This window comes from Pygocentrus nattereri, chromosome 14, assembly GCF_015220715.1.
Source record: "Pygocentrus nattereri isolate fPygNat1 chromosome 14, fPygNat1.pri, whole genome shotgun sequence".
Taxonomy (NCBI): domain Eukaryota; kingdom Metazoa; phylum Chordata; class Actinopteri; order Characiformes; family Serrasalmidae; genus Pygocentrus; species Pygocentrus nattereri.
In genome coordinates, this window is record NC_051224.1 from 22,870,760 (window position 1) to 22,997,500 (window position 126,741).

The 126,741-nt window shown below is 40.4% G+C and overlaps 3 protein-coding genes and 1 pseudogene across 3 annotated transcripts; 1 reads left to right on the forward strand and 3 right to left on the reverse strand.

Moving 5' to 3' along the window:
• Window positions 1–2,400: 2,400 nt before the first annotated feature.
• On the reverse strand, window positions 2,401–30,702 carry mpp2a (membrane protein, palmitoylated 2a (MAGUK p55 subfamily member 2)). Its single transcript, XM_017710356.2, has 13 exons — window positions 30,611–30,702; window positions 22,302–22,350; window positions 20,128–20,228; window positions 15,390–15,542; window positions 13,586–13,741; window positions 12,645–12,872; window positions 9,574–9,705; window positions 6,803–6,905; window positions 6,521–6,589; window positions 5,297–5,458; window positions 4,339–4,541; window positions 4,060–4,188; window positions 2,401–3,162 (listed from the first exon to the last, which is right to left on the reverse strand). The coding sequence occupies exons 2-13, from the start codon at window positions 22,330–22,332 to the stop codon at window positions 2,986–2,988; spliced, it is 1,644 nt and encodes a 547-aa protein (XP_017565845.1). The 5' UTR covers window positions 22,333–22,350; window positions 30,611–30,702; the 3' UTR covers window positions 2,401–2,985.
• An 11,149-nt stretch (window positions 30,703–41,851) lies between these two features.
• On the reverse strand, window positions 41,852–54,377 carry pyya (peptide YYa). Its single transcript, XM_017710358.2, has 4 exons — window positions 54,257–54,377; window positions 48,983–49,170; window positions 44,649–44,729; window positions 41,852–42,200 (listed from the first exon to the last, which is right to left on the reverse strand). Exons 2-4 carry the CDS (start codon window positions 49,168–49,170, stop codon window positions 42,176–42,178), a joined length of 294 nt encoding a protein of 97 aa, XP_017565847.1. The 5' UTR covers window positions 54,257–54,377; the 3' UTR covers window positions 41,852–42,175.
• A 6,226-nt stretch (window positions 54,378–60,603) lies between these two features.
• LOC108434906 lies at window positions 60,604–62,409 on the forward strand (annotated as a pseudogene).
• Window positions 62,410–114,607: 52,198 nt separating this feature from the next.
• hspb9 (heat shock protein, alpha-crystallin-related, 9) lies at window positions 114,608–115,657 on the reverse strand. The gene has a single exon (XM_017710359.1). The coding sequence runs from the start codon at window positions 115,341–115,343 to the stop codon at window positions 114,720–114,722; it is 624 nt and encodes a 207-aa protein (XP_017565848.1). The 5' UTR covers window positions 115,344–115,657; the 3' UTR covers window positions 114,608–114,719.
• Between the last annotated feature and the right edge of the window lie 11,084 nt (window positions 115,658–126,741).

The window sequence follows — 126,741 nt, forward strand, 5'->3', positions numbered from 1 at the left end:
TCCACTTGCTGTTCCAGGTGGTCTCACACATTTTCAAGAGGATTCAAATCTGTGGATTTTGTGGGCCACTCCTGATGTGTGAACGCTCCTGAATGTTCATCATGCCCTGTATCTTTGTGAATGTGAGAACTGTCATCTTGGAATACAGTGATAGGAATGTTATGTTGAAATGCTTGGTCCTTTTGGTCAATCATTAACATCTGCTATGTGACTTGTTTTCCCACACACAGAATGAGACATTCACTGTACTATACCACCTTTTCTCAATCTATGAATCCTGTCACACACTCCGCAGGTATTTATAGCCCGATCAACCTTGTGCAGCATCATCTTCAGCCTGACAATTTTTTGTCCCAGGAGCTTATTTTTAATACTTAAAAAGTTTGTTATTGGTCAGTTAGGCACTTTTTTTTAATGTTCAATGCTTCATTAACTGTAAAAATAATTAATACACAGGCAACAGTGACAGCCCTATCTTATATATTGATGAATCATCATGTCTAACATCAGATCAAGCACATTGCAATGAGTCTCAGCTAAAAAATGATGTTTCTAAGCAGAGAAACGGACGATTTAACTCCACAAAGATACATGCAGTGAGCAAATACTTCACAAACAGCATGTCAACAGATCTCAATAGAAACATCTCTAGTGCCATGCTTAACATTGTTCTCGTCTCTATTACTCGTTCATGATCAGTGTAATATAACAGACGTTAAACACTGGCTCAAGTTTAGCATACATTCAAGTTAATGTAATGCAAGCTCATGGTTCAGGTTTGCGTAACTGAGCCACAGTGATTTCATTCTGAACACAAGAGACAATGTGAATGAGTTTAATCTATCACTGTATGCTTCTGTACACCCACTAAATATCTACATGCCATTGCTGAGATTTAAATACGAGCCTGCGGTGGCTGCTCATTCAAATAAATAATGCTATGCTATGTGGACGTCTATGAAATTGTAATCCAAAAAAAAAAAAACACCATGAGGCGACTGCACAAAATAGAGCCTTGTAATAAAAATAGAATTTGGCAGAAAAACATCAAAACATTATTATTGCCATGTGTAAAGATAGTTAGAGCTGTGGTGAGAGGATTTAGACAATCAGGCATTAAAGTTAGCTGTAATGATGACTTCTCTGATTTACAATGACTGTCCTGTATTTTTGCATATAGCTCTTTTGGAACTGGATTAGTTTTACCTGAGGAAACACTATAATGTAGATATTACAATATAGATCTGTGATACAGTCTATAGATCTTATTTACAGTGATGAATCTGCAGTGTTATGAGAGTCTGACGGTAATAATTGTGGAGTGATTTTAATCCAGTATGAATCTGCAGTGTGTGTAGTTTTTACAGTCTGACGGTAATAATTGTGGAGTGATTTTAATCCAGTATGAATCTGCAGTGTGTGTAGTTTTTACAGTCTGACGGTAATAATTGTGGAGTGATTTTAATCCAGTATGAATCTGCAGTGTGTGTAGTTTTTACAGTCTGACGGTAATAATTGTGGAGTGATTTTAATCCAGTATGAACCTGCAGTGTGTGTAGTTTTACAGTCTGACGGTAATAATTGTGGAGTGATTTTAATCCAGTATGAATCTGCAGTGTGTGTGTAGTTTTGCAGTGTGACGGTAATAATTGTGGAGTGATTTTAATCCAGTATGAATCTGCAGTGTGTGTAGTTTTTACAGTGTGACGGTAATAATTGTGGAGTGATTTTAATCCAGTATGAACCTGCAGTGTGTGTAGTTTTGCAGTGTGATGGTAATAATTGTGGAGTGATTTTAATCCAGTATGAATCTGCAGTGTGTGTAGTTTTTACAGTGTGACGGTAATAATTGTGGAGTGATTTTAATCCAGTATGAATCTGCAGTGTGTGTAGTTTTTACAGTCTGACGGTAATAATTGTGGAGTGATTTTAATCCAGTATGAATCTGCAGTGTGTGTAGTTTTACAGTCTGACTGTAATAATTGTGGAGTGATTTTAATCCAGTATGAATCTGCAGTGTGTGTAGTTTTACAGTCTGACGGTAATAATTGTGGAGTGATTTTAATCCAGTATGAATCTGCAGTGTGTGTAGTTTTACAGTCTGACGGTAATAATTGTGGAGTGATTTTAATCCAGTATGAATCTGCAGTGTGTGTAGTTTTGCAGTGTGATGGTAATAATTGTGGAGTGATTTTAATCCAGTATGAATCTGCAGTGTGTGTAGTTTTACAGTCTGACGGTAATAATTGTGGAGTGATTTTAATCCAGTATGAATCTGCAGTGTGTGTAGTTTTACAGTCTGACGGTAATAATTGTGGAGTGATTTTAATCCAGTATGAATCTGCAGTGTGTGTAGTTTTTACAGTCTGACAGAAATAATTGTGGAGTGATTTTAATCCAGTATGAATCTGCAGTGTGTGTAGTTTTTACAGTCTGACAGTAATAATTGTGGAGTGATTTTAATCCAGTATGAATCTGCAGTGTGTGTAGTTTTTACAGGCTGACGGTAATAATTGTGGAACATTCCACAAAAACTGGAATGAATGGCCTCCTGTTATGTGGCTAACAGGCACAGCTATGTGGAGTGTTATTGTCATTGAATCTGTGATAGTTTATCCCAACCAAATCGACCAAATCAAATGGCACAAAATTACAATGAACATCTTTTGTTAAAACTAATCCAGCTCCAGTAGTGCTGAAAATATCTGCTGTAATGCCGGACTGAAACATTCAGGATGTTTTTACGCAGCCCACTCATTTTAAAACAAAACTGAAATGCAACTGTAGACCATATAATGATGTTTGTGACATTCTGCTGCTCAACAAACACATACATTGCAGTACATGAACAATAGTAGTGTATGAGTAGGGAGAGCAGAAACCCACACACCCAGCACCAGAGCTCCTGAACATGTGAAATCTCAAACCGCCCGTCTTATAAATTAAAAGGTTTCTCTCTATAAAGGATGAATGATGTTTTTGTGTCTAGAACACCCAGGTGACAGGTACCCACTGCCGCTCACCACTGAGTTTCTTCATAGATGCCTTCAGGCTGCGATACGTTCCGTCCAGGTTCTCGTTTACGATGGTGAGGTCGAAGTAGTGTTTGTACGCTCTCTTAATCCGGCCGCTCTCCTCGACTATGCGATTCAGCTCCACATCCTGCAGGTAAGGAACATTAGGATGGATTTGGTTAAGCCTTCCAAGCAGCGTAACTTTTGGCATGTGAACAGTTTAACCATGAAAACAAAAGCACATGAATTGTCAGTGTGAACGTGAGCACATTTAAAACTACTCTTAACCATGAGTATGCACAAACCTCTAGTGGTGGGACAGTGTAATTATGAGAACTTTATTTCAGCACAACAGACATAACGACCGGAAATTTAGGTTAACAGTATGTACTGATGTACTGTGATGATGCAGACAGAGCTGTCCTTGCTTTGCTTGAGGCTTTCACAGGTGAGTTACACTGCAAGTGTTTTTATGGAAAGATATTTTAGCTTTTAATTCTGTTTCTTTTTCAGAAGGAAAAGCTTTAACTATTTTAAAAGGTTCCATGTCACTTAAATGTCAAAATTCTAATGTATAAATACTGTATACAGCAGTATTTGACAGATAATAATAATAATAATAATTATTATTGTTATTATTATTATTATTATACATTTATTTATAATACACCTTTCATTTAGGTGAAAATCTCAAGGTGCTACAGAAGTAAACTCAATACAATGATAAAAGCATAACATTTAGAAAAAGAGTGTCAAAATCAAGGAAATAAATATATGAATAAATAAGTAAATAATAAAAGCAGCAGACACTCAGTGACACACTAGATAAGGCCATTTGTTGTTGGTGCATTTTTTCAAAATCAAAAATAAAAAGTTTAGCTCAATTTTCAACCCATTTGATTAACAATAGACAAATGTTAAACAGTGCAGCTGACAAGGAGAGAGGAGCTGGTTAGCATTAGCTTAACTAGCATGATGACAGCTCTGCTCACCACACGTTTGTCGTCATTTTTAAATACTGCTGTATACCTGCAGTCACTCTTACCGTTAGCTGCTTGGTGACCACACCGGCCTCAATGCCTGACCTGTTCATGGCCTTCAGGACCTCAAACTCAGGAGCCTCGATGAACACCACGTAAGGCAGGAACTCAGACGTCCTCAGGACCTTGAGGGCCTAAAACAGTACACCCACAACTAAGAAAGAAGCAGCATTGCCCCCTATGCTTTCTGTAATGTAATTACAATCTGTCAGAATGACTGCATCTACCATGTGAACACCAAAGTATTACAGAACACTTAACTGATGCTGTGTGGACAGTCTTACCTGTGGGTTGACGTCCAGGATGCAGATGCGTCCAGCCTCCACCACCTCGTGGATGGAGTCAATCTTAGTGCCGTAGAGGTTTCCGTCATACTCTCCGTGCTCCAAGTAACGACCTGCTTTAATATCTGTCTCCATCTTGCTTCTGGACGTGAATGCGTACATCATGTTCTCCCTCTCACCTACTTTGGGCTTCCTGGAGGTGTCTGAGGCATTAAAGGTGGACTTTTTAAATTTAAACATCAACTTACCCTGAAAATACTTCTTTTATTAAATTGGTTGTAAACCTTAAAAACACAATCAAAATGATAAAAATAAAAAAAAGCAAATAAGTCACTATTTCAAGGTATTATGTCAAAATCTTGAGAAAACAAGCAATTATTTTTTAAATGATTTAGAAAACTTTGAAAATGTTGAAATCAAAATTTTGAAAAAGTATTTAATTCAAGATACTACGTCCACACTTTCACATACTGTCGCCAGAAATAGAGAAGAAGGAAAAAACATTGTTTCTCTGGAGGTTGTGCAGAAGTTTTGTGGTTGTATGAATGTTCTGTAGTATAGTGTTTGTATTAATAGGGAATGGTGTATGGAGGTTGTGTGGAGGTTATGTGGAGGTTGTATGCTTGCATGAAGGTTGTGTGGAGGCTGTAGGGAGGTTGTGTGGAGATTGTAGAGGTTGTGTGGCCATATGGAGGTTGTGTCGAGGTTGTAAGTGTAGTGTTTGTAATACCATGGAGTGGTTAGTGGAGGTTATGAGGAGGTTGTGTGATTGTATGACGGTTGTGTGGAGGTTGTAAGTATAGTGTTTGTACTACCAGTGAGTGGTGTGTGGAGGTTATGAGGAGGTTGTGTGATTGTATGACGGTTGTGTGGAGGTTGTAAGTATAGTGTTTGTACTACCAGGGAGTGGTGTATGGAGGTTGTGTGGAGCTTGTAAGTATAGTATGTTTGTGCTCACAGGGAATGGTGGTGCCATAATGTTGCGGATCGGACACCAGCAATTTGTTCTTCAGACTGCGCCGGCCCACTCCCTGAGCTCCAATCAAGACCAGCGTTTTTCTCCGAAAAGGCGGCACCTGCGCCACCTCCTCATAGATCAGCAGCTCATGCCTGTCAAATTCTGAGAAAAGAAATGAAGGGATGAGTGGGGTGAACAATTAAATAATTATTTAGAAAATTGACCTCAGTATTTTTCAGAAAACAGGTAATTATGTGATCAAAATCTTGAGATAATAATACGAATGTGGGTCATTAATAAATTATGCACTGAAGGGCTAATGTTTGGCAGATCAGACTCAGGCTAATCTGAAAGTCCAAACTCAGCCACCAGTATCAGAATCAAGGTGTTTGTTCCAGACATAAGCTGCTTTCACACTTTCACACTCAACACAGTGTGTGCTGCGCTCACCATTTGAGTCTGCGGCAAGCTGCTTTCATACCACTCACAGCATGGGCAACGCTCAACTGTTGCACTCTGATAAAACTAACCTTTCAGTTAGCCACAGAAACAGCTGTTCTCCTATTGGTCGCAAAAAAGTTGAAAACAACTGAACTTTTAATAAACCTGCGCATTTGCCGTGGCAGATTTTTTTGCTGAGCTCTGCTTAGGCCTAATTTATACATGCCACCTCTACTTGGCGTAGGTGATGCGGCAGCTCGACGCACTGGCCTTTCATACATACAGTGCTTGAGCAGAGCAGCGAGAAAGTTTCACAGACATTCCTTATCCAGACTAATAGTTACATCAGTCACTCTGCTCAGCAAAAATACAGGGAGATTCACTCGAAAGAGGCCCTGAATATTCTGTTGTAAATGCTGTTAGGATAAAGCAATCTGAACCAAAACATCTACGTTTCATGCAATGCTGGAAGTGTCCACTGTTTTCTGCCAGTTTTCTGCACTCAAATGTTGTAAATGCAGGTTAAACGTCATGACGGCACAGTGTTTCGTTCATATTGCTTAGTCCTAGGAATTATTACAGAATATTCAGGGCCTCTTTTGAGTGAATTTCCCTTTATAATGCACAATATATTTGTTTATCCTCGACAGCATTCTTTGATGTTTCAAGCTTGTTAACATAGACAGTGAAATGAAAAGCAAGACTTTCCACCTCGCTCACGCCACACAGAAGCAGTGTCCTTAGATAGTTTGGATAATCTGTAAAAATGGTGGAAACTCAAACCTGCATTTTTGGTGGTCAAATACATCATTTTCTTCTTCTTCTTGCCCCCAATTCCGCTACACAGTGTGCCTGAAAAACACAGCACTCCGTTCAGTCGAACAAGCTCATATATTTACTGGAACGAGTAATTAGATCACAATTTATTTTTTGGGGGTCATTTTCTGACCCAAACATTGACATGCATTTTAAGAACAGCATTTACAGTAGAGCACCAGCCTGAAGTCAGAACAAAAAGAATAAAGCCATGTGATGAACTGATGTAGTGTGCAGTGTATGGAAAACCTGCTGGCGGGAGCTCCACGTCTCTCTTTACAAATGCTTTCCTCTTCTCTTCTAGAAGCTGACTGGGGATCAGTCCTGCACTCCCTCCCTCCACATGCTGGGCCTTCAGGAAAACAAAGAAATGACAAACCTCAAAAACTAAATATTAGATCTATCAGTATTTAACTTGTCCACTCTTTACTAGAGCTAGCCGATATGGACAAAAATGTTATCACGACAAACAACATTCAAATCGTTCAATATATCGCTATATATGTCAAATCAGTCTTACTTTCAGATTTGAAGGCTGATTTTTTGAGTGGTCAAGGTTGGAACATGACAAACACTCACCAAACACTAGATCATTTCACAAATCTGTCATTGGAGATTAGGACAGAGTGTCTGGTTAGCTGTTTTTATCAGCTGGAAAAGTACACCCACAGTTTTTGTAATAGTCAATTTAAGAAAGAAAAGATTATTTTTAGCTGTCTGGTGACGGGCGCTCGGCTATCCCATTACAAATGCTAAACAAGTGGCTAACAACAGTGCTAACCTGTTTAGTTTCTCAACAACGTCAACTTAGTACGAACAGCAAACTAGTTGGCTCAGTAGGTAAGTGATGGATCACACCACCTTACTGTCATCACTCCTACCACATCCATGTCAGAGCATATCACAGTATGCAGACACCAGCTAGCAGACGACTGCATTCCTCTATTCTATCGTAGTGGCTTGAGGGGTGAACCAAAATATCAACACCAGACAATCAGAGTCTTCATTTTAGGTACGTTTAAACTGAAAGTGGTGCTTTTGTGTCTTGTTTGATCAACAGTATCATCAACTCACCATGTTGTGCGAGTGACTGAGCAGCTGCTAAAAACTGCTAGCATGGGAAAGCATTCTCCCGCTTTCCAATACCTCACAGCTTCCTCAGGTTACTTTCGTTTAAATCAGGGCTGCAACCCACTTCTTTCGGTCACTTCTGTTGCTTGGGAATGCACTAATATTAAAATAAGCACTGTAACAGTACTTTAGTTGTGATGAGTAGACGTGATTTAATGCTGCTAAAGCTTGTTAGGATGTACAGAAAGAGGTGAGCTTGCTGTAGGACAGTATAGTTACGCCACTGATCTCATCCCTCACACTTGGTCACAGAAGAGCAGGTCGCCGGTCACTCCACTCAAACAGGAAATGTATAACTCCACGTTTCAGACATTGCTAATGTATATTTTGTGAAGTGCGCCCTCTCCTGGTGACAGCAGAGTAATGTTGCTTTCCTTGCAGCAGAAAACTCCACCAGGGCTTTCGCTAGAACATGGAACTGTGAGAATGCAGTATTATATCAAACTTTTATCAAACATTTCTTATTGTTCTATCAAGGAAAATTTATATCGCATTAATTATCGTTTTATTGCTCAGCCCTATTCTTGACTTTTGAGCACCTACTGTCACTTTAACTCTTCCACCGTTCCAATCTTAAAACCGACCAGTTACAGCTGTGTCTTTCCAACATCAGCTGTTCTCAAAGGTCTCACCGAGGTTCTATTTCCTCTCAAACAGACATTATCATTCACACAAGAACTACCCAAACACACCCCTGCTGCCTTACACATTTTCTTTTATGACCAAATGAGAGCATCACAGAATTTCTCGTCTTTTTGTCATGAGGTGCTCGGACTAGAGGCAGAGAGAGAATAACACACATCATGAGTTTGAGCTACAACTAGATCTCCACATGACACAAACAGAGCTGAACTCACTGGATCTGTGTGCTTCTACGTGCAGTGAAAGGTACAACTGGAGATTAATACGTGGTGAGAAATGCTGATATCACAGCGAAAACTAGAGGAATATTTCACTACAAAGCTGACCTGAAACTGTAAAGAGACTGTTTTGACGTCTGGATCCAACATTATAAACATAATATCAGCTCTTATCTGCCTGTGTTTTACATTCAACTCTGTCTCTGTTCAGGCAGTGTTCATGTACATCTCTTCCCCTGTTTCTATGCGCCAGCTCTGACTGGCTGTTTTAATCACTCATTGAGTAAATCTCTGGCCTTCTCACACTGCAGGGCTCTTGAATGTTTTGAGTTGTATCAAACATGTTTTATAATATCTCTCAATCCCTTCAGAGTTCAACCAGAGGTCTGAAGATTCACTTGTTTCTCCTCTCACACTACATCACCATCAGCTGCTTCAGAACAAGCTCCCGACCTGGAAAATCTGGATTTTGCCCCACGCAATAGGCAAATCAGGCTTGCAATCACGCTTAGAACCGTGTAGTGTGGGCCCAGCCTAAAGGAGATATTTCAGAGGACACTGGATTAGATAATCCACTTGCAAAAAAATCTGACAGCCAAGATGTACAGATGAAAAAAGATGAGTAAAAACAACACAGCAAACTTAAACTGAATCATCCTAGGCTAAAGCATGCTGCCGAAGCAAGCATGAAAAGTGTTTATGGGAAAAGAATGGCTTATATTTCTACCCTTTGAATGGATAGAAAATGACAAACCCCACTTTGTTGGGGCCACAGTCTCACTTCTACAGCTTCCCAATCACAGCTTTTGACCAGAACTGGATTTTCAGTGTCAAACACTTTCAAGATGATAATGAGGTAAAAGCTTGAGGCAATTGCAGATAGCAACAGTTGCTCAGCAGTGATGAGGGCTGAGATAATAAGGCGGAGAGCATAATGATTGACTGGCCATGGGAAATTTTGGTGCTTCCCCAAATTTTGGTTGTTTCAGAGCATCTGTTGCTGAGACCTCCTCATTTGGTCCACTGTACCTGCCACCAGTTGACGTCCTCCTGGTTGACAATCTGCAGGATATCTCTGGTACAGAACTGAAGCCCAGCCTCCTTGCAGGGGATCAGGTTGTCATTGGCCGGATCATAATCAAAATGGCACTTCACGAAGACCTGCAGAAAAAGATGCTTCAGTTATTACAAGACAAAATATGAGAATCACTATAAAACCAATACATACAAGCTCAAATATTTGTTCGTGTATATCTCAAGCTTCAAATACAACACATAAAATGTCATTGCTTTAAAAATCTGCATTTAATCTAGAACTGTCAACGAAATGTTCATGTGCACCAGTGTTAGCTTAGCGCTAACATACTATTGAAAATTACATAGGGGTGCTAGCAGAAATCAGGTTTGTTTTTTTTTTCATTTTTTGAAAAAGTTTTGAAATGTATAGGACAAAGTGAAGGCCTAGCTCCAACAGTCATGATACTCCACTGGTAAAGGTATGCATTTAAACTCAACTGGTATAAAAGTGCTTTAAACATCTGAAAGGTTTGAGCACCGACATCACAACAAGGGGATACAATGAGTGTCCTTTGGCTTTTATCTGTTGTTCCTTCAGTTTTGCAGTTTTACAAGAAAAAAAGGAACCAACAGCTTTAACATGTTAAGTCACAGAAAAGAAACAAAGAAAACACTTACATAAAAACATTCTGCTAAGCGAGGTGCCTTTGACAGTGGTGGACAGTTACAAAATAAATTAATTAGTTACTGTACGCAAGTTGTTTTCTCATGTATCTGTACTCCCCTCCCCCCTCCCCCCCCCCCCACCCCCCATTTTGGGCGACATTTTGCTTTCACTCCACTACATTTCAAAGTCAAATATCTTACTATTTACTCCACTACATTTTGAGAAATCTGTCCTTCCTTTTGGTTTCTGTGTGTATAAAAACGTAACATGTCAAAACGAAAGAAGCACAAAGCAAGAACACCAATCAGGGCACAGCGGTCACTTTGTTTTGAGCTGGTTTTGACCTGTTGGTCATACCGACCCAGTGCAGCACACGGTTTAAAGTCAGTGCAGCATCATAACATTTTGGGAGGGTCTATTCAACATAAACGATGAACTAACCTAACTTTGTGTAAATAGACCATAATACAGAAATATGGACGCACATGCAGTCGTGACTGACGCATCTTTTTCTGAATTTATACAAAAACTTTCATTCCATAGTAAATTAGTTTTGGCTACCCGTGACCCTGACGGAGAAGCGGCTTAGAAATTGGATTGATGGATGATTAGTTCTGGCTAGTTTATGTTTATGAACAGAGACCTACAGATCAACATAGAAAAGGAAACTCATTTGTGAATCTGTGATTAAAACAAGTTTTTATTAGACTTAAGCTTGTAACTAAGTTGCAAATAAATCTTAGTTTTGTGCTTATGATAATTTTAATAGACATCCGTGTCACTAATTAATCACATTCTATTAATTACCAAGAGAGACACTGGAGTATTTTTACCTAAAATGAGTTCATGAAGTTAGTCTTGTTATAAAGATGATAACAGGACATTAGAGTCATAATTATTTGAAGTATTTGAAGGCAAATAGTTTTATACTTTTACTCAAGTGAAGGTCTAAAGGGAGGAACTTCTACTTTTACTGGAGAAATATTTTCTATAATCTCTACTTTAACTGAAGTACATGATTTGTGTACTTCATCCACCACTGGCTTTTGATGGGCAGCTTACATCATGCACACACAAGCTGTGCTATCAGACTGATGATTCAGCTCATTATTATTACTGTTCAAAGGCAAAAGATGTTAAAAAATGATGAGACGAGTCTGTATGCGATGTCCCCCGGGTAACAGTAGGCCTGGCTGTCAGTGATAAAGCTCCAGCTCCTCTGAAAGCTGCACAGGGATGCTCTGTGACGTGGCCTGTGATGCAGTTCAGCTTCCCTCAGCCCATCCACCCACCAGCAACACAAATAGTGCTGGATCTCACAGCATAGGGATGCTGGGATCTCTCCGCTCCATCACCATGGCAACCAGGAGCAGGAAAGTGCGTGGATGAGAAAGCAGTAGGGAGCGGGAAGCGGTATACACACTACAGGCACCAGTCATACGCTTCCTGTCCCTGTCCTTTCGTCTCTCAATGAGTCTCTGAAGCCTCATTAACCAAACACTGTTGTACTGCCAGACAGAGACGCCAAAGTGCCAGACTGAACAGCAGCTCTACAAGCATTAACGCAAATTGCATGTCTAGCTACTGACCACTCTAGTATTGACCGGCTGGCTGTATTATTGCATTGTTTTCCACCTTGAAATGCGCAACCTGCACCTGCATGCAGTGTGAATGAGCCCAGAAAGAGTGAGAGTTTCCAAATGTCATGTTCACTCTCAGGTCCATACGGTCCATCTATGGAAATTAAGCCATAAAAACAGCCCTCTTGGTTATGACATCACAACCATGAATATATTTCCATATACAGAACTTTAGCCCCACCCCTTCAGCCTACAGCAGTTTAGCCCCACCCCTTCAGCCTACAGCAGTTTAGCCCCACCCCTTCAGCCTACAGCAGTTAAGCCCCGCCCATTCTCTATGAAGTAATATGGCGTGTTGTTCATGCAGACAGTTTGCAGCAGAATTAATGGTGTCAAAGGTGTTAAACGTTGTGCTGTTTCTGGCTGTTGGGAAGAAAACAGATCATTGCAGCTCCCAAAGAATCCACACATCCGAAAGGAGTGGCTAAAGCGTTTGTTTTCCCACACAAACCTGAACATTAAAGTCACAGCTTAACAATTTGTGCCACGTTTCAAAGTGGACTGCTTTTAAAAGAGGCACAATACACAGGACAGCCAATCAGAGCAGAGCTTTACATACATCAGTCTTGAAGGCACATTAACAAAAACAGCCCACTTAGTTCTAATGGATAAAGAGAGGGTGGAAAATTAAATAAAATGTTATAATGGGAGAAATTGCCCCTTGAGGGCTCTTTAAATGACTATCAGTGCCAATATAAACAAACCCTTTTTTTGTGTCTGGTTTGAATAGAGTTGTACTCCAATCTGTTATGCCATGTCTTCAGTGTGTCTGTTACCTGTCTGGGCGGATGGGGCTCCTGGTAGCTGGGGAGGATTTTGAGCACTACGCTGCCGCTGGCCTCCTGTAGCATCTCCTGCAGAACCCGAGGGTCATCACCAACGTCTTTACCGTTGACTTCCTTTATAATATCCCCCACGTGCAGGAGACCCTGCTGGTCAATCATTCCACCGTGAAGGATCCGTGCAATCACCAACTCTCCGTTCTCCACACGAAATGTCACACCCTGAAGAAAGCCATACTGACCACTCAGAATTACACAAGGTCATCTACTGGAGTTACTAAGAGTTAATTAAGTAGATACATAGATACTGTATAATGTAAAGTATTTACTGAATAATTCATAGTAAATATTGAATAATTCGTAGTATATACACTAAATAATCTGAAGTAGATGCTGAAAAATGTATAGTACACACTGAAGTAGTACAGTTCAGTAGTTACTGAATAATTTGAAGTAGATACTGAACAATTTATATGTAGATACTGAATAATTTGGAGTGGATACTGAATAATTCAAAATAGTTAATTAATAATTCATAGTAGATACCGAATTATTCATAACACTTAATGAGTAATTCATAGTAGATACTAAATGATTCAAAGTAGTTAATGAGTAATTCATAGATGCTAAATAATTAATTTTAGGTAGTTACTGAATAATTCAAAGTAGATACTGAATAATTCATACTAGATACTAAATAATCCACAGTACATCCTGAATAATTCATAGTAGATACTAAATAATCCACAGTACATCCTGAATAATTCATAGTAGATACTAAATAATCCACAGTACATCCTGAATAATTCATAGTAGATACTGAATCATTCATTGTATTAACTGAATAATTTATAGTACATACATAATATACTTGGGTGATCAAGAATCAAAAGTATAAGACATGCACATTGACAGTTATGTTCCAGAACTCCTACCAGATGTTCTCCGGCCACTTTGCGGATGCCCACCATGCGTACAGCGTCAGCTGGAACGGGTGGGAGACTGATTGTGGGCTCCATGAAGGCCTGTGGGCTGGGGGGCGGAGTCTCACACGTCTGAGACGCCACAGAGTCATGGGTCTCCAGGAGTGACTGTGAACCACATTAAGCACATCAGTCATAAGATACTTTAAAATAAAAAAATTACAAATGTCCTCCCCGTCTAACGCAGACACTTAGCCAAGACATGTTTGGTGTTTGAAACTTGTTTCTTTAGTCTTGCATGAGGCTACAAGGCTAACATAGCTAACAAGTAATGGGAGCTTATATGCCACCAATTAGCAATTATTCAAACTGCAGTCATAAATCATCACACGCTGGCCTCAAACTGTGTGGAGTTGTTAAGTAATTTCTAACAGACCATCTCATGCATGATCTACTGTTATTTATAAACATGAAAAATGTCTTACATTTATCGGCAAACAGTGAAAAACAGTTATTTAGCTCAGTCTCACAGAAATCTTACCTTAAAAGAAGTTAACTTAGTCTAAGAAAACAAATACCCTTCTTAAAACTATGTCATAATTATTGGCACCCCTAGAATTTCTACGTGAAGCATGTTACCATTCATACTTCGCTTTTTTTTTTTTTAGGTCCAACTGAGCTTTACAGAAAGAACCCCAGTAAAGAACCTCATCGATAAGTAGGATGAAGGATCTGTGATGTTTTGAGATCCTGGGAACCTTGATAGAACATATGGCATCATGGACAACATGAGGTACCTTCAGTTTTTAAATCCTGAAAATATTGCTGCCTCTGTGAAGAAGCTAAAACTGGGTTGTGATTTAGTCTTCCAGCAGAACGATGTGCCCAAATCCACACAAAAATGGTTAACTGACCACAGATCAAGCTTTTGAATAACCACCCAATCCCTGAATCAGTCCTGATGGAAAACAGTCTTTGCACTAGTAAAAGGCCCCCATGAGCCAAGGGCCCTAGGAAAATACAAATTAGATGAACTGTATGTGCTGATGTTAAACAATTTATTCGGAAATACATATGCAACTTAAATGGCTGTTAGTTTGTGATTATAACAATCATTTTCATTCATTTCAATGCAGCCTCAGTTCAGGTCAGACTTATTATGGGTTAAAAACAAGCAAAATGATTGACCAATGTAGTGAGAATTTCACATACTTAAGTAAACAATATCTAGAAATAAGTTAGATAATCTCACACAATTACAACAATGACAACATGAGAAAAATAGATACTTTGACTAGATTTAAAATGATTTCACTTGTCCCAATATCATTATTTGCAGAGTAGAATATCGAATATCAACAAATATCAAAATGTGCATCCAGGGGGCCCCATTCCTGTCTTTTGCCTAGAACCCCAGAATCATGAAATCCACCCCTAGAAAAGAGTGCAGAAGGAGGTAGGACCCTGGAGGATCTTGACAGATTCTGTATTGAGGAGTGCTCTCAGACTGGGCACTCTGTATTCACTCAATCTCATCAAGCATTATAGAAGCAGACATTGCTGTCATGTGAGAAATGGAGGCTTCATATAGTACTAATCCAAATGTTAATAATCATTTCTGATAACGTTTTTTTATTTGTTTTAAAATGAGATTGAATTAATTAATGACAAAGACTTTTATGACTTTTTTTACCCATCATTCCCAAGAGTGCAGATTGTAATCTGTATTATATATAACGAGGATTTAATAACACTATAAGGTAATATATGCGTGTGCGCTGAAGGGAAGTAGGTGTTCGATCTGAGGCTGTTATACCTGGAAGTGCGGCTGGTTGAGGATGTTTGAAAGCTCGGCGGCCGTATTGCTGCGATGTGTGAACGGACTCAGCTCCCTCAGGATGTCCTGAACCAGCTCCACATTATTGTCTCTGACCGCCTCAAGCCGAGGCTCCTCCGGACTCTCTGCACTCTGATGGGCAAAAAGAAGAGTCCCAGCAAGGGTGAGGACTGATTAAAGCACAGATCACAAATCACAGATCAACATTCTCCATCAAATACCAACATTCTCCAACAAACACCATCATTCTTTATCTTACACCATTGTATTCTCCATCGAACACCATATTTCAGAGCCAAACACCAACAATGTCCCACAGTACCCAACAAAAACCACCATTAACCATAAAATATCTTCATCCTACATCAAAAACCATCATTCTCTAACACACACACACACACACACACACACACACACAGTACATGGACCAGATGTCTGGATTTTTTGGTGTTTGTATGAGAAAGTTTGGAGAGCTTACACTCCATTAACAAAATCCACTACTGAAGAAACTTGGGACTTTCAAACTTTAACACTCATGTGACTTTGAAAGAGGAAATTTTTTCCATGCTTATGGAAAACCACCATTCTCCAACAAATACCATATTTCTTCATAAAACACCAAAATTCCCACCAAAAACCAACATTCTTAACCAGTATCAACATTCCCCAATATTCACCAACAAACACCACTATGGCATGCAGCTACAAGAGCTGGCAGGAAGGAGGGGCCCGAACTCCGAGCAATGAGAGAACAGTGAGTGAGTGGGGGCATGGCATGTGAGCCCCGAGCCCCGCCTCCTGGGCGCCGTCTCCGGTCCCGCAGTGAGGCCACTTTAATTTACCTTATGTTCAACCTGGGCTCAGGGAGGACGCTGGATGCAGGGTTCAGGGTTGCAGCAGACATTAACTTCATTATCTACATCAAACAAACACAACAAATGAAACAAAACCAAAGATACACTCGACACTTTTCAGTGGCTTCAAGGTAGACTTCTCAGTCATTCTCTCACTCAAGCTTTTCAGCTCTTTAGTCCTCATTCTTTTGCTGCTGCTTGTCCTTGTCCGTTGCCAGCCAGATCAGTACCAGCTAGCTCTCATTAAGGGCACCTGAGCCAAGAGGGAATGAGAGCTTGTTGCCCTGGCCCCTCGTCACCACCCCTGTTCAGCTGCCCAGAACAAACGTGAGGTAAATTAAAGTGGCCTCACTGCGGGACTGGAGGCAACAACCAGGAGGCAGGGCTTGGGACTCGAGTGCCATCCAGCACTCACTCCTTGTTCTCTCCCTGCCATCCTCGCTGGGGTTTGCCCATGCTCTGAGTTCGAGACCTGCCTTCTTGACAGCTCTCGCAGCCATCATTGGGCCACGGGGGATGGGTGCATGCTATAAGCACTCTCTCGCTCTCTCTATCTATATATACACTCAGTGGCGCTTTATTAGGTACACCTTGCTAGTAAAAGGTTGGACCTCCTTTTGCCTTCAGAACTGCCTTAATTCTTCGTGGCAGACTTTCAACAAGGTGTTGGAAACAGTCTTCAGAGATTTTGGTTGGTTATTTGAGTTACTGTTGCCTTTCTATCATCTCGAACCAGTCTGCCCATTCTCCTCTGACCTCTCACATCAACAAAGCAATTTCGTCCACACAACTGCCCGCTCACTGGACATTTTCTCTTTTTCAGACCATTATCTGTAAACCCTAGAGATGGTTGTGCATGAAAATCCCAGTAGATCATCAGTTTCTGAAATACTCAGACCAGCCCGTCTGGCACCAACAAACATGTCACGTTCAAAGTCACTTAAATCACCTTTCTTCCCAATTCTGATGCTCGGTTTGCACTTCAGCAAGTTGTCTTGACCACCTCTACATGCCTAAATGCATTGAGTTGCGGCCAAGTGATTGGCTGGTTAGCTATTTGTGTTAACAAGCAACTGAATAGTACCTAATGAAGTGGCTGGTGAGTGTGTGTGTGTGTGTGTGTGTGTGTGCGTGCATATACACTGCTACACTGCTCAAAAAAATAAAGGGAGCACTTAAACAACACAATATAACTCCAAGTAAATCAAACTCCTGTGAAATCAACCTGTCCACTTAGGAAACAACACTGATTGACAATCAATTTCACAGCTGTTGTGCAAATGGAATAGACAACAGGTGGAAATTATTGGCAATTAGCAAAACACACTCAATAAAGGAGTAGTTCTGCAGGTGGGGACCACAGACCACTTCTCAGTACCTTTCTGCTTTCTGGCTGATGTTTTGGTCACTTTTGAATGTTGGTGGTTTCACACTCGTGGTGGCATGAGACGGACTCTACAACCCACACAAGTGGCTCAGGTAGTGCAGCTTATCCAGGATGGCACATCAATGCGAGCTGTGGCAAGAAGGTTTGCTGTGTCTGTCAGCGTAGTGTCCAGAGGCTGGAGGCGCTACCAGGAGACAGGCCAGTACACCAGGAGACGTGGAGGAGGCCGTAGGAGGGCAACAACCCAGCAGCAGGACCGTTACCTCTGCCTTTGTGCAAGGAGGAACAGGAGCCCTGCAAAATGACCTCCAGCAGGCCACAAATGTGCATGTGTCTGCACAAACGGTTAGAAACCGACTCCATGAGGATGGTATGAGGGCCTGACATCCACAGATGGGGGTCGTGCTCACAGCCCAACACCGTGCAGGACACTTGGCATTTGCCAGAGAACACCAGGATTGGCAAATCCTGAATCCGATTGGGCACATCTGGGACATCATGTCTCGCTCCATCCACCAATGTCACGTTGCACCACAGACTGTCCAGGAGTTGGCGGATGCTTTAGTCCAGGTCTGGGAGGAGATCCCTCAGGATACCATCCGCCACCTCATCAGGAGCATGCCCAGGTGTTGTAGGGAGGTCATACAGGCACGTGGAGGCCACACACAATACTGAGCCTCATTTTGACTTGATTTAAGGACATTACATCAAAGTTGGATCAGCCTGTAGTGTGTTTTTCCACTTTAATTTTGTGTGTGACTCCAAATCCAGGCCTCCATTGGTTAATAAATTTAATTTCCATTGATGATTTTAGTGTGATTTTGAAGTATTCAATGAGAATATTTCATTCATTCAGATCTAGGATGTGTTACTTGAGTGTTCCCTTTATTTTTTTGAGCAGTGTATATATGAGGAGAGAGAGATAGATGATTTCTACAATTTGATTTCATTTAATTTTTTCCTATGAAGTTCTTGTGTGTGTTTGTATATCAAATGTTTTTATGATTAATTTTTCCATAGCAATTTTCATGTAAAGGTAATTATTCCTTAGAACTGAACAGGCTGTTTTTTGTTACTGTGCCTTTAAGACCCATATATAGAAATGGGACTAAACAGCACAGTATATGGACCAGACGTTTGGATTTCTTGGTGTTTGTTGGAGAATGTTTGTGTGTAATATGGTGAGTGTTGGAGAATGTTTGGGTGTAATATGGTGCTTGTTGAAGAATGTTTCTATTTGTTGGGGATGGTTGGAGAACATTTGGGTGTAATATGGTGTTAGTTGGAGAAGGTTTGGATATTATATGGTGTTTCTTGGAGAAGGTTTGGGTGTAATATGGTGATTGTTGGAGAACGTTTGGGTGTAATATGGTGATTGTTGGAGAACGTTTGGGTGTAATATGGTTTTAGTTGGAGAACGTTTGGATATAATATGGTGTTTCTTGGAGAAGGTTTGGGTGTAATATGGTGATTGTTGGAGAATGTTTGGGTGTAATATGGTGTTTATTGGAGAATGTTTGGGTATAATATGGTGTTTATTGGAGAATGTTTGGGTATAAAATGGTGTTTCTTGGAGGACATTTGGGTGTAATATGGTGATTGTTGGAGAACATTTGGGTGTAATATGGTGATTGTTGGAGAACGTTTGGGTGTAATATGGTGATTGTTGGAGAACGTTTGGGAGTAATATGGTATTTGCTGAAGAACGTTTCTATTTGTTGGTGATTGTTGGAGAATGTTTGGGTGTAATATGGTGTTTGTTGGAGAATGTTTGGGTATAATATGGTGATTGTTGGTGAATGTTCGGGTGTAATATGGTGTTTGCTGGAGAATGTTTGGATGGAGTACGGTGTTAGATGGAGAACGTTTGGGTGTAATATGGTGATTGTTGGAGAACGTTTGGGTGTAATATGTTTGTTGAAGAACGTTTCTATTTGTTGGTGAATGTTGGAGGATGTTTGGGTGTAATATGGTGATTGTTGGAGAACATTTGCGTGTAATATGGTGTTTGTTGGAGAAGATTTGGGTGTAATATGGTGATTGTTGGAGAACATTTGGGTGTAATATGGTGTTTGTTGGAGAAGATTTGGGTGTAATATGGTGTTTGCTGGAGAACGTTTGGGTGTAATATGGTGATTGTTGGAGAACATTTGGGTGTAATATATCCTTTAGATGTATTAATCACAGAGGAACTGGAACGTTCCACTGAAACACTGCAAATCAAGGCAAATGAAGCCTCAGGGCTGAGAGACGCTGAGTGCTTTCACTTCTGATCTCATGACAGATCATACAGCCTGTGTGTGTGTGTGTGTGTGTTTGTATGTGTATGTACATGTGTATGTGTGTGTGTGCGTTTATGTATGTGGATGTGTGTGTGTGTGTTTGTCTGTGTGTGTGTGTGTGTGTGTGTGTGTGTGTGTGTGTGTGGATTTTTTATATGTAAAGCTGGTGTGAGGGAGTTTTAGAGGAGACTCACCACTGGACTCTCCATGATGCCCTTCAGGAAGATGAGGTCCAGATCATTTGCGGTTGTGGAGCTGGTGCTGTCACTCAGAGTGTCCAGAACCTGCGACACAGCTAGAGAAACAGAAAGAGAGAGAGAGAGAGAGAGCAAACGAGATACAAAGAGACAGAGAGAGAGAGATACGGAGAGAGAGAGACAGGTAGAGAGAGATACAGAGAGAGAGAAAGAGAGAGAAAGAGAGAAAGAGAGAGATCATAGGAAAAAGGAACAGAGAAAGATAAGAGGGCAGAAGAAATAAAGAGTGGGAGAAAAAGGAAATGTGAGAGAGAGGAAAGCGGCAGAGAAAGGAAGAAAGGAAAAGAGATGAAGGAAGAAAGGAAGATAAAGAGATAGTAGAGAGGAAGAATGGAAGAGACATAGAGATGAATAGGTCCAGAGAAAGAGAGAGAGAAAGAGGAAGACAGGAGGATAGAGTGGAAGAAAGGAAGAGAAAGTGGAGAGGGAAAGAAAGACAGAAGATGGAATAGTGGAAAAAATAGAGAAGAAATGGAGGGAGAGGGAGAGAGTAAAGGAAGAAAGATGGAAAGGGACAGAGAGAGAGAGAAAGAGAGAGGGACAAAGAGATAGAGAGAGGAGAGCAGGAAGAAGAAAGGAGGAGTGGAAGATAGAAAGAAAAGAGGAAGAGTGAAAGGAAGAGAGACAGAGAGTGGATAGGTTAAAAGCAAAGACGACCAAAAGAGAGAAAAAGAAAAAAAGAGGAGGAAAATATGAAAAAGCGAGAGAAGAGAAGAAAGGAAGAAAGAAAGGGAGAGAGGAGGACAGAAAGAGAGAGAGAACGTAATGAACGCATGCACTTTTCACTAACTGGGTCAGTTTATAGTTCAGTGTGCAAAATGACTCAATTAAGTCCAAAACCAATTTAATTAAACCATCACAAACACACAGAGAAGCAGTCAGACCGAGTCACAGAGGCTAACAGCCCTCCAACTGCGCTCTGTTTAAAAGTGGGGAACTTCTCCATTCGCAGTAGCAAATCAGCCCAGACAGGAAACGCATTTCTCCCTCTAAAAGGCCTAATTAGGCGGGACGGGGGATTTCACTACAGTCACCATGAGCCTCGGGCTCTATAGACGCCATTCACGGCCTCAGAAAAAGCTATTAACTCAGACGCAAAAGGAGAAAATCAGTTTGTTTTTGAAAAGCTGATGCTCCACTAACTAAATCCATTACTGGAAGAAAATTGGGGCTTTCAAACTTTAACACTCATGTGACTTTGAAAGAGGGAATTTTTTGTTCTGTATTTATAGAAAACAGTTCACTCAGAAATGTAGTTCAACTATATATATTATTTAATATTCTACAATTTGATATCATTTTATTTTTTCCTATGAAGTCCACATATTTGTTTGGGTGTGTGTACTGAAAATGTTCAAAATGTATTTTTACATTATATTTTTTTCATGAAAACTGAATTATTCCTTAGAATTGAACAGGCTGTTTGTGTTACTGTACCTTTAAGAACTATATGTATAAATGTGGCCACTTGTAGGCTGAATGGGAGGGGCTAAAGTGCTATATTCTGAATGGGCGGGGCTAAACTGATGATGGTGGAATTGGTGGGGCTAAATGGTTGTAGGAGGAATGGGTAGGGCTAAACTGCTGTAGGCTAAATGAGTGGAGCTAAACAACTGTTGGCTGATAGGGTGGAGCTAAACTGCTGAAGGCCAAATGGGTAGGGCTAAACTGCTGTAAGCTAAATGGGTGGAGCTAAACAACTGTAGGCTGAAAGGGTGGGGCTAAACTGCTAAAGGCCAAATGGGTGGGGCTAAACTACTGTAGGCTAAATGGGCGAAGCTAAAGAACTTTAGGCTGAAAGGGTGGAGCTAAACTGCTGAAGGCCAAATGGGTAGGGCTAAACTGCTGTACGCTGATTGGGCAGTCATATGTAAATATGTTTATGGTTATGACATCACAACCATAACAAATTCAAAACAGGCTGTTTTTGCAGACTCTATGAACTGGGGAGTGAACTGTATATTTTCAGACATTAATAGTGTTTAAACTATTTTATTTCATGCGCTCTGTGACATAAGAGTGACATTGCCACATCAATCTTGATGAAAAAACAGGCCTGATTTAGGGCAACATAGAGTCATATTAGGACTGTGAGTCACTGCAGGACTTACCAGGCTCCGTGCCGGTGGCGGCCACAGGCATGATGACTGAGTCTCAGAACTAGAGAGAGAGAGAAAGAGAGAGAGATTAAATCCTGTAAAAACTGATTTTAGAAAACAAACATCAAATCAACATGTATAAAACAAATGAATTCAGTCACTACTAATAAAGGGCTATTCCAATATTTTATAGCTTTTAGAGGTGGACGTCCTATCACCACCACTGTGACTAGTTCTGTCTCAGTTAGTTTCTCTAGAACAGAGTGTTTCACACCAAACCACTCTGAACAACTCTGTTTACATCTTAACCAATTAATTTTGTGGAATTTTGGAAAAATTGTTTCCCCTTTAACTGGAGCGCGGACTGGAGTTTGGACAGGAGCAAGTGGTGATGAGATGAAAACACTGAAAGGATCGTGGAATGAGGCTACAAATGGGAAGACAGAAAAGAGGCACAGTCAAAATATAGAGCAGAGCAGAAGTTCTGCCAAATTTGATATCCATACACACACACACACACACACACACACACACACACACACACACATACATACATACATACATACATACATACATATATATATATATATATATATATATATACACACACACTGCTCAAAAAAATAAAGGGAACACTCAAATAACTCATCCTAGATCTGAATGAATGAAATATTCTCATTGAATACTTTGTTCTGTACAAAATTGAATGTGCTGACAACAAAATCACACAAAAATCATCAATGGAAATCAAAAGTATTAACCAATGGAGGCCTGGATTTGGAGTCACACACAAAATTAAAGTGGAAAAACCCACTACAGGCTGATCCAACTTTGATGTAATGTCCTTAAAACAAGTCAAAATGAGGCTCAGTATTGTGTGTGGCCTCCACGTGCCTGTATGACCTCCCTACAACGCCTGGGCATGCTCCTGATGAGGTGGCGGATGGTCTCCTGAGGGATCTCCTCCCAGACCTGGACTAAAGCATCCGCCAACTCCTGGACAGTCTGTGGTGCAACGTGGCGTTGGTGGATGGAGACATGATGTCCCAGATGTGCTCAATCGGATTCAGGTCTGGGGAACGGGTGGGCCAGTCCATAGCTTCAATGCCTTCATCTTGTAGGAACTGCTGACACACTCCAGCCACATGAGGTCTAGCATTGTCCTGCATAAGGAGGAACCCAGGGCCAACCGTACCAGCATATGGTCTCACAAGGGGTCTGAGGAGCTCATCTCGTACCTAATGGCAGTCAGGGTACCTCTGGCGAGCACATGGAGGGCTGTGCGGCCCTCCAAAGAAATGCCACCCCACACCATTACTGACCCACTGCCAAACCGGTCATGCTAAAGGTTGCTGTAGGCAGCAGATCGCTCTCCACGGTGTCTCCAGACTCTGTCACGTCTGTCACATGTGCTCAGTGTGAACCTGCTTTCATCTGTGAAGAGCACAGGGCGCCAGTGGCGAATTTGCCAATCCTGGTGTTCTCTGGCAAATGCCAAGCGTCCTGCACGGTGTTGGGCTGTGAGCACAGCCCCCATCTGTGGACGTTGGGTCGTCATTCCATCCTCATGAAGTCGGTTTCTAACCGTTTGTGCAGACACATGCACATTTGTGGCCTGCTGGAGGTCATTTTACAGGGCTCTGGCAGTGCTCCTCCTGTTCCTCCTTGCACAAAGGCGGAGGTAGCGGTCCTGCTGTTGGGTTGTTGCCCTCCTACAGCCTCCTCCACGTCTCCTGGTGTACTGGCCTGTCTCCTGGTAGCGCCTCCAGCCTCTGGACACTATGCTGACAGACACAGCAAACCTTCTTGCCACAGCTCGCATTGATGTGCCATCCTGGATGAGCTGCACTACCTGAGCCACTTGTGTGGGTTGTAGAGTCCGTCTCATGCTACCACGAGTGTGAAAGCACCACCAACATTCAAAAGTGACCAAAACATCAGCCAGAAAGCAGAAAGGTACTGAGAAGTGGTCTGTGGTCCCCACCTGCAGAACCACTCCTTTACTGAGTGTGTCTTGCTAATTGCCAATAATTTCCACCCGTCGTCTATTCCATTTGCACAACAGCTGTGAAATTGATTGTCAATCAGTGTTGCTTCCTAAGTGGACAGTTTGATTTCACAGAAGTTTGATTTACTTGGAGTTATATTGTGTTGTTTAAGTGTTCCCTTTATTTTTTTGAGCAGTGTATACACACACACACACACACACACACACATCAACTTTTGATTGGTAGTGTATCAGTATGAGTCGACAGCAGAACAGCAGTAAACATATAAAAGGCTTGGATGATGAGGTTGGGGGTGCGTATGCTGTTAGTAATCCTGGTTGCCGTGGCAATAAGCACAATAGAAATGAGCAGCGCAGTTTGCAGACTGCAGAAGGAATGCATGTGTCCATGCAGAGCAGAACAAGACACCCCACCACCACCACCACCAGCTCCACCCCATACCCTGCCTCCACACCATGAATCAGACAAGACAATAACAGGGGAGCAGGTGCACAGAGAGAGAGAGAGAGAGAGAGAGAGCGCATTAGTGAATAGAAGAGGTGAGACAAAAGTAAAAACTGCTTTTCTTTGTTGTAAAAACAAGAAGGCAAGAAAAAATTGCCTCTCTTGGCCACAAAATAAATGAATAAATCTGTTCCACATTACACTAATTTAATTTAGTAGTACCTCAGCATAATTATGCAACAAGAACAATGTTTTTTTATTCCTTTTAAATGTAACGACTGGTGAAAATACAAAATAATTCATTTATCTTAAGCAATTACAAGCAGAGAGTGGTTTTAAACGTGCTCTATAGCAGGAGGGTCTAAACCTTTTCAAAGAAGGCCAGACCGCACCATGTCTAAATACCTGAGGGACGTAATAATTTAAAATCGATTCAAAATATTAGGTTTTTGAAATTACAGTGCATTACAGTCAGTTTTCTGTGACCTACTGCATTTCCTATCACTGTATAAGAGATGCACAATGCTTCCTTATATATAACTATTATATAAATAGTTAAATTGTTTCAGTAACAATAAATCATGTCTAATGTGCTAAATATATTCCTATTCAAGTTTTTATTTGTTCAAAAGAATTTGAGAGACATCCAGAACAAAAATCTAAACATTTTCCATTTTGCTAGATCATGTTTTTTACATATCAAATAAATGCCACAACTGCATTGAGAAATCCCTTCATTAAACGAGACGAGGAAATGGTAGGTGTTTCTAATAAAGTGGCCAGTGAGTGGAGGCACAAGGTAGGTGTTTCCAATAAAGTGCCCAGTGAGTGGAAGCACAAAGTGGTGTTTCTAATAAAGTGGCTAGTGAGGGGAAGCACAAGGTAGGTGTTTCCAATAAAGTGGCCAGTGACTGGAAGCACAAGGTAGGTGTTTCCAATAAAGTGGCCAATGACTGAAAGCACAGGGTTGGTGTTTCTAATAAAGTGGCCAGTGAGTGGAAGCACAAGGTAGGTGTTTCCAATAAACTGGCCAGTGAGTGGAAGCTCAAGACAAGTGTTTCTAATAAAGTGGCCAGAGAGGGGAAGCATGAGGTAGGTGTTTCCAATAAAGTGACCAGGGAGGGCTGATGCAGCAAAGTTCAGCTTTTCCTGATAGTAATAGTCTGAGGAACAGAGCAGCACAATTCTTTTACTGTTAAGTGGGCCTGAATTTACACATGTGCTCGTTTTATGGCAAATGAACACACAGAACCTCACACGTCTCTCGTGCCTGTGATCTGACAGAGCTGCTGGGTGTTCTATAAAGCTAAAGAAGGATATTTATATCCAGTCCTGAACTGAGCCTCAGCAGACACTTCAGCTTCATTTCAGTGCTTATCCATATTCAGAAGAGTTAGTCAGTGACTGTTAGCCCACTAAACGCATTCAGAGGGTCTAATCAGTGGAGGCACATGCCACAGAGCTTTAGGCAGGAACATTTGAACACATTCTCAGCAGCAGCAGCACAGGTTTAAAAACATACAGGACTGGTTTCTCACAGTTTAAACCAAATTCCACACTAAAAGGAATCACCACTTACACTGCAGTTTAGTCCAGGATCTAAAGGGCCCAAATCAGACAACTGAATATTCCTCAATTATTTTTTTAAAAGTTTGACGTCATATTTAAACACTGTTGACATTTGAAAGCGTACTGATCACTCCCTAATCCATACAGCCCATAAGACGCAAACGCAGCAGTTTGGCCCCACCCATTCACCCTACATCAGTTTAGCCCCACCCATTCATCCTACAGCAGTTTAGCTCTGCCCATTCACCCTAAAGCAGTTTAGCCCCACCCATTCAGCCTATAACAGTTTAGCCCCACCTTCTCAGCCTACAACGGTTTAGCCCCACCCTTTCAGCCTATAGCAGTTTAGCCCCACCCATTCAGCCTACAACAGTTTAGCCCCACCCTTTCAGCCTACAGCAAGTTAGCCCCACCCATTCAGCCTACAGCAGTTTAGCTCCACCCATTCAAGATGAAGTTATAACGAGTGTTTCAGTCCAGGCTGCTTTTTGAATGAGGGAAGCGAATCACAACAGAGCTCATTTGCATATATCAGTCTTAAAAGCAGAGTAGCAAAAACAACCTGTTTAATTCTAGGGGATAATGAGAAAATGATCATGTGAAAATTAAATATGAGTGTTTTCGGAACATTTCACCAATAAATTTGCCCAACATTTTGAGCTAAACCTGCTCATGAACATCTTACTAAAATAATCAGAAACCTCATACAATAAAGCTACAGTGTATCCAGAAATCCAGAAAGTTTTTTTTAACTTTCAATCTATAACAAAATGCATTTCTGGTATAGCTGTACTGCTAATGTGCTGCTGGTGTTCTACAGAGGCCGCCACAGCACCTGCACTGCTTTAGCTGATATTATGGCTTTGAGGTGTTGGCGGGAGGCTCCAAAATAGATTTATAAATCACCCAGGCAGCCAGGAGGGACCCTGTATCGACTGGCTCTAATGGGGACAGCTGGTCTAAATCCATTAGAAAATAACCAATGGAAGTAGAACACAATGGATGTTTTGAGCCAAAATGCCCATGTAGCTTTTCAGGAGATGTTTCTGAGGAGATTATATAAGATAATTCACTTGCATAAGAAAAGAGAAAGTTAAAAGAAAATACGTGATAAAAAGCTACAGAGACAATGGGGCTCCTAACAACCACCTGGTGTCTTTGAGAGGAGAAAATCAAGCTGCTTCAGCTCTGAAAACATCCACAGGTGTTTCTGTCCATCCTTGCACTGTGAGAAGACGACTCAGCGCTATGACAGGATGTGTTGCTGATCAAGACGAACCTCACTGAGAAAAGAAGACGGACACATCAATCAAAGAAGCTGAACAATGGACTGACCAGCCCAGAGTCCAGACCTCAACACCACTGAATGGGTTTGATTACTTCAGAAAATGAACAACCAGCTTCTAAGACTGAACTTTGGAGGTGTGTCTGCAGATTCTCTGAGGAACTGAAAGCGAGGCTCATGATAAGAGTGGAGGCTGGAATAAAGGTAAAGAGTGACTCACTGAACACTCAAACAGCTGAGATTAGATTTAGTTGTTGAAGCTTCTGTGTGAAGAGGGCGCCGCTGGATTGATGCTAAATAAGACTTGTGGTGGTGATTTAGTGACCAAACAGTACTAATAAAGGGAAAGACTTTTCATTAAACAGTGCTGAATTATCATATGTTCACTGTTAAACAACATAATGTACATTTTTTTTTTAATGACCACAATATACAGTGATGGGTGACCAAGCGCTGTCCTCATTCAGCGGTCCATCTATGGTTGCTGGGCAACAATTCCGTACTCCAAAGGAGCAAAATTACTTGTTTATGTCAATTATTATTGAAAATAATAGAATTTTCTGAAAAAAAAATTCTGAAATATTCTGTAATGTATCATTGGCAGGCGATTTATAAAAGCATCACGTCGTGCCTAATAACACCCATCCCCGTGACAAAGTCTCAGTAACGCACAGCCTCAAGTGACTTATTGGTTTAATATTTGTTTTCTGTTTAATAACTTGTACTTGACTGTAAGTTAAATAAATGAAGGGTGGTCTCTGACTTTTGGACAACCCTGTAAGTTCAGGAAGGGCCGGTTAATTAGGTCATTAACTGGATCCGGTGAGTGTAGGGCAGTGGACTGAGGACCACGGATCTAAAGGTCTGGCTGCAGGTCAGCAAGAAGTGGCTCTCCAGGATTTAACGCTCGCTGCCAAATGGAGTCAGTCCAGCTCTATTTGGCTAAGTCCGCTGCACATTCAGCAGCTGAGTGAGATCCCGAGGGAGACACTCTGAGGGGGGTTTCCCTACACCAGCAGTTCTCAAACAGGGGGCTGTGAAGGGGGGGGGGGGGGGGGGGGGGTGTATGTAGGGGGACTAAAGGGGACCACAGCAAAATATGAGAATCGTCAAAATTATGTTTTGTTTTACTAAATGAAGACAATTTCATAAAAACTTCACAAACATCTGCACATTTCACGGCACAATTACTGTTGTTTTACAGAATTTAACACATTGGAAAATAAAGAAAAACAAACAAATAAATAAATAAAATAAAACATACAATATATTATTTTTTCCAACATAAAAATATTTTATTTTTAAATATTTTTATCCTCTTTGGGAACCTTCAGAACCGTCTTTGGGCGGTTCTAGCAGTTTAACTGGGTGTGGGGCCTGCTATGAACTCTGTTAGGAAGGTTTTCAGATCAGTTTCTGTGGAATTCTTCTGGAGTAAATACATTTCAGACTTCAGATGATGGTAATTTTAGCCTTGGCAGCACCTCGACTCGTCATATCCCTGCTGTCCACCTGCCCCGCTGGGCTGCGGCCTTCACGGCCCATCTGTCCCCCCGCGCTCTCCTACACAAAGCCCGTCCTGCTCTGTGAAAGCGTGTGGGCTCCTTTGACAGCCTTTGTTCCCCCCCCAACTGAATTAAACAGGGAGGGCAATCTGAATACTTATGAATATTCATTCTGATACGAACAGTATGGTGACTGCAGGATCAGGGCTGTGTGTTCAGTCTGTAACAGCAGCAACTCTGTTACATCACACAGACTCACTGTCACTTTCTCTTCTTCTCCCTCTTTCCCTTTCCCTCTCATCTTTCTCCACCTCTCCTTCTTTCTCTACTCTTTCCCTTTCCCTCTCCTCTCTTTCCCTTTCATCTTTCCCCACCTCTCTTCCTCTCCTTCCTTCTCTACTTTCCCTTTCCCTCTCTTCCTCCTTCTTTCTCTCTCCTCCCTCTCTCATCTCTTTCCCTTTCCCTCTCCTTTACTCTTTCCCTCTTGTCTTTTCCTTCTCTCTCCTCCCTCTCATCTTTCCCCACCTCTCTTCCTCTTCTATCTCTATTCTTTGCCTCTCATCTTTCCCCCCTGTCCTTCTCTCATCTCTCTTTCCCTTTCACTCATCTTTCCCCACCTCTCTTCCTCTCCTTCTTTCCCTACTCTTTCCCTCTCTCATATTTCCCATTCTCTCCTCCTCTCTCCTCCCTTTCTCATCTTTCCCCACCTTTCTCTACTCTTTCCCTCTCGTCACCCCCCCCCCCTTCTCTATCTTTCCTACCTCTCCGTCTTTCTCTCCTCCTTTGCTCTCTGTATATTCTTTCCCTCATCTTTTCCTTTTTCCCTCTCCTCTTGCCTTCTCTCTTTCCCTTTCCCTCTCTCATCTTTCCCACCTCTCCCTTCTTCTCCTCTCTCCCTCTTACCTTCTCTTTCCCTTCTTCTCCTTCTCTCTCTCTCTCTCTCCCTCCTTCTCTCTCTCTCTCTCACTCACTCTCTCTCTCTCTCTCCCTCCTCTCTCTCTCTCTCTCTCTCCCTCCTTCTCTCTCTCTCTCTCCCTCCTTCTCTCTCTCTCTCTCTCTCTCTCTCTCCCTCCCTCCTTCTCTCTCTCTCTCTCCCTCTCTCCCTACTTCTCTCTTTCTCTCTCTCTCTCTCTCTCTCTCTCTCTCTCTCTCTCTGTATGTACGGACAGGACACAAGCTACACATGAGCGCGTGCGACATGGGAGAAATGCTACATGTCACACACATGCTAACGACAACAACATGGCCGCGTGCGTGTGTGCAGTGCATTATGGATGCTGCATCCCGTCTTCCACACAACACAACGCTCACGCGCACAAACAAGCGCGCGCGTCTCAGCATCAGCTCGAGAGCCGCCGCAGACACACGGCGCTTATTTAACCAGGCACGAGCTCAACATCACAGCCGTGAACGAGCGGAAAGAAACGGGCTGTTTATGTTTTTATAAAAGCCCCAAAATCAAACACAGAGGAACAAAATGACCTGAAACACAGAAACAATAAAACTGACCTCTCTCTCTGTCTCGTGCTGCGATCGCACCGCCGCGCGCCGCCTTGTTAAACTGAGACACAATAAATGAACGGCGCTTTTCCCACCCGTTTAGCCACAAGCCCCGCCCCCTCCGCTCTGATTGGCTAGTACAGGCGGTCAGCCAGTCGATCAGTAGTCCGCCACCAGACATCAGTGGGCTCAGGACGCTGCCCACAGGGCACTGTTGGCTGGATAGTTTTGGTTAGTGGACTATTCTCAGTCCAGCAGTGACACTGAGGTGTTTAAAAACACTGCTGTGTCTGATCCACTCGCACCAGCGCAACACACACTAACACACCGCCATTAGTGTTACTGCAGTGCTGAGAATGACCCACTGCCCAAATACTACCTGCTGTCTGGCAGTGCTGTGGGGGTCCTGACCACTGAAGAACAGAGTGACGAAGTATCAGAGAAACAGATGGACTACAGTCAGTAACTGTAGAACTACAGAGTGAAACTATACGGTCAGTGGAGCTGATAAAATGGACAATGAGTGAAGATACAACGATTTAATGTTGTGGCTGAGTGGCATGTATTTATTTACAGTACATTAATATAGTTTAATTATTTATTATCTATTATTTAGATAGATAGATAGATAGATAGATAGATAGATAGATAGATAGATATGCATTGCTTATTGGCCAATCATAGTGCAGAAGCCAGACAACAGGTGGAAAACAAAAGAGCGCAGTGTTTGTTTGTGTGGGTTTAAAAGGGTAACGCTAGCTTGCTTGCTGAGTGGGACCCACCACCTCCATTTAAACAGACTGCAGGGTTTGAATGGCAGGGCCGAGCTTTAAGCTGTGATATAAATCTACACTAAATAAATGTACAGGCGTTTTTCTGCAAAACACTCGTTTTTTTACATATGATAAAATATTTGTGTATAAACACTGAGAAATGTGCAGTGGTGGACAGTAACTAAGTAAATGTAATTAGTTACCGTACTTAAGTATTTTCTTCGTGTATCTGTACTTTACTTAAGTTTTTCCATTTTGGGCGACTTTTTACTTTCACTCCATTACATTTCAAAGTCTAATATCTGACTTTTTACTCCACTACATTTTGAGAAATCTGTCGTTCCTTTTGGTTTCTGTGTGTATAAAAACGTAACATGTCAAAACGAAAGAAGCTCAAAGCAAGAACACCAATGATGAACTAACCTAACTTTGTGTAAATAGATCACAATATAGAAATATGGACACATATGCAGTGACTGGCATGTTTCTTTTTTCTGAATTCATACAAACACTTTAATTTGATAGTAAATTAGTTTTGTCTAGTTTATGTTTATGAACAGAGACCTACAGATCAACATAGTAAAGGAGCTCATCTGTGATCCTGAGTTTAAAGCCAGTTTTTATTCAACTTAAACTTGTAACTAAGTTGTAAATAAATCTTAAACTGAAACTTTGCTTGTTTGTAAAAGTGATTTCAGAGCCACTCGGTTCTCCCTGATGGAAACTGTTTACCTTCAGTGTTTTGTGCTTATGATCATTTTAATAAACGTCAGCGTCACTAATTAATGACGTTCTATTAAAAGACTGGTTTACCAAGAGAGACACTGGAGGATTTTCACCTGAAATGAGTTCATGAAGTGAGTCTTGTTATAAAAATGATAACAGGACATTAAAGTCATAATTAATCTTTTAGTACTTTTACTTTTGATACTTAAGTACATTTGAAGGCAAATACTTTTGTACTTTTACTCAAATGGAGGTCTAAAGTGAGGAACTTCTGCCTTTACTGGGTATCTCTACTTTAACTCAAGTACATGATTTGTGTACTTCGTCCACCTCTGGAAATGTGTGAGTCTTAGCTGTATATATATATATATATATATATATATATATATATATAGTGTATGTATAATTGTGCAAGTTGCTTTAAAGAATGTTTTTAATACAAATTAAACACCACACATACCACAAAATATGTAATAAACATGAAAGATAAAGAAATGTTAATTACATCAGTCTAGTTGAACTGACACACCGTGAGCCTCAAACACTGCTGTCTCCTCTTTCGAGTACAAATCCTGCATTTGCAAAGGAGGACAGTAAAACAGGCCGATTTCAAAATCCTAAACCCTTATATAACAGTCTTGATCATTAATATTCATGCCACCAAAATTTACACATGACAACAGTGCAACAGCAATGAAAATGGCAGACTATGTGCAGAAATGTTGGCACTTTTTATGTCCTTTACAAGCAATTTACAACTTTCTTTCTGAAGAGCCAACCGAACCTGATGTTCATCTTTAACCTCTTGCTCTCCAGGGTATATTTTCATTTGTCCATCTGAATTTTCATGACCAAATCATAAGGCAAATAATTCAGTACCTGCAACTGCAGTAACTGAAATAAGTGTACATTTTTATTTTATTTATTTTTTTGTAAAAGTTCTCCTGAAATTAAAAGAAAACATGTTTTATGATCTGCACATTTTGCTCCATGCTTACAATTTACTGCTGAAAGCCAAAAATCTCAGATGCTCTTTGTATTATTTTATAAAAATTATTTTTACAGAGCAGATCACTGAAGAGACGCCATCTGTTTAGAGTTTATAGCCCAGATTTGTGGAAAAATGTTTTGACTTTTAGTAGAAAACAAAAACTGAGTTCAGCTTCTTTTATTATAAGGGTTTAAAATTACATCACGATCTATTTGACTGGAAAGCAAACAGTTACAGCCTCATATCACACCTACCTTCTGAATGTAGCTCATGAAATATGAAAGTTATAAAGAATATGACGAAGTGCATTTTGGAACCACTAGTGGTCTCAAGAAGTTGAAGAGGTTAAATGAGGCTAAAGTTGGCTTCCTATTCGCCAGCTTCTTTATTAAATGTTTCATTCCACCTTAAATGCTACAGCTACAGCCAGAACGTAACTGAGGCACCATTTAAGGAGGAATGGAGAATTCACAAACAAGTTGATGAACAGGAAGCTCCCCGGTTTCTCTCTCTCAGCTCCCCCATCTCTAACAGGATCCCAGACAACTTTAATTCAAATGTTGTTAGTTTTCTCTGCACAGTTTCTCAAAGCTTGGACCATATCAAGAGCATTTCAGTCAAGTACTGTCAGCTCAGGGGATTAAACCGGCGACCTTCCAGTCACAAGGCTGGTTCCCTAAACTCCAGCCCACAACAGCCCCAACTCTTCAATGCTGGCAGAAGATCATCTTAAAATGAGAGCTTCATAATGAGAACCGCTTTAATTACTTTGTGTTGTTATAGAGATTAGAGACTACTAGTGTGGTTCAAGTAACTAACATAGCTAGCTAAATAGAATGAGGACCAGCTTATTTACACAGAGGTTCTTGTTATTTTCCTGCCTGTGTCTGTTTTGGCATATTGTTAAAATGGAGCTTGTTTCATTTTAGGCCCAAATCACAGAGTTGTGGGCATTTAAAACCAAATCTGGGCATTTTTCACCCCAACAAAAGACACATACCTTATATAGACATCAGAGAACAATTTAAATGATGTATACATTCCTTTTTTTGGCACCTTTAAATCTTCATACTAATATCACTGCTGCTAACAAAACTTTCTTTTTCTATTTTTATACTTTTTTACAGCATTTATGGCACCTGGTCTTCACAGAACACAAATATTTCATGATGAATAATTCAGTAGAAAAGATGACTAAATCTAGTTCTGTTTACCTGCACACTGCAAAAATAGTGAAATGATCTAAATTCAAATTAATACATCTAATATTTCCCATTTTTAGATGGTTGTGCACTGATTAAAATGTGCTTATTTCTAGACATTATTTTCCTTGTTTTAGGTGATTTTATTTAGTAAAATTATCTGAGTATACTGGCAGATAATTTTGCTAGTTTGAAGCACATTTCTTAAAAAAATGATCTGCTGATGTAGTGAGATAATTATGCTTAATAAAATCACTTAAAACAAGTAAATAATGCTAAATAATAAAAAGGGTTGAATTTTAAAAACGCCTCTATATTGCATTCTTTTCTAATATAATGCACAATTTCTAAATTACAACTTCTATTATCAGCACAACAGTTTGAAATATACATGAATGCCAGGATTTCTCTGTACAGCACCTCCCCCTTTTGTTTCAGTGACAGTGGGGGCTCGAGCTGGACTCCAGAGGTCAGTGTAAAAGCCTCTGAGTCGCCTGAACAGGAGCTTCACCGAAAGAATAAAAACTGAAAAACAAACGTGACCTTTTTGTACAACAGCCTTTACACTAGAAATAGTGGAGAGTCGTTTTATATTACTTCTCACAGTTTTTCTTTGTTTCACATTTATCGAATTTATAAAATATTCAGTTGTTGATTTTCAGGTTGAAGTTTAAAAAATCTCAAGAAGAGCATTTGTGCAGTCAGACACTGATGTTGATTGAGAAGGCCTGGCTCACAGTCTCCACTCTAACTCATCCCAAAGGTGTTCTATCGGGTTGAGGTCAGGACTGTGCAGGCCAGTCAAGTTCTTCCACACCAAACTCGCTCATCCATGTCTTTATGGACCTTGCTTTGTGCACTGGTGTGCAGTCAAGTTGGAACAGGAAGGGGCCGTCCCCAAACTGTTCCCCCAAATTTAGGAGCAAGAAATTGTCCAAAATCTCTTGGTGCTGAAGTTTTAAGAGTTCCTTTCACTGGAACTAAGGGGCCGAGCCCAACTCCTGAAAAACAGCCCCACACCATAATCCCCCCTCCACCAAACTTTACACTTGGCACAATGCAGTCAGACAAGTAGCATTCTCCAGGCAACTGCCAAACTCAGACCCATTCATCGGATTGCCAGACGGAGACATTCCAGAGAACACATCTCCACTGCTCTAGAGTCCATAATACCACTGACAGTTGACTGTGGAATATTTTGCAGTCAGGAAATTTCATGACTGGACTTGTTGCACAGGTGGCATCCTGTCACGGTACCACGCTGGAATTCACTGAGCTCCTGAGAGCGACCCATTCTTTAACTAATGTTATTAGAAGCAGTCTGCAGGCCTAGGTGCTTGGTTTTATGCACCTGTGGCCATGGAAGTTATTGGAACACTTGAATTCAAATATTTGGATGGGTGAGTGAATACTTCTGGAAATATAGTATATATACAAAGTTACTTTTAATAATAGAATAAATAATAACAAAAAAGTCTAAAGAATAAATTTAAAAATCCTACTTTAAAAATCAACAAAACATGGAATTGACCAGTGGGTTTCAAACCTTTACATATGACACTGTCTGGTAAGAAAAATGTAATAAATAGTAGAGCCTTAGGCTGAGCTTATTCACATTAAAGTGTTTAACTCCTTACATGGCCAGTTTTATTACATACGTCTATAACTTATGAATAGCTCAGCCAGTTTGCATTGAAGCCCTCATAATTGCTGAATAATAAGCCTTAGTATGTAATACACCTGAGATTTTAAGGAGTTAATTAAAACATTTTTGACAGTTAGTGCCTAATTGATGAAAAATATAAAGGAACAACAGGTAGAGTCAAAATAAGATCAAGGGAATAAAGAGCCTTGATGAGAAATGGGTGAATGAACGAATTGTATATGAGTGAATATTTTGCTAAGTGTCTGAGTAGGCGTTAATGAAGCAGGTGGGGTTTTGTTCAGTATGCAGGACCCTCAGGATGCAGCGCTGATTAGAAATTAGTCATGAGGAGAATTTACACCTGATTAAGAGAGACACCTTCTGGTCATGAACTGTCAGTGCTACAGTATCGCATCAGTATAACGTCAGAAGAGCATCAGTACTGTATTAGTACCGCATCAGAACAGCGTCAGTACTCTATCAGTACAGCATCAATACTACATCAGTTCAGAATCAGTACAGCATCAGTGCTCTATCAGTACAGCATCAACACTACATCAGTTCAGAATCAATACAGCATCAGTTCAGAATCAGTACTGCATCAGATCAAACTCAGTACTGCATCAGTACAGCATCAGTACTGCATCAGTACAGCATCAGTACAGTATCAGTAATACATCAGTTCAGAATCAGTACAGCATCAATACTATATCAGTATAGCATCAATACTACATTAGTTCAGAATCAGTACTGCATCAGCACTGCATCAGTACTGCATCTGTACACAATCAGTACTGCATACTGTTACATACACTGTAAAAAATGTTTTTTGGGGACAGTAAATGTAATACAAATTGATTGTTTAACATTTACATAAAATAATCCAGTCTTGAACTGCACTGGGTAATTTTGGGTAAAATCAACTCTGTTACTTAATTTGTGGCTGTAATAAACACACTTCAGAAAAGCATTTAAATATTACTAAAAATTGTGCACATTGTGCAGTGAAAAAAATTAAGTAAAATCTATCACCAGCAAAGGTTTTATAAATGCTACCCAATTATATGACCATCACTTAGACATGCGCAGTAATCACCAATCATGCAAGGGAAAGCCATGTGGAACATCCTTAGCTGATCCTGGATTGTTTTTGGACTTATTCAGTTTCCCACAACGCAAGCTATAAGGTAAGAGTTCTTTATCTCTGTGAAAAATAATGTAGTTTATGTTCATTCATTAAGTCCATTTACTGCTAGCTTTTATTTGATATACAGTTCACACAGAGTTGTTCAAGTTTCTTCATGTGCGTTCGGTACCAGTTTAGTCTAATGAATTAATTACACTGTACCATTGCAAACGCCTAATTTTACTGAAAACTAGTCATCAGTTGTAGAAATATACTCAATATATAAATATTTTAGTATTAGTACGGTTTACTAAACGCAGTTTTAGTAACGTTTTACCTTAAGCTAAATGAGCTGTTTGCTAATATGCTTGCTTTCCGTTTAAAAAATGCTGCCAACCGTTGTTTTAGCTCTTTATGGTTTTATCCGCATTTACTGCCTGTAATGCTCCTGTTAACGCTTCAGTGGGAGTGTAGGGTGTTTTAGAATGGAAGGGGCATTATTTAAAGACATGTAACTGTTAATAAAAGTCCAAAACGTTTGTTCACTCGTTGGTCATCTTTGCAGTGCCACAAGGCACTTCTGACGAAAGACCGGGGGAGAAACCAAAATACTTTAAAGGTCTAAGGCCTAAAAGGTCAAATTACTGTTTTAAAAACATACTTTAAAGCAGGCTAAAATCTGTCAAAAAGCCTCAGCAATACATTAGCGTTTGGTTAAATATTGCACAGAAAGGGTGATTTTTCGGCTTATTCTGGCTACTGCGCCTGTGCAGATCTCCACATCGAGGAGGGCTTTCCCTCTAGCACGTCAACACTCCTCTGCTCGCGATGTAACCAGCAAGCTGATCGGCTCTTTGTGCTGAAGGTTGGGACTTTATCAGTAACCCGCAAGGTGTCTGGCTTTTTTTGTTGAAGTGCGGGGCTTTCTCCGTAATCAGACCATATGTTGAGTGTTACGAGAACTCCCGTTCATATTTCAATCGGTAAGAAGCATTGCAGGACTTTGTGTGGAAACGCATGCGCTCCCAAATGGCTATTCATACGATATAGGAACTCTTAGGTGCTAAAGACATTGAATACGATGTTGTGATATCTTAGGGAACAGAAGCAGGGGTGCGTTTCCCAAAACGTTCTTAACGCTAAGTTCTTCGTAACTTCATACTTAGGAACATTCTTAAAATTACGAACGTTTCCCGAAAGCATTCGTAACTAACGTAGAACGTAAACACGTTCGTAAATGTAAGAGTAGTCTGACCCATTCGTAACTCAGTTAGTTCTTCTTAACTTGAAGTTCACGTGAAATTCTGTCTCAGAAAAGAAAGAGGTCGCAACTTGTGTACAAGAATCCTAGAAATCGTCCTACATGTGCTTAGAAAGGCTCAATTATGAATGAAGAGAGCTTCCCCTTTAAGATAATTCTTAAAATATGCAATAAAGGCTTATGGGTATATTCATGAATAATGTAATGTAGGGTATACTTTTCATATGAATAATTCACATTTTTAAATTTTTTTGTTTGTGTGTTATTATTAACAAGGAGCATGACAGAGAAGGCCAAGCCCAGCACATTATGAAGATCCTTGTTGTGCATGGTGCCCCTGAAGAAGATCCGTCAGATGTTGCTATTGTTATTGAGGGTAATGAAGTACTATCGAAATGTGGCAGCAGAGCAAAAGCTTGTGCGTTGTTGATGGGACTGATTTTATTGATTTTAGTCTAGTAAAAATGTATGTTTAAATTTATTAGAGATGTATTTTTTCTGTGGGATATTGAATCCTCTAAATATTTTTTTTACTGTGCCCTGTTTTCAAACATGCATTTTCTGTTTTAGTTGAAGTTCTGCTGCATTTGTCCATTTGTAAAATACATGGACATCCTGTCTTATGCACAAATTGACAATTTAAGTTTGTCTGAGAGAGATTTTGTTCTGCTGTGTAAAACTGAGAAATTTGTCAATAAAAATTGACATGATTCAAAATTAGACTGTGTGATTAATTAAATAAAATCAAAAGAAATAAGCCCATGAAATCAAAAATCAAAATAATTAGGTGTAAAACTCTTTTGGAGTTAAGGGGGTAAAATTAACTTAAACATATTAGGTAGGCTTTATCAGATGTATATTGCAGATTTAACTTTAAAGTTAAAATTGGTTAAACTGAAAAAAAAACATGGAGTAAAATTTACCCATAAAAAGTGAGTGCAAATTGTTGCCTCAATTTTTTTGAGTAAATTCTACACATAATTTTTTTCAGTGTACATGTAACAGAACAGTATTACAGAGCAGAGTAATCTGGCTGTACATGTGTGTACAACATTTATTAAAACCTTGTATCTGTTTAGTGCCTTGCTTTGTTATGCATTAGGCTACTGTGTAACGTAGCAGTGGAGTGATACACACTTTCACGTCCAATATGATTTGAGATTTGAGTTGAGTTTTGAAATTTTATCATGTAGAAATGTCTTGATACAGATCTTTAATTATACACTACTCTCCTAGAAAACATGATTCTTTAAGGGTTCTTTAGTAAATACAGTGATTCTGTATAGAACTATGAGTATTCAAAGAACCCTCTGCGTGCTTAAATGGTTCTCTGCATGGTGAAATCGTTCTTCAGATTAATGGCAAATGTGTTGTATATGGTTCTATATAGAATTTTAAAATCTTGAAATCTTTAAAAAGTTCTATATAGCACCAAAAGGGATTCTGCTATTGTTACGATGTCAAGCTTGTACCAATAGAGGAACCCTTTTTGGTGCTATATAGAAAAAAGAACTCTTGAAGAATCATCTTTTTTTAAGAGTGTACCAGAGATGGGGACTTCAGTCTGTGACTTGGACTCACAACTCAATTTAAACTCACCGCAACTCAATTTCAACTTAAGACGAAAGCCTTGTGGAAAGAAAAACACAAAGCTGATTAAATTGGATCTGCCAGCCTTAAACACACTGTGTGAGAAACCTGCTGAGAAACCAGCACAGTCCAGCATGAGTTCCATTCAGGCCTAAGCTGGTTTATACTGGTCTAAGCTGGTCTATGCTGGTTTAGTGGGTCACCGAGCATGGACATGCTGGTTGACCAGCATACCAGCATTCAAAACATAACATACCGCTGCCTTGTATCTCCAAAATGAAAAGAAGACTTAGCTTCGAATGGAAGTTAATAGAACTAGATTTTTTCAAGTAATTTTGGACTTTTTCTATTGATCCATTCATCACAAAACTTTAGCAAGTTGTAAAGGGCAGCAAGCAAATTCTGTAAAAAGTACAAACACATGGAGGTTTTGTTCCAATAGCAGCGAAATGCTGAGCAGCCGTGCTGGTGTACGCTGGTATTTCTAGCACAGCAGAAAATGCAACATTTAAAGAAAATGATGGATGGAATCAGTTGGTTAGTCTGTAGTTTGGATAGCAAGTATGTTAGCTAGCGCTACAGCTAATTTAGCTAAGTTAACTTACTGTAGTCCAAGCTGGATAATATTGTGCTAGCTACCTAGTTAGCATGCTAAACAAATTACTTGCTAGTGAACTGTTTTAAACTGTGTCCCCTCCCCTTATTTGAAGCTGTGTAGAATCTCACAGGTTTTAAGTTTGGGTTTACTTTTATACAATGCATTGCCTGCAGCTAATAACCAGACTAAACTCAAATTCACTACTTCAGAGACTCAACTCTGTCATGTGAACATCATTGTGTTCTACACAGGGTGGTTTGGCTTAAAGCAGGGGTCGCAACTATTATTAAGAGTCTTTTTGTCCCTTCAACAAAAATCAATCCACTTTGGGAGCCACAAGATTTTATGTCCATTTCACCATCTTGGTGAAACTGTAGATATGTCTCAGTATTTGCTAATGTACTAGTATAGACCAAATATATAATATAAACCACTTACTTACTTTGCTCTGCTTAGCTTCAGCTCAGCTATACCTGCTTTCCTCGCATCTCCAGCAAGAAACTTTCCTCAAAAGTAAAAGTTTCTTGTAAAACGTCTCTTATCGTTTGACTTTTTACAAGGCTAAAGTCTCATTCACCAGAATCTTGTTTGAATTTTCCTGTTCCACCTTAAATAGTGCCTGAGGTGCCAGAATATAACTGCTGCACCATTTATGGTGGAACGGGAAAATTCAAACAAGAACCTGGCAAATGAGAATCGACTTCAGCATCGTAAAAAGGTCAAATGTTGAGAGACATTTTACAAGAAACCTCAGCTTCATGACTTTTTAATGTTAGTCAGTTTCTTGCTGCAGATGAAATATATCTGGAAAACAGCTGGAGTGATTATAAACACAAACAAGTCCATTGATCTCTAAATTATCAATGTTCGTCTTAAATCTTTCTCTTTGCCTTTTCGTTAGCTACTAGCTAGTTGTCTGCATTGTGACCAGCAGTCTGAGCGCTGATCTTCAGGGTTAAAGGGCGGATTAGCAGTTCTACATTAACTCCAGTGTTTAAGATCATTTATGGTTAAACAGTGTTGAACGATCAGCAGAGCTTTAATTTACTGTAAAGGAGGATTATTTTATTTTTACCTACAAACCTGATTCTGCTGTCGAGTCACAACAGGACTGTAAAAGAGCAGGACAATGTTGCTGACCAGGACAGGACAATGTTGCTGATCCCTGGGTTAAATCATTGAAAGCTCTCCAATAGAATGTATGTGTATACTATATCTTAGGATTTCTAAGTTCTTTCGACATAAAGCCCAGTCATGAGCCCCTGCCCCCCATTTTACATTAACAGATTCATTGTTCTTTTACCTTTCAATACTTTACTGAAATCATTTCACACTAAACACGAGAGAATGTAGGATGTATTTTGCAGGAAGAGCAGTTCAGATGGCATGTCATCAAGTAACATCTTTAATCACAGTCATATTTACAAACAGTAAAGAATATGTCCTCTGTAAGACACAGTGAAGTGTACACGCACATATTCTCATGAATATTCTGTGTTCAGTAATAAATTATGTACAGTTTGAATGAGGGATTGTGGAGCTGCTCCGTGTCGATGAGGAACAGCTGGAGAGACAGATGGAACGAGTGTATTCGGTTGAAACGTATGCTTTCTGCGGGTTTTCTGTGGAGGCACAGGAGAGCAGAGTGGACGCTACTGACCATCACCATGCGTAAGAGTCTTCGTATCTGGAAGAGAAAGAGAACGACTGTTTAACACTTACATTCCTACAGTTTCCTCATATATCATTCAAAAAGGCAGTCTGAGCTGAAACACTCTTTATAACTTCAGTGAGAGTGGGCGGGGCTTAACTGCAAATGTGTTATTCCCCTTTTTATTCTAGAGCTCCAGATTTCCATGGGCCTAAATATACTTTGAACATGCCCATCTTGAGTAACAGACAGAATGAGCTCAAAATGGGCTATTTTGGGTAATTTACTTACATTATATTATGGCCCTAATCCTAACCCTAACTTTAACCTCAACCCAAAACCTAATCCTAATCCTAACCCTGGCCCTAATCCTAAATTTAACCTCAATGCTAAACCTAATCCTGACCTGCAGCCTGGCCCTGATCCTAACACTAACCTTAACCTCAACCCAAAACCTAATCCTAATCCTAACCCTGGCCCTAATCCTACATTTAACCTGAACCCTAAACCTAATCCTGACCCTTAGCCTGGCCCTGAGCCTAACACTAACCTTAACCTCAACCAAAAACATAATCCTAACACTCAGCCTGGTCCTAATCCTAAATTTAACCTCAACCCAAATCCTAATCCAGTGTATCTCGATGTACAGGATGGTGTAAGTCTGTAGCAATGTGTTGGGGATGTTGATGGTCTGTAATAACCTGTTTTATGTTCAGTTTGTCTCAGTTTAAATGTCTACAGATCTGAACTTGGACTCTAAAGAAAGTGAAAAACAACTGAATTCAGCAGATTATAAACTATTTTTTACGCAGTTAGTTAAAAGTCTTCTGATAATCTACTGCCGCTATGTTATTAATATATTGTTAATTGATTAATAACAAATGAATTGTTACTGACAGTCTGTTGAGTGTTTATGACATTTATTTTGTATTTGATTTGATTTTATGGACCAAACACACTCATATTCATTCTACATTCATTCTACATGACCTCTCCTTATTATTTTTTGGTTACAGTGCCTTCAAAATTGATATATGCAAATGAGCTCTGTTTCGATTGGCTGCCTTATTCAAAAAGCGGGGCTGAAACACCCTTTATAACTTCAATACGAGTGGGCGTAGCTAAACTACTCTAGGCTAAGTTGATGCACTGTTTATGATGTCACAGAAATCCACCACGAGCTGTTTTAGCCATTTAGTTTACACTTGTGAACTAGGGAGTAAAATAACCCTTTAAACTCTTCAGACGTCTGGTTCCTATCACCACCACTGTGAGACATTCTCACATGGTGTCTCCAAATTGGAGCATTTCAGCAAAAAACACTCCGAATGACTTTGTTTACATCTCAACCTTGGAATTATATACAGACTCTAAAAACTGGGGGAGTTCTCGTTTAATGTATCCCCTCTTATGAGCCGAGTGGATGTGAGTAAGTCAGATGGCTGGCAAAAGGCCTTTCAGAGAAGCTCTCCTTTAACATTCTCCTCCGCAGTGTTTCAGCCTTTTCTCCTCCGCGACGCTTCCTGCGGATCTGAGGGCTAATTAAATCGAGTGTTAAATGTCAGGGCCTCTCAGTTATTCAGCGTGCGTCACAGCCACAAACCCACTGCCGTCCTGACGGGCGCAGGGAGCAGAGGAGCGATCCCATCTGTCCCTGCTCTGCTTACAGGTGTGAAAAATTCATCAGCTACTCTCCTCTAAACCTTTCACATCCACGCAACCCCCTCTCGACTATTCACACGGCCGCCCCGCAAGGAGCCGCTCCACGCTTTGGGTTTGCTTTCCTAAAAAGAGCTTCATCTCCTGCCCAGCAGGGACAGAGACTCTCATACATGCATTAGTAAAAGATTCCTGAAATCCAGATGACTGTTTTGTAACTTGTATTTGAAAAAATTGGTGTGTGATTTGGGCCTGAAGACTGTAGAGTTTTGTACATTTCATTTCCAGAGTGCTTTTATAACTAATCAGCAGTGGAGAGCCCCGAGGGTCTTTCCAGGAACGGTTCATTTTTATTAAACTTCTTAAATAAAATGCTTGTTTTTAATCTCTGCAACTGCTATAGAATTATTCTTATTTCAATATGAAGTTTTGGTCAACAACAGGCTTAAAATATTAAAATGCTTTGGAAAGTTCATCTCTGTGGTATCTATGGTAGCTACGGCTGAGCGAGCTCTCTCATTGGTCAGGACTTCAGGAACTGAACTGAGGGCCTTACACATTAGATTAACTACCAACATCATTAGGAAGTAACAGAGGAATAAACAGATTTTGTGAAAGAAACGGTCAGTATAGGCATTCTAGAGAGAGAAAGATAGAGTAAGAGAAATAGATAGATAGATAGATAGATAGATAGATAGATAGATAGATAGATAGATAGATAGATAGATAGATAGATAGATCTCATTCTTTCACGTTTTTTAGAGTCTCATAACGAGTTTATAAGGGAACGTTCTGCTGAGGATCATCTGCTGTTACTGGACTCACCTCGACCGCTGGTTGTGCTCGTTACTTTCTCCAAACAGCAGGTCGGCCATCACTCCCTCTGGAGTAGATCTCTTACCATACCTGAGAGAGAGAGAGAGAGAGAGAGAGAGAGGGAAGAGAAAGAGAGGAAGGAGATTTAAAAGAGATGAGAGGGAGGAAAAAAGAAACAGAGGATGAAGAAAGAGCGTGGAGAGAAGAGAGAAAGACCCAGAGAGAGAAGAAAGAAAGAAATAGTGTGTTGAGAGAGAGAGAGAGAGAGAGTGGTCAGTCCCCATGTCTCCGTCTGACCGGTCTGGTTGGCAGGTCATTGTTTCACTCATGATCTCAAATCACCGTAATGGAGCTTCATCTCCACAGATGAAAGTGGAGCAGTGTTACAGTCCAGAGCCCCTGATACAGATCAGCCTGAGGAACCGCAGTGACGTGGAAGAACCTGGAACTAATCTGACAGCAACCGTGCTGAGAGCCGAGAAACGGCTTTAATTGGTCTGAAGCTGGGCTGGTGGAACACCAGTGGAATTGGTGTCAAATGGAACCCAAAAGACTTTCCCACTTGAATCAATGCTACGAACCTTTTTTGGTTTGCTAAAGAACCTTTAAGCGGATGTTTTTTTGTAGAACTATTTTCTGTAGATGTGCAAGTGTAAAGAACCTTTGTAAAGAGCCTTTATTAAAACCAGTCATTGTATCTAGAACTTTGAACCATTTGAATGCATAAATGCTTCTTTGCAAATTAAGAAGCTTTGAAAAAAATTATTCTGCATAGCACCAAAAAGGGTTTTGCTATCACAGAACCCTTTCTTTGGTACTGCACATTAAATAAAAAGTTCCAGAGAAGGTTCCTTGCATGATGCCATAGAAGTTCCCTAAAGAAATTTTCAAGTTTTTTAGACAGCTATTACTGTAAAATGTTTAAGAACCTGTACATAATGTAAAGATTCTTAAATTGGTAAAGAAACTTTATATTATTTGAAGGTTCTTTTAGCTTGTAAAAGGTTGTTCATATTTACAAATGTCTTCCTCAAATATTTTTAGGGTGGTTATTTTGTGAAATCACTCAACGAATCCATTTGTGGAACTTTATAGAACCATGAATATTCAAAAAAAGCCATTTTGACATCTACATAAGCTCGTCTTGACAACTGTTATAACTCTACATGAATGCTTATAAATGCTTATTTCAATAGGCGGCATCTGTCGTAAAAGCTACTTTAGCCTTTAACTGACAAATATAACCTTTGAAACAAATGACGCTTATTGGAATAAGCATTTATAAACATTTATGTAGGGTTATGTCAATTGTCATGACAGGCTTATGTAGGCATCATATAGCCTTATAAACAGCACCCTACAGTAAAGTGTTACCAAGAGTTCTTCTACCATTACAAGTCTGTCATTGTAACAATAGAAGAACTCTTTTTTAGTGCTATATAGAACCCATTTTCAATGTCATCGACGGCACCTTTTCTATCAGTATGAAGAATCCGTTAATGATGCAAAGAACCATTTAATGATGCAAAGGGTTCTTTGAGTGTTCATGGTTTTTTCTTCATTTTCTTAAAGAACCATCATTTTACATAAGAGTGTAGCACACACACACACACACACACACACACACACACACACACACACACACACACACACATATATATATATATAGGAGGAATACATTCAATTCAATCATATATTAAAATATTGTTTAAAGGACACATTGTGTTTATCTGCAAGAATCTATTCAACATGTTGATATTTGTTTAATCAATAATGGTGTAAATAATAATTTGAAGAATACATTTTCATTCAAAATGTCATTTTTAGCCAGAAAATTTTAAATGGTGCAACCACACATTAAATTATTAAAAATATTATTATTGAAATCTATTCTTTGTACTTGGACCCTCACATAAACCTTCAAAAAGCTTTATTACACATTATTATGATGCAGCATGCTGGAAACATTTTTTTAAAAGTATTTCAGAACAAAAAAGTCCTTTGTTGTCAATTACGCCATGTGACATTTGAGGAAATTTATGCATTTAAAATGTATTTACATATCAAACAAAACCTCTCCAACATCTTTCTAGGAGAAGACACAAAAGTTCTGAAATTTCAACTTAAATTACATTGTATTACAATTATTGTATTATTTGTAAGGCATTTTGATCAGTTTCTGTCCATTCATCACAATGTAAAGATTCTTATGTAATTATGTAAAAAAAAAAAAGGAAAAATGACAAAATTTATTGATACTGGGATTTATTCCAACAGCAGCAATTGTAAAATAATGTGATATTTATCACATATTTATTAAATTATTTAATGTTGGATAAAAAACACAGTTTTGACCCATACACTTCTAATGGAAAGGCTCTGGCTGTAGCTGCAGTACCTGTGAATGCAGGGAATCTGACCATGAAGTTTCTGCCCTGTCCTAAATCGGACCTCAGAATGCTCTCTCACTCCGAGCTGCGGGGTCAGCGCTGTCATTGATAAAACAATTTTATGCTCAAATTCCTCCTGCGCTTACGCCTGCAGGTCACATCAGGCCGCCTGAGGAAAAGCTGATATGGCAGGGGCTTCTGAAGCGGCGCCGCCGCTGAGTCCCATCTGTGTCCCGCTGAGCATTACAATATGAAGAGACACGCCGCTATCTGATGGAGTCACGACTGACCACCTGTCCATTATGATCATTGCCTTTCTGGAAAATCGTTTTCTGTCATGGTAAATTCTGCAGATGTTAAAAAACAGCCACTCCGCTGGACGGTCTGAGACTGAGAATTCTTCCGATTCAGCTGTAAGCAGCCCATGTATGCTAATGTGCTCTTTCATAGCAACTGTTGCTAGGTTTGACAAGCTTCACAGAAACCCCACTCAGCCTAATAAGAAGCTGGAGCACAGCTCTCAACTCCTGACTCCACTGACTTTTAACCTACAGAACCAGAGCCAGTGATTCACCGATTTTGCAAAATCACTTAATTATTCAGATGTAAACAAAATCATTGATCGAGTGGTTTGGTGTGAAATGTGCCTTCCTTAATCATGAGACACATCAAAAAGATTTTGTGGAAAGCTGGTCATTAAACAAACTCATACTACTCTTGCACTCATAATAAAGATGATTCTTCAAGGGTTCTTTAGTGAAGGCAATGGTTCTATATAGAACCGTGAACAGTCAAAGAACACTTTTTGAAACGTAATGAAAGGGTCTTCCTAGAACGTTTGCTTTAAAATAGTTTGCACGTGTTTTTGAAGATACTGGTTCTCCATTCACCGAAAGGGCATCCAGGAAACCAAAAATGGTTCTTATACACTCTTGAAAAAGATGGCTCTTCAAGGGTTCTTTAGTAAAGACGATGGTTTTATAAAGAACCGTTAACAGTCAAAAAACCTTTTCACAACGTAATGAAAAGGTCATCCTAGAACGCTTGCTTTCAAATAGTTCATACATCTTATTTAGGATACTGGTTCTATAGGTTCCAGGGAACCAAAAGTGGTTCTTCTACACTCTCAAAAAAGATGGTTCTTTAGTAAAAAGAATGGTTTATATAAACCATAAACACTTAAAGAACCATTTGCATGCTTTAATAGTTCTTTGCATGGTGAAATGATTCTTTAGATTGATGGAGAATATGGTGTATATGGTTCCATACAGAACTTTTTTGGGAAATGTTCATGTTTTTAACAGCAGAAACCTTTTTTGAAGGTTAGATCTGTAGATCTTCTTCAGAATGGACAGGCTGTGCACCTGGTGTCCTGTTTAGAGGAACCATCTCCTCATTCTTCTGCTCGCTCTGATATTAAAACCGGTTATTGGAAGTCAGAGTATCATTATTTGCACATTTGAAGCTAGAACTCATGTAAACGGAACTCATAAATCTAATTCTACTGCACACAGAGGCGCCTCGCTCTCTGTTTTAAATGTCAAGAACCTATTCAGAAATCATAAACGTGTAAATAAAGTCAGGCCTCCTGGGGGGGCCATGTAAATGGATCTCTGATAGAGAAAATCTGTTTGGGATTGGATTTTGGACCACTCAGGGGCGCATCTGCTGGGCTTTCATAGTCAGAAGGAGAGCCATCAGTGCTGTGAGAGTGACCTGTAATGATATTTTGGGCTCCAGCTACTGTCCTGAGGGATATCGCTGCCACAGAGTGAGAGGGGGAATATAAATGGCTGCAGGACGAGCGGGAAATGACCATCGGTGATGCATGAGAGAGCTGCGGGCGTCAGTGATCTGCAGACGACCTTTCCTCGACAGTATGAACATTTCTCGTCGTGGTATGAGCGTGACTCACAGCAGTGGGGTAAGGGTGGGGGGAGGGGCGTCGCTCACCTTTGTCTTGTGATGAGGTTGATGTAGTGTCTCAGGGCCGTGTAGTATTTGGCCAGTTCTTCAGGAGGTGCGTCATCTCCAGGGTTCTCTGGTTTCGGAGGATACGCGTCCACAAAGGTACCGAGATATAGGAGGACGCAGAGCAGCAGGGCGGCCACGAGCATCCACGACTTCAACATGACAGTCATCTGTTCAGGAGAATCACAAGCCATATACATTTGTGGTCAAAATTAATCACATTAATCACAAGAGCTCATCTCCTAACTTTCAAATCCGTGACCACTATAATTTATGATCTACTACGATTTATTCAGTATCTACTGTAAATTATTCAGTATCTACTGTGAATTATTCAGTATCTACTATGAATTATTCTGTATCTACTATGAATTACTCAGTAAATACTATTAATTTTTCAGTATCTACTGTGAATTATTCAGTATCTACTGTGAATTATTCAGTATCTAATATGAATTATTCACTATCTACTATGAATTATTCAGTAAATACTATTAATTTTTCAGTATCTACTGTGAATTATTCAGTATCTACTAAGAATTATTCAGTAAATACTATTAATTTTTCAGTATCTACTGTGAATTATTCAGTATCTACTATGAATTATTCAGTATCTACTATGAATTATTCAGTATCTACTAAGAATTATTCAGTAAATACTGTGAATTATTCAGTATCTACTGTGAATTATTCAGTATCTACTATGAATTATTTCTATCTACTATGAATTATTCAGTATCTACTGTGAATTATTCAGTAAATACTACCAATGATTCAGTATCTACTATGATTTATTCCCAATGTACTATGGATTATTCAGTATGTACTATTAATTATTCAGTATCTACTATGAATTATTCAGGAAATTCTATGAATTATTCAGTAAGTTCTATTAATTATTCAGCTCGAAGTATCCACTATGAGTTATTAACTACTATGAAGCTAATGTAATCCTGGTTCAGTTCTAGGAAAGCTTTTTCACACCTGTACAATCTTTACATTGTGCTGAGGTTCTTTGAAGAGGTTCTTCCACAGTAATTCTTGTTCAAAGAACCATTCAAAAGCAGTTCGTCTACGGCAGCTGTCTTGATCGTACATACAACCTTACATTTGTGCTCTTTCCCTGTGTATATACATATTTCATTATACAGCAGTTAGTTCCGGCCACACGAGCTGATTGGTTGAGGAGCATCCTAACCCTGCAGTTGTTTCACCATAACATCACAGGTTTTTCACAAACACTGTATTACTCTGCTAAGCAATGACAGCTGTAGGAGCCATTATGAACATTTTTACATCTTACTTTGCCTCAAACAGAAAACGGACACTTCTAAGATCACATGTGACTGACAGCCGATCTGGTCAGACGCTGAAGATGAGACTCCACTAAATTCCCAGACGGTCAGTTGGTCTGTGAGGAGCTGGAGAATGAACTGCTGGCTGTGCAGTGAGTGGGCGGAGCTCGTTACTCTGACATAGAATCAAGCTGTTAAGTAACTATAATTTGGCTGAAGGAACTGCGAATATTAAGACATATTAAGCGCCACGTTCACATCCCAGTTTATTCATTTATCATTTTATTTATTTAACTGTTGTATTAAAGCCATAGAACACGTGAGGAGTGTGTTATCACTATAACATCATGGCTGTGATGATCTACAGCGATCAGATCTCAGACTCCCTCTTGTCTACTATTGCTAATATTTGATATAATATTTGATGTAGTTTACATATCGCTGTGGTCAGGAACAAAACCTCATATCTCCAACATGGTAACTTTACAGGTAAAAACCTAATTGACTTTTAATGTAAGTCAAGGGACCAGAATCTTTTTTCCAAATTCATTTTGGGTCATTTCTTTTGGTCCATTCATCATGAAATTCACAAGCAATGTAAGGAGTATCAGGTATTTTCATATTATGTCAAAAAATGAAAATGTTGTATTGAATGTAATGTTTGTGTATTTGTATATTTGTGTAACTCTCCATCTTCCACAAGTGTACATAGTGTAAGACACAGCATCACTTGCTATGGTACTTTTTCCTGCATTTATCTGTAAATAACACTGTATTTTGCGCTCCTGGCTGGATGCTTTTGATTGGCTTTGTACCTGGACTCTGTGCAATAAAGTTGAATCTCATTTAAAAAGGTAAATGAAACAATGTTTATTGAGGTCTGAAGCAGCACAGTGTGCTCTGTTCAATAAAATGTGGCAACAAAAAAAAAAAAGAAATTCTGGAAAAATAAGTCTGTTAGAGATCTTCAATCTGGACAAAGGACAACTGAATAAGAGGATAAACGTCCAGATAAATACTGAAACTTAAAGCTGCCAGCAGAAAGCAGAAAGCGTGCAGCCAGCAGAGGAGCAAGAAATGTGCGTCCGTTCATCTGTGCGGTCATCATCTGTGACAGGAGCGTCCGAACTTGTCCACAAAGGGCCGGTGTGGCTGCAAGGTTTCATTCCAGCAAAGCAGGACCACATCTGGCCAGATGTTTAAGACTGGAATCTGGCGTGATTGGAATGAAGACCTGCAGCCACTCCGGACCTCTGTGAATAAGTCTGGACACCCCTGTCTGTAGAGTAACTAGTCATCCTGTAGTCGATGTCAGATATAAAATAAGTGTATTATCAGACCAAAATGCCCAAAACTCCCTTCGAAAACATCATCTGTGTGATAATTCTTTGATGAACGGACCACAAAAATGCTCCAAAATGACTCGGAATAAAATCATGTGACATTAAAGGTGAGAACATCTCTCTGTTCTCGGATAAACGTATTGGTTTAGAGATGGACGCTTCTGTTGCGGGACAAACATCGTAATAAAACTCCTTCACCTGCTTTTTGTGGGATGCCATACAGCCTTACAAAAGAACCCTTCAAGGGTTCTTTAGTAAAGATAGGGGCTCTACTTAGAACCAAGAATGATCAAAATAACTATTTGCAAGGCTAACAAGTTCTTTGCGTGCAGAAACTGTTCTTCAGATGGAGGGAAATAGTTCCATATAACACCAAAAAGTGTTCTTTTGTTCTACAAGCTAGACTTTGTAAAATATATAGCCTTTTTCATGCTATCTAGAACCCATTTTTATCAATCTGAAGAACAATTTCACCATGCACAAATTTGATTTTATTGTTCATGGTTCTATACAGAACCATGGTCTTTACTAGAAAACCTCTGAAGCACCATGCTTTTTAAAAGTGTAGAAGAACCCTTTTTGGTTCCCTGGAGGCTCTTTCGGAAGATACTTCTTTAGAGAAAGAGTACTGCAAATAAGTTGTGTGAACTGTTTGAAAGCAAAGGTTCTAGGAAGAGCACTTAAATTTACCTTTACATTATATAAAGGTTTTTTAAACCTTGAAAAGGTTCTTCAAACGTGGTTCTTTAGGAACCAAAAATTATTCTTCCAATCTTTCTTCAAGAGTGAACCACTGAAAACACCAGCTGTCCTTTAAGTCGTATGATCAATTCATGAAGAATGGACCGATAAAAGTGAACGAAACGTACAATATTGACATATTTCATTAACAGATAGTAAAATTAGTTTTTTTTTTATTTATAAAGTCACCATATCATATTTATAAAGTCAAATGTATGATTTTAATGACAGCACTGATGCTCCCAGACCCCTCCACAGTGCTCATGTTAGAACGCATCAATTTTACCCTCATTTAAGGGTTCTGGATGGTAAATAAAATGTCTATATTTGTGTTGTAGTCATGGTGACGTCTGGTTCCAATCACCACCACTGTATAGACATCTGAACCATTTCACACCAAACCACTCTGATTGACTCGGTTCACACCTCACACGCACAATTATGCAGAAATTTAGAAATTTTCTTAGAATTCCCCTTTGAGTAAATGCTTGATAATGAGCTAATGAGTTGAATCGCGTGAGCTAGAACGGAAAGAACACTGAAATGTGTAGACAGAGTGGGCTGGAACCACAGAACCCTTTCCATTACTACAGTCTGGACAAGTTTGCTCTGTAGGGCTGACTGATGGAGCTGCTGTCCGTGGTGCTGAACAGACTAACAGACCTGAGGACCACCCTGAAGCTGGAGGTCCACCCTGCAGAGTCTCAGCACTGACCAGCATCTACCACACCTGATCCAGCTCTGTGTGGCTTCTGAGGCTCTCAGTTATCTGGATCCAGTGTGTTAGGTTTCTTGCAGGGTTCACTTATTTATGCACAACATTCCGCCTGTTTGTTCCCATGAAAATGTGAAGACATTGAGTTTGAGCAGGATATGATACACAAAACAAACACACAAACACACAAAATACGATACCAGAACTGATAATTAACATCATATACAGGCTGATATCATAAATAGATCATTCAAATTCATAACTGTGATGGAAGTAATATATTATATTACTTTATATACACATTTAAAAGGATACATTCTTCAACTGATCCAAAAAAAGGTTTTCTAAGGTTACAAGCTTGACACTGTAGCCATAAAATAACCCTTTTTGGTGCTACATAAAACTATTTTCACATAGGTTATATAAAACCATCTAGAACACATTCTCCATCAATCTGAAGAACCATTTCACAATGCAAAGAACTTTAAGGATGCAAATTCTTTGAGTGTCTTCACTAAAGAACCATATATTTGTGTAAAAAACTTTCTTTTTTTCAATTTTTAAGATTAAACAATCAAGTGGTTCTTTAAAATATCACGGTTCTGCATGTAAACACATGTAATTCGACTGCACGAAAGAACCCTTGAAGAACTGCTGTTTAAAGGTGTAGATGGCAGTTTCTAGTCTAAGCTGTCAAATTTTGTGGCTTGTAGTTAAAGAATTCAGAACTGGATCATGCTTTTAAGCTGATCTTCACCAAATAAACAGTGGAGATATAAGGAAGAAGAAAGAGTCCTTCACATAAAAAGAGGGATGCTGGTCCTGAAAACAGACCGGGTTGCCAAATGTTGGCAAAAATGACTCTTATGTCAAATAACTTAGACAATAATAACGTTCTCAAGGTGCATTTACTGAATTCTGAACTAATGAAGATGAAAGTGCAGCCGGTTCATTCATGTAGAAACACTTTCAAAGATCAGAGAAAAACAAAGAAACAACAAAAACATAAACACAAACATCAAAGACAAAATACAAAAATCTGCATATCATGCAGGCAAAGCGAGAAGCATTTGGGTTGCCAAATCTTGGTAAAAGAATTTTAGTCACCAAACTTAGAAAAGAGAATAGAACAAATTAAAGAAGCGATGGAAAAGAAACTTACTGTGAGTCGTGCAGAGATGAAGCCTGTAGGCTGGGGAGTTTTTGCAGCTGATTTTTCTTCTAAATGCAGAGTCGACTGACTTCAGCCTGCAACCCCATCCACTTATATACGGTCAGAGAGAGAGAGAGAAACTGAGAGAGAGAAAGAGAGAGAGAGAGAGAGAGAGAGAGAGAGAGATACAGAGAAAGAGACAAAGATAGAGAGACTGAGAGAGAGAGAGACAGAGAAAGAGAGAGAGATACAGAGAAAGATAGAGAGAGAGGGAGAGACACAGAGAGAGAAATAGAGAAAGAGAGAGGGAGAGAGAGATACAGAGAAAGAGAGATACAGAGAGAGAGAGAGGGAGAGTCAAAGAGAGAGGGGGGAGAGAGAGAATGGGAGAGAAAGAGAGAGATACAAAGAAAGAGAGAGAGAGAGAGAGAGAGAGAGAGAGAGAGACAGAGATAGAGAGAGAGAGAGAAACGTTAAAAAGGGCTAAACTGAGTCTCAGTAGCCTCGCTGAGCTGCAGTAGCGAGTACAGAGCAGCAGAGGGCGCTGCAGACAAACAGCGCAGAGGCAGTTCCAGCTGCTGGATCTTCAGGTCTACAATCAGGATCAGTTTGATTATGAATTCTACAGTGCTAATGAAGTAGTGATGTAATGGACTGTGAATGAGGCCAAATTAATCAGAGCCTAATGGACTCAGAAAACACTTACAGACACAGAGACGCGCTTCTGTAAAACGTGACTGCAGCACAGTAAACACAACAGGCATGATTAACTGTGTATGTTAGCCTTTTAAACATGGATACAATTCATTTATTGATCTTTATGATCAACCTACTATAAATTATTCAGCATTCACAAATTATTCAGTATCTACTGTAAATGGTTCAATATCTACTATGAATTATTCAGTAAAGAGAGACTGGGGCAGTCGTAGACTGGAGGTTAGGGAACTGGCCCTGTGACCGGAAGGTTGCCGGCTCGATCCCCAGTGCCGACAGTCCATGATTGAGGTGTCCTTGAGCAAGACACCTAACCCCCAATTGCTCCCCGGGCGCCATGGATAGGGCTGCCCACCGCTCTGGGCAGGTGTGCTCACTGCCCCCTAGTGTATGTGTATTCACTAGTGTGTATGTGGTGTTTCACTTCACGGAAATGCAGAGGTGGAATTTCCCCGTTTGTGAGATTAAAAAAAGTATCACTTAACTACAATAAATCATTCAGTAACTACTATGAATTAGTCTGCATCTACTGTGAATTATTCAGTAACTACTAAAAATTATTTAATATATATAGCATGAATTATTTAGCAACCACTATGAATTATTCAGTGTCTAGTATGAATTATTCAGTATCTATTATAAATTGTTCAATATCTACTATGAATTACTCAGCACCTAATATGAATTATGCAGCATTCACTATGAATTATTCAGTAAATTTTATTTCATATGTACTATGAATTATTCAGTGATGACTATGAATTATTCAGGAACTGCTGTGATTTATTCAATATCCATTACAAATTATTAATTAATTACTATCAATTATTAAGTAATTACTGTAAATTACACAGTACATCCAGCAAATTATTTGGTAACCACTTTAAATGTATCTACTTTAAATGATTTGTTAACTACTATGAGCTACATGTTGTGTTTTTGTGTGATTTTGATTCACTTAATTATGATCTTTTATGATTTTCATGATGTACAGTCTTAACAATAAATGTCCTGAAATTTAAAAAAATCTTTAATCAGTACAGAACCTTGACATTATGGGAAGGTTCTTTAAACTTTCTTAAGGCTCTTCACACATCACACACAAAGAGGCTCCTTAAAGAACCTAAGACTGCTTTAAAAACCCATTTGGGCAAATGAATATTGATTCATCTGATCTTCGTGTATGTAAAAGTATTTGTGTTTATTTATTGACTGAAATGCCTTTAATGAGGACTGTTATGCAGCACCAGTGTGAAATGACCAGTGAGCTGGGCAGTATCAGCGATGCTGTAGTCAGCATTGGGTGAGAATTTCCATAGCTGAATGTTGTGGTCACTGCGTCATGCCCACTGGAGTGGGCAGATAATGAATGGAGCTATGGAGAGTGAGGCTGGCTGCTGAGGAGTGCGAGGGGTACGGCCAGTCATTTAAACACACCAAGTTTGCTCACTCGCACTTCATACTTGCAAATGAGATTCACTCCCACACTCATTCAGACCAGCAGGACATTTACATTTCAAACACAACACAGCTCAGTCTTACATACAGCACTGCGCTGAAGCCAGAGAGAGGCCTGCGTTCAGTTAACCTCCGGTCAAAAAGGCCATTAAGAAGCCTCAGCAACTAAATCTAATCTCAGCTGTGTGAGTGTTCAGTGAGTCACTCTTTACCTTTATTCCAGCCTCCACTCTTTTCAGGAGACTCACTTTCAGTTCCTCAGAGAATCTACAGACACACCTCCAAAGTTCAGTCTTAGAAGCTGGTTGATGATTTTCTGAAGTAATCAAACCCATTCAGTGGTGTTGAGGTCTGGACTCTGGGGTGGTCAGTCTGTTGTTCAGCTTCTTTATTTGATGTGTCCGTCTCCTTTTCTCAGTGCGGTTCTTCTTGATCAAGAACACATCCTTTCAGACCCATAGCACTGAGCCATCTTCTGGACAGGAACATCTGTGGATGTTTTCAGACTTGAACCAGCTTGATTTTCTCCTCTCTCTCCAAGATGGAAGCTTTAAGTGCTGTTTATCTGATGGGGGCAGTTTTGGGCTCTACCAGCTCTTCCAGGTGGTTGTTAGTGGGCCCATTTTCAAGTCATTACTTGAACTCCAAGTTTGGAATTTTTACAAGTGGATTATCTTAAACCTGAGGAGGAATAGTGGATATATTGTACAAAGAATGTTGGAGATGGAGCTGCCTCTAGCATAGCTAAAAGAAATAGTAGCCATCTGGAAGACTGAATTCACTCTATATTATAGTCTGTGTTTATAAATAACAATGAGGCATACAGTGCCAGAAATTCAGTAACCACTATGAATTATATAGTAACCACTTTGAATTAGTCAGTATCTGCTATGAATTAGTCAATATCTGCTATGAATTAGTCAGTATCTGCTATGAATTAGTCAGTCTATTAGAGAAACTTAACAAATCTACACAGCTTAAGGCAGTGTAATGGTGGGATAAAAGCTTCTATGACATGATAGCTACATTAGCCTTGTAACTTCAGTGCTAAAACTAAGTAAGCAAAATTCAGACTCCAGACATGTCTAAGCTAATCGATTGCATTTGGGGAAAAAGGAGGGAAAAGAGTAAATGAAATTCATCACTAAACTATCACTTTAATACAGTCAGTAAGACTCTGCTAATTATCTACATGCATCAAAGCTGGAAAACAGTTTCTGCTCGTAATCGCAGTGAAATGTTCATGACAAATGAGGATGTGCGCTGGTGATGGGTTAGGGATGCATTTTTTTTCTCCTGTTAACTCACGTCTGCCACGTCAGGAGAGCAGATAAAGCCCTGAGGGAGCTGACGCACACCGGTCCCAGTTAACCCTTACAGCCCTGGAGTTCTTACCATTCAAACGCAATTATAGAATTATTTATTTAATGAAGTATGTTCACTTTGGATGTACACTCTGTATTGAGAGACTGCAGTTTGCGACTTTTTCTGCTTATTTTGGAATAAAAAAATGTAGAAGATGGATTTTTTTCTGCAAAACAAGACTGTATACACAACATTAACTTCTCATCAAATCAGATCATAATAAAATATCATAAATGTGGGCTGAATCTGCACTTTCCTCGGTTAGACACTGTAGGCCACCTGGCCAAGTTAGATGTTTCTAATAAAGTGGCCAGTCAGTGGAAGCACAAGGTAGATGTTTCTAATAAAGTGGCCAGTGAGTGGAAGCACAAAGGAAGGTGTTTCTAATAATGTGGCCAGCCAGTGGAAGCACAAGGTAGGGGTTAAAAGCTTGCTAGGGTTAAAAGCTTCATCACCCAGAAGCTCTGAATTGTCTTATTGCAGTGAAGGAAACGTCAGAGGGTTTGGTCACTGCTGACGGTCCTCTGTAATAAGATGAGAGTTTTCTCAGTGTAATATCAATGATGTCTCAGCGTCCTGTTCGGCCCCCTCAAGCTGTGAGCTAGTCACGCTGCCCGATAAAACAGCTCCAAAACGCTCTGAGCTCACACTGACTGAACCATACAAACACAGTGGACACACAACCCTCCACTGCCCTCCCTCAGAAAGGATGGATGACTGTTCATACAGGAAGTTATTTACTCATTTTAACTTTTGAACTGCAGGCTTATCATTCAGCTAACAATACTAAGACTTATGATCCAGTAGCTACGATAAATTATTAAGCAACAGCTCTGAATTATTCAGTATCTACAATAAGTTATTCAGTAACAATGATCATTTATTCAGTAATGTAATGAAACTAACATGTACGAAGCTGACTGCTGATTAAGGGCTGGTCTCCTTTCATTGGAAAAATCACTGAGAAAATCCTTTAAGCCTTTTATTGGCCTTCTGTTCTTACATAGCTGTCTAGACAAATTTCATTCATTCTGTCAATTCAGTCAAATCGGTCAAATTGCAGAATTTCAGCCTAATCATAGTACTGAGTTGGCTCTAATTAGGGCTATTAACAACATTCACTTAAACACAGCCTCTGGAAAAATATCTGCCCTACTACTGTGCCCTCACTGCTGCCTTTAATACCACTGACCATAAAATTCTCATAGACAGTCTTGAGAACTGGGTTGGACTTTCACTAGCTGCCTTAAAATGCTGCAGTTCATACTTGCTAATAATAATGCTTCTGATTGAGTGCCATTGACCTGCGATGTCCCCCAGGGTTCAATTCTTGGGCCAAATCCTACATGATTACAGTCCAAGAACGGTCCCCTTGACTCACTTTGTAAGTGCCTTGAGGTCATCACAAACTGGATGGAACAAAACTTTCTGCAGTTGAACAAGGATAAAACATGTTATTTTATTTGGTAACACCAATGAGAGGCACAAACTAGCTGCCCATCTGTATTCTAGGGCCCTAAAATCTATAGAACTAGCACACAACTTTGGCCTCGACCGTTTAAGCGGCCGGCCAATTTTTGGCGTTTTAAAAATAATCGGCATCGGCCGATATATGTGCGCACAAGGCCGATATTTAAACATCGCCCCCGTCAGCTCAGTGACTGTATACAGTCATTGGTCTGGCTGTTGTTGAGTGCCCCATGTGTCCATTTTGCCACTGTCCAGGCAGACATCAGTGAATGCACAAGAACAAGGATTGTATTCCTCCAGCCTGTAGCTGCATGCCGTCTCATCAGAGAAAACAGTGAGAACTTCTCCATTTCAACTCTAAGCCTTGGACCAGTGAAACCGGCTAGCTAACACTAGTTAGCGCTAGCTAGTACTTGTTACTGTCTGCTCTTTGTAACATATAAAGTGTCTGCATAATTAGAGCTATTCTGTTATGTAGAGAGGAAATGCCAATAAACTTATTTGGAAATGTAAATGCTAACAACCCTCTGACCAGCTAAACTGGCGAGCTAATGCTAATCAGTGCTAACGCTAGCTTACAGGGCTCAAAAGTGTTTTTCACCTCAACAGTCTGCTATCATGAAGGACTGAGTTGATAGTTATAACCCAAGAAACCCAACGTTATTTAGTATTTCGAATCAGCTCTGCTTGCTGTGGCTAACTTGTTAGCTTACATCAACGGGGGTCCGAAAGCTAGCGTGACATCATCAGGAAACAAACGTTATGGGCGTTTAGTTTCTGCACAAGCACCTCCTCCTCTACCCTTTCCCTATGTGTGCATCTCTCCCCACACGTGTGAGTGTGTGTGTTTAACTGAATGGGTAAATAAACTTAAACAATAAATATCTGTAATCTGAATATCTGTCTAAATATCTGTTTTAGGAATGTCTTGGGAAGATTGTGAAACAAGTTAGTTATACAGCCCTGTACTGTAACTCCCATGCACCTTGTTAAAATAATTTAATATATTTTCAGTTACCATGGTCGTCTTTTAATGGTAATAGTTTTTTCTGCCATCCTAAATCACTAGCCAATCTTTGGCTAGTATTAAATGTATCAAGTTGCGTGTAGAATAATGCAGTTGAGTGAGTAATTTCTGACCGTGCTGAACTCTGCTCTCTAGTCAAGTTCTGAAAGTGTTGCTGAATGTATTTTTCTGTCATCTTAATATATATTTTAAATATCTTACTATGATGGCTATCCTCAGATAACCATGTATATTTAATTGTAATTTGTATGGAAAAAAGTATTTATAAATTTTTTTACCCAAATGCTCACCCTCTATATTTCTGTTTTAATAATTTCAGATGGCTGGACAGAAATCTAATGTTCTGTGGCAGCATTTCACTGAGCCAGCACCAGGAAAGGCAAAGTGCAATACCTGCAGTGAATTGGTGAGCATGGGGGCTGAAACAGGGAAGAAAAAAAAACACAACAAACATGTGGAATCACCTGAAGCATCACCACCTCCCTATTTATAAAGAGACACAGAAGAAAAAAGAAGATGCGGCTAGAGAAGACTTACTTCAGCCCACTGCAACACAGCTGTTTGATGCTCAAAGAAAATGGATATAGTCAGATTCCAGGTCAAAAAGAATGATAGCCACAGACAACCAGCCATTCACAGTTGTTTCAGATGTGGGCTTTAGACGATTGATGGCTGTATTGGAACCAAAGTATAACCTCAAAAGTGAGAAGTACTACCGCACAGAGATGTTGGACAGTGTGCATACAAAGGTTGTGAAGAAAATCAAAGCACTGACTGCACCCGACAATGCTGGCCCCCATTTGTCTTTCACTACAGACTGTTGGTCAGGAGAAACTGAATCACTGATGAGTCTAACATGTCATTTCATTGACAGAGATTGGGAAAGGAAACAAATTGTCTTGAATGTCAAAGCCATGTTTGGCTCCCATACTGGGGACTATATCTGTGGGCTGTTTCTTGGCATGATGGGTGATTGGGGTATTGACCTAGATAGAGTGGTGCTTGTGCTCAGAGACAGTGGCGCAAACATGATCAGAGGTATCAGACTGGCAGAGATACCGGACCTCAGCTGCATTGCACACCTACTGCAGCTTGTGGTAAATGAGGGCATCAACAGTCAGAGAGCAGTTGGAGACATTATAAGCAAGTGGAAGACATGTGCAACACACTTCAGCCACTCTGTTCTAGCAAAACAGCATCTTATGGCCATTCAAGAAGACCTTGGCCTCCCCCAGCATGGAATCATTCAAGCTGTTCCCACCCGCCGGAACTCCACTCTGCACATGTTGCAGAGGATGCTGGAGCAGAAGCGTGCCCTGAGTGTGTATTCAGGAGAACATGGGAAGTTTGCAAGTCTTTCCGCAGAACAATGGGATTTCATCCCAAATTTGCTCGACACACTGGGCCCTATCGAAGAAGTGACTCTTGAGATGAGCAAAGCAGAAGCCTGCATCTCCTGCATCATCCCAAGCATTGCAGTGCTGAAGATGCTGCTTCAGGCAAAGGGTCCCACTTCTAGGGGAATCAAAACATTCCGTGAGACAATGTTGCAGAGCTTGGAGAAGAGATTCTCTAAGATTGAGTAGACCAAATGTTTGGTGTTGGCAACACTGCTGGGTCCTCGATATAAGGGCCATGTGTTTGCAGCAGAGGGCACGATGGACAAGGCAAAACAATGGCTAAAAGAGGAACAAAGGAAGGAACCTGTGATTCTGACAAACAAGTGACCACTGAGGATCAAACATCGGAGTCCAAACGAATGAGGGTGGAGGGAAGAAACCCTCTGGTCTTGTTGACCAAATGTTCGCAAACATTCTTGGGACTCAGTCATGCTAAGGAGGACTGCGAGGACATCTCTGATGAACTTAACTCTTACCTCTGAGAGCCGGTAATTGACAGAAAGTCTGGTCAGCCACTGGAATGGTGGAAACAGTACCCGTCTAAGCCTTCTTGCACCACTGGCAAGAAAATATCTCTGTCCTCCACCCTCCTCTGTTCCCAATGAGAGACTTTTAGTGAGATTGGGACCATTTATGAGAAGAAAAGGAACAGGCTCACTGGAGAAAAGGCAGAGAAACTTTGTTTCCTGCATTACAACTTGCTGCTTTTAGACTGGGACTACTAAAAAAGAGAGGCTGAGAAAACATTCAGTGAGGATATTGCCATTTTATTTCAAGACTGGAAACTGTTTCCTACAATTTGCTGCTCTTGACTTGGACAGGGTTTACAACCTTTTTTCCCCAAATATTTCACTTTAACTTTAACTTCATGACTTCAAATATTTTTGTTAATATTGTATTTATATTTTGATTACTTATCTAAATGCTCAAACACAATGCACACACAGTTTGGTGCTTAAATAATGGCTCCTTAAAAGAAGTTCTTCTATGTGCAACTGTCCTCACTAAGCATGTTCATTCTTAAAAACAAAAAGATATTGCTATCTGCTTGTGTATGTTAAATGCACTGAAACCTTTGATATAATTTGTATTTTTGTAAAGTTTTATTTTTTTATTTAATTTTTTGAACGGCCAAAAGAGCAAACAAGAATATACAGTGATAAATAAATGTTTATTTAAGATCATTAATTCTGTTTTGTTGCATTATTATTATTATTATTTGGAGGCAGATGATCCGCTGTGGTGACCCCTAAAGGGAGCAGCCGAAAGAAGAAGAAGATTATTATTATTATTATTATTGTATTTTTAGTTGTAAAAAAATGGTATTATCGGCTTTATATATCGGCCATCGGCCACTTCTTTAATCTAAATATCGGTATCGGCATCGGCCATTAAAAAACCCATATCGGTCGATCACTACTTTGGTGTACTGGACTTCCTGATGAGTAGACTTCAGGTGGTGAAAGTTGGGAACAGCTTCTCTTCCACATCGACTCTGAGCGCAGGGGCTCCCCAGGGATGTGTGCTCAGCCCCCTCCTGTACTCCCAGTATACACAGGAGCTGATAAAATATTTATAATATTTTATAATCATAATATATTATAATCATGTAATTTTCTATCTCTCTCTGTAAATTCGAATGTGAATGATCTTTGTATTCTTTCTTTTGTAAAGCACTGAGTGACCGCAGTGTGTGAAATGTGCTAGATAAATAAACTAGCCTTGCTTTGTCTGGAGCACGTCTAACACAAACTGTGCATCAATAGGTGAGCTACAGTCTCTATCAGCACACCAGCAAGGTGGAGCTAGAAGAGGGGTTTCTGATAAATTGGCCAGGGAGCGTGTGCTTCTCCATGTGCACAGTGTGTTGAAATGTTCTGATCTAAATACAATAGTGACATAGATGCTTCACCTGTTTGGCCTGAATTCACACTCACTCCATACTACAGTCCCTAACAATGTACTTGGTCATTAGAAACCACTTATTGTTGCTGTTGGAAGAAAACCTTGTTTCTCCATTTTTGTCGTTTTTTAGTTTTTGACGTATTTTGAAAATACATGTTGCCCTTAACATTGTGTTCAAATTTGATGATGAATGGATTAAAAGAAATGGCCCTAAGTCACTTGTGAAATATTTTGGTTCCATTGACTTACATTAAAAGTAAAGTAGGTTCTTCCTTCTCCTGTAAAGTTACCATTTTGGAGATACGAGGTTTTCTTTCTGACAACAGTTTAACTTATATTGTAACACAAACCTTTGTTCATAAACCAATGCATTATGGGATTTATTCCCAACAATAGAGTACAGAAGGCGCATTAGATTGAGTAAAACATTCAGTGATAAACTCATACAGTGCCATTAGCTTCAACAACACCAATTAACAGAAGAAACACTGAGTTCGGTGGTGATGAACTGGAACACAACTAAAACACTTTCTGCTGAATTAATGGCATCGTCCTGTGGAGAGAAAGATTTTTTTTCCCTCTCACGCCTCATGCTGAGCCTCATGAGCCATGATTTTATGCTTATCCATAAACACACTTCTCACACAAAAATGATAAAAACACATAACAAATATGAGTACTGCCTTAATAAATACTGCACTGAGGGCTTGTTGGCACACGCCTGTCAGATCTATTCAAAGCACCGGCTCGTAAATCCTCCTGACATGCAAACAGTGAGCTGAAGATAACCGTTGCACGGAGGAATATAAGGATAAACCCACAGCCCATCAATTTCACCATACAGCAGAAGAGGAAGACGGAAAGAAAGCAGCTCTGCACCTGTTTGGATATGTTGACCCTTGGTGGAGTGAGGCTTTGGCTCTGTTGTATTCCTCAGTGGGCCTTTTTTTGGCTTTCGATCCATAAATTTAGAATGAGAAATTTCATCTGCTCAAGGAAAACTATCATGTATACATTTATAAATCATAAATCTAATTCAAATATGCCAACATTGTAGTTTAACATATATTTTAACCTCTTACTAAGGCTATTATTCAGTAACTGCAGGGACTTCAATGTAAACTGGTTGAGCTATTCCTAGGTTAAAGAAGTGTATAATGAAACTGGCCTTTTCATTACTAAATATTCATGGCTTAACCAAATTCATTTCAATAGGAAATGAAAATTCATTTATTACAGCTGAAAATTGGATTTACATATAGTTCTGCACTAAAGAGGCCATTATAAGATAATCTACTTGCATAAGTCAAAACTGCCCCTATCAAATAAACAGCAAAGAGAGAGGAGAAAATCAAGCTGCTTCAGGTCTGAAAACATCTACAGGTGTTTCTGTCCATCCTTCCACTGTAAGAAGATGACTCAGTGCTATGGGTCTGAAAGGATGTGTAGCTGATCAAGACGAACCTCACTGAGAAAAGGAGACGGACACATCAAACAAAGACAAAAACAATGGACTGACCACCCCAGAGTCCAGACCTCAACACCACTGAATGTGTTTGATTACTTCACAAAATTATCAACCAGCTTCTAAGACTGAACTGAAGATGCTCTAATGCTCATGCCTTTGAAATGTGATAAAAAAGTGAATTTATTCATTTTGATTAAAGTACATTAAAGGTGAAACACATTCAGTTAACTGCAAATAATGTCAAATTCCAAAGCTTTTCAGACCCAAAAGGTGACTCTAAGCTTTTTTATTTATACTGTCTTGGAGGAACTCAAGGCTAAAGCTTTTGCTTATAGGCTTATAAACACTAGCAGTGTAGGAGTAAAAAGGTGTTTCAGCCACATCCATTGCTAACAGGCGTATACAATTAAGCACATAGCCTTGCAGTCTCCATAGACAAACACTGTCAGTAGAGGGTCATACTGAGCTCAGTGACTTTAAACATGGCACTGTCATAGGATGCCACCTCTGTCCTGCTAGATCTGCCCCTGTCAACTGTAAGTGCTATTGTGAAATGGAAGGAACTGGGAGCAACAACAGCTCAGCCACAAAACGATACACCATGCAAACTCACAGAGCAGGACCACTGTGTGTTGAAGTGCACTGCATATAAAAATTGCCTATCCTCAGCATCTGTCCTCTGTTTAATTACTCTGCAGAGTTCCAAATTGCATCTGGAAGCAACATCTGCAATCGATCTATGCATTAGGAGCTTCAAAAATGGGTTTCCCTGGCTGAGCAGCCACACACAAGCCTTCGATCACTATGTGCAATGCCAAACATTGGCTGGAGTGGTGTATAGTGCCGCCACTCGATTCTGGAGCAGTGGAAATTTGTTCTCTGGAGTGATTAATCACACTTCTGTCAGTCTGATGGACGAGTCTGGGTTTGGCGAATGCCAGAAGAACGTTACCCACTGGACATATAGTGCCAACTGTAAAGTTTGGTTGAGGAAGGATAATAGGCTGGGGCTGCTTTTCAGGGTTTGAGCCTCTTAGCTCCAGTGAAGGATGATGTTAATGCTACAGCACCCAAAGACATTTTAGGTAGTTATGTGCTTCCAGTTTTGTGGGAACAGTTTGGGGAAGAACCTTTCCTGTTCCAGCATGACTGAGCCCCAGAGTACAACACAAGGTCCACAAAGTAATGGCTGGGTGAATTTAGTGTTGAGGAACTCCAGTGGCCTGCACAGAGTCCTAACCTCAATCCCATCAAACACCTTGGGGATGAACTGGAACCTCAGTTGTGAGCCAGGCCTTCTCGTCCAACATCAGGATCTTGGGAAAAAGCTTCCTAGAAGAGTGGAGGCTGTTATGGCTGCAAAGAGGGAGCAACTCCATATCAATGCCAATGATCTTTGAATGGAATGTCCAGCAAGTACATACAGGTGATGGTCACGTGTCCACATACTTTTGGCCACATAGTGTCTAGTTCTGTTTCTGAGTTTGGTTTGGGAGCTGAACATCACTCACTGACTGTGTTGTCACATCATCGACTGGGCTTTTATTATCTCAGTAAAAACAATGTGCTATCTGTCTGTTCACTATCCTCTCAAATCCCAACATCTTCCTGATTTATGAATCACCTGAAGGATTCAGTTACTCAGTTTAGACACAGATCTGCACGTCCTTTTGTTGAGACGGCATGTGCGAAATGTTACAAATTCAGTGTATCATCCTATTATTTTCATCTACTATATTAATAACCCCTTAATCTACAGGTTTAATATTCAGTTAACAATCTTAAAAGGGAACTCCGCCAATTTTGTTAAATTACTTAATAGTTTAATGGTGCAGACTTCAATGGACATGTTGGTGAAGGAAACAGAGGGGATGAAGAGGTGCTGGGTATGTATGGTGTGAAAGATGGAAATGCGGAAGGTCAGATGGTTGTAGATTTTGCAAAGACAATGGAAATGGCTGTGGTGAACACGTATTTTCAGAAGAGGGAAGAACACAGGGTGACATACAAGAGTGGAGGGGGGTGCACACAGGTGGATTATATCCTTAGCAGGAGATGCCACGTAAAGGAGAATGGAGATTGTAAAGTGGTGCCAGGGGAAAGTGTAGCAAGGCAGCATAGGGTGGTTGTCTGTAGAATGAGATTAGAAACAAAGAAGAGGAAGAGAGTGAAGACAGAGCCAAAGATTAGATGGTGGAAGCTGAAGGAGGAGGATGGTTGCAGGCAGTTCATGGAAAAATTGCAACAGGCCCTTGGGGGCAGTGAGGAGCTACCTGAGGACTGGGAAAATACAGCTAAGGTGGTGAGAGAAACTGGCAAGAATGTGTTGGGTATTTCGTCTGGTCAGAGGAAAGAAGACAAGGAAAGCTGGTGGTGGAATGAGGAAGTCCAGGAGAGTATTCAGAGAGATGAAGGAAGTAGGCAGGAGTACTGTGAGGCTAGTTGCATAGCAAAAAGAATGGTGGCAAAGGCAAAGGCTCAGGCCTATGATGAGCTGTATGAGAGGCTGGACAGTAAAGAAGGAGTAAAGGACTTGTATCATTTGGCTAAACAGAGAGATAGAGCTGGAACGGATGTACAGCAGGTTAGGCTGATAAAGGATAGAGAGGGAAATGTACTAGTGAGTGAACAGAGTGTGTTGAGTAGATGGAAGGAGTACTTTGAAGAACTAATGAATGAGGAAAACGAGAGAGAGAGGAGGACAATGGTGGGAGAGATAGTGGATCAGGAAGTGCAGACAAATAGTAAGGTGGAAGTGAGGGCAGCTTTAAAAAGGATGAAGAATGGAAAGGCAGTTGGTCCAGATGACATACCTGTGGAGGTATGGAGATGTTTAGGAAAGAAGGCAGTGGACTTTTTAACCAGGTTGTTTCACAAAATCCTGGAGAGTGAGATGATGATGAGTGGAGAAGCAGTGTACTGGTCCCCATTTTTAAGAACAAGGGTGATGTGCAGAGCTGCAGTAACTACAGAGGTATAAAGTTGATGAGCCACACCATGAAGGTATGGGAAAGAGTTGTTGAAGCAAGGCTAAGGCGAGAGGTCCAGATCAGTGAGCAGCAGTTTGGTTTCATGGCCAGAAAGAGTACCACAGATGCAATTTTTGCATTGAGAGTGTTGGTAGAAAAGTACAGAGAAGGTCAGAAGGAGCTACATTGTGTCTTTGTGGATCTAGAGAAGGCATATGATAGGGTGACAAGAGAGGAACTGTGGTACTGTATGAGGAAGTCAGGTGTAGCTGAAAAGTATGTTAGGGTGGTGCAGGACATGTATGAGGATAGTGAGACAGTGGTGAGGTGTGCAGTTGGAGTGACAAATGGTTTCAAGGTGAAGGTAGGGTTACATCAGGGATCAGCTTTGAGCCCCTTCTTGTTTGCAATGGTGATGGACAGGTTGTCAGATGAGGTCAGGCAGGAGGCTCCATGGACCATGATGTTTGCAGATGGCATTGTAACCTGTGGTGAGAGTAGAGAGCAGGTGGAAGAGAATCTGGAGAGGTGGAGGTTTGCACTGGAGAGGAGAGGAATGAAGGTCAGTAGAGACAAGATGAAATACATGTGTGTGAATGAGAGGGAGGCAGGTGGAAAGGTGAAGATGGAAGGAGTAGAGGTCGTAAAGGTGGATGACTTATATCTTGGGTCAACCATCCAGAGCAATGGACGGTGTAGAAAAGAGGTGAAGAAGATGGTGCAGGCAGGATGGAGTGGGTGGAGACGGATGTCAGGGCTGATGTGTGACAGAAGGATAGCAGCAAGAGTGAAAGGGAAGGTTTACAAGACAGTAGTGCGTCCTGCTATGATGTATGGTTTGGAGACTGTGGCTCTGTCTAAAAGACAGGAGGCTGAGCCGGAGGTGGCAGAGATGAAGATGCTGAGATTTTCATTGGGAGCGACAAGGATGGACAAGAAATGAGCAGATCAGATGGACAGTGAAGGTGGAGCAGTTTGGAGATAAAGCCAGAGAGGCCAGGTTGAGATGATTTGGACATGTGTTGAGGAGGAATAGTGGATATATTGGTCAAAGAATGTTGGAGATTGAGCTGCCAGGTAGAAGGAAAAGAGGTAGACCTCAGAAAAGGTTTATGGATGTAGTGAAGGTGGACATGGAGATGGTTGGTGTTAAAAGTTTCATTAGTTCCATGTTTCTAAAAGCTAACATGCTTTTGGTGTTACTAGCTTATAGCTAAACCCTTCAGCACAGCTAACTCCAGTGTTGCATCCAATTCACTTCCCCCTCAAATTCACATTCCCTCTGATAAATCATGATTGTGGCACATCAGCGAAAAGTTGCAGTGTTGCTTGGTACTGATTTTGGCTTAGTAAATGCGTACTCCTGAGGACATTCATGAATGGGAGTGTGAAATTGAGGGGGTTTGTTTACAGCATATTTTTACAATTTCTTGCACAGCAGATAAAATGCTGATATTTGTAGTATAGACATACGGACGTCTGGTTCCAGTGGTGAACAATCCTAACTGTAAATTTCTCTAGAAAGGCACATTTCACACCAAACCACTCTGAATGATTTTGTTTACATCTAAACCACTGAATGATTAAGTAATTTTGAAAGTGGTGGAGTTCCCCTTTACGATACTATGACAGCTACTATAGCATTAGTAACATAAGAAAAGCTCAATTAAATGTTTCCCAGTTTTGTCATTTTGTCACACCAATTTTTTAGTACATAGTCTGACCATTTCATGATGAACCAGTAAAAATGTTCAAAAGCAAACCTTTCAAACCTCTAGTTTAGTAATATTTTTATTTCTATTTATATATATTATAAATGTACTGTTTGTGAGGTGTTCTTAAAAAAGAAGTAATATAATTTCCAGCACTGCTACAAACACTACTACACTTAAACATAATGGTTCTTTACTAAAGGGTTCTTTAGTAAAGAGAAGAGCCATGACTTCAATCTAGAATGGTTTCCATGGTTAAAGTGTTCTTCGCATCTTCAGATTGATGGACAATGTGTTGTATATGGTCTATATCTATATAGAACCTTTTGTAAATGGTTCTATAGCACTAAAAGGGGGTTCTTTAATATTACAAGCTTGACATTGTAACAGTAGAAGCAACTTTTTGTTGCTGTATAGAACCATATACAGCACATTCTCAATCAATCTGACGACGCACAGAACCATTTAATCATGCGAATGGTTCTATATTGAACCCATGGTTCTAAAAAAAAAAAATTGCCGTTACTAAAAATCATTAGAGAATGAACATTGTGTACAAGAGACCAACCAAATATACGTTAAGTAGAGACTTATTCTGTAACTAGCTTATTTAATATAATTATTTAGAATTAATTATTCACTATCTACTATGAAACAAATGTGTAGGTTCTGTAGTTCTGAGTGTAAGGAAATGGAGTGTAGACCCTCATACAGATGTTTAAAGGGGTTAAACTGTGCATGTTTGTAAAAGAGTGCAGAACAATGCTGTGATTTGTATTCAGGGCTGCGCAATCCTGTGGCCAGAGGAGTGTGAGAACAGGTGTGAGGGATTTGGGCATCCTGCGTCATAGCTCTCTCCATCTACGCAATCTGTCAATCAATTCTTCTGTGCTCCTGACCACCGTGACCCTCCCGATCAGGAGAGAAACTACATCAACTCCAGACACTTTCAGGCTCCAGTGAATACCAGAGGGAAATCCTCAGAACGCATTACAGAAACACATACTGGCATGAACACTGTGTTGGATTAGAAATAGATTCAAGTACTGGCCACCTACCTTCTGCTTCCACTTACTGGCCACATTATTAGAAAGACCCACCTTGTGCTTCCACTTACTGGACACGCTATTAGAAACACCAACCTTGAGCTTCCACTCACTGGCCACTTTATTAGAAACACCCACCTTGTGCTTCCACTCACTGGCCACTTTATTAGAAACACCCACCTTGTGCTTCCACTCACTGGCCACTTTATTAGAAACACCCACCTTGTGCTTCCACTCACTGGCCACTTTATTAGAAACACCTACCTTGTGCTTTCACTCACTGGCCACTTTATTAGAAACACCCACCTTGTGCTTCCACTCACTGGCCACTTTATTAGAAACACCTACCTTGTGCTTTCACTCACTGGCCACTTTATTAGAAACACCCACCTTGTGCTTCCACTCACTGGACACTCTAACTGAAACACCTATCTTATAATTTCACCATGTAGGTGCACATTTACAGTTTATTAGCTCACCTCTGCCTAACTCATCACTGGTCAGTTTTTGACCACAGGACCGCTGTTTTCCAGTTATTATTTAGATGAAGGCAGAAGAATTTGGTCTTTTAAATAAAATGACCTGATAAATTGTGCTTAATATGACCTTGTGAGGCATGACTCGAGGCCTTCTCAGCTCCTGTCACTGAGGTTCATGGAACTGACTCCTTAACACACCTTAATTTGAAACTAAACAGTGCCAGAGCCATGGAAACTTGTGTTATGAATGCTGGTATGTTGGTCAACCAGCATGACTTTGTTGGGTGATGGGGTAAACCAGCATCAAAGTAGCACTAGATCAGATTAAACCATGGAATTCACACTGGTCTTAGCTGTTCTTTTTTCAGCAGGATATACAAATAAAGCTCATCATTAGTATTTAGAGTCTTTGGCAAGGAGTCCAGTTACCAGAATCATCAAGACACCTCATTACCAGGAATAAAGACCATGTAAAAGAGGCCAAATATGATTGATTCTGACAGGAATGCTAACGGAATTATTGTAGTATCACTGTAGCTTTTTTCACAAGGGCAGCAATTTCCTTCATAACGGCCAGAGTATTAAAAAGAAAAAAAGGTTATCTAATCACATGTCTGAGTCTGATTGAGTCAGCATGGCTAAGCAAACAGTGTCCATCAGCAGAGTTGAGCATGTTTGACTCCAACACTTCACCTCTCTGTTCAAACAAACAGCGCTGGTGCTAGCTAGCACTAATGTGTTTCTGAGAGAATAATCACCCAGCCTGGACCCCCTGAGGAACGAGTGTGATATCAAGCCCATCGTAAGCCCTCCACTGGGCTTTAGCATGGTGAGGGAGAGCGCGAGAAACACTGCTAATATTAGCTCTGTGCTGACACTCATTCTTTAGCGTCATCGCTAAAGGCAGCTGGGCCAGTTTGGTTATTGCTGTTTGCCGTCCTGATTTGTTTGAATAACCAAAGGCTGAGATATGGAGGGCAGTGTGTGGAGATGAAGTGCTCCATGAGAAGGGGACATGGCTGGATTTATGAAGGTAGATTTCTATAAGGCTGGCGTTAGCGTTACAGGGGAAAAACAAGGGCAGATGACAGATGTCAGGCATTTGTGCTGTAGGTTTAGTATGGACTAGTTCAACGATCATTCTAAAGCCTATCGGTCAACTGAAAACCTAATGAAGTGGCCTTTATGGTAAGAGACAAAAACCCCCTGCAAAAATGGTAAATAAAAAGACAATAAATATTAAATCTGATGCTAGTTTGCTAATGCTAGCTTGAGGCCTTATGCCATTCGAAGCTTGTCTTTGTGGAGGTATTAACTACAACAGTTAGTTCCGATGGAACAATCTGATTGGTTGAGAAGCTTTTCAGCTATGGTGTTATTGATTCAATAACTCAATCTTTCCCCTGAGCACTAGTTGCTAATGACTGCACCCGCTGGTACATTTCTACTTTAGCATGTTTTAAAACAGAAAATTAATACATTAAAGAAGGGTCATTCCACAGAAACGTCCACTGTATCTATCCATAGCAGTCACCGGTGTTCCTGATCGTCACTGGTGTTACACATAATAAAGGAAACACCAGAGACATTTTTAATTAAAAATGCATTTTACAAAATGGCTGCTACAGAGAATCAAACCACATGTTGTCAATCATGGAATATCCACTCAAATATGTAATTTAATCCATTTGTATTCTATTTTTTTTACAGTCACTGAATAAAGATAGTCACACCAGTGACGTCGACAAAAAGCTTCATATGAAATCATGAGCTAAATGAGAAAATCTCTGATAACTGAAAGACACAGTGGACTCACCATGCGCTTTTCTTCATAGCTCCTCAGAAAACAGGTAAAAGGAAGTCAAGGGGATGTCATCAGTGTGACGTTTATTTCAAAATAAGAGTTTTTTTATGCAGTTACACCACGACTCCTGGGGAACTTTCTTTATATATTTAATAATATTTATTTGGCATTTGTTTTCTTTGTCGTTTAAATCATATATTTCATACTCATGTATAGATTATTGCAGTTAAAATTACAGAAAACATTTTTACCTCAAAATATGGCATCACCCTTTACACATGACTGTGAGGACGAGGTCTTCTGTGGAGCTTGGAATTCTATATGATTGACATAACAACCAATATTGCTGAAGTGTTGGCTCAAGAAGGTGTTGAATTTGTTAAAGTAACTTTTAAAATAAAAATAAATTGTAACCCTAACATGTTTTTCAAGTGTAATGTATCTGTAAACAACACAAAAATGGACATTTCTGTAGAATGACCCACAACTTCTGTTAGATGATATTTGGCTATGTTCACATTACAAGCCTCATTGCACAATTCCAATTTTTTACTCAAATCCGATCTCTCTGACTCGACAGGTAAGTGTTTCAAATCTGTCATTAATATGATGAACCAGCATCCTGAAATGACCCTCATGAGCTCATCCTACTCAGTAACGCCATGTGAATGAATCACGTGCATCATCAGCACAAACTAATGAGCAGAACGAGCTTCGCTGTGAAGATAATTAACTGATCAGCTCTCAGTTTCATTATTAGAGCCAGACGAAGGAGAAAAAGGTGAGATGAGCTGCTTTTCCACCGTTTACAGGCTTTAACTTCTGTACGGCGCTGCTGCCATGGTAATGCTGAATGATGACACACTTGCAGTGGAAAAAAGCACAAGAATTCCGATCTGGGCGTCACATTAAGGTCATATGGCCACGAATCAGATACGTATCTGATCTAGGACCACATATGAAAATCAGGTCGGATTTGAAAAGATCAGATTTCCACACAGCCCTGAAAACATCAGATTCACATTAGGGTAGAAAATCACATTTGTGCCACTTCAGGCTGGTAATGTGAGTGTAGCTGTAACGAGGAGCAAGGAGGCGGACGCATGTGCGGATATAAGCAAGTTTTATTTCGGGCAAATCCAGGATCATGACAGTCCAGGTTCATGAAGCCAGCACGGATCGAAGTAGGTACAGACATGTCGAAATAAACACTGAATCAAACACCAACAAACAATCAGAACATCTAAAATCAAACAACATACAACACATCAAACCTCAAACATGAAACATATCAAACAAACAAAGACCAGCAAAGACAAGGGGCAAACACAGGGCTTTAATACAACAGGGATGATGAGTCACGAAACAAGTCACGAAACAAGACTAAAAACCAAAACAAAGAAGTACATGGACAGGACTGGGAAGTAAACACAACAGGAGCACATGGACAGGACGGGGAGGGGCCAATCGTGACAGTAATCTAAGACATGCAGTTTGTTTCGGTCAGATTTTGAAGACAAGTATGACAGCAGGACTACATCAGATTAGAATTAGAACAGAATACAATTCAGCAAACAAAGATGGACTGTGAAATACTTTTTAAACCAACTGGACCAAAACCATATTCAGGTTCCTCTGGCAGGTATTGAAGTATTGAAAAAGCTGAGCTCAGCTTGAGATTGTAACAGTTTTATGGCTCGATCTGAAAAATGGTGGTAAAGTGGGTTTTTATATTGGACATTCATCAGATATTTGATGTTCTCTCCTCAATTTCTCATGAAATTAATGTGCTCCTTTTTTTTGGTCTTCCATGTGCGTTTGTTTTGGTTTTGTAACTCCGCCCCTGATTGTTTGCACCTGTCCCTCATTTTCCCTGTGTACTTAAGCCCTGTGTTTGCCCCTTGTGTTTGCTGGTCTTTGCTTGAATCGCTTTGTTTGATGTCTCGGTCTCTGTTTGTTGTTTGATTCTCTGTTTACTGTGTTTATTCCGGTTTATGTCATGTCTGCCCCCCGATCTATCCATGTTGGCTCTATGACCCTGGACTGTCTTGACTATGGCCCTGGAGTTGCCCCTAATAAATCTCGCTTATCTTAGCGTATGCGTCCGCCTCCTCGCTCTGCGTTACAATTACATCAACACATACATTTGTCTTCCAATTGATACCAATTGTGTTGATGCAATATATTTCATTTCATGTGAACATGATAAACATATTTAAATCAATGCATCACTTTTTCAGAGTAAATAAATTCTGAATATTTCTACATTGTCTTAATGAAGTTTGGGATATTTTAAGCTTTTCCATCAAGTATGTAGCCCCAGACCAAATCATTGTTTCCTTATCCTTTTACCTTACGAGCTCAGCTGTCCTCCCTCGGCCCTTATATTCCATTCTCCGGCCTGCTGACGTAACCTTGCCTCCATCTGATCTAAACTGACAGAACCAGCCACCTGTGGCCCATTCAGTTTCATCTTAGCAGGTCCAGAGCATTCATACAACCCAAAGCATCCGTCCACCGAGTGGATCCAATGAACCGTAAAACTGGAGGTCAAGTCCTTATCTAATCATCCATATGCAGGAGAACCAGTATTTGTCTGTGCTGAGACATTCTGAACATTTGAATTCAGATCAATTCAGTTTTGTCTGTGTAGAGCTTTCTAGAACAGTTACTCTCCCAAAACAGCTTTCCAAAAATACAGATGAAGCCCTTGGCCTCATAAATTCCCTAAGAACTCCCTAAGTACATAAAAAAATAAACACTGAGAGCAAGCAAGACTCAAAAGAAAAGCATTAAAAAGAACCATTAAAAAACCAATACTCAAAATTAAATTCTCCAAAAGCATGATGAAGAACCAAGGCTCAAAAAGGGACTTCTATATGAGCATGAGGAAAAAACACTGAGAAGAACCAAGACTTACAATAAGAACCTTCCTAAGAGCATGAGGAAGCAAGAGAGGAAACAAGAATCAAAAGGAGAACCTCCTTAGGAGCATGAGGAAGAGCCACTTAGAAGTAGAAATTCATTAAAAGCATGAGGAGGAACCACTGAGAGGAGCCAAGGCTCAAATAAAACTATCTAAGAGCATGAGGAGAACCACTGTAAGCAATGAAGACTCAAAAGGAGAACCTCCATAGGAGCATGAGGAAGAACCACTGAGAGTAACAAAGACTCAAAAGAAGAACCGCCATAAGAACATGATAAGGAACTGCTGAGAGCAATGAAAACTTAAGCAAATAAAAAAAGAGCATGAGGAAGAACCAGGTAGTGGTAGGTACTAAGACCCAGAAGGAGAACCTCCTTAAGAGCATGTTGAGGAACCACTGAGAAGAACCAGGACACAAAAGAAGAACTGCCACAAGAGCATGAGGAAGAACCACTGAGGGGAACCAAGACTCAGAAGGAGAACCTCCATAAAAACATGAGGAAGAACCACTGAGAGGAACCAAGGCCCAAACAAACTCCCTAAAAGCATGCGGAAGAACCACTGAGTGAAAGAAAACCTCGGAAGAAGAACCTCCCTAAGAGCATGAGGGAGAACCACTGAGAGGAACCAAGACTCAAAAGGAGAACCTACCTAAGAGAATGAGGAAAAACTACTAAGAGGAACCCAGACTAAAATGGAGATCCTCTCTAAGAGCATGATGAAGAAGCACTGAGAAGAACCAATGCTCAAAAGAAGAACCGACCTAAGAGCAAGATGAAGAACCATTGAGAAGAACCAAGATTCAAAAGAAGAACCTCTCTAAAAGCATGAAGATGAACCACGGACAGGAACCCAGACTCAAATAAAACTCTTTTAGAGCATGTCAAAGCACCATTGAGAAGAACGAAGACTCAAAAAAGAACCTTCCTAAGAGCATGAGGAAGAACCACTGAGAAGAACCAAGACTCAAAAGAACCCCGATGAAAGCATGAGGAAGAACCACTGAGAATAGCCAAGGCTCAAATAAAACTATCTAAGAGCATGAGGAGAACCATTGAGAGCAATGAAGATTCAAAAAGAGAATCTCCATAAGAGCATGAGGAAGAACCACTGAGAGGAACCAAGACTCAGAAAGAAAACCTCCATAAAAAGGGAATGGTTCTTCCTCATGCTCTTAGGGGGGTCCTCCTTTTGAGTCTTGTTTCCTCTTAGTGTTTTTTCTCATGCTTTTATGGAAGTTCTTCTTTTCAGTTTTTGTTTCTCTCAGTGGTTCTTCAGAAGAGGAACCCATCATCCTCTGATTTTTAACATTTTCTGCATAATTAGATGGTTATGATGTAAGCAGGGTAATTCAAAGTGGTTTGGAGTGAAATGCTCAGTTCTAGAGGAACTTACAGTGTCTGAGAAATTGTATTACCATAGTTTTGGTTTATAACATATTAAAATCCATTCATGGTGGAGGGATACGTGCAAGGCACTGTGAGGCAAAATAACCCCCAAAGAAACCTTATTATTTCAGTTTTTTCACTATTTTCCATCATCAACATTCCATATAAACCCAGAGGACTCGTGTAGGTTCTGGTTTTGGATAGTAAATGAAATTTCTGTATTTGTGTTGTAGACATGGTGACCCCTGGTTCCTGTCACCACCACTGTAAAGAAAATCAGAGTCTCTATTGTTTAATTGGTGGAATTTGCCTTTAAATAATCTCTAATAGACTTGATTATGTGGTTTCTGACACTGTACTGCACTCTGTTATCTACAAACATGAGCAAAAGTAAGGCCAAACTCAGGCTTCAAGTTGGCTTCTACTACTTTTTTCAGTTATTCCGTCCTGCAAACTTTGGAAACCAAACAAGTCTTGGCTGGTTGATTGTGTTTGAGGTAAGGAGGAAAACAGGCAGACTGGATATCGCTTTAAGATCACACAGAGAGCCTGTGATATTTGCCTGTGTTCACAGCGTAGGCCTGCTTAACAGCGGCTGCAATCTCCCGCTGATGGCCGATCACGCTGGAGACAAGGCCGCGTCTGACACATTGTTTGATATGTTGGGATATGCTGGAGAAAAGGTTAGCAGTGAAAGACTGACAGTGATATTTATCAAGAACGACGATAAAACAAATGGCTGTCACTTAACAATGATCTTATCTGATGGCTGCAGTCTGAGGACAGAATAAACATAAATCACATCGAGAGCCAGTAGCTGCTGTTCTAAACTCCAGCAGAACACAAACCCTCACAGATCACTACAAAGCAGTGGAAACAAACACTGTGACTCTGAAGCGTGGGACACACGACTACACAGAGCTATACAAAGCACATCAACATAAAGGACAAAGTCAAAACAGCAAAGAACTCACTACTGGGTGGATTTTGTACTAATCCAGAGAGTTGTTTAACTCTGAGACACAGTCGTTCTGTGTCCTGATAAAGGCCTGAGAAGGTCGCAACTAATTGGCACATATATATATACACTGCCATGTGTCAATAAAGGCTTTTAATGCTTTTCCTAATACAGCATACATGGGAATTTCTTTGTTCTGGGATTTACTTTGCACATGCTTTGTGGATGCGGATGGATTTTTTGTTTCTTGCCTTTCCAGCATGAAATTTTTGTTTTAACTAAATATTCGCAATTTGGAAAGTTTACAGTTTTGAAAAACTAGATCAGGGATTGAGATCTACTTTTCCAGTGGACAGGTCATCATGATCTACCTTAAAAAAAACAAAAAAACTCTGCCCTCATACTTATTTAACCCTTGTGTAATGTTAGGGTCTGTGGGACTCACAAGTGAGGAGGTGCTGTGTCCTTCACTCTGTTCTCCTCCTACATGGCCTGCTGTTAGTGTGTGTGTGTGTGTGTGTGTGTGTGTGTGTGTGTGTGTGTGTGTGTGTGTGTGTGTGTGTGTGAGGGTGGACAACATGGACAGGCTGCTGACTGGCTACAGCTGCTAAAGGAGAACTCTGTGTTGGACACTTGATATTTTAAACATCTGGCATTTTTACATAAATTGACTGTGTTGATTTAAAAACAATAATGTGGTTGGTCCACCAGACCACTGAGTAACAAACACATCAACACCACACATGGTTTAAAAGCTTTGAAACTTTTTTAAGGTATTTTACTGGCCTGTATTGTTAGTCAGCATTACTGGGCAAGCGACTGAAGAATCACTTTAATATTATTCTGGTGACTTGCACTGAATGGTGTCAACCAGGTTTGTGTTGTTTCACCTCTTTTTTCTTCCTGAGTTACTTTTAGCTGGGAGTTTGTGGTCGTAGTTTCTGTGTATAGTTTGAAAAGGCCTCTCGATGTTCCCCTTCTTTGGAAGTGCGACGGCAACTTGGCAAATCAAGCAGATGTATTTGAAGTTTGACACTGGAAAAAAACGTCCTCCTCCCACTCTGCATGTAAGAGGTTAGTGTTTGGTTTCTTTGTGCTCCGTCTTGCACTCGTCTTTAGAAAGAGCGAGAAGAGCCAAAATGGCCCTAGCTGCACTTTGTAGTTCTACAGTTACAGACTGTAGTCCATCTGATTCTCTGATACTTTGTTAGCCCCCTTTTACCCTGTTCTGCAGTGGTCAGGACCCCCATGGACCCTCACAGAGCAGGTACTATTTGGGTGGTGGATCATTCTCAGCACTGCAGTAACACTGACGTGGCGGTGGTGTGTAAGTGTGTGTTGCGCTGGTGTGAGTGGATCAGACACAGCAGTGCTGCTGGAGTTTTTAAACACTGTGTCCTCTCACTGTCCACTCTATTAGACACCCCTACATTATCAGTCCACCTTGTAGATGTAAAGTCAGAGACTGTAGATCATTTGCTGCTGCACAGTTTGTGTTGGTCATCCTCTAGTCCTTCATTAGTGGTCAGAGGACGCTGCCCACAGGACGCTGTTGGCTGGATATTTTTTGTTTGGTGGACTATTCTCAGTCCAGCAGTGACACTGAGGTGTTTAGAAACTCCAGAAGCACTGCTGTGTCTGATCCACTCCACACCAGGGTCAGCATCCACCCCACGCTAAAGACCTTTTACGATTGTTGGGAGGAGTAAACTGACATCAAAATTGGCCTGATTTTCTAGTATGGGTCAAGCATATGTTGTACTAGTCACACATTTCACTGCAGTGCATTTGATCAGAGTGATTGTCCACTGCAAATTCAAAAATATACCCCAATGGGAACCGTGGTTCTAGTTCTAGTTCATTGTCTACCTGATTGAGAGTTAGCTAGAACTATTATCATAACTGCGATTAAGGATTTAAAGCTTTTTGGTCATTTTATGTCACTCCAAAGCATTTAACTTGCCTAACTATTACTAGATATAGTACGTTATTTACTGGCTGACATAAAGTGATGTACTGCACTATTCTACACACACAACCCAGGCAGCACTGGAGTGTTTCAGCCAAAACTGCTTTGAAATGAGACACAATATAGTGCAGCCAATCAGAACATAGCTCATTTACGTATTCCAGTCTCAAAGGCACAGTACTAAAAACAGTTTAATTCTAGGTGATGGAAAATGACTACAAAGAATGAACAGGTTTTTGTTATTAGTACATAAAACCACACTGCAAAAAATGATATCTTAGCCAGTGTAAATACTGTAAATGTAGTCAATAAAACTAATATTTCTCATTATGTGACTGTTGTAAGAATACTGTGAGATTATTTAACTTATAGACATTTTAATTTGTTTCTAAACAGTTTTATCTTATAAAAGTGTCTTACTCCATTGGCAGATCATGTTACTTGTTTTTAGCATTATTTCCTTAAATAAGCAAAATTATCTTCATTTTTTTTCAAAACAGGTAAAACGGTGTCAATGGAGTAAAACACTTTCACTTGATAAAATCACTTTAAACAGGTAAAATTCTACAAGGAGGAATAATGTTATAATATCCTTACAACAGTCTCACAATAAGGAATATTAGATTTATTGACTACATTGACTACATTCAAGTTTTCCCATGTTAAGATATTTATATTAAATGGTATAAGTGGACTTAAAGGAAAATTCCAGTGATTTTTGATCATTTCTGCATGTAAACACAGTCCTTCAGAGAGGTTTGGTGTGAAATGCTCAGTTCTAGAAAAACATATACCAGGTTTGAAACATTGTTTTATAATAGTTTTGGTTTAAAACATATGTTGAAAATCCATCCATGGTGGAGGGATACATGCAGGGTGTTTTGAGGCAAAATAGTCCCCAAAGAAATCTCATAAACATTGCATATAAACTCAGAAGACACATATAGGTTCTCTGGTGGTTCTGGATGGTAAATAAAATGTCTATATTTGTGTTGTAGTCATGGTGACCCCGGTTCCTATCACCACTACTGTAAAGACATCTGAACCAATTCACACCAAACTGCTCTGAATGATTCTGTTTACATCTTAAACAATGAATTAGGCTGAAATTTAAAAAAATCAGTGGTGTTCCCTTTTAAGAGGACAAAGTAAACTGCAGGGCATGTTTGTAGTTGTTTGCCTCAGAAGTCAATGCTGCTTTGTATAATATCACGAATTATGGTCATTTACATTGATGAATTTCATTATATAATAACAGAGCTATGTCTGTAAAACATGGCACAGGATTAGTGTGATGGAGCGTTTGTTTCAGATTCACGAGCAGTTGGACGTCACTCTGGGGAGCGTCCCAGGATTGACTGTTGATTCAAGATGAATCTAGACTTGACCCAGAGCAGACCACAGCGATGGATCATAAGCTCGCAGGCCTTCAGCACAGCTGTTTTTCCTGTAGACCTAGCACCGTCATATGGTTTGAGTTTAAACTCCAGCCAAAACACGCAACCTTCTCGCTCGTCTCGCAGGGAGGAGAGCATGAGAAGAATGGAGAGACTGTTCTTCACTCCAGTGCACATATGCTCATTATTTAGCCTGATATTACCCACATACAGGACCAGTTAGAAGTTGGGACACACCTATTCATGAAGGGCTTCCTTATTTTTGTTGGTTTCCAAAGTAGCGAGTAAAAATTTAATTAAAATATGACAATAAAAAGGACATAAAACTCTGAAATGGTACACAAATGAGGTCATGTGGTGACTAAAATAGCATTAAATATGAATGTACACATGTACTGACACTGCACTGGAAATATATATATCCATCCATCCATCCATCCATTTTCTAAGCCGCTTTTTCGTCAGGGTCGCGGGGGGGTGCTGGAGCCTATTCCAGCAGTCTTCGGCGGGAGGCAGGATACACATATATATATATGGAAATATACCTTTTACCTTTTTATGTTCTTGTGGTCAGGACCCCCATGGACCCTCACAGAGCAGGTACTTTGGTGATGGATCTTTCCCAGCACTGCACTAACACTGACATGGTGGTGGTGTGTTAGTGTGTGTTGTGCTGTTATGAGTGGATCAGACACAGCAGTGCTGCTGGAGTGTTTAAACATCTCAGTGTCACTGCTGGACTGAGAATAGGCCACCAACCAAAAATATCCAGCCAACAGCGACCTGTGACCACTGATGAAGGACTAGAGGATGACGAACACAAACTGCGCAGCAGCAGATGAGCAATCGTCTCTGACACAGTGTTGTATTTCCATTTCCATTTTTCAGTTTTTGACAGAATTTGAAATGGACCAAAATTTCATGGAAAAATTGGTGGTTCTATTGACCTACATTAAAAGCAAAGCAGGTTTTTTCCTTCTCCTGCAAAGAAAACATTTTGGAGATACAAGGTTTTTATCAAATACATTTTGGTCTATGTTGTCTCCATTATTTTCATGAGACTCACTTTGGTCACATGAGTCTGGACCCTGGGGTGGTCAGTCCATTGTTCTGAGAACATCAGCAGCATCGTCTGATTTGGCTATTTTCTTCTCTTAGTAAAGGCCTCTTTACTTCTTCACAGCTAGACATCTATGGTATTGGTTCTATATAGCACCACAAAGAGGTTTTCTATTGTTCCATGCTTGACATCGTAAACAATAAGTTTTAAAAAAATGATGTCACAAAGGGTTCTTTGAGCGCTGCCTTAGAAAAAAAACTTTTGGTTCCCTAAAGCTGATCCATGCAGACAACTTTGTTTCAGATTTCCATATGAAGTTCAGAAACTGTAGGTTCACTGGTGCTTTTGATAGTAAATTAAATGTTGATATTTGTGTTGTAGTGTACCTCTGGTTCCTATCACCACATATGTATAGATAGATGTTTCCTCGAATAAAGATGTTTTCTCAGTAAGGCCGTTCTTAAAATCCTATCCACAAACATTCTCTCTCCACATCATCCATCTTTTGAAATAGTCAGTAGTAAATGCTAAAAACCAAACTACACTCTTAAAAAGTGTAAAGACAATGGTTGTAAATAGAGCTGCGTGTTTAAAGGGTTCTTTGCATGATGAAATGGCCCTTCAGACTGATGGAGAATGTGTTGTATGTGGTTCTCCAAAGCACAAAAAGGGATTCTTCTATTGCTGTGAGCTTGGCATTGTATACAATTTCAGAACACTTTTTGGTACTATATAGAACCCTTTTTTAAAAAGGTGCTATATAGAACCATGTAAAACGCATTCTTCACCAATCCAGAAGACGTTCATCATAAAAAGAACCATTTAAGCATGTTTCTTTGTGTGTTCATGGTTCTACATAAAGCTGTTTTTTTTTTTCTGAGACTGTTCTACATTTTGTTTTTTACTCAGATGTGACTGAAACATCTCTGACTCCACTGGTCAGCTAAATGGGATAACGTTAGCATGGTTTGCACTGTTTGTATGCTGTGTTATCTGTGCTTTCTTGTGGTGAACCGCTTTAATGGATATGATGCTCACATCTGAGGAAGAATTTTAACCGGCGGACTGGTCCGTCCACCACTGCCTGTACTTTACCCTTTTTCCAGCTTGTTTATTTGTGGATTCTCTGTAACTGTGAGCTACTGAAATAGCCTGAGCTTAAGGTGTACATGATACTCATAGCCTTGTGGTGGTGAAGAACACACAGAGGGAGCTCATCACAAACAGATGCTGGATGGATCTCCCCAGAGTGCCCAGAACGTCAATTTTTATTGCTTTGTTTATTCCGTAGGAGACAGAAGCTAGAAGATTCTCGAGCTTTGGGGGGGCTTTTGGTCTGCTCACTGAAGCTTATTACGCCAAATTGATCTGTTTGCAGCTGTAAAAAAAAACCAAAAAAAACAACAATTAAAACAAATGCATAGACAGATTGATTTGTAAAGATGAATGCATTTAAATAAGGCTGGAATTGAAGTTCTAGAGTTCTAAAGGTAAAGAACTGTATCAAACTGGTGGTGATAGGAACCAGACGTCCACCTCTAAAATCTCCCTCACAGAAAGTTATTTCATGATATTGTTATGAATTCACTGCTTGATGTCTGAGACACTGTTTCATGACAGTGTCGTTTCATTTAGTCATTTCATTCCAGTCTAGCCATATCAGAGAGGAAAATAGTCCCCAAATAAAAATATTTTTTCAGATTTATCATTATTTTACCATCAACATTGCATATGAAAACTTAGAAGACATGTGTAGGTTGAAGTGATTATGAATATGTTGCCATCAACATTCTTTTTCAAAACTTTTGAGAGAAATTTTGGCCTGTACTTCTTATTTGAGGGATATTTGATCATTCAGTGAAGTAAAATTTTGTGCCTAACTCGATTAGAAAACACATTATGTTGTACGTCAATGTAACATTAGTTCTTTTCTAAAATAAAATACAGCAAATGTAAATATATTTTCATTGATATTTTTAAACCATATGGGTGATTTTTTCTCTCTTATACTTTGTAAAATATAATAAATAGTAGTTTTATATTCTAGGAAAATACTTTCCACATATATGACATTTCTATGTAATAAAATAAAGGAGCACTAACCTGGAGAGACCTCTGTGGGATTTTGCTGAAAAAGCTTTCTTTATTATTTAATCCATAATTGAGCTGGATGTGTCTCGCCCGAAGCCTAAACAGTCCTGAAGCAGCGTTTTTAATCACAGCTGTTTGTCTTAGCAGGATGACAAGGGTTAGCCGGGAGTCACAAATTGCTTTGTGTAGACAAATCCAACACATTCTGCTACATGACGGCCATTTTTTAAAAGTCCACCACATCAAAATCATGTTCTAAATGAAGTAGCTGCTAGTCAGCCCACAGCCAGCCGTCCACCTCTAAAAACCCCTTCAAAAGGTTTTTACAGGGAATGGTTGTGAATATGTTACCACAGACATGTTTTTTGATACTTCTGAGAGACAATTTTGGCTTATAATGTAGTTTATCACAGGAATTCATGGTGGAGGGACACATGAAGGGCATTATAAGGTAAAATAGTCCCAAAAGAGAACATAGCTTCATAACTATTTCACCATCATCACTGTCCCTTATATAAACTCAAAAGACTCGTGTAGGCTCACTGGTGGGGTTTGGATAGTAAATAAAATGTCTATATCTGTGTTGGAGTCATGGCAATCCCTGGTTCCCATCACCACCACTGTAGAAAGATCTGAGCTACTTCCCACCAAACCACACTGAATCACTCTGTTTATAACTTAAACACTGAATTATACAGAAACTATGAAACATCTATGTAAGTCTATTTTAAATTCTTCTTATTTGAGGGATATTTTTTCATTCAGTGAAGTAGAACCTTGTGCCTAACTCTATTAGAAAACCCAAACACTATATTCTATGTTCATTTAATATTAGTTCTAAAAAAATTATATATATATATATATATATATATATATATATATATATATATAAATGAGAGAGGGAGAGAGAGAGAGAGAGAGAGAGAGAGAGAGAGAGAGAGAGATAGAAAACAGCCATTAGGGGTGTACTTTGTGTACTTCTGGTGCCGGTCCCAAGCCCGGATAAATGGTGAGGGTTGCGTCAGGAAGGGCATCCGACATAAAACTTGTGCCAAAACTATCATGCGGATCACAAATATGATTGCCATACCAGATCAGTTGAGGCCCGGGTTAACAACGACCGCCTCCGGTGCTGTTGACCAGCCGGGTGCCGGTGGAAATTGGACTACTGTAGGTCGAAGACCATCAAAGCGGAAAGGAGGAAGGTGGGTTAGAAGGCAGCGAGAGAGAAGGAAAGGCAGGAGTGTGGAGGTTAGAGTAGGGAATCTGAACATAGGGACAATGGCTGGTAAAGGCAGAGAGCTTGCAGACATGATGGAGAGAAGGAAGGTAGATATTCTGTGTGTCCAGGAGACCAGATGGAAAGGAAGCAAGGCCAGGAACATTGGAGGTGGATTCAAACTGTTCTATCATGGTGTAGAGAGGAAGAGAAATGGAGTAGGGATAATCCTAAAGGAACAGCTTGGGAAAAGTGTTCTGGATGTAAAGAGAATGTCACACAGGATCATGAGCCTGAAGTTGGAGGTTGATGGTGTAATTTTGAATGTGGTCAGTTCATATGCACCACAGGTTGGTTGTCAGTTAGAGAAAGAGGAATTTTGGAGTAAGATGGATGAAGTGGTAGATGGTGTCCCTAGAGAGGAGAGATTACTGATTGGTGCAGACTTCAATGAACATGTTGGTGAAGGGAACAGAGGGGATGAAGAGGTAATGGGTATGTATGGTGTGAAAGACAGAAATGCGGAAGGTCAGATGGTTATAGATTTTGCAAAGAGAATGGAAATGGCTGTGGTGAACACGTATTTTCAGAAGAGGGAAGAACACAGGGTGACACACAAGAGTGGAGGGAGGTGCACACAGGTGGATCATATCCTTAGCAGGAGATGCCACCTAAAGGAGATTGGAGATTGTAAAGTGGTGCCAGGGAAAAATTGCACCAGGCCCTTGGGGGCAGTGAGGAGCTACCTGAGGACTGGGAAACTACAGCTAAGGTGGTGAGAGAAACTGGCAAGAATGTGTTGGGTGTTTCGTCTGGTCAGAGGAAAGAAGACAAGGAAAGTTGGTGGTGGAATGAGGAAGTCCAGGAGAGTATTCAGAAGAAGAAAGCATCTAAGAAAAAGTGGGATAACCAGGGAGATGAAGGAAGTAGGCAGGAGTACTGTGAGGCTAGTCGCATAGCAAAAAGAATGGTGGCAAAGGCAAAGGCTCAGGCCTATGATGAGCTGTATGAGAGGCTGGACAGTAAAGAAGGAGTAAAGGACTTAACGTATCGTTTGGCTAAACAGAGAGATAGAGCTGGAAAGGATGTACAGCAGGTTAGGCTGATAAAGGATAGAGAGGGAAATTTACTAGTGAGTGAACAGGAGTGTTGAGTAGATGGAAGGAGTACTTTGAAGAACTAATGAATGAGGAAAATGAGAGAGAGAGGAGGACAACGGGGGGAGAGATAGGGGATCAGGAAGTGCAGAGAATTATTAAGGTGGAAGTGAGGGCAGCTTTAAAAAGGACGAAGAATGGAAAGGCAGTTGGGTTGGTCCAGATGACATATCTGTGGAGGTGTGAAGATGTTTAGGAGAGAAGGCAGTGGACTTTTTAACCAGGTTGTTTAACAAAATCCTGGAGAGTGAGAGGATGCCTGATGAGTGGAGAAGTAGTGTACTGGTCCCCATTTTTAAGAACAAGGGTGATGCGCAGAGCTGCAGTAACTACAGAGGTATAAAGATGATGAGCCACACCATGAAGGTATGGGAAAGAGTTGTTGAAGCAAGGCTAAGGTGAGAGGTCCAGATCAGTGAGCAGCAGTTTGGTTTCATGCCCAGAAAGAGTACCACAGATGCAATTTTTGTTGAGAGTGTTGGTAGAGAAGTACAGAGAACGTCAGAAGGAGCTACATTGTGTCTTTGTGGATCTAGAGAAGGCATATGATAGGGTGCCAAGACAGGAACTGTGGTTCTGTATGAGGAAGTCAGGTGTAGCTGAAAAGTATGTTAGGGTGGTGCAGGACATGTATGAGCATAGTGAGACAGTGGTGAGGTGTGCAGTTGGAGTGACAAATGGTTTCAAGGTGAAGGTAGGGTTACATCAGGGATCAGCTTTGAGTTTGTTTGCAATGGTGATGGACAGGTTGTCAGATGAGGTCAGGCAGGAGGCTCCATGGACCATGATGTTTGCAGATGACATTGTAATCTGTGGTGAGAGTAGAGAGCAGGTGGAAGAGAATCTGGAGAGGTGGAGGTTTGCACTGGAGAGGAGAGGAATGAAGGTCAGTAGAGATAAGACAGAATACATGTGTGTGAATGCAAAGGAGGCAGGTGGAAAGGTGAAGATGCAAGGAGTAAAAGTCGTAAAGGTGGACTTCACATATCTTGGGTCAACCATCCAGAGCAATGGACAGTGTAAAAAAGAGGTGAGGAAGAGGGTGCAGGCAGGATGGAGTGGGTGGAGACGGATGTCAGGGCTGATGTGTGACAGAAGGATAGCAGCAAGAGTGAAAGGGAAGGTTTACAAGACAGTAGTGCGTCCTGCTATGATGTATGGTTTGGAGACTGTGGCTCTGTCTAAAAGACAGGAGGCTGAGCTGGAGGTCGGCGGAGATGAAGATGCTGAGATTTTCATTGGGAGTGACAAGGCTGGACAAGATTAGAAATGAGCAGATCAGAGGGACAGTGAAGGTAGAGCAGTTTGGAGATAAAGCCAGAGAGGCCAGGTTGAGATGGTTTGGACATGTGTTGAGGAGGAATAGTGGATATATTGGGCAAAGAATGTTGGAGATGGAGCTGCCGGGTAGAAGGAGAAGAAGTAGACCTCAGAGAAGGTTTATGGATGTAGTGAAGGTGGACATGGAAATGGTTGGTGTGAAAGTAGAGGAGGCAATGGATAGGGCAAGATGGAGGCAGATGATCCGCTGTGGCGACTACTAAAGGGAGCAGCCGAAAGAAGAAGAAGAAGAAGAGAGAGAGAGAGAGAGAGAGAGAGAGAGAGAGATCTCAAACATAAATAAAATTTCACTGATAGTTCTAAACTGTATGAGTGATTATTTGAGTGATCCTGCAGGATCGAAAAGGCCTGGAGACTGACCTTTAAACTGCACAGGAGACTGACTAGTGCCTTGAGGAAACTGAGCATGCTCTTCATCTTGAAATCTTACACTTAGTGGCATGTCCATTGCAGTCTCTGGCTCACAATAAGAAGTAAGAGATTCTTGTAGAAATCCATTTGTTCCAATCCTGCCCACATTCCCTATTGCCTCTGGAAGACACATAGAGTTAAGTGCCTCCTCATTAGAAGCCTCATGATCCTCCTGGGGCAATAAGCTATTTGGAGCAGCGGATACATTTGTATGTTCACATCAGATCCACGTATTCCCTCAGCCTGCTGTGCCTCCTGTAGGGAAGACATATTTGGTCTTGTTTCTTTGTCAAATTCTGGCTGATTACCTGGCGCTTCCTTGCCTTCTTTGTCCTCAAAAGTCATCAAGAAATTCTCCTTGAAAAGCAAGGGAATTTGAAAGACAGGTTTTGAGAAGCTAATGCCATTGGTATCAAGGACAGATGCCAGTGAGTTACTGGGTGAAATGGAAGAGTACACATTGTGACATGATTCACACAGATCATTTTGCTCCACAATGACATGGAGGGCAATATCACCATGAGGTATTGGTGGACAGGAGACTATAGGACTGCTTGCTGGTTTGACAGAAGCAGATGGCCTTACACATACAGCATGAATACTACTGCTCCACTGTGGTCCAGAAGAATGTATAGATAGGAAATCTAGCATAGACTCCTGTCCACAAATGATACACCAACAACCAGGACATTTTCATGTTCTTCTTCTGGAAAAGTAATTTTAAAAGGCTCATTTTGCTCCTGCACAGGCAGGAAATTTGAAAAAGCAAGGCCTGAGGCATCAGGCCTGGAAGTTGGCCAAGATGATTTGTTAGCAAGGCTGGAATTCAGCATTACTCTCAACTGATTTGATACAGAATTGGTATCTTAAAGTTAAAGAGTCACCTAAGGTCCTACAATCTTCAGTAGGACATGGGGGACCTAGAAGGCAGTCTGGATCACATTCCCAATCACAGGAAGTAAGTGAGGAGGTAAGGGAAGAGATGTTGAGATGCCTTCAGTTGAACAAATGGCAGATCATGTGGACATGGACTGAGTTGCACCATCCTGCTTATCTAACAGCTGTGGTACAAATCTTGAAGTGCTTGCCTCGTCCTGGCCGCTTGATGAGGAGTGTGTATTCAGAATCAGAAGAATCAGAAGAAGTTTTATTGCCATTGTCAATGAACAGGATTCACAGACTAGGAATTTGCTTCGGCATGAAGGTGCAACATAAAAACAAGTAGTAATAGACATGCAAAATTAAGTCCACATAAATAAATACTCTATGCAAATATAAAATATAAATAGAATGAATAAAAATAAAAATACAAAAGGCATGTACAACAGTACTATATACAACAGTGCACGTGGAGTAGTGCAATTCAAGTAAAGTGACCAAGGCAGGGTTATAAAGAGGTAAGTGATGTGATTATATATTGTTCTTGAGTCCAATGGCAGAGGGGAAGAAACTGTTCCTGTGGCGGCAGGTTCTGGTCCGAATGGACCGAAGCCTCCTGCCCGAGGGGAGTGGATCAAATAGTCCGCGTGCGGGGTGAGAAGGGTATGCTATAATCCGATCCGCTCTCCCCACAGTCCTGGAGACGTACAGGTCTTGGAGAGATGGGAGGCTGCAGCCTATTACCTTCTCAGCGGAGCGCACAATGCGCTGCAGCCTTTGTCTGTCCCTGGCAGTGGCCCCGGTATACCACACAATTCCTGGGCAATGCAGTGTTATTGTTTATCCTCTCTGGGTCATCAATAAGTGTGTGGTCTCTGATGCAGGTGCACAGAGAGCTGTTGTCAGAGACTGACAGGCTACTGTCGGCACTGCACACTGCAAAAAGGAAAGAAAACAATTTGTCATAAGAAAATGATATGATCAAACTATTAATCCATGAGCATCAAAGTACTGTGCCGGATCTTCTCACTCTTAAAATATATGGTGCCACAAAGTGTTCTTTGACCACTGTGTGACTGTGTGATTACACTAATGTAAAGAGGTTTCCCAAAAAACAGATGTTTCCCCAGTAAGGCCATTCTTGAAGTCCTATCCACAAACATTCTCTCTCCACATCATCCATCTTTTGAAACAGTCATGAGTAAATGCTGAAAACCAAACTACACTCTTAAAAAAGATGGTTACTCAAATGCCTTTAGTAACGACAATGGTTCTAAATAGAGTTGCATGCTTACAGGGCTCTTTGCAGTGTAAAGTTTCTCTATATATATTTAGAATGTGTTGTATGTGATTCTACATAGCACCAATATTGTTGCAAGCTTGACATCGTAAACAATAGTAAAGTCTTTTTGGTGCTATGTAGAACCATTTTCAAAAAGGTTCTCTATAGAACCATATACCACACATTATCTATCAATCTGAAGAAACATTTCACCATATAAAGGACCACAGTGTAAAAATGGTATTGTCTCAAGTAAAATGATGTTAAATGTAGTCAATAAATCCTAAGATTTCTCCTGTTGAGATTGTTGTGAGCTTCATTTGGGATTTAGCTTGAAACCAGCAAAATTATTTATTACTAATAAAGTGAGAATTTTCTGTGATAAAATTCCCTAAAAACAAGTAAAGTCTATAAACAAGCTAGATAATTTTTCAATCAGTGCCCAACCACCAGTTATTATCAGGCCCAAAAACAAGAATATTTAGCATGCTATAGCAGGAAAGGGATAACAAGGCACTCAAGAAAAGAAGTACCAAGAAGATATATTGACTAAATTATATACATATATGACACGATGATGTTTTTTGCAGTACACAGAGCTTTGAGTGTTCATGGTTCTTCATGGAACCACTGTCATTACTACCCTTGAAAAAAACACGTTTTTTAAAAGCATTGAAACAGTGTTTTCAACATAAAACAAACCACTCCATCTGTGAGTGTCCTGATAAACATTGTTAGAGGTCTGCTACTTGACCTGAGCCCAGCGAAGCCCAACAAACTTTCTGCTTTCAATGAACATTTTTCATACTTCCGTATCATCAGGCTTGGGTCGGACTTGTTCTTCAATCAGTAATGTGGTAAATTTGTAGTAGATTTGCCTTTTTGAATCTTTGTTCAACTCAACCTTTGTTTGAGTTGCTCAACCAAAAGCAAGCTTGCTAAACATTAAATTCACGAGCCCACCCCAGGTGACCACTCTTAAGGTAGCAGTTTACACATTACGCATCCACCTTGGATACAGTAGCAACCGCCTAACAACACTTTAACAACCATTAACAAACCGTCTTCCCCCATTTTAATGTTTTAACATGATTTGCTTACTTTTTCAAGCCAACTTATAGATTGTTTATGAACTTTCCCTTTTCTAGTTTGATTCACAGTCACTTAACTGTATTGAGGTAATACAACCATAACAAAGATTAAAAATACTCATTTTAATATTAACAAAATGAACAGAGTCAGTACAGTTTACTCAGTTTACTCGAGTTTCTACAACACTAAACATATTTTTGTTCATCCTGGGCTCAGGGAATAATTTATGGCTGTAAGATTTGAGTTATTTAACTTTAAACCATTAAGGCCATCAGGCCCCTCAAACCATTTAAGTTGACTTAACTCATCTGGTTTTACTGATTAGTTAAGTTTAGATTAAGTGACCCTTATTCGTCCCACAATGGGAAAATTTCACCTCTGCATTTTAACTCATCCGTGAAGTGAAACATCACATACACACTAATGAACACACACTAAGGAGCAGTGAGCATACTTACCCGGAGCAGTGGGCAGCCCTTTCCAGGAGCAGTTGGGGGTTAGGTGTTTTGCTCAAGGACACCTCAGTCATGTACTGTCAGCTCAGGGGATCAAATTGGCGACCCCCAAAAAGTGAGAGTAAATGAGAAAAAGCTGCGAAAAACTGGCGCCAAGATTTATTTTATTGTGTAAACTCTTCTGTCACACAATGCAATAGAACAGCAGTTAAATGTTTTATTGTAGGATTAGAGGATGTTATAAATGTTCACGTCTTTCTACAGTCTTAATAAAACTAATATGTTCTGTTTATTTTCACATTTTACTGTCCAGTCATCGTAATTTTAACACTATTCATTGAAATGTTTGTCATTAGTTCAAGCTTCCCTCACAGTTCAGATTATGTTTGTGTTTGGAAAGACAGAAGGAAAAATTTTAGGATGATCTGTATTCAGGGATGGGGGTTCAGGGATGGCTTTTCTCACATCTCTGGAAACTTCTCTACGAGTTTCTTGTAAAATGTCTCTCAATGTTTGACTTTTTACAAGGTCCCGTTCCACCTTAAATGGTGCCTGAAGTGCCAGATTGTCCTGCTGTGCCTTTTAAGGGGGAACAGGACAATTCGAAATAGAGGCTGACCTAAGTTTCATGAGTTGCTGCAGATTAAACCAGATAACCAGAGTGATTATAAATGTAAATAAGTCCATTCATCTACAAATTATCAATGTTCGTCTTCTTTCTTTGCCATTTCGTCCTCCGCGCTGCTGTGTCCAGCAGTCTGTGCATTAATGTTCAGTGTTAAAGGGTGAATTAGTAGTTATGTGTTAACTCCAGCACTTAAAACCATCCATCCATCCATCCATCCATCCATTGTCATGGGGGCAGCAGCCCAAGCAAAGAGGCCCAGGCCTCCCTCTCCCCCACCACCTCCTCTATTACCATACAGGCCCAATAGGACTCTTTCTTCAGCTTGACGGCTTCCTTTACCCGAGGTGTCCATCAACAGGTTCGGGGATTGCTGCCACGACTGGCACCTACAACTTTGCGGCCACAGTTCTGATCCGTTGCATCGACAATAGAGGCACGGAACAGAGCCCACTCTGACTCAATGTCACCGGCCTCCCTCGGTATGCGGTCGAAGCTTTGCTGGACGTGGGAGTTGAAGATCTTTCTGGTAGGTTCCTCTGCTAGATGTTCCAAACAAACCCTGACAAAACGTTTGGGTCTGCCAGGTCTGTGCGGTATTTTGACCCACCATCTGATCCAACTCACCACTAGGTGGTGATCGGTTGACAGCTCCGCTTCTCTCTTCACCTGGGTGTCCAAAACACATGGTCGCAAGTCTGATGATACAACTATGAAGTTGATCAACGAACTGCGGCCTAAGGTGTCCTGATGCCATGTGCACTTATGCACACCTTTGCGTTCGAACATGTGTTTGTTATGAACAGACTGTGGCGAGCACAGAACTCCAATAACAAAACACCACTCGGGTTCAGATCGGAGAGGGCGTTCCTCCCAATCACACCCTTCCAGGTCTCACTGTCATTGCCCACGTGAGTGTCGAAGTCACCCAGCAAGACAATGGAGTCCCCACAGGGGGCACTTTCCAGTACCCCCTCCAGGGTTTCCAAGAGGCCTTTGTACTCCGAACTGCCGTTCGGTGCATAAGCACACACAACAGTCAGAGCCTGTTCCCCGACCCAAAGGTGCAGGGAAACAACCCTCTCGTCCACCGAAGAAAACCCTAATGTACAGGCACTGAGCTGGGGAGCTATGAGTAAGCCCACTCCTGCCCGACGCCTCTCACCCTGGACAACTCCAGAATGGAATAAAGTCCAACCCCTCTCAAGAGAGTCTGTTCCAGAGGCCCCGCCATGTGTTGAGGTGAGCCCAACTATATCTAGTTGGTATCTCTCAGCCTCCCACTACATTAGCTCAGGCTCTTTCCCTGCCAGAGAGATCACATTCCAGGAGCCAGTTCCAGGAGCCAGTTCCAGTAGCCGAGGATCGGAACGCCAAGGTCCCGGCCTTCGGCCGGCACCTGATCCACATTGCGCTGGACCCCCATAAGCGTCTGTCCCACAGGTGAGAGTGGTCCCATGTAGCTCATTCGGGCTGAGCCCAGCTCGGATCCATGGGTAAAGGCCACCAGGCGCTCGCCAAGGAGCCGCTCCCCCAGGCCTGGCTCCAGGGTGAGGCCACAGTAACCTTAATCCGGGGGAGGGAAACTGGGTCCTGATGGTCTCCATCATATGGAGTTTTTGGATCACCCTTTGTCTGGCCCATCACCTAGGACCTGTTTGCCTTGGGAGACCCTACCAGGAGCTTTTGCTCCTGACAACATGTTCAAATGGATAAACTTTATTGTTTTTTGCAAATATACACTCATTTTGAATTTGATGCCTGCAACACGTTCCAAAGAAGTTGGGACAGGGGCATGTTTACCACTGTGTTACATCACCTTTCCTTTTAACAACACTCAATAAGCATTTGGGAACTGAGGACACTAATTGTTGAAGCTTTGTAGGTGGAATTCTTTCCCATTCTTGCTTGATGTACAACTTTAGTTGTTCAACAGTCCTGGGTCCCCGTTGTCATATTCTGTACTTCATAATGTGCCACACATTTTCAATGGGAGACAGGCCAGTCTAGTACCCGCACTCTTTTACTACGAAGCCACGCTGTTGTAACACGTGCAGAATGTGGCTTGGCATTGTCTTGCTGAAATAAGCAGGGACGTCCCTGTAAAAGATGTTGCTTGGATGACAGCATATGTTGCTCCAAAACCTGTATGTACCTTTCAGCATTAATGGTGCCTTCACAGATGTGCAAGTTACCCATGCCATGGGCACTAACACACCCCCATTCCATCAGAGATGCTGGCTTTTGAACTTTGCGCTGATAACAATCCAGACAGTCCTTTTCCTCTTTGGCCCGGAGGACACGACGTCCATGATTTCCAAAAACAATTTGAAATGTGGACTTTTCCACTTTGCGTCAGTACATTTCAGATGAGCTCGGGCCCAGAGGGATCGAAGGTCACAGGCATTCAATGTTGGTTTTCTGCCTTGCCGCTTACTTGCAGAGATTCTCCAGATTCTCTGAATCTTTTGATAAAATTATGGACTGTAGATGATGAAATCGTTAAATTCCTTGCAATTGCGTGTTGCGTGTTAAGAAACATTGTTCTTAAACTGTTGGACTATTTGCTCACGCAGTTGTTCACAAAATGGTGAACCTCGCCCCATCCATGCTTGTGAATGACAGAGCCTTTCAGGGATGCTCCCTTTATACCCAATCATGACACTCACCTGTTTCAAATTAACCTGTTCACCTGTGGAATGTTCCAAACAGGTGTTTTTTTGAGCATTCCTCAACTTTCCCAGTCTTTTGTTGCCCTTGTCCCAACTTCTTTGGAACATGTTGCAGGCATCAAATTCAAAATGAGTGTATATTTGCAAAAAACAATAAAGTTTATCTGTTTGAACATTAAATATCTTGTCTTTGTAGTGTATTCAATTGAATATACATTGCATTACGTTGCATATACATTGCAGGATTTGCAAATAATTGTATTCTGATTTTATTCATGTTTTACCAATCAGATATAACATTGTGAGCACCTCCTTGTTTCTACTCTCATTGTCCATTTTATCAGCTCCACTTACTGTATAGGTGCACTTTGTAGTTCTAAAATTACAGACGGTAGTCCATCTGTTTCTCTGCATACTTTGTTAGCCCCTTTTTACCCTGTTCTTCAGTGGTCAGGACCCCCATGTACCCTCACAGAGCAGGTACTATTTGGATGGTGGATCATTCTCAGCACTGCAGTAACACTGACATGATGGTGGTCTGTTAGTGTGTGTTGTGTTGGTACAAGTGGATTAGACACAGCAGTGTTGCTGGAGTTTTTGTTTAGATTATATTTTTAGCCCATATTAGTATATTAAGAAATACTGAGACATATTTGCAGCCAAGATGGTAAAATGAACATAAAATGTTACGGCTCTCAAGGTGGTTTGACTTTTGTGAAAAGGACAAAATGACTCTTCTTAACGTTTGGGTTGCCAACCTCTGGCATAGTAGCTTTAACTATGTCCTGGATAACTGAAAAACTGTGTGTTACACTGTAGCACATTTCTAAATCTGAAAATAAATAAATGTTCCAAGAGTTTGGTGGCAAGAGTGAATTGTTAATTGTTTCTGAAATCGTCAGGAAATGTGTAGTTTCTATGTTAATGTGTGGAAGAACACATTACCAAATTTTCAAAACGTATTTCCAGAAGCATAATGTTTAACCCCTTACATGTCCATGGCCCATCTGCAGGCCTAAAGTTTTAATACACAATTCCATAACATATGAATAGTTCAGCCAGTTTGCATTGAAGTCCCGGTAGGTCCTGAATAATAAGATTCAGTGGGTAAAAAGCCTGTGATTTTAGGGGTTTAATGCTATGATAATAAAACTCTAGAGAATTAAATCATAAATATGACACCTCTGGCCACTAGGTAGGGTCGTCCATCCACTTTGATGGACAACGACTGAAAGGACACATGATAACCCCTATTGCTGTGATTTGTTCTGTATAGGAATGCATATCTTTAATTGGGAACAACATGACATAATTGTTTGCCAAACTAGCCATAGGACTTGGGCTCATAGTAGCTGTAACTCGGATATACTTGTTATGGGATATACTATGTTATACATCAGTCAAATTAAAAGGGCAGGCACATTACACAAAAAAGCACCAGGATGTTCAGTTCTCATTTATGAAATTAAGTCAACTTATAGATTTCACTAAAAAGAGACATTACTGATTCTTTCAAAACAACAGTCACCATTGTGATCTGTGGGATTAAAAGGGTTTTGATAATTAAATTAATTTACAATAGCAAACAAAATTACAATAACAGTCCTAAATCTAGGCCTCTAAGGGATAAAGCTTGATCATTTCCTGTTGATGTAATAGGTACAAAAGTCTATGATGTGTTAATGGGTTATTATAAGTCAGGCAGTATCATCCAGCGTCATCAGAGCATCTGCGAGATGCCATAGCTCCTCCTGCTGCTGTTATCGGTGTTAATGTGCCAAGAGGGGCAGCAGGTAGCGGAGTAAAGACACGGTCAGCCGCTCTCAAACAGCTGGACAAATCAACTCCGCACCACACACACTCCCTCCCAGCGGAATACATCTTTATTATGAGCTCATATCTGTCGCCGTGGAGACCTGGAGGCTTTTGACCCGTGGAGCCACATTTCATGCCGACGCTGTGTGACACCGATCGCTCCAGAGTGTCACACAGTCTCATAAAGGCTCAGCAGCTAAATGATCCAATTCAAACCTACATGGCCCTCCAGCATGGCTGACTGCACCAATTATGTTCTTCCCTCTTTCAAAATGAGAAACACGCCAGGGTGAATCAATATGGCCATCCGGACTGACTCAGATCCGCCTCGAGTCACTCAGACACATTTCTGCACTGAGCGAACACTGAGGCTCTGAACATACTCGAAGCAAACATCTTGTTTACATCATTTCTACATGAAGGAAACACTTTATACCAGTAACACTTTATAATGAGAGTTAATAGATGATTACTACATATGCATTAATAAAGTAAATAAAAATAAATCCAATTTAAATTATTGACCATTTACTTAACTACTTATGTTCATAGGTATATTTCGGTTTTACCATCTGAATTTACAGGCCCAAATCGTCGGGCAAATTGTTCAGGCACTTCATGAAATTACTGTATATTTTTTGTTTTACCTTTTTTTTGTAAAATTTCCCCTCAAATTAACAGAAAATGTGTTGTATGATCATACATTTTGCTATATGCTTACAATTTACTGCTGAAAACCAAAAATCTTAGATGCTTTTTGTGTCTTTTTATAAAAATAATTTTACAGAGCAGATCACTGAAAAGACTCCATCTGTTTATAGTTTATAGCCCAGATTTGTAGAAAAATGGGTCGACTTTCAGTAGAAAACAAAAACTGTGAGGTCAGCTTCTTTTATTATAAGGGTTTAAAATTACATTTATACATCTATTTGACTGGAAAGAAGAGTTACAGCTTCATATGACACCCACCTTCTGAATGTAGCTTATGAAATATGAAAGTTATGAAGAATATGATGAAGTGTATTTTGGACCCGGTAGTCTCAAGGAGAGTTTAAAGACATCTAGTGATTAATCATTACCATTGTTATTATTAATAATCATTCATTCTAAAATCCTAGTCATTAACAGTCTCCTGGCAATAATTTTTAGTACTCTCTTCATTCTCATAACTCATGTCTAATATACAATGCAACTTGAAATATAAGGTGTTTACCTACTGTTGTGTGCAAAAGTGTGGGCACTTCCATAGTTCTGTTGTTTTTGTAACACATCCTTTACAGAGAACACACATTTAAAGCATAATTACTGCTTATTGCAGAATTTATCATACAAGAAAAATACAAGTTATGACTCATCTTACATTTTAGGTTTTTATTTTTAATCTTTTGAGCAGCAAACAAATCATAATGGCGGCACGGTGGCGTGGTGGGTAGCAATGTCGCCTCACAGCAAGGAGGGCCTGGGTTCGATTCCCCGGCGGGGTGACCGGGGTCCTCTCTGTGTGGAGTTTGCATGTTCTGTCTGTGTGGGTTTCCTCCCACAGTCCAAAAGACATGCAGTCAGGCCAATTGTGTAAAATTATCAAATTGTAAGTCGCTCTGGATAAGAGCGTCAGCCAAATGCTGTTAATGTAATGTAATAATCGTGATGAAAAGCTACTTAGTAACACTCTACATCTTGTTTTATATTGTTAAGTAGTTTGAGTATTAATTATATTATTAATTGTTTTATTTTCTTGCCACTTTGTCATGATTTTTTCTTAATATTTAGTAAATTTTCATGACTGACCAATGATGAATGGAGTACTGGGGGCTGATAAACTGTGCAGCAACATATAAGCAGTCTGTAGGTGTTTCTAATAAAGTGGCCAGTGAGTGGAAGCACAAGGTAGGCATTTCTAATAAATTGACCAGTTAGTGGAAGCAGAAGGAAGGTGTTTCCAATTAATTGGACAGGGACTGGAAGTACAAGGTAGATATTTCTAATAAAGTGCCAAGTGATTGGAAGTACAAGGTAGGTGTTTCTGATAAAGTGGCCAGTGAGTGGAAGTGCAAGTTAGGTGTTTCTCATAAAGTGGCCAATAAGAGGAAGCACTAGGTATGTATTTCTAATAAAGCAGACAGGAAATATATATTGCAGCATCAGAATCTTAATCTTTTGTCTCAGAAATAAAAATACACTTTTAAATTTACTAAACTTAGAAGTTTTCACACTATAAGATTAGTGAAGTTTACAGAACCTCTGGAACACTTTATCCATTTTGCTGAGAGGACAGTGGTGTGTTCTCTCTCTATGAGAGAGTGTTGTGTCCTGAGGGAAGCTCTGCTACTGATGAAGGATTGTCAGTGAAGCTCCTGAGCTACTCCATTAAGACACATTCTCCCAATGAAGTCGACGCTCTCAGTGTTTCTCAACAAGACCTTCAGCTAAGAGGAGCACAGAGTGTCCCAGCACATCTCAGACTGATCTCTCATCAATCCCCTAGGAAATCATCAGCACCAGCACTACAGGGATGGGGTTAGTTTCACATGTTGAGGTGGGGTAATGTAAATATTAGTGGTATATAAAGAAGGTCAAGCAGTTTGGAGATAAAGCCAGAGAGGCCAGGTTGAGATGGTTTGGACATGTGTTGTGGAGGAATAGTGGATATATTGGTCAAAGAATGTTGGAGATGGAGCTGCCGGGTAGAAGGAGAAGAGGTAGACCTCAGAGAAGGTTTATGGATGTAGTGAAGGTGGACATGTAGATGGTTGGTGTAAAAGTAGAGTAGGCAGTGGATAGGGCAAGATGGAGGCAGATGATCCGCTGTGGCGACCCCTAAAGGGAGCAGCCGAAAGAAGAAGAAGAAGAAGAAGATATAATATATAATATGAGTGGTAATATAGTGCTATGGAATTATAGAAATAACCCCAGGTTATGGTAATCCCATGCTTTTGAATCAAGGGCTCCTTGGGGGTCTGGGGCCTACGGATAAACCTCTTGGGCCCTTTGAACATCTCAAAATCAAAACTCAGAGAAGTCTCTGGAAATAAACGTATTATAATGTCATGCTGTAATTGTTTTATTGCTTCCCCCACAACAAGTGATCTTCTGTCTTTGTTAATCTGACAAGAGCTGCAGCACTGCTCTGCCTCAGGGTGGTGCTGTAGCAAACTCAGTAGGTCCTTCACAGTTTAACAACTGTAAGATTGTAAGGTATCTCTGAAAAACGTTATAATATGTTGTAGAATAAATCTGAAAATTGACACAATTTCAAAAGGGTTAGAGGAAAAGCTCTAACTGAGGAAGGTGGGTCAAACAGAGCTGTACTGGAACTGTTGAAATATACCTGTGGTATAATAATCTTGTGCTATAAAATAAACAGTAGAGATAACCCCAGGTTATGATAATCCCATACTATAAAATGAACAATAGAAATATCTCTAGGTCATAATAAGCTCTAAGCTATAAAAAAGCTACAGAAATTATTCCAGATAATTGCTGTTTTGCCCCACCTGCTGGTGCACAGTGACGTTTAAGAGGCAGAGCAAAGGTTATCACACTTTGATGGAGAATAACAAGAAGTTCTTCTTTTTATTTTAATATGATATGATGAATTCTGCTTAACATGACAGGAAATATGAACTTACCACCTTGCATCAGTAGCCAGGGAAACGGGCTCCACAGCTGAATCAGGTTTGTAGGTTAAAATAAAGCTCTTCTGATCGTTCAACACAGTTTAACAATAAATGCTCTTAGACGCTGGAGTTAATGTAGTACTGCTAATTCACCCTTTAACCCTGAAGATCAGCTCAGATTTCTGGTCACCATAGCAACACAGACAATCGAGCCTAGTCTCGTAGCTAACGAAATGGCAAAGAGAGAGATTTAAGATGAACATCTGTGATTTGAGGATGAATTGACTTATTTGTGTTTATAGTCACTCCGGCTGGTTTCCTGATACATTTAATCTGCAATGAGAAAGTGACAAACACTAAAAAGTCGCAAAGCTGAAGTTGCTTCTCGTTTAAATCTGTTCCACCTTAAAGGGTGCAGCAGTTACTTTCTGGCGCGATTTAAGGTGAAACTGGAAAATTGGAACTGGAGCTTAAGCTTAAAGCAGAGAAAAATGAGTCTGCATTTTGGTTTATATTATATTTTTTGCCTATACTAGAACATCAGTACATACTGAGACATATTTACAGCCAACGTGGTTAAATGAACATATAATCTTGTGGCTCCCAAAATGGTTAGATTTTTGCTGAAAGGACAAAATAGCTCTTCCTAACATTTGGGTTGTGACTCTTGATCTAGACCATTTTCTCTTTTTTCTTTTGCACTAATCTGGTGAAATCAATTGCTTGAAATGTTGTAGTATGACACATCATCAGTTACTAGTCAATTTTCATGACGAACCAATGATAAATGAAATACAAGGGGCTGATAAACTGTGCAGCAACAGATGGGCAATCTGAAACTGTGATAGGTGTTTCTAATAAAGTGTCCAGTGAGTGGAAGTGCAAGGTAGGTGTTTCTAATAAAGTGGCCAGTGAGTGAAAGTATGAGGTAGGTGTTCCTAATAAAGTGGCCAGTGTGTGAAAGAATGAGGTAGGTATTTCTAATAAAGTGTCCAGTGAGTGGAAGTACAAGGTAAGTGTTTGTAACAAAGTGGCCAGTGAGCAGAAGTACACAGTAGGTGTTTCTAATAGTGTCCAGTGAGTGAAAGTGTAAGGTAGGTGTTTCTAATAAAGTGGCCAGTGAGTGGAAGTACAAAGTAGGTGTTTCTAATAAAGTGGCCAGTGAGCAAAAGTACAAAGTAGGTGTTTCTAATAAAGTGTCCAGTGAGTGAAAGTGTAAGGTAGGTGTTTCTAATAAAGCGGCCAGATAGTGGAAGTACAAAGTAGGTGTTTCTAATAAAGTGTCCAGTCAGTGGAAGTGCAAGGTAGGTGTTTCTAATAAAGTGGCCAGTGAGTGGAAGTACAAGGTAAGTGTTTGTAACAAAGTGTCCAGTGAGCAGAAGTACACAGTAGGTGTTTCTAATAGTGTCCAGTGAGTGAAAGTGTAAGGTAGGTGTTTCTAATAAAGTGGCCAGTGAGTGGAAGTACAAAGTAGGTGTTTCTAATAAAGTGGCCAGTGAGCAAAAGTACAAAGTAGGTGTTTCTAATAAAGTGTCCAGTGAGTGAAAGTGTAAGGTAGGTGTTTCTAATAAAGTGGCCAGTGAGCAAAAGTACAAAGTAGGTGCTTCTAATAAAGTGGCCAGTGAGTTGAAGCACAAGGTAATATCAGTATTTTGATAGAGTCTTCATGAAACTTGTTTTATGGGTGCAAATGTTGCGGATGAGTTTCAGGACACTTTATATTATGCAACCGAAATGTGATTTAGTTTTATGTAATTTTAAAGTGTGAAAGACAGTCTAAAATGTGAAGAAGTTAAGACCTGCATTTGTAGAACGTTCTTCACTTGACCTCTCGACACAAATTAGGCTGAAAACACATTGAAATAACTGTAAACCTCATTACTGTGTGAATGAAAATGAAGAAACTGACATGCAACCATTATTCTATCATCATTGTTTCAGCGTGGACGCTACGCTTTAAAACTGCAGCACTGTGAAAGTGCATTGTCTCGTCCCGTCAGATGAGCATGAACATCTGAAACGCTGTGGCTGCTGATGCCCCTAACAAGCTGCCTTTCATCAGGTTTGGTGATTATAATTTCTCTTTCTGAGTTCTTTTGAATCGCCAACGCTTCAGTAAACGTCTCTGGCTTTGTCAGCGCTAACAGCAGGTCTGTGCCGGCTCAGTCATCACCGACTTTGTTGGGTTTGACAGTAATGACTGTGTTTGTGCTGAGATGAAAATGTTAAAGCAGCTGTTCACGACATCACAGAGAAACGGGTGGGCGGCGCCAAGAGGGAGAGTGGACGGGCGTTTTTCTGAGGAATCAATGACAAACACAGGCTGGGAGAGGAGTCCAGATGAAGGTGCCCATTCTGGGAATTAAAGTGGACTCTCTCAGTGGAGTTCAGGAGCTAACCGACACACTAGACCCTTACTAGGGCCGAGTGCAGCCAATACTTTACCTGTAGGTTTTACCTGTGGGCTTCGGAACTTCACATGATTACCCATCTGCTTCTCCAGCTGTTGCAGACAGAGCTAGCTGCAGCGCTTAAGTGATAACAAGGCCATCAAAGATAGTTGAGGCGACCCAGGGTAGCCGTCAGCATCACAAAATTTAGAGCGCTTAAGAAAAACACTCAAGTTAGCTGTGCAGTTACTACATACTTCACCCTATTATGTAAGATCCAGCATGAAGCCATTTACTGACTTGCCTCCTTTTAAAAAGTGTGTCTTCCTTCCACAGAACATGTTCTGAAAGATTGGGGAACAAAGGTGAATTGAAAATCTTTGCATAATTAAGTGGTGAAGATGGTAGTCATTAAACTCTTTCAGATTTTCCACTATTTCACCATCATCAACATTCCATATAAAAGCTCAGAAGACTCGTGTAGGTCTAAAATGCCTTTGTTTGTGTTGGCGACCCCTGGTTCCTATCACCACCACTGTAAAGATGGATGTAGTCCAGACTGATATTGGTCATGCTACACTAAGAGCCTGTTTACATCTTGTTTGACCAGGTTTTCATATCCAGATCATATCTGGATAAAGATTTAATTTACACTGTTCATTAAAATGTGTTCCCAGTGAGAGAGATGAGATCCAGTTATACTTGATTAAAAAGCGCATCAACACATTTCCATTTTGCTCTTGTTTACTCATTTCCCTGTTAACGTGAGTGGATAAGCTTGGTCTGGACACTTTCATCAGCCTAGAGTGCATGAAGGCTGTTGGTTTGGGGACCTCCAGCCTCGCATATCCTCCATCTTTCGTTTGATTGTCTATTCTCTCACCTGTTACTCAGCACTCGGCAGATTTCTACTCATGTAATTGCGTACAGATGACAAAAACACATTCGGTTTATGCTTACATGGTGAATCCTGCCTTTTAAAGATAAGAGCATAGAGCACAGTCTCCACTGTAGACCAGTTTCTGCTCTGCCATGTTGAACGTTATAAACTTTCACTACGATGCTTTCCGATAGGGAATGTAATCAGATACAGACGTTTACATGTTTGTTATTCTTCTGTTTAATGGATTATTTAGAGGTTTACCTGCCTCGTTCAATTGGATGGAAACTGTATCCCGAATGGCCTCAATCAGACTCGTTGATTCCAAATGAGATGTATACATGGACATATATTATTCCAGAGATGTTAGTCGAACGGATTATCAGGCTGCATGTAAATGTGGATACTGACATCATGCTGGGGTTAAAGCATGGTTAGTGATCACGCAACAGTCCAACTGAACCAGACCACTTCTTCGGCATGGTAAGGAGCGATCACACTAACTGGACTTCGGAGACCAAACATCTTTGTTCACCATACGGATCGTCTAGTGTGAGTACACCCTTAGACTACCTAAGAAGCTAGCTCTTGGAAATGTATGTAAATGACTTTGCTTACATCTCAGCAAGTGCATTTACATGCACTCAATAATCCGATAACTGCAGAAAATCAGATTTTGTTGGTAATCCGATCAACATGTTTACGTGCACGTGAGTAATCAGATAATGGGGAAACTCCAGGTCTACATGAGTCAGACAGTAATCAGATTTCTGCTTGCCTACGCTGCTCACTTATTTCCGGTGCCAACATCTGTTTTCACACATGCTCAGACTGAGAAATCCGGAAGAAATCAGAGAGAGTTTAGATTCACTGAGAAATCTGATTACTGAGCCAAAATCCAGCCTCTTTATCAGGTTTCTTAATCAGATTTCTAAATCGGTGTTTACATGACCATTTAAGTGATCGGATAACTGCAGAAAACTGATTATAATCAGATCATTGAGTGCATGTAAGCATACTCATTGATTCAATTATACAGAAATCTTGACAAATTAGCTTTAAAAGCACATATTGAAACCCTTTTGGCCCAAAGCTTCTTTAAACATGAAACGTTTGAGTGCTGAAATCAACAAGGCCATCACATTAGAGGCAAGTTGTAAACCAACACAGAAAACATGACAGTTTGTATTAAAATAGTCTGAAAAGCCATGCATCCCCAAATCGTTTTAATTTTATTTGGCTGTGTATAAAATACGGCTTTGCAAATCCAATAAAAAAGGCTTTAACCGCGACACAGCAACAGATTCGGTCCACTGTTGTTTGCTGAGACGTCCGTGTGTGACAGAAAAGAATTCAGAGAAAGCTTTAATTATCTAAAATCAATGAACTGTCACGTTTTTCTCCTCAGCGTAGATGAGAAACCGTAGGCCATTAGTTGATTTGTACCCAGTGTTCAACGTGACATTTGTCAGGCTTTTGACCATCTTGTGTCATTTTGTAATCTCTCTGAAAGTGTGCTAAGAGTGGCGGTCAGTTCTGAGTGATCATAAGTGTCAGAAGTGGAAGTCACCCTGCAGGCTGTTCTTTTATTCGCTTGGTCTCTGTACACTTTCACAGAAGAGCTCCGCATCGGACTGAGAATTCCCCCTTCAATGACATTTAAATTAGCCGAGCCGTTTGCGCTTTTCCCCCCGTGCAGCCTCGTTGCCTGAGGTCGCCCACATCAAATATTAAACGCTGCTGTGTTTTTGTACTTGCGCGGCAGCCAAAACAAACCGTGTCCCTCAGGACTGAAATGTCAGAGAAACCTTTACTGGCTCTAATTTAGCCCCTCTAGGGGATGGTCTGTAATGGCAGCATTTGAGGCTTTTCATCTCTCCATCCTCTGGAGTGTAATTCCCCTGCTGTCCAGCCTGACAATACCTGTTTTCACCCTTTTTTTCTCTTTAACCCCTTAAAATCCCAGATTTACCACATACCAATGCTTATTATTCTGTAACTACAGTCACTTCAATGCAAACAGATTGAGCTATTCATATGTTATAAAAGTGTGTAATAAGATTTTGGGCCCGGCGGCGGATCCTGGCCGTTTGAGGGGCTAACAAGCTCACCGTTTTACTATAGTGACCGGTTCAGCTCTCAGGCTGTTGATCTCTGCCATGAAAACTGTGCAGAAAAACTCACACGAAAGTCTTTGTCTGTGCTGTCGGGTTCAAATGAAAGGGAAGCGATTCAGCAGGACGGCATTTGATAGATGATTAAACTCTACTGCAAGATCTTTTTACTCAACGATAAACTAACACTGACACATTACAACAGTCTAGATAATAAACCACTCATCACACACCACTGCACACACACACTACGCCTTACACACACTCCACTGACTGCTGAGCTTCTTCTTCATGCATGAACCTTTTAAAGTGATTCTAGTAACAAGACAAAAGGGTTTCACTGTTGTGACAAGTCATAAAACCCCTCTTTATCTACTTAGAAGAACCGTTTTTTGTGACATCCTTAAAATTAAAAGTTCATTAATAAAGGCAATGCCATATATGGAATCATGACAACTCAAAGAATCATTAGAATGTTCAAATCAGAACCTTCATAGAACCTTTTTTCATACTACAAACAACTTTTTTCGCTATATCTTTAAATTGAGTTCTAATAAAGACAAGTTTTACATAGAATCATGACACCAAATCATACTATGGTGTAAATCACAGAACCTTCATAGAACATTTTTGAAACTACACACCCATTTTGCTACACTCTTCAAAAAGTTAGGTTGTTCAATGGTTCTTTAATAAAGGCAACATCATATATAGAATCATGACATCTAATCATTTGAACACATCAATCATAGAACCTTCATAGAACCTTTTTGTTACTACATGCAACTTCTTTGCTACATTCTTAAAAAAGAGGTTCTTCAAGGGCTCTTTCATAAAGGCAATGGTTATATATGGGGCCATGCCACCACAAGGAACCATCTGAATGTGTAATAAGTTCTTTGCAGGGTTGAATGGTTCTTCTCAATGATGGAGAGCCAGTTGTATATTCAGCTTTAAAAAAATTGGTTGCAGAAAAAATTGGGTTCTTCAAGGGTTCTTTGATAAAGGCAACGTTGTACATAGAATCATGACAACTCAAAGAATCATTAGAATGCTCAAAGCAGAACCTTCATAGAACCTTTTTGATTCTACAAACAATTAGTTTTTGCTACACCTTTAAAAAACTGGGTTCTAATCAAGGCGACATTCATATAGAATCATGACACCAAGTCATACCTATGCTTATATCATAGAACCTTCATAGAACCTTTTTGATACTAAACACCCTTTTTGCTACACTCTTAAAAACTGGGTTCTTCAAAGTTTTTTGATAAAGACAACATTGTACCATGACAAATCAAAGAATCACTGAAATGCTTAGATCAGAACCTTCATAGTCATAGGTTCTATGGCTCGTAATATCATTGGAACCTGTCTTTGGTGATTTATGCAACTATTTTCATTGGTTCTCCATAACAAAGAAGAACCATTTAACAATGCATAGAGGTTCCTCAAGGGTTCTTTAGTAAAGGCATGTTTATATATTGGACTGTGCCACGTCAAGGAACCATTTAATGCATATCGGGTTCCTTGCATGGTTAAATGTTTCTGTCAGTATTTGGGTCAATGGTTCTTGAGGACAGATAATGGTTATATAGGAGTCTCACGAGCCATTTGAATGCCTAAATGTTCTTTGCACGGTTCAGTTGTTGTTCTCCATGATGGAGAACGTGTTGTATGTAAACATTCTTTAAAAAAGGTTGTTTATAGCACCAAAATGGTTTCAATATTGTTCCAAGTCATAAAATCTTTTTTTGCAATAGAATATATTTTGCTACAACCTTAAAATATCAGGTTCTTCAAAAGTTCTTTGTTAAAGGCTACGGTTCAAATACAATCACCCTACCTCGAAGAACATTTTAAATGCTCAACCGGATGTTTGCATGGTTGATGGTCCATCTTACTGATGTAAAAATGATACCAATATAGCACCAAAAATGGTTCCACTATTGTTTCAAGTGACAGAACCTTTTTTGTACACTCTTACTAAATTGGGTTCTTCAAGGGTTCTTTGGTAAGAGCAATGTTTCTATAGCACCTTTACACTTCAAAGAGCCGTTTGAATACTATAATTATTCTTTGTATTAAATTCTTTGTGTTAAATGGCTCTTACGGGCGGCACGGTGGCGTGGTGGGTAGCGCTGTCGCCTCACAGCAAGGAGGGCCTGGGTTCGATTCCTCTCTGTGTGGAGTTTGCATGTTCTCCCCGTGTCTGCGTGGGTTTCCTCCGGGTTCTCTGGTTTCCTCCCACAGTCCAAAGACATGCAGTCAGGCCAATTGGGTGTGCTAAATTGTCCCTAGGTGTGAGTGTGTGAGTGACTGTCTGTGTGTCTGCCCTGCGATGGACTGGCGACCTGTCCAGGGTATATCCTGCCTTCCGCCCGAAGACTGCTGGGATAGGCTCCAGCTCCCCCCCGCGACCCTGATGGAGAAGCGGCTTGGAAAATGGATGGATGGATGGATAAATGGCTCTTCTCCATGACGGAGAACCATTTAAATGGTTGTATTAGCACCAAAAATGGGTTCAATATTATTAAAAATCATAGACCCTTTGTTATTGCTACTTAGAACCCTTCTAGCTTCATTCTTAATAAGTTGGGTTCTACAAGCATTATTAAAGTAAGACAATTGTTACATATAGGACCGTTTAAAGAACCTTTGTATGACAAAATGTTAAGTTTCACTGTTGTTATAGAACCTTTTTCATTACTATACAGATCCATTTTTTCAACACTGGGTTCTTTAAGGGTTCTTTAGTAAAGGCAATGATTAAATATAGAATCATCACAACTAAAAGGACCATTTGAGTTCTTCTTTGGTTCTTTGCAGGGTAAAATGGTTCTTCTCCATGAGAGCCATACAACATGGTTGTCTATAGCACCAAAAATGTTTCCAAAATAATTTAAAATCATAGAACCTTTGTTATTGCTACTTAATAGAACCCCTTTTTCTATCTTCTTAATAAGTTGCGTTCTTCAGGTATTGTTTACTAAAGGCAATGGTTACATATAGGACTAAAGAACCTCAAAGAACCATCACACAGCTTAAATGGATCTTTGTATGGTAAATCGTTCCTTTTTTCCACGATAAAGAACCACTTACATATGAACCATTTTTTTCTATACCCCTAAAACTGGGTTCTTTAAGGGGTCTTTAGTAAAGGCAATGATTAAATATAGAATCATCACAACTCAAAGTACCATTTGAGTTCTTCAATGGTTCTTTGCAATGTTAAATGGTTCTTCTCCATGATGGAGAAGCTGATTTTTACTGTACGGATCTAGCACCAAAAAGGGTTACGCTGTTGTTACAAGCCATAGAACAATTTTTGCTGCTATGTAGAACCCTTTTTACTTAGAGTGTATTCTACTGTATAAAAAGTATATAGAAAATATTGTAAAAATCTTCTATAAAAAAGAAATTTAAATAATAAAAAAGTTTATTAAGGTGAAAAGAACAGTAAACAATCCTGTACAAAGCTGGAATGTGAAGCTGCTCAGAGAGGCTGCTAGTTTAACAGAGAACGTCTGTGGTCAGTGTAAGTCCAGCACAGTGTGAGAGCCGTTTGATGGTCTGTCTCAGTCACATGTCTGCAGTGCCATCATCTGTCAGCAGAGAGGAACTGACCAGCCTTCTCTGCTCCAGTGTCCTTGTGCTTCTGTACTTTTACATACAGTAAATGTGCTGGATGTACTGGATTCAAATATGTACCATTTCCATGTGAATATAAAACACTGTAACCCCAAAAGTATTTGGACACCATTTAACCACTCTAGAACTCAGTATTGTAATTATTTCCCAATGATGTAATAAAAATTGCACATAATTCAGTCAAAATGTAGTAAAAACAATAATGTTTATTAACTGTCTCAATAAAGTAATACAGTGTCTTCACTGATAATGTAATGATACCTTATTGCATTGTTTGGTGTTAATTGTGTTTTCAAAGTGACTACTTATAATACTTTATTACATCATTGGGTGTTATGATGTGTTATTGCACTATTGGGTGTTTGTTGCAGTTTCAGGGTAACTTCTTATAATACTTTATTACATCATTGGGTGTTATGATGTTTTATTACACTATTGGGTGTTTATTGCATTTTCAGAGAAACTACTTATAATACTTTATGACATTATTGGGTGTTATGATATGTTATTACACTATTGGGTGTTCATTGCTGTTTCGGAGTGACCACTTATAATACTTTATTACACTATTGGGTGTTTATTGCATTTTCAGAGTAACTACTTATAATACTTTATTACACTATTGGGTGTTTATTGCATTTTCAGAGTAACTACTTATAATACTTTATTACATTCTTCTTCGTCTTTCAGCTGCTCCCTTTAGGAATTGCCACAGCGGATCATCTGCCTCCATCTTGCCCTATCCATTGCCTCCTCTACTTTCACACCAACCATCTCCATGTCCACCTTAACTACATCCATAAACCTTCTCTGAGGTCTACCTCTTCTCCTTCTACCCGGCAGCTCCATCTCCAACATAATATATCCACTATTCCTCCTCAACACATGTCCAAACCATCTCAACCTGACCTCTCTGGCTTTATCTCCAAACTGCTCCACCTTCACTGTCCCTCTGATCTGCTCGTTTCTAATCTTGTCCATCCTTGTCACTCCCAATGAAAATCTCAGCATCTTCATCTCCGCCACCTCCAGCTCAGCCTCCTGTCTTTTAGACAGAGCCACAGTCTCCAAACCATACATCATAGCAGGACACACTACTGTCTTGTAAACCTTCCCTTTCACTCTTGCTGCTATCTCTCTGTCGCACATCAGCCCTGACACCCGTCTCCACCCACTCCATCCTGCCTGCACCCTCTTCTTCACCTCTTTTCTACACTGTCCATTGCTCTGGATGGTTGATCCAAGATATTTGAAGTCATCCACCTTTACGACCTCTACTCCTTGCATCTTCACCTTTCCACCTGCCTACCTCTCTTTCACACACATGTATTCCGTCTTATCTCTACTGACCTTCATTCCTCTCCTCTCCAGTGCAAACCTCCACCTCTCCAGATTCTCTTCCACCTGCTCTCTACTCTCACCACAGATTACAATGTCATCTGCAAACATCATGGTCCATGGAGCCTCCTGCCTGACCTCATCTGTCAACCTGTCCATCACCATTGCAAACAAGAAGGGGCTCAAAGCTGATCCCTGATGTAACCCTACCTTCACCTTGAAACCATTTGTCACTCCAACTGCACACCTCACCACTGTCTCACTATCCTCATACATGTCCTGCACCACCCTAATATACTTTTCAGCTACACCTGACTTCCTCATACAGTACCACAGTTCCTCTCTTGTCACCCTATCATATGCCTTCTCTAGATCCACAAAGACACAATGTAGCTCCTTCTGACGTTCTCTGTACTTCTCTACCAACACTCTCAACTTAGCTGTATTTTCCCAGTCCTCAGGTAGCTCCTCACTGCTCCCAAGGGCCTGTTGCAATTTTTCCCTGAACTGCCTGCAACCATCCTCCTCCTTCAGCTTCCACCATCTAATCTTTGGCTCTGTCTTCACTCTCTTCCTCTTCTTTGTTTCTAATCTCATTCTACAGACAACCACCCTATGCTGCCTTGCTACACTTTCCCCTGGCACCACTTTACAATCTCCAATACTTTATTACATTATTGGGTGTTTATTGCATTTTCAGAGTGACTACTTATAATATTTTATTACATTATTGGGTGTTATAATATGTTATTACACTATTGGATGTTTATTGTATTTTCAGTGTGACAACTTATAAAACTTTATTACACTATTGGGTGTTTATTGCATTTTCAGCCAACCATTCATAATACCTTATTAAATGATCAGAAATGTATTATATTTATAAGTTAATAATTTTTGCTCTAATTAAAGAAAACTTTTAGAGGTTATAAGTATGCTTAGAATCATTATTACCAAGTTACAAAGAACTATAAGTACCTTTGTAATGGCTTACAAACACGGGTTTTATACCAAAAAACGTGCTGAGTCAGACTGACGGTGGACTCTTTGTTTGGTGCTGTTTGTCTTTAAGTGCTGTTGCTGAGATTGTGTTCACTGATGTATCATAATCAGACATATACAAAGACAATTCAGCTACAAATCTGCAGAAATTCTGCAGAGAAACTGCTCAAACCAAAGCCATCTGAAACTCAGCAGCCGTCCTCAGAGAAAAGACTTCACCAAAAAGAAAATGACTGAGTTGGAAGGATCCGTTTACAGTAAGAGTCACTTGCTTCAACACATTTCCTAACACAATGAGCTCAGTGCAGTAATAAGTAAGGTGTAGTCATGGTCCTCCGTGGCTGGAGATTTGGATCCCATATTAAGTGCATTTTCTTCAACAGATGAACATGCTCAAACTGCTAAGAGACTATTTGTTGAAACCCAACTGATTCCCCATATTTTTAGCATTAGAACCAGAGTTAGGTGTTAGGTTCTGGGTTATTTTAAAGAGTTTGGTGTTAGGTTTTGTGTTATTCTAAAGAGGTGTTAGGTGTTTGGGTTATTTCAAAGAGAATTCATACATTTCTTTTAAATCTTCTGTATAATTAAGTGGTTAAGATGTAAACAGACTCGTTCAGAGGGGTTTGGTGTGAAACGCTCTGTTCTAGAGAAGCTTACAGAGTCAGAATTGCTCATATTGGTGGTGATAGGAACCAGACATCCACCTCTAAAAGCTGCCTCACAGAAAGTTACTACAACAAATGGTTATGGATCCACTGCCTGGTGTCTTAATTTTGTCTTAATAATGCCTGATGACCATTTTCCCATCATCACCATTCAATATAAACTCAGAGGACTTGTGGTTTTGATAGTAAATAAAATGTCTATATTTGTGTGGTAGTCATGGTGACCCCTTGGTTCCTATCACCACCATTGTAAAGAACTCAGAGTGTGCTTTCTTAACGCCTACCTTGTCTAGTTCAAACCAAAACAGCAGGTGTGAAAGGTGCCTTAGACCACAGTCCAGACCAAAGGACCAAAATTTGGTCTGACCAAAAGAGGTGGTCTCAGTCTGGATCAAATGGAACTGTGGTTTGGTTCATTTGTGGTGTGAAAACATTATTTTGGATAGTTTGGACTTTTGGAGCTATTGTAGGAAGTTGAGGCAGAATATTGACACATATGTAACAACAGTAAACTAAGAAGAACCAGAGGAAAAATGAAAAGTGACATGAGCCGCAGCAGCACATGGGGAGAGGAGATGATAGAATATTTAATCGTAATTTGGTCCAACAAAGAAGATGAAAGTCAACATTTTTCTCCATTCAAATGGAAAAGGCTGTCCACCAAAATGACCACACGCCGAAGTCAGATACTCCTCTACAAACCAATCAGTGTCCAGTACAGGGAGACTCAGCCCATCTAGGTGATGATGACAGGACGCATGTGTGTCAAAGTTCTTTAGTGCACTCGATAAATTACAGTGTGAAACCAAAACTAACCACATCAAATTATACAATATAACACAAACATGAATCTCGGTTTGGAGCTTGGTCCAGACTTTCAGGTGTGAAAAAGCCTCTGAAAATCTCTGCAACAAACCATTTCACACCAAACCACTCTGAAGGACTTTGTTTACATCTTTTCCATTTAGACATTTTAAATTGAAACTACCCTTTAATATGAATCATTTTGACTACATTATGACTGAACAAATGGGAAATGAGACCACCCAACCAGAACTAGAATGCAGGATTAGGTGGATATTGTGCTGTTTGTGTTGTTTTAATAACAGTTTACTTTCTGAACAAATGATTAAGCTGCACCCATAAATGATCAGTGTCAACATTTATTAATAAAATCGTTCATCTACAAAATATAAAACCTCATTGGATCAACAAGAGCAGCAGCCCATTATGAGTTAAGTGGTCAGTTCATGCTTTAGGAGGATTTCTCCGAGCTGTCCTCCGCTTTGTCGGTGTTGTCTCTGGTCAGGGGGAAGTCCAGAGATGTCCTGAAGCGGATGGGGACGGTTCTCTCCTCTGGTGGGTCCTGCTTGGTTTCAGACTCGATGCGCAGGAGGCCATCTTCAGCCTGAGTGCAGGTCAGAACGGTGGGGTCAATGTGATCAGGCAGATTCACGCTTTGGACAAATCCAGCTGGCTTTGGGTCTGAAGATGAGTCTGTTTGCGTGTTTGTCTTTGCAGCCATCACCTCCAGCTTTCGTCCACACACAGTTACTGTAATTTCTTCTGGGGAGAAGCCCTGAGTGTCCAGAGTCCAGGCTAGGGTTCTGTCCTGGGCCTGGTTTGTGCTGATTCTGGACGTGGAGGGTGAACTCAGGCCTTCTAGGGTCTCAAAGAGATCTCTATGGAGCCTGTCTGTCAGCTCACTGAAGACGCCGTCTCGCATATCTGCCTGGAAGTTCTCCATCAGCTCAGCTCTGCGGCGCAGGAAGTGCTCTCTGATGCTAGCTAGTGGCACGGTACGTCTGGGCCAGAGCAGGTAAGTGGGCTCAAAGAAAGAGTCATCTCCGAAGAGTGTCTCGATCATGGACTGGGCCATCTTCCTGGCTTTTTTCTCTGCGTTTTTCTCTGAGTTTTTATGTTTGAGGCTTTGCTTCTGGAGCTTCTAGAGCCTCTGTGTTTCAGGTCTTGCTTCTGGAGCTTCTGGAACACAAACTTCTGGAGCTTCTAGAGCTTCTGTGTTTGCAGCCTTGCTTCTGGAGCTTCTAGAGCTTTTGTGTTTGTAGCCTTGCTTCTGGAGCTTCTAGAGCTTCTGTGTTTGCAGTCTTGCTTCTGGAGCTTCTAGAACCTCTGTGTTTGCAGCCTTGCTTCTGGAGCTTCTGGAGCCTCTCTGTTGGTGGCTTTGCTTCTCTCCCTCTGGAGTGCTTTGGCCACATCAGACAACTTCACTCTTTATATACACCTGCAACCAGAGCCTGGAACCTCCTACCATTCCTCTTTTGCACCACTGATGTCATTGCAGCGATATGAACACACATGCCCAAGACGGTCAACATACTAAAAGAAGCTTATGGCCGTATCATGTTTAAATTTATGCACTGGTGCCTCTTCTTTTATTCTCGCCGTCCCCATTGGCCCGACAGTGCAGGCAGACAGTTAGCGTTGGACTTTGGCCCCTTGTTGATGCTGCTCTGAGTGAGATCACTGTGATAATTTTAACCCCAGTGTGCTGGGATCCTCCACACCCATGAACCCGTCTTACCCAAGCGCTTTGCTGACTAGCTTCAACCTTTATGATGTCATTTCCTATAACAGGATACAAATATAAATATCTTAAAAAGATTTAAAGGTAGGTTCAGACAGCCTATGGCCCTTAAAATACATTCAAATATACTGACATGTCTATATATTGTATATGTTAAAAGTTTGATGTTCAGTATTTTGTAATTTAAACAAATGGCAACATTATATTCATAAGATTTGAATGTAACGATAATAACAGCAGTGAATAGAAAAAGACTGACACCTATAAATCAGTATGTTTATAAACCACTTCAATATAGACAGCAATATTTACACATATATGGTGCATATAATTAAATGTAGTACCTAAATATGGCCTAAAAATGAAATTACATGACTTGATATAATGTATTTGTCCTCTTAATAAATGTGTTGCCATTCATATAAGTATATATCCATAAAAATAATCTTTTCAAAAGTTAAATTCAGCAAATTCACACTACAATTCTCTAAAAATGGTGTTAAACTTTAAAAAGTAAGTGATCTAACAGCAAAATCCACATATATATGTGACGTATACAATAAAATGTTGGACTTGTCTAAAAATGTCTAAAGTATCAAAATATGGCTGAAAAATTAATATTATATACATTATATACATTTAAAGACAATGATAGGGTTAACACGAAAGGGAATAGTTTGAGTACATCAATAAAAAGCATGTGCTTAGTCATAACATCTCTTTAAACCTCTTTTTAAACGTTGAGGATAAATTTTTTGTCATGAGATTTTGCAGAAATGTTTGTTGCCTAGAAGCAACACTGTGTGACAGTGGAATGGATTTAGCCAGTCACAAGCCAGGTCTCACCACTTCAGGGAATATGGCTCAATATCATTTCTTCCCATTGTCACACAACACACTCCAAAAGGACCCCTGCACACATCATCATCATCATTATTATTATTTAATTATTATGTTTTTGAATTTAGTAATCAGGTCCAAAAAAAATCAAGAACAATTTTAAGCAAGAAAATTGAATTGATTGAAAAAAATATGCTTAGACTTATAACTGGGGGGAACTGCAGTCCTGAAACAATGAAGAATGATAAGGTCCCCAATGTCAATAAAACATTAAAGGGGTTAAAGGGGAATTAAGTTAAGATGTCGTTCAGAGAGGTTTGATGTGAAACGCTCTGTTCTAGAGAAACTTACAGAGTCAGAATTGTTCACAGTGGTGGTGATAGGAACCAGACGTCCACCTCTAAAATCTCCCTCACAGAAAGTCATTACATGAAATGGTTATGAATTCACTGCCTGATGATTGAGACATTGTTTTATGATAGTTTTGTGATAATGATTTTCATCTAAAATGCTTTTTTCCTCAGTTTATTTTAATCCATCTGTGGCGGAGGGATACAAGAAGGGTGTTATAGTGTTAAAGGTGTTATAGAATCAAAATAGTCCCCAAAGAAAACTTATTATTTTAGATTTTCCTCTATTTTCCCATCATCAACATTCCATATAAGCTCAGAAGACTCGTGTAGGTTCTCTGGTGGTTTTGGATAGTAAATAAAATGTCTATATTTGCGTTGTAGTCGTGGCGACATCTGGTTCCTATCACCACCACTGTACAGACATCTGAACCACTTTACACCAAACCACAATGTTAAATGGTGAATTACATGGTAAGAGTTGTAAAATTGGGTAAATGTTTTCTTTCTAAATGACACAGTTTCTCCAGATTGTAAAGATGTCAGTGTCTTTCTTTTGAAAGTGCTGATTCTCCTCTTAGACAACGTGATGTCATGATCAAAAGTAAAGCACTGTTTAGTCTGAGCTGTGTTCAGGCTGCTGTTTCCTCCCTCACTCAGCGTTCCCTCCGGGGCAGTTTGAGGATTTACCTCCTGAGTAAATCCCCCAGGAACGTGTCTAAGCCCAGAACAGACACAGTCACTACTGAAGCTCCCCAAACATCTCCGTACTCGGCTCTCAGCATGACCCTCAGCTCTGATTCAGTTACCTTGATATTTATAACCATGACCTGCTTTACCGCACACTGCACTGCACTAACTGACAGCCGTGAGTCACAGACTGCAGCCACACCACATAGCATTTCACTGATCTCACAATGATGTTATAATAAAATGAATATGCAGAGTGAAGTTATAATAAAATAATATGCAGATGTATAACTATAATAAATAATAATCATGATGTAGGTATGATAAAGTAATATTTACAATGACGTTATAGTAACATTAATATGCAGAGTGAAGTTACAATAAAATAATCATCATAATGAAGTTCTAATAAAATAATCATCATAATGAAGTTCTAATAAAGTAATATTCATAATGAAGTTCTAATAAAATAATCATCATAATGAAGTTCTAATAAAGTAATATTCATAATGAAGTTCTAATAAAATAATACTCATGATGAAGCTCTAATAAAATACTATTCATAATGAAGTTATGACAAAATAATATTCATAATGAAGTTATGACAAAATAATATTCATAATGAAGTTAGGATGAAATAATATTCTTAATGAAGTTATGATAAAATAATATTCTTAATGAAGCTATGATAAAATAATCATAAGGAAGTTCTAATGAAATAATATTCATAATGAAGTTATGATAAAATAATATTCATAATGAAGTTATGATAAAATAATCATAATGAAGTTATGATGAAATAATATTCATAATGAAGTTATGATGAAATAATATTCATAGTGACGTTATGACAAAATAATATTCATAATGAAGTTATGACAAAATAATCATAAGGAAGTTCTAATGAAATAATATTCATAATGAAGTTATGATGAAATAATATTCATAATGAAGTTATGACAAAATAATATTCATAATGAAGTTATAAAAAAATCATAAGGAGGTACTAATGAAATAATATTCATAATGAAGTTGTGATGAAATAATATTCATAATGAAGTTATGATGATATAATATTCATAATGAAGTTGTGATAAAATAATCATAAGGAAGTTCTAATGAAATAATATTCATAATGAAGTTATGATGAAATAATATTCATAATAAAGTTATGATAAAATAATCATAAGGAAGTTCTAATAAAATAATATTCATAATGAAGTTATGATGAAATAATATTCATAATGAAGTTCTAATGAAATAATATTCATAATGAAGTTATGACAAAATAATATTCATAATGAAGTTATGACAAAATAATATTCATAATGAAGTTATGATGAAATAATATTCATAATGAAGTTATGATGAAATAATATTCATAGTGACGTTATGACAAAATAATATTCATAATGAAGTTATGACAAAATAATCATAAGGAAGTTCTAATAAAATAATATTCATAATGAAGTTATGATGAAATAATATTCATAATGAAGTTATGATAAAATAATCATAAGGAAGTTCTAATGAAATAATATTCATAATGAAGTTATGACAAAATAATATTCATAATGAAGTTATGATGAAATAATATTCCTAATGATGTTATGATAAAATAATAATCATAATGTCGTTGTAATAAAATCAACATTTAGAATAAAATTAAAATAAAATGTCCATCCATCCATCCATCATCTTCCGCTTCTCTGGGGTTCGGGTCGCGGGGGCAGCATCCTGAGCAATAGGCCCAGACCTCCCTTTCCCCAGCCACTTCCTCTAGCTCCCTGGGAGGGATTCTGAGGCGCTCCCAGGCCAGCTGGGCGATATAGTCACGCCAGCGTGTCCTGGGTCTTCCCCGGGGTCTCCTCCCCGGTGCACTTGCCTGTGACACCTCCCAAGGGAGGCGTCCAGGAGGCATCCTAACAAGATGCCCGAACCACCTCAGCTGGCTCCTCTCGACGTGAAGAAGCAGCGGCTCTACTCCGAGTCCCTCCCGGATGACCGAACTTCTCACCCTATCTCTAAGGGAGAGTCCAGCCACCCTGCGGAGGAAACTCATTTCGGCCGCTTGTATTCGCGATCTCGTTCTTTCGGTCATTATCCAAAGCTCATGACCATAGGTGAGGGTGGGAACATAGATCGACCAGTAAATCGAGAGCCTTGCCTTATGGCTCAGCTCTTTTTTTACCACAACAGACCGGTAAAGAGCCCGCATCACTGCTGACCCAGCACCAATCCGCCTGTCAATCTCCCGCTCCCTTGTACCATCACTCGTGAACAAGACCCCGAGATACTTGAACTCCTCCACTTGAGGCAAGAGCTCATCCCTGACCCAGAGAGGGCTCTCCACCCTTTCCCGCATGAGAACCATGGCCTCAGATTTGGAGGTACTGATCCTCATCCCGGCCGCTTCACACTCGGCTGCAAACCGATCCAGTGAAAGCTGAAGTTCATGGCCTGATGTCCCCAATAGGACCACATCATCTGCAAACAGCAGCGATGTGACCCTGAGGTCACCAAACCGGACACCCTCCATCCCCTGAGTGCGCCTAGAAATTCTATCCATAAAAATTGTGAATAGAATCGGTGACAAAGGGCAGCCCTGACGGAGTCCAACTCTTACTGGGAACAAGTCTGACTTACTGCCGGCCATGCGAAACAAACTCCTGCTTTGTTTGTACAGGGCCTGAATGGCTCGTAGCAAAGAGCCATGTACCCTGTACTCCCGAAGCACCTCCCACAGAATACCCCGGGGAACACAGTCGAATGCCTTCTCCAAATCCACAAAGCACATGTGGACTGGTTGGGCAAACTCCCATGAACCCTCCAGAATCCTGGAGTGGGTAAAGAGTTGGTCCAGTGTTCCACGACCAGGGCGGAACCCGCACTGCTCCTCCTGAATCCGAGGTTCGACTATAAGCTGAACTCTCTTCTCCAGTACCCCTGCATAGACCTTACCAGGGAGGCTGAGGAGTGTGATTCCCCTGTAGTTGGAACACACCCTCCGGTCCCCCTTTTTAAAAAGAGGCACCACCAACCCAGTCTGCCAATCCAGTGGCACCACCCCCGATGCCCACGCAATGTTGAAAAGGCGTGTCAGCCAAGACAGCCCCACAACATCCAGAGCCTTGAGGAACTCTGGACGGATCTCATCCACCCCTAGAGCCCTGCTGCCAAGGAGCTTTTTAACTACCTTAGCGACTTCGGCCTCAGTAATGGACAAGCCTATTCCCGTGTCCCCAGACTCTGCCTCCTCACTGGAGAACGTGTTGGTGGGATTGAGAAGGTCCTCAAAGTATTCCTTCCACCGCCCAATGACGTCTTCAGTCGAAGTCAGCAGCACACCATCTCCACTATATACAGTGCTAGTGGCACACTGCTTTCCCCTTCTGAGTCGCCTGACGGTTTGCCAGAATCTTTTCGGAGCCGACTTAAAGTCACTTTCCAAGGCCTCACCGAACTCTTCCCACACCCGGGTTTTTGCTTTGGCATGACTGAAGCCGCAGATCACTTGGCCTGTCGATACCTGCCAGCTGCCTCTGGTGTCCTACAGGCCAACCATGTCCGCTAGGACTCCTTCTTCAGCTTGACGGCATCTCTCACCTGGGGTGTCCACCACCGGGTTCGAGGATTACCGCCCCGACAGGCACCAACTACCTTGCGACCACAGCTACAGTCAGCAATGGAGGAGCGGAACATGGCCCCTTCTGAGTCATTGTCCCCCACCTCGCCTGATATCTGGTCAAAGTTCTGACGGAGGTGTGAGTTGAAGATCAATCTGACAGGTTCTTCTGCCAGACGTTCCCAGCAAACCCTCACTATACGTTTGGGCTTGCCTGGTCTGACCAGCATCTTCCCCCACCACCTGATCCAACTCACCACCAGGTGGTGATCAGTTGACAGCTCAACTCCTCTCTTTACCCGAGTGTCCAAAACACATGGCCAAAAGTCCGATGACACGACTACAAAGTCAATCATTGAACTGCGGCCTAGGGTGTCCTGGTGCCATGTGCACTTATGGACATCCTTGTGTTCAAACATGTTGTTCGTGATGGACAAACTGTGGTTTGCACAGAAGTCCAAAAACTGAACACCACTCGGGTTCAGATCAGATAGGCCATTCCTCCCAATCACACCCCTTCAGGTCTTACTGTCATTGCCCACGTGAGCGTTGAAGTCCCCCAGTAGGACAATCGAGTCTCCAGGAGGAGCACTTTCAAGCACCCCTCCGAAGGACTCTATGAAGGCTGGGTATTCTGAACTGCTGTTCGGTGCATAAGCACAGACAACAGTCAGGACCCGTTCCCCAACCCGAAGGCGTAGGGAAGCTACCCTCTCGTCCACCGGGGAAAACCCCAACATACAGGCGCCGACTCGAGGGGCTATGAGAAAGCCCACACCTGCCCGCCGCCTCTCACCATGGGCAACTCCAGAAAAGAAAAAAGTCCAGCCCCTCTCAAGGAGATTGGACCCAGAGCCCAAGCTGTGTGTTGAGGTGAGCCCGACTATATATCTAGCCGGTATCTGTCAACTTTATATCTAGCCGGTATCTCTCAACCTCGCGCACCAACTCAGGCTCCTTCCCTGCCAGTGAGGTAACGTTCCAAGTTCCAAAAGCCAGTTTCAGCAACCGAGGATCAGAACGCCAAGGCCCACGCCTTCGGACACTGCCCGATCCACAATGCACCGCACCCCTACTACTGCCCCTCCCATAAAATAAAATGTTCACAATGAAATTACAATAAAATGTACATCCAGAAAGAATTTATAATAACATCAAAGTCCAGTGAAGAATTAGAATAACAAAAAGGTTACAGTAAAATGAATATCCATAATTAAATTATTATGAAGCCAATTTAAAGAATGAAATAATTTCTCCACTAAAAAAACAATAATCCAATAATGTATATCCAGAATGAAGTTATAATGAAATTAATATGCAGGATGAAAAAGCATATCCAGAATGGGATTAGTTTCACAATTATGGGTAGAAAATAAATATGTAAAATGAAATTATAATAAAGTTAATATCCAGAATGTCTTATATATTATGTGCAAATCTCACAGCAAAAAAACACTATAAATTACAGTGTATGATCTTCTTTTTCTGACAAACATTTAATAAAACATCTAACAAGATGTTTTGATATCTGGTTTATGACATTTGAGTCTACAGCATGGAAGTTAATGTGGAGTGAAATATTACATGTGATTCTGAACTTGTGAAATTTGTGGCATATATTTTATTGTGTTATTAAGTTCCTCTTCATAAAGACCACAGAGGTTTGCATATCTCACACCAAAAACTGGAACTGAGAGGAGCCGATATCACCGCTCTGATATTACATATAACACACGGGGGAATCAGAGACTGCCAGATCAATGTGACTCTGTCTCTCATTAAAACAGAGAGAGAGAGAGAGACAGAGAGAGAGAGACAGAGAGAGATGGAGGCAGAGAGAGAGAGCGACAGAGAGAGACGGAGGCAGAGAGAGAGCGAGAGAGAGAGAGAGTGAGAGTGAGAGAGAGATAGAGACACAGAGAGAGAGAGTGAGAGTGAGAGAGAGATAGAGACACAGAGAGAGACAGAGGCAGAGAGAGAGAGAGAGAGAGAGAGGGAGACAGAGAGAGAGAAAAAGAGAGAAAGAGACAGAGAGAGAGACAGACAGAGAGAAAGAGTGAGAGAGAGACAGAAAAAGAGAGACAGAGGGAGAGACAGGCAGAGAGAGAGAGAGACAGAGAGAGATGGAGGCAGAGAGAGAGAGAGCGAGACAGAGACAGAGAGAGAGACTTTTAACCCCCTTTTACATCCTATAATAAAGAGCTAATAGTTATATTAATAATAATGAAGATCCCCAAAGAAATTTCACCCATTCACAAAGATTCACCAATGAAATGATGTCACACCCAGATCACTGACAGGTACAACGCTTTCCCCAGCACACCACTTTTCCTCAAAACAGGAAACACGAGTGCTTTGGTAAAATACAAATTCAACTCTAATGTGTGATTCCACTAGAGCTCGGAACAAATATAAAACATCCACCTCCTGCCCTTCAGACATCAACCTGAAGGACTTCCACACTGATAACTTAGCCATAAAAATGATAAACTTAGATAAAAATTAGCCAAGGTACATTTATTAAGCTGAGCTTTAGAATATTTACAGCCAATATATAAAGCCTCTTTACTGTGTCCTCTAATCTCTCTGAGCAGTGCTGGACTTCAGACTCACTAACTGAGGAGACTCTCAGATCTGACCTCTAGATTAGATCCATTAGATTACAGTCAGATTTATTTGTCCTGGTGCAGCTCAGGATTTCAGAAATTAATGCTAATAATAATAATAATAATAATAATTTCACTGAATACACAACTGAACATAACACATTTATTAATGAATCAGTTCAATCTGACCATGAACTCTCTAACCAGCTCCTGGGCTGGGCTGGGCTGTGTGGACATTAAACAGACTCAAACTGAACACAGTGGGACGTTAATGTACAGTTAAATGTACAGTTTGTAGTAAACACTGTCCAATGTCAACAGCTCAGATGAAGAGAGACAGACGGGGGAATAGGAGGGGAGAGAGCGAGAGAGAGAGAGAGAGAGAGAGAGAGAGTGAGAGAGAGAGAGACAGGGGAAGAGGGAGAGAGAGAGAGAAAGGGGGAACAGGGAGAGAGAGAGACACAGGGGGAATAGAGAGAGAGAGGTACAGGGGGAATAGGGGGAGATAGAAAGTGATGGGGAATAGGAAGAGAGAAAGAGAGAGATAGATGGGGGAACAGGGAGAGAGAGAGAGAGAGAGAGAGAGAGAGAGACAGGGGAAAAAGGAGAGAGAGGGAGACAGAGGAAATAGGGAGGGGGGGAGAGAGAGAGAGAGAGAGAGAGAGAGAGACGGGGGAACAGGGAGAGACTTGACTTGTAAACCCACTTTATTTAAACAATACTCTACACAGTCTTGTCGTCATATTCTAGCCACATACATACAGCCCCCCTCCTCATCAATTTCACATAAAACCCCACCCTGTACCCACACTCAATGAAAGGCAGGCAGGTTATGAGTCATCTTAAAATAAGCGTATTCAATTCTAAGCCTAATCCGTACTGCAGCTCTCAGCATTAGTTCAGGGTCCAGCGTCCCACTCCCCTGTATTTTATTCTTCCTTTAAAGCCAGACAGCAAGTTTACCCTGACCTACCAGAAAGTTCAATAAACACAACTTATCCCTATGGGCAGCAACATATTTTGGGCCAAAGACATAGAGACTATCTGTCCACAGTATCCCAAGACCACGACACCAAACCTTCAGTAGGTTTAGCAGACCTGTGAGCCTGACACAGTGTAGAAAGAAATGCTCTACAGCTTCCTCGCTCCCACAGAAAGGACACACACTCACTATGCGGGGTCGATACGCGCCATGTGTCTGTTAGTGGCCACGGCTCCATGTACAATCCTCCACTGCAGATCCCAGGTTCGCTTCTCGAATGGAGGCTTACACAGGGATCTCCAACTGCCTTGTGGAGAAGAACCTGATGCCAACAAACCCAACCACCTCGATTCCTTCAAGCCATCCAGTGAGGTTCTGTGAAGGACTTTCACACAGACGTCATACAATGCCGTCTTGGATACATCTGCATATCCATCTAATTGTGGAGTCCTGAACGAGAGAAGTGTTCCCTCCTCCTGATAATCCCCTATTTCTGCAGTAATAGGGAGAGAAGGCAAGGTCTCCTAGTCTCTACCTGAGTGGTGCTCTAAGCCCTCCTTGAGAGAAGTGGGCAGTGTTGAGATCACTCCTCCTATGATTCTCTGCAGCAGTCAAACAGACATAATACCAGTTGCAGCACTTAGAACTTCACCAGATTTCCAGGCCTCATCAACTCTCAGATCTCCTAGTTTTATAATACTTGCCCCTTGAAAGCCCAGGCGGATACTTCTGAAGGTCAGCTCAGTGACTGGAATCAAAGGGCTGTAGAACAGAGGCTCCTCTTCAACAAGAGAACAAAGCTGGACCTCAGATCTGGTAGTCCTAAGTGCCAATGGCCAAGCCCTCAGCACAGACTGATAGAACGCAGAGGTCCCAGACAGGTCCATCTCTCTCAGCTGCAGCACAAACAAATGTCTCTCATATCCCAGGACTTCCACCCGTCACAGCAGAGCACAGGCAGTAGCAGTCCACGCCAACACTGAGCCATACAAGAGCCTTTATGTTGTTTGGAGTCTGAAAGTTGTTATTCGGCTAGACAGATCGATCAGACCCTGACCTCCCTCATGCACAGGAAGATATAGGACAGCAGCATGGGTTCAGTGTTGGCCAGTCCAGAAAAAATCCACCAGTTTTCTCTGGACCTTCTTAATCAGCAGGTCAGGTGGCTCTAGCACAGTGAACCTGTGCCACAGCATTGAGGCAATCAAGTTGTTGGTCACCAAGACCCTTCCCCTGTAGGACAGCTGAGGCAGGCCCAAGCCCACTGAGACAACTTGGCACAGACCTTCTCCACTACTCCCTCTCAGTTCTTATCCTGATACACTGCTGTTCCTAGAAATACACCAAGATACTTCAAACCCTGAAACCCCCACCGTAGGCCTGCATGCAAAACTGGTGCCACTCTACCCTGCCATTGTCTCAAAATAAAACTCAGATTTATCCCAATTTACGCAGGCAGATGATGCACCCTCATACATGCATGGAGTTTGAGTCAAGGTCTGAACATCCACATTGATTCTAATAAAGACAGTTACATTATTGACATATGCAGACAGCACTGCCCTATCAGCTGCCCAGACAGAGGACACCTCTGCCTAATTCCCGTAGCATCTTAGCAGCTGAGCCCACCACCAACTTT

What these genes read in the sequence shown, in the direction of transcription:
- mpp2a (XM_017710356.2), bottom strand. Translation starts at nt 22,332, where the DNA reads ATGCCTGTGGCCGCCACCGGCACGGAGCCTG. An exon ending in AGGACGTCAACTGGTGGCAG is followed by an intron (nt 6,906 to 9,573) that starts GTACAGTGGACC and finishes GTTTTCCTGAAG; the next exon opens with GCCCAGCATGTGGAGGGAGG. An exon ending in TTATGGCACCACCATTCCCT is followed by an intron (nt 4,542 to 5,296) that starts GTGAGCACAAAC and finishes TTAATGCCTCAG; the next exon opens with ACACCTCCAGGAAGCCCAAA.
- hspb9 (XM_017710359.1), bottom strand. Translation starts at nt 115,343, where the DNA reads ATGGCCCAGTCCATGATCGAGACACTCTTCGGAGATGACTCTTTCTTT.
- pyya (XM_017710358.2), bottom strand. Translation starts at nt 49,170, where the DNA reads ATGACTGTCATGTTGAAGTCGTGGATGCTCGTGGCCGCCCTGCTGCTC. An exon ending in AACCTCATCACAAGACAAAG is followed by an intron (nt 44,730 to 48,982) that starts GTGAGCGACGCC and finishes TCTCTCTCTCAG; the next exon opens with GTATGGTAAGAGATCTACTC. An exon ending in GAGCACAACCAGCGGTCGAG is followed by an intron (nt 42,201 to 44,648) that starts GTGAGTCCAGTA and finishes TTTCTCTTCCAG; the next exon opens with ATACGAAGACTCTTACGCAT.